At 56.6% G+C, this 104,355-nt stretch overlaps 12 protein-coding genes across 22 annotated transcripts; 5 read left to right on the top strand and 7 right to left on the bottom strand.

Moving 5' to 3' along the window:
* Window positions 1-1,840: 1,840 nt before the first annotated feature.
* On the bottom strand, window positions 1,841-9,842 carry LOC140263486 (ETS translocation variant 3-like). The gene is made up of 5 exons (XM_072358388.1): window positions 9,666-9,842; window positions 8,423-8,485; window positions 7,162-7,399; window positions 5,588-5,703; window positions 1,841-3,089 (listed from the first exon to the last, which is right to left on the bottom strand). The coding sequence occupies exons 2-5, from the start codon at window positions 8,466-8,468 to the stop codon at window positions 1,891-1,893; spliced, it is 1,599 nt and encodes a 532-aa protein (XP_072214489.1). The 5' UTR covers window positions 8,469-8,485; window positions 9,666-9,842; the 3' UTR covers window positions 1,841-1,890.
* Window positions 9,843-10,082: 240 nt separating this feature from the next.
* LOC140263548 (T-lymphocyte surface antigen Ly-9-like) lies at window positions 10,083-13,092 on the bottom strand. The gene is made up of 6 exons (XM_072358490.1): window positions 13,023-13,092; window positions 11,305-11,613; window positions 10,719-10,997; window positions 10,527-10,640; window positions 10,390-10,445; window positions 10,083-10,264 (listed from the first exon to the last, which is right to left on the bottom strand). The coding sequence occupies exons 1-6, from the start codon at window positions 13,090-13,092 to the stop codon at window positions 10,196-10,198; spliced, it is 897 nt and encodes a 298-aa protein (XP_072214591.1). The 3' UTR covers window positions 10,083-10,195.
* A 663-nt stretch (window positions 13,093-13,755) lies between these two features.
* Window positions 13,756-21,361, bottom strand: LOC140263535 (SLAM family member 8-like). 3 transcript variants are annotated; one of them, XM_072358472.1, is made up of 10 exons: window positions 21,277-21,361; window positions 20,618-20,750; window positions 20,225-20,404; window positions 18,388-18,618; window positions 15,952-16,293; window positions 15,411-15,704; window positions 15,185-15,304; window positions 15,008-15,099; window positions 14,777-14,904; window positions 13,756-14,558 (listed from the first exon to the last, which is right to left on the bottom strand). In XM_072358472.1, exons 4-9 carry the CDS (start codon window positions 18,458-18,460, stop codon window positions 14,785-14,787), a joined length of 1,041 nt encoding a protein of 346 aa, XP_072214573.1. In that variant the 5' UTR covers window positions 18,461-18,618; window positions 20,225-20,404; window positions 20,618-20,750; window positions 21,277-21,361; the 3' UTR covers window positions 13,756-14,558; window positions 14,777-14,784. The 3 variants fall into 3 exon arrangements, with proteins under 3 accessions (XP_072214573.1, XP_072214571.1, XP_072214572.1); XM_072358470.1 differs by having other exon boundaries at window positions 14,794-14,904; XM_072358471.1 differs by having other exon boundaries at window positions 21,174-21,338.
* A 2,406-nt stretch (window positions 21,362-23,767) lies between these two features.
* Window positions 23,768-42,818, bottom strand: KIRREL1 (kirre like nephrin family adhesion molecule 1). Its single transcript, XM_072358475.1, has 15 exons — window positions 42,550-42,818; window positions 30,220-30,369; window positions 29,466-29,615; window positions 28,357-28,514; window positions 28,128-28,278; window positions 27,601-27,706; window positions 27,365-27,513; window positions 27,156-27,283; window positions 26,950-27,076; window positions 26,763-26,863; window positions 26,488-26,686; window positions 26,304-26,411; window positions 26,077-26,216; window positions 25,904-25,981; window positions 23,768-25,643 (listed from the first exon to the last, which is right to left on the bottom strand). The coding sequence occupies exons 1-15, from the start codon at window positions 42,599-42,601 to the stop codon at window positions 25,173-25,175; spliced, it is 2,268 nt and encodes a 755-aa protein (XP_072214576.1). The 5' UTR covers window positions 42,602-42,818; the 3' UTR covers window positions 23,768-25,172.
* A 3,360-nt stretch (window positions 42,819-46,178) lies between these two features.
* Window positions 46,179-48,898, bottom strand: LOC140263518 (uncharacterized). Of its 2 annotated transcripts, XM_072358448.1 has the most exons (4): window positions 48,837-48,898; window positions 48,233-48,356; window positions 47,769-48,104; window positions 46,228-47,477 (listed from the first exon to the last, which is right to left on the bottom strand). In XM_072358448.1, the coding sequence occupies exons 2-4, from the start codon at window positions 48,285-48,287 to the stop codon at window positions 47,218-47,220; spliced, it is 651 nt and encodes a 216-aa protein (XP_072214549.1). In that variant the 5' UTR covers window positions 48,288-48,356; window positions 48,837-48,898; the 3' UTR covers window positions 46,228-47,217. The 2 variants fall into 2 exon arrangements, with proteins under 2 accessions (XP_072214548.1, XP_072214549.1); XM_072358447.1 differs by lacking the exon at window positions 48,837-48,898 and having other exon boundaries at window positions 46,179-47,477; window positions 48,233-48,386.
* Window positions 48,899-50,931: 2,033 nt separating this feature from the next.
* Window positions 50,932-54,890, top strand: LOC140263529 (CD48 antigen-like). The gene is made up of 9 exons (XM_072358462.1): window positions 50,932-51,126; window positions 52,239-52,559; window positions 52,627-52,884; window positions 53,206-53,322; window positions 53,618-53,700; window positions 53,818-53,883; window positions 53,985-54,050; window positions 54,238-54,297; window positions 54,501-54,890. Exons 1-9 carry the CDS (start codon window positions 51,048-51,050, stop codon window positions 54,537-54,539), a joined length of 1,089 nt encoding a protein of 362 aa, XP_072214563.1. The 5' UTR covers window positions 50,932-51,047; the 3' UTR covers window positions 54,540-54,890.
* Window positions 54,891-55,559: 669 nt separating this feature from the next.
* LOC140263524 (SLAM family member 8-like) lies at window positions 55,560-58,122 on the top strand. Its single transcript, XM_072358455.1, has 4 exons — window positions 55,560-55,971; window positions 56,407-56,715; window positions 56,787-57,044; window positions 57,254-58,122. The coding sequence occupies exons 1-4, from the start codon at window positions 55,884-55,886 to the stop codon at window positions 57,340-57,342; spliced, it is 744 nt and encodes a 247-aa protein (XP_072214556.1). The 5' UTR covers window positions 55,560-55,883; the 3' UTR covers window positions 57,343-58,122.
* Window positions 58,123-60,359: 2,237 nt separating this feature from the next.
* Window positions 60,360-65,583, top strand: LOC140263532 (signaling lymphocytic activation molecule-like). Its single transcript, XM_072358468.1, has 7 exons — window positions 60,360-60,418; window positions 62,109-62,435; window positions 62,646-62,927; window positions 63,794-63,898; window positions 64,402-64,478; window positions 64,802-64,903; window positions 64,985-65,583. The coding sequence occupies exons 1-7, from the start codon at window positions 60,367-60,369 to the stop codon at window positions 65,039-65,041; spliced, it is 1,002 nt and encodes a 333-aa protein (XP_072214569.1). The 5' UTR covers window positions 60,360-60,366; the 3' UTR covers window positions 65,042-65,583.
* A 1,261-nt stretch (window positions 65,584-66,844) lies between these two features.
* On the top strand, window positions 66,845-73,415 carry LOC140263512 (SLAM family member 5-like). Of its 2 annotated transcripts, XM_072358440.1 has the most exons (10): window positions 66,845-66,897; window positions 67,599-67,695; window positions 68,908-69,201; window positions 69,285-69,551; window positions 69,692-69,718; window positions 70,042-70,137; window positions 70,219-70,263; window positions 71,483-71,535; window positions 71,851-71,961; window positions 72,132-73,415. In XM_072358440.1, exons 2-10 carry the CDS (start codon window positions 67,626-67,628, stop codon window positions 72,381-72,383), a joined length of 1,215 nt encoding a protein of 404 aa, XP_072214541.1. In that variant the 5' UTR covers window positions 66,845-66,897; window positions 67,599-67,625; the 3' UTR covers window positions 72,384-73,415. The 2 variants fall into 2 exon arrangements, with proteins under 2 accessions (XP_072214541.1, XP_072214542.1); XM_072358441.1 differs by lacking the exon at window positions 69,692-69,718.
* A 240-nt stretch (window positions 73,416-73,655) lies between these two features.
* Window positions 73,656-76,014, top strand: LOC140263538 (uncharacterized). 4 transcript variants are annotated; one of them, XM_072358476.1, is made up of 7 exons: window positions 73,656-73,757; window positions 74,382-74,588; window positions 74,716-74,817; window positions 75,099-75,137; window positions 75,221-75,270; window positions 75,437-75,520; window positions 75,657-76,014. In XM_072358476.1, the coding sequence occupies exons 1-7, from the start codon at window positions 73,697-73,699 to the stop codon at window positions 75,717-75,719; spliced, it is 606 nt and encodes a 201-aa protein (XP_072214577.1). In that variant the 5' UTR covers window positions 73,656-73,696; the 3' UTR covers window positions 75,720-76,014. The 4 variants fall into 4 exon arrangements, with proteins under 4 accessions (XP_072214577.1, XP_072214578.1, XP_072214580.1 ...); XM_072358477.1 differs by having other exon boundaries at window positions 75,660-75,926; XM_072358479.1 differs by lacking the exon at window positions 75,221-75,270 and having other exon boundaries at window positions 74,382-74,567; window positions 74,741-74,817; window positions 75,657-75,926.
* A 1,425-nt stretch (window positions 76,015-77,439) lies between these two features.
* VANGL2 (VANGL planar cell polarity protein 2) lies at window positions 77,440-89,198 on the bottom strand. 4 transcript variants are annotated; one of them, XM_072358464.1, is made up of 9 exons: window positions 89,065-89,198; window positions 84,828-84,963; window positions 83,188-83,451; window positions 82,977-83,097; window positions 80,788-81,395; window positions 80,319-80,455; window positions 79,910-80,045; window positions 79,420-79,651; window positions 77,440-79,158 (listed from the first exon to the last, which is right to left on the bottom strand). In XM_072358464.1, exons 3-9 carry the CDS (start codon window positions 83,256-83,258, stop codon window positions 78,898-78,900), a joined length of 1,566 nt encoding a protein of 521 aa, XP_072214565.1. In that variant the 5' UTR covers window positions 83,259-83,451; window positions 84,828-84,963; window positions 89,065-89,198; the 3' UTR covers window positions 77,440-78,897. The 4 variants fall into 4 exon arrangements, with proteins under 4 accessions (XP_072214565.1, XP_072214564.1, XP_072214566.1 ...); XM_072358463.1 differs by lacking the exon at window positions 89,065-89,198 and adding an exon at window positions 88,784-88,962; XM_072358465.1 differs by lacking the exon at window positions 89,065-89,198 and adding an exon at window positions 88,796-88,962.
* A 3,401-nt stretch (window positions 89,199-92,599) lies between these two features.
* On the bottom strand, window positions 92,600-97,077 carry NHLH1 (nescient helix-loop-helix 1). Its single transcript, XM_072358467.1, has 2 exons — window positions 96,878-97,077; window positions 92,600-94,773 (listed from the first exon to the last, which is right to left on the bottom strand). Exon 2 carries the CDS (start codon window positions 94,469-94,471, stop codon window positions 94,079-94,081), a length of 393 nt encoding a protein of 130 aa, XP_072214568.1. The 5' UTR covers window positions 94,472-94,773; window positions 96,878-97,077; the 3' UTR covers window positions 92,600-94,078.
* Window positions 97,078-104,355: the final 7,278 nt, after the last annotated feature.

Raw genomic sequence — 104,355 nt, 5'->3', positions numbered from 1 at the left:
TCCCTGTTTGCAGTGCAATGGCTATGAAGAAACCCCAGGGCACGAGCCTGGAACCGATTACAAACATTTAAAGCCAAACGACAAGTTCCATCTTTTTTTTTTGTGGGTTTGGTTTGTTGGGTTGGGTTTGTTTTTTTTGTTTGTTTTTTTTGCCTTAAAGAAGCACAAAAGGGGCAATTGCCCCCCTCCCCAAATGGGAGCAGCCTCCCCGTAGGCTCCGGCACTTGGGAAATGAGGGGCGACGATATGCGTTACGGATGGGAAAGGCCTCAATGTTGCTTATTCCTGAGTTCACGCTTGACGCTGGCTGTAGGGCTGGGGAAGGCTCCTGCCTTTATTCCCCCCTTCGGCCCCGGTGCCATCAAAAGAAATCCCGGTGCCAAATCCCAGTTGCAGGGATGCTCTCCAGTCTGCAGCCACATTCACTGCGTATCGGATGGGGTGGGGGGGAGTTAAGGGGTAGTGGGGGGGGGGGGGGGGGGCGTGTGGTGATGCTGTGCTCACACACCCGACCCCCTTTGAGCATCATCAAACCTCCACACCCCTGTCGGCCGGGAACCACCAACACGCAGCAGCCACGTTGCGGGCACAGCTCTGCCCCAATGCAGGGTCCATCCAAATTCCTGTTTTCCTTATGAGGAATCTCATTCGGAATCCATCCTGATGCAGCGCAGGAAGGTGGTGGAGGGGGAGAGCGAGCGTTCCTCGGCGTAATCCGGAGCCTAAATTAATCAAGCCTAACGAGAACCGCAGCTACGTGTAGGGAAATAGCAGATTTATAGCAAATACAGTGAGATTAACACGGCGGGTTGGGGCGGCTCCATGCAGCCCACGGCTCCTGCGACCACTGTGGGGCTGAATCCACCTCCACCGAGAAGCCCCGACCTCGGCCACCGCCTCTGGCTCCTCAATAGGCTCCTTCTGCCAACAGACCCTGCTCTCATAAAGTGTATACGTAGTTAAGGCATGAGTCAAAAGTGATAGGGGGAACCAAACAAAGGAAATAAGATTGAACAAAGCTCCTGTCATTCCTTCTCCATGAACTCACCACAATCATTTCAGTGTTAATCTTCCAATCACTCCCAGCTCCACCCATACCATTACGAAAAGAATATATATAATATATATATATATTTAAAAAAAAAAAAATATCCTAGGGTACATTTTAATGCGTATATTAAAGGCATTAGGTTATTTTTTTTTGTTGGTTTTTCTTTTTTTTCTTCCCACCCCCCACTCCCTTCCCTGAAAAGATTCTATTCATTTGCTCATGGCTTCTGCAGTATTACTTGAAAGGCCCAAAGGACGACGGCTGCGTCCTGAAGCGCTGCCGTGTCCCATCACACAGAGCTGTCTCTCTGCAGCCCTCTCCAACCCGAGGACAGTGCAATATTCTCTCTCCCCCCCCCCTATATCTCCCCCTCATACCCCCACCCATAACGCAGACAGCTTCCAATGCTGGCACACAGCACACGTCTCCCATCGTCAGGAAATCCTCCCTGCCATCGCACCAGACTCCATCAAATAGGGAACTAGATGAACTCAAAAAGAGATTCCCACTTCTATAAATACTAGATAGAGCGTACAGGGGAACAGACTGCACTCAAGTTCCTCTGTCTCGGTGGAGGCCTCAACCCCTCTCGGAGTTCATGCGAGGTGTGAAGCTCAGCACCTTCGCCTCTCCTAATCGGAACAAGACAACCGCGTCTCACCTGCAAGTCAACAATGAAAACAAAGAACACAACCCCCCCCTCCCTCCCCCAGTCTCTAGAATTACCAAACCAATCTAGCCCCAGCCCTCCCCCCCCCCCTCCCCGGCCTGCCCGCCCCCCCCCCCCAAACGCTCTGCAACCTTGCTACATAAATACACGGATGGTTTCTGCACTCAGCCTAAGCGTCGGAGGCAGCGGCAGCCGCCACAGCCTTGGGCCCAGCTGCGAGGTGAGGGCTGCCCAGCACCCCATTCCATGGGACACGGCCATTAGGGTGCTCCTCGGGGGCATCTGCCTGTCGGTCCCCGTTCCAACGGCGCTTGAGACGCAGCTTGGGGGGCATCAGGGCATCCTCACGCTTCTCCTGCGCTCCAGGCTCTCCGGACGGCTCTTTGGGGGGCTTCTCACCACTGCTCTCCCCTTGATCTTGGGGCTCTTCGGTCGGGCCCAGGGCCTGGGTGGGCACCAGTGGTGCAGGGTGCCAAGATGGGGCGGCAGGTCTGGCAAACACTGGACCCTTCTCCTCTTCCAGACTGGTGCTGGGTGTTGCCATGCTGGAGTTTTCCTCCTTCTCGCTTTTGTCTTTTCCCTTTGCAGGTGGATCTTCACGCTCGGCCTCTTTGTCCACGGGGTGCTCGAGCTTCACCCTAGGGGGAGGCGGAGAGGCGAGCTGGGGGGTCGCTGATTCTTCGGTGCTTTCCAGTCTCTCCCTGTTTTTACGCCCGACGGGTGGAGGCTGCAGCTTGATGGGGAACTGGGGTTGCTCCTCCATGGGCATTTGGCACTGTAGTGGTGGCACCATGAGCCCCGGATAGCGGGGGAAAGTCCGCGGGCTCAGATGGTAGTTGAAGACGGAGCAAGCTTGTGAATGCAGGTAGTGTTTCATTTCCTCAGGGTTGAAAGAGAAGCAGCTGCTGCCTGTGAAGGGGCTGAGGCCTGGAGACGGGCTGTAGGAGAACAAGGTGGGAGTCAGGGACAGCGCAGGTGAGATGGGGACGTTGAGGACCCCGCCGCGTCCTGGCAGAGGGGACACGGCAAAGGGGCTGTGAGGATCCGGGTAGATGCTGGGCCTGGTGAAGAGAGGCAGCATGATGTCTGGCTTGCGCTTCTGATGGTTGACACCCCCGGTGCCTGCGGTGTTGCGTGAGGCCATGAGATCCACACCACGGCGCCAATCGGCGGAGCCGTCCTCCAGCTCTGGCAGATCAGGCTTCCTCTCACCGCCGTCACCCAGAGCCTCTGGGTTGGATGGGACCAGGGAAGGGCCAGAGAAACGGCCAGGCTGTGCATCATCAGTGGGAGAGTGGCTGTCCAGAGGTGGGAAGTGGAAGCGGGATGAAGCTGTGGGGACGGGAGGAGCGCTCTGCGGCACAACACCTGGGCACGGGGAAAGGAAAAGAGAGGGGGAGAGTTAAAAGTGCCGTTGCCAAGGGAGTTAAATCAGAGGCAGAGCTTCTTTTAGGGCTGCACCCGCAGGCATTTGGAAGAGCAACACAAAAATACCAGGAGCTCTCAAGCAGACGATCAGATGGGAGGCACCTTCCCCATCTGCTCTCCTCGCTCCTGCCCACCTCAAAACCTCGCTGCTGCTGGGAGGAATCTTCTCCTCTCCGCCCTGGCGGAGGTTTCTCAAGCCTCCAGCAGCACTGAAGGAACTTCCACTTTTGAATGCCCTCCCCTGACCTCTTTGCTTTGGTTTAACCAGAAAATGGCCTCAGTGACGGCGCGTTAGAGGAGCACGGTTAAGCAATCGTGTGCCAAGGCCACCAGCAGAAGCGCTGCTGGTAAACCTCAAACTCTCGAGGTGGAAGACTGAAAGTCCCTGATTTGTGGATGTTCTCTCTCTGATCTTCCTGTCCATACCACTGCTAGCTCCTGCAGGCTTCTCTTCTCCATCCTCCTCAAGCAAGTTAGTGATTCTGGTGCCGACAGAACCAAGTCCTGCACCTTAACTCCTTCTGCACTGAGCCATACTGAGGCAAATTCCTCCACACGCTTTCTCACCTCCACAACACACCGTCTGATTCTCCTTTCCCTTCCAAACTGCGTGAGCGAGTCAAGAAACCTGATTCCAGTGCCTCAAACAGGTTTGATATCCCAACCCCCATCCCAGCCAGAAGGAAAGAAAACAGGTTGTAATTAGACAAGTGCATTCCAGTTCTCCAAACTTCTTTTTTTAAATGCATGCCCCAGAGATAGGAGGGAGTGGCTGCAAACAGGGAAAAGGAACAGCAGTGAGCAATATTGAGCTGGAACTGCCCAGACTTGTTGCTGCAAGTAATTATAGATTTGCAGCACTGTTTCGTACTACATCTTACACCCCCATGCTTTGGCTAAGGACTCCTGGAGAATACATTTCCTTCTCCCCGCTGCCGTAAAGGCAACGTGTCTCACGCAGGTGAAGCCTCTATGAATATTTCTCTTCTCTCAGTCCTTCCCTTCTGGGTTACTGCCTGCCCAGAGGACAAAGCCTTGTTATCACACCAGGCCTCCCCCAAGGCAGAGATGGATGCAGGCGGCTCCAACTGCCAACATCGACGTGCAGTCATCGCTGTACGTAGGCACAGAGCGCACAGCACCGATGAGAAATCGCCTTGCCCACACGTAACCTGTTTTTCTCAGCCACTGAGGTTTCAGAGTCAACATTCAATCCCCACTTTTCCCCCACTCTCTCCCTTCTCTCTCTGCTAGACGAATCTTCAAGGCTTCCCCCGAGGCGCTCTTCTCTTCTGGAGGTGAGAACTGAGAACACGGCGCTGTGAGAAAGGCTGGTTCAGGCGCCTCTGCAGTCACGCTTTCTTTGCTGCGGAGAGTTTGCAGTCTAGGGCCTCACTGTAATGACTTCCAGAAGTTTTTTTTGATGGACACGATCGCCATTCATTTCTCTGGTCCTGTGGTGGCTGTTCAGTTTGGAGACAATCAGGCCAGCTGCAGAAATCTAGCTATGGGGGGATTTAACTCCACCAAAAAAGGATCTTCCAAACAAAGGACCCTCCTTCCAGAGAAACCACAGCAGTAATGCTGACTCCGGGACAAACCCAGCGTGAACTTCTGCTACTGCTTCTGGCAAGAGACTCAAAGGCCTTTTAGGACAAGCAGTGAACAATTACGCTACGTTCCCAAACTCTTTTACTTGTTATCCTGAGCGTCAGCACACCGTTCTGCTGCGGGGAGGATCAAGAAATACCTGTGATTTTAGCCAAACTCTGACAAGCTATTACACTTTCCTGGAGACTCAGAAATGCTCCGTGCTCACTATGAACTCTAGGCACATTGGTTAAACAAACAAAGAAACAAAAGAACAGCCCTTTTTTGGATATGAAAGGAATAGACCTGCAACAATCAGGGGCTTTTGCAGGAGAGGAGCAGAGAGCAAATTGCTGCTAAGCTGTGAACTTTCCAATAGTGCTGACAGATACGCCTCGCTGTGCACCTCTAAGCGCCTTGTCAAGGAGGCTCACATTTATATGGTGCCATAAACTTACATTACAAACATGTGAGGCAAGGTCCCTGCAAGAGAAATAAAACCCTCTTATCCCAAGGACACCCGCACCCCAACAGCAAAGCAAAGCAAAGCCGCAGCACCAATAAAGGCAGTTCAGCAGGCAGGCTCAAATAGGAAACCAAAATGCCTCCAAAGTCTCCCCTGAGGACAACCACAGATGCGCCAGTGACAAGCTGAGGGAAGGAGCACGTCAGATAAAGCTTTATCAGTGCCCAGGCATTCCCACCACATCAGCCCTGATTGCCCCAGCAGTCTTTCAAGAGTAAGAGGTGACTGATAGGGGGATGTGCAGAGGCTGCTGCTGCTGCTTCGGCCCCACTCCTGCACCCACTGACATGCAGGGAAGTTGCCTGCTCAGTTCCGTGCTCACCGTTAGGCCGAATGTTGATGAATGGATAATTGGGCATCACCAGCTTGTTGAAGTTGAACTTGTACGTAAACCTTTTGCCCTTTGTCTTGTGAAGAATCCTCTTGTTGTAATAATATCTGTAAAAGAAAGGTAAAGAGACCGATCAATGCATGTGACAATCTGTTTAAGAGGGCTGGTTCCTGCTTCCATTAGGCCTGTGAGCAAGTTGCTTCCCTTCCATTTACCCATCAGCACCATCATTCACAGCCCCAGCGAAGGCAGAGCACACAACTCACGGGGAGAGGAGGTACAAACTGCACTACAGCCTCCTCCCTATTTACACCACCACCACCGTTCATCCTCAGCCATGTAATAATGGTGTACAAAGGTGATACACACGGATCCCAGCCACAATTCTTTACACTCACAGCTAGGTTAACACACGCTGTTGCCACAGCACATGCTAAACAAAGCAGTATTAGCTCCTCGAGAAGGAGGGGGGGAGAACAAGCCAGAGCTCCCCACCTGGAGGAGCTGTCAATAGCCACAGTGCTCCTGTCCCACTGCTGTCACAGTTGGCACCGAGATGCCAAGACATGATCAGTGTTGGCAGGTGGTGGCTATTTTCCACTCCCATGAATCAATTACAGCCTCAGTGCCATTCAATTTATCGTTTCCTTCCTGTTCCAGCATGGGACTCGAATGCTTGCTGCCTTGTTTGTCTTTGCCAGCTCCACCCAGGAGGTATCAGAGGGCGTAAGGCAGCGAAGTCCACGTAGCAGACAGTGCTGATAATGCCAGGACCTGTCAAGAACCTGGGAGCTCCTGACGGGCTGGAAATGCTGAAATACTTCATAGGCTTGTGTGACATTTTTACTGTCTGTATTTCAAAACACAGATTAGCCACTGAAGAAACAGGAACCGTCTGAGAGAGTCTAAATAAAACATGGGCTAACTTTTAAGGGAGATTTTGGGTGTTCAGAAGTGCAGAGAGAGAAACAATCGGCCCATCTCAAATGAGGGGACATCGGTGGCTGGAGGGTGACCTTCAACCACAGGCAACTTCATGTCACCAGGCTCAGGATATGGAATTCACTGCTATATGTGACAAACTGTGAAGGGGGTGGTGACAGGTGACTGCCACACACCCAATCCCTGGGACGGGCATCAGGTTTAGCAGTAAAGAGACAAGGGCATGTTAGAAAGGGGAGTTGCTTTCTCTGAAACGGTACCATTGATGGTGTGATAATAGAGTAACACCTCTGGTTTCCTCCCACACCTTCTTGCTCAAGCCAGCATCAGCAGTGGAAGCAGTGGAAAAAAAGAGACAGAAAAGCTCCCCGGAAGGAACCCATCCTGATAATAACAACCTGAGCACATGGTGCAAATTTATGCCGTGACGCTTGGCCACAAAACACGTCACGTAGATCCAGGAATTCCCTCTACCTGTGCCTCCCTATTCACACCCTGGTACAACCAAACCTTGCCAGGCAGCCTGGCAAACTACAACTCAGATTTGATGCAAACATAACTCCGTTGAAACAAAAACACCTGCTGTAAGTTATTCAGATGGGTGGGACGGGGAATCCGCTCACCTGAGAGCTCGGCTCAGCTTGTCGTAGTTCATCTGGGGTTTGCATTTCCTCCTGCCCCACAGCCGTGCCACCTCGTCGGGGTCCTTGATGACAAACTCTCCGTACTCGCCCTGCTGCCAGGCAATGACATGACGGAACTCCTCCTTCTGCAGCAGCTCCAGGATGAAGTGCCAGAGTTGGATCTGTCGCGAGCCAGGGCTGGACTCGGTCTTGTATGCCCACTCAGGGAAATGATAACCTTGGGAAGTGCCAAAAAAGAGGCATTCAGACAGTGGCTCACAGCTACAGAGCTCCCAAGTGCCAAGTGCTACAGCTGGGAATGAGTTCCTGTGCTACATATCGGTAATGTTCTTTCCAGAGGAGGACTGTGGAGCATCGCTGGGAGCTGGAATTCCAATAAGTATTCAGTGCAGGAGCAGAGAAGCCCAGATTTCTCACACTAGTTGCTCATTTTCTTACTCATTTTACCCCTACTCTCCTTGGAGAAATCCCAAGGAATAAATGGGAAAACACAAAGGGGTATGAGAGCCATACAAGAGTCAAACACAGTGGAAAGGAGCCCGACAGCTTGAAACATTGATACAATTTGGACTTCAGGTGCCTCAAAATAACAAGGAAAAACAAAACCAGATCCGAATATCTGGTTTTTCAGGAGGCAAACATGGGTGGCTCTGAGGGTCTCCTGTTCCCCATCCCTCGAAGCACAGCGCCCTGCTTCCAACCTCAGCCTCGCCAACAGATGTTTCTGAGTGACTGCCAAGTTCGGCTCCGTCACAGCAGTTTCCCAGCACAGCTGCTGCTATTGCGTGGTTTTCCAAATCATTGTGGCCACAACTTGAAGCTCAGGCAGCGTGCACGGAGCCTCAGCGTGCTCAGATGGCACCCACCCCCCCCCTCCATCCCTCACCCCCCCTCTCCCATCGCAGGCTGTGGCTGAAACAAACCCAGGGAGCTCCTTGCCAGCCCGGGGGGGGGGGGGAGCACACTTAGATCTCCCAAACCCTCCCAAACAAAATGTCTCCACGAGGATCCATTTGCATATTAACTCAAAGAGGCTGTAAAACTGGCTGTGAGCGCACCGAGAGGGAACCTTATCGATTCCCAGTGACACACACACACAGCAAAAGAGCTTTGGAGGAGAGGTGGAATTAATCCCGCCTGAGCTCCTTCAGCCTGGGAAAAGAATTCCTAACAGCTGAACACCCTGAGCTCAGCCTTCCACGCGGCTCGTGTGTGTGTGTGTGTGTGTGTGTGTCCTTACCTCCTCCTCCTTCTGGCTTATCCACAATGCTGCAGCCTGCTTTCATTTTCTCCCTCCTGCTGACTGCGAAATAGAAGGAAATCAGCACCAGCGCTATCACTACACCAGCCTCATAGGCAGCGCTTTGAATCCCAGCCCTCCCTTCCCTACACCCACACCCCACACTCGGTGCCCCCCGTCTCCGTGCAGCTGCACTACGGGGCCGTTGGGCTCCGTTCGGTGGCGCTGCCGTGTCGGAGCGGCCCCGGCGGAGCCGTGAGGCAGACAAAACAAGCCCAGTGCAGTTTGGTCTCCTGTTACGAGACGGCCCCGCTGCCAAAACACACAAGCCGCTGAGCTCACCCAGATGTACCAGCGAAGGGAGGGGGGTGGGGGGGGATCCCGGCTCCCCACTCACATCTGACTTTAATTTCGGGAGGCGGGCGCCGGGCCGGGCTCTACCTGCGGGCGGGGCAGCGGCACCGAGCGGCAACCGGGGAGGGCTCGACTCCTAAAGGGGGGGGTCGGGGGTGAACGCCGCCAGCCCTGCCCGCCGCCGCCGCCACGGAGGAGGCCCGTCCCCTCGCAGTCCCCGCCGGGGTTTCCTGCCCGGCGCCGCCGCTTTGAAATGGTAACGCCATGTAAATAGCTGCGAGGGGCACAGCGCGGCGCCGGAGCTCCGGGCTCCCGTTACAGCGCCGGCAGCGAGGCCGCCCCCTCCGCTCCCTACCGCCGGCCTGCCCGGGCCTGCCCGCCCGCCGCCGTGCTGCCACCCACTGCCCCGGGCTGCGGGCAGCTGGCTCCGCGCCCCCGCCATTACTACGCCCTCCAGGATCGGGCCGCGCTGCCGCCCCCGTTCCCATCACCCCTCCTCCTCCGCCGCCATCCCGTCGCCGCCGGTTACCGGTTACCGGTACGCTTCTCCACGCGGCCCCCGCCGCCCACCCCCCACCCTCACATCAATCTACTCGAAGCCATAAACCCCCCCCCCCACTCACCCCCCCCCCAACCCCCTCCGGTAACCGGGGCTGCCCCCGCTCCTCCGCCCCTCCCTCCGGGCTCACGGCCCCGCGCCGCCCCCGGAGCCGCCCCCGAGGGCACCCCCGCCCCCAACGGGCGCCTCCCGTCCCTCTGTCCGCCCTCCGGCCGCTCTCCGTTCTCCCCCCGCCGCCCCCGCGAGACCGAGGCGAGCCGCGCGGCGCGGCCCATCCACAGCCCGGGAGGCGGCGGGAACGACTCGGCCGCGTCCCGGTCCGGGACTCACCTGCGCGGACGACGCGGGCCGGGTCGGGTCCGGCGGGCGGAGCGGGTTGCGGTGGGGCGGCGGAGCGCGCCCGGACCGCGGTGCCGATGGGGGGGTGCGCGCCGCTCGCCTCGCTGCTGCCGCCGCTGCCTCCCCCGCACGGCCGCCGGAACCGGAACCGCCGCCACCGCCCACACACTTCCGGGCACGCTCCCACGCACTTCCGCTTCCGGCTAAAAAAGCGGGTGCGCGCACGCACGGCGTCGCACCGCCCTATTCCCACCCCGCGTTGCTACGGGTGGCGGCGAGGGACAAAAGAGGGAGGAAAGCGAAGGGCCCCGCGGGGGTCTCGGTGCTCCATCCCCTTCCCCGCAGCCCCTCCACGCACACAGACACTCTTTTCTCCTCTCTGTCTTTATTAGGGCCGTGCTCAGAGCGAGCTGCTGGGATCACCGCCAGGCTTGTGTTCCTGTATGGGGAAGGAAGGGGAAAGAACAAGGCAAGGGGGGGGGGGCAGCCTGTCCAGGCGTCCATCCATCGTGGTCCCTCGTTCAGTCCTGCGGCCAGCCTGTCCCATCCCTGCCGGCCCTCACCTCACTGTAGATGGTTCTATTGGGGTCCTTGGGGGGATGTAGGAACAGCCCAAGGTCAGGGGTTGGGGGGGGGGGGCTCTGCAGGGACACCCCATTGCTACAAGGGACATGGCTGTCCCCACCCCTTGTTGGGTGCTGGGTCACCAACCCACCTGCTCGTCCCTGTTCTGGACTTGGGAGTACATCGGCTCCTCGGGGCTTGTGGCAGCTGTGGGGCAGGTGAGGCGATGAGGGATGGGGCTGGACCCCTCTTGCTTGCCTACATCCTTCACCCCACAGCACCACCCACCTCTATCTGCAGCCTTCCTCCTCCTCCTCTTCATCAGGTACAACGCGATGCTCAAGGCTCCCAGCACAACCACCAGCACTGCCAGGTAGATGGGCCACCTCCACCTACGTGCCTCTATGGGGACAAGTTACTGGGATGGCTGGTTGGCTCTGAGCACCTGATGTGGTGGAAGGGGATGGATGGGAGCTTTACCTTGTACACACAGCTCTGCTACGTTCACAGACTTGCTCTGCTCCTGCGCTGGGTTCCGGGCCACACAGGTGTAGGTGACATTAGGCATGCTGGTGGGGACAGTCAGGTGCAGCACATGACTGTTGTCACTGTGTCTCCAAAGTGCATTGGAGGTGTTGTCATCCTTCCAGGTGATCTGAGCACTGCTTCCAGCCGGCACAAAGCACCGCAGGGTGATACTACAGTCCTGGGCACTGTAGGACAGTATCTCATGCTGGATCAGTGGCACCGGTATGGGCTCTGTTAGGAGTGTGAACAGTGCTGCTGGGATAGAGCTACCTGCAGGTACATGGGGACTGCAGCATCAAGGCACTGAGAGGGACAGGCAGACAAAGGGCAGCGAAAGGGAAGTGCAGGTGGAGGGCAGATATGTCATAAAGCAGGAAAATCCCCTGAGGAGATGGTCAGCAGCAGAGCTCACCCAGGAAAAGGGAAGGGAAACCACAGAGAAATGACTGTACAAAAGGATTTGTCACTTCTCCCTGCGGGTTGGAAAGCCCAGGGATGGGGGTGGTGTTTCTGCCCCCACAAAACCCCTTCAGCTCACCATAGACAGTGAGGTTGAAGGAGTCTTCTTCCACCTGTGTTGACTGATCTGTGATGTGTGCCTCATAGACCCCGCTGTCACTCAGCTCCAGGGCACTGATCTGCAACGTGTCATTGGACAACTTCAGCCTCTGCCTGTTGTACTTGCAGTGCTTCAGGTTGTACTCGGCCACTTCTATTTTCTTGCTGGCATTGGCTTTGAAGCTCCAGATGACCCTCGTCACGTTGAGGCCAGGGTTCAGCTGCAGGGGGAACTGCACCGAGTCCCCCAGCACGCCGCTTACTGGCTTGGTCTTGATGGCTGCAGTGCCTGGTAGGACAGCAGTACTCAATGGGATGGTGAGTCCCAGACACCCTCTTTAACCTTCTCCATCACCTCCCCTGCCCATCGCTGGGCACTGCTGTGCTGATGCCACGTGCTTGCAGTGCTGCGATGTCCTCACACCACCCCGTCCCCATTGCAGAGCTGGAGGTGGAGAATGCTTAAGGGCGAAGCCCATAATAATTCCCTCTAGAGACCCTTCAAAGCTGGAGGCTGAGCTGCAGGGTGCAGCAGGGCCGAGTGCAGCGCTCTGTTCGCAGCCCTGTGGTGAGACACAGAGCTCCTTTGACGTGAGAAGGAGGCAGCTTTCAGATACAGAGAGCTGCAAAGAGGAGACCGTGCTGGAGACCGCTGGGTCCCCACATCACAGAACCCATCCTGCACCGGCCGCTCACTTCCTGCCCACACTCAGGGCCAGCCACACGGTTCCCATCCATTGTACCATGCTCCACTTTGCAGAGGGGAAGGCAAAGCTGCAGGGGTCAGCATGCAGACAGCAAACAGCAATGGTGACAGGGTGGGGGGGTCCACAGCCCCATAGCACCCAGAGATCTCCATTTTGGGAGCAGACGCTGACACAGAGCAGAAATGCATCCCCATGAATCACCCATGGTGGCACTGAGCCACCTGCCCATATTTTGCCTCAAACAAATGCTCCACACCGGTGTGCAATGCAAACACAGCCTCTCTGCAATTCCATGCTCAGTCCTGCTATGGGAAACTCCTAGGTGTTGTCTGCTCTTCTCCATTCCTTCCCTATCCCCATCCCTGTCCCTATCCCCAAACCCTCACCCTGGATTCTTCTGGCTGGTGGGGGCTGCACTCATTGGAGAGCAGTGGGTGCCTGGCTTTGTCCTGGTGCAGCCCCAGCAGCACTGAGCAGCTTTTGCACTGCAGAGCATCTGCTCGAGAGCTTCAAGCTGTGCAAGAAGACCCCCATGGGCTCTTAAAAATGCATGGGTCCAGCACAAAACCCAGCAGTTTTGAAGACAACATGAAGCAGATCAAGGTGCAAACGGTCCCGCCTGGTTCCAACCCAGCTATAGCTGACAACAAACTTCTCCAGGTGTGATTTATGTTGTCAGTAAATAGAGTTGGGTGATGCCGTGCCTGGTGCCAACCTCTGCCTGTACAGCTTTACCCAGGGCTGGGAACGGACACATCCCCTAATCGGGTTCCCCTGAGAACAGCACTTGGACTCTTTCACATAGGAAAACCCATCTCCCACCCCTCTTATTTCTTAAATACTTTTAAACCTGCACCAAACCCGAAAGCTGGGCCTCATTCAGCCCCACACCCACGCTTTCATTGGGTTCCCACAGCAGCTGCATTGCTGCTGAGCCCCCTTCCCACCTTCAGCTCTCCCCCTCCCCACCCCATCCATGCTCAGCCCCTACCTGTGGTGACAAGGAGCACAACCAGCAGCTGGGGGATGAAGGGACACCGCCGGCCACTCAGTTGCCCCATCTCTCCATCCTCCATCCCCCCCTTTTAAGGCAGTAGCAGCCTCAGCTGCACAGGCGGTGGGGGGAGGACACATGCAAATCTGCCCACAGGTTCATAGGGAGTGTCAGCTTACGGACAACACGAGACCCTGCCCAACCCCATGGTAGCTCATACACGTATCCAGATCTCCTAGGGGTAATAAATGAGGGATGGAGCCCGGATGCTGCTGCTGTTGGGTAAATAACAACAGCTGTGCAGGCTGTGCCTGGCACCTGGCATGGAGAACACGGCTCCATCCATTGCCTGAGGTTGCACCAAGAGAATGTTCCCAACCCCACCAGGCTGATTTCCTACTTTTCTTGAAGCAAAATCCCAGGCAGAGACATAGAGATGTGAAAGACAGCCCCAAAAACCTGCAGGGGAATGGAGGATTTGGAGAAGCACACGAGCTTGGGACATGATGCAGAGCTGCTCACCGTCGCTGCTTCTATGTTTCCAAAAGGGGGAAGCGAGAGGCAACTTCTTGGTAGGCAGCAGCAAACTGTGCACGGCCCTGGGATGACGTGAGACTGCGAGGGGGTCCACATGTGGGTGTGCACAGCAGATGCACGCCTGCATGCACAGCTCCACGCACACAGCTCCACGCACACAGCCCCACACCCGGCCCCACGCATGCTGTCAGCTCCCTGCTAAGCTCTCACCAAGATTTATTTGCTGGTTTGTTTTTTAACAACGTGGGGAAGTCGGGCCAAGCACGGAGCCCATGACAGTAGGTGCTGGACACACACAAGTGAAACTTCCCCCCTCCCACCCCCCCCCCACCCAATCCCCTTAATGGCAGCACATAGGCAACACAGGAATGGCTATGGGGTGGGGGAAGAGCGGGTACATCTCCCATAGGCATCAGTCCTCCCCCAGGCCCTTGGTCCCCCCCCCCCTAAGGATGTTACTACTGGGGTCTGCTCGACCTCAGGAGGGGGGGGGGAAGGGTGCTGAGCTGAAGGCTGGGAGCAGTGGGGGTTGGGGGGGGGCAATCTGCCCTAGGTGGTCCCATCCTGGATTTTGCAGTGCTTGGATCTGCCCCCATCCATCCAACTTTGACTCCAATTCATCCCTCCCTCCCCCCAAAAATAAAGGTTTGGGTTCCCCTCTTCTTGCTCCAGGGCAGCTCACTCTCTCAGCTGGCAGAAATGGGGCTGGGACCCCCAGTTTTGTGTGGGTGATGGAGCCACGTCCCAACCCGGTGCCAGAGGAGGGACTCAGCCTCACCGTTGCCGCTCATCTCCATGTCCCCAAAGGGACCACGAGGTCTTCAGACAGAGGGTTGGACAAACCAGAGGTGGGTGGGAAAGCATCCGGCCAGCTGTACCCAGAGATGGCACCTCCATCCCTGGAGCCAAACCAGGGGCTGGAATGGGGTCAGGTTTGGCACACAATACACGTTACAGCCCTTCGGTTACATCCTGATGCTCCAGCGCTGTTGGTGCCTGGGGGGAGAGAAATCTTTCAGCTGGGACCAAGGGTTACCCTGGTCTGTCCACCTGTCTGTCTGTCCACCTCCCTGCAGACAGGGCTCAATCCCTCCTCTCCCCTTTCTCTACCATACCCGGACCTGGTGTGGGCACGTCATGCAGTGACAGAGGTGGGGAGTGCCTCCCATGCCCCGGTCCCCCCGGGGGCAGACATGGCCACGGGCCACCCGCACCTGAGGGCCTATGTCACCTCCTCGGCTGTGTCCTCTGGCTCCTGTTGGATCTGTTCATACACGGTGCTGCCTGGTGGTGTTTTCTCTGTTGAAGTTGGTTCCGGGTTGTTTTCAGGGGGACGTAGGCCCTAAGGCAGAATCAAGGTGCTTGTGGTACTTCCAACCCTGATGTGATGTGGAACCCAATGCATTGCAGACCCCCAAGTATAGCACAGCCCCACTGCTCCTCACCTGGTCATTACCTTCTGGGGGGCTGCGGTGCACGATCTCGGTGTATTGGGGCTCTGGGGGGCTCTCCTCAGCCGGTGCCGTGGGGGTGGCAGCTGCAGGGGATGGGATGTAATGGGGGAGGGGGGGAGGTTCAAGAATGGGCCTGATCACAGCTCAGCTCCAAGTGTTTTTACTGACCTGGATCTGCTGACTTCTCGCTGTTGAGCCTCCAGCACCAGAAGGCTCCGCCAAGGCTCACAGCCAGCAGGATAAGGGTGAGGACGATGTAGCCTGATTTGGAGAAGGACACTTGTCCACCTGGAGGACACAGAAAGGGGCTGAACCAGAGGATGGTCATGGAACCCTCACCCAAGCCGATGGCACCCAAGAGTGCTTGGACACCTGGAACAGCTCAGCCCCTCACCTCCACTACGGCAGATGCTCTGCAGGTCGAAGGGGACAACCTTCTGGTCAGCAGGGTTGCTGACAGTGCACGTGTAGGTGGCATTGGCAGTGCCAGGCTGTAGGGCCAGGCGCAGTGTGGTGCCATCCGGGGACAGCTGCGAGCGGTCGGTGCCCAGCTCCTGCCGGCCGTTGTCCCTCCTCCAGGTGACGTTGACAGCTCCTTTGCCAGTGCCTTGGCACTGCAAGGTCAGGTTGCACCACTCCAAGGTGCTGGCCAGCAGCTGGCTGTGGGTCCGGGGCCTTGGCACCGACTCTGCACCCAACAGGGAATGGGTCAGCGTGGCACGGCTCTGCTTGGACACATCACACTGTCCTGCATCACGGGGCAGGGCACAGCCAGCCCACAGGTGATAGGAGAAGGGACCCCAAGATGGGGTGCTTGGAAGGCCAACCACAGGATGTGAAAGGTTGGGGTCTAACCTAAGTCACATCGTTGCTCTGTGCCACAGTTTCCCCATTTTAGTCTTCCCAAAGCCCACCCCCATTTGGCAGCCACTCACCATAGACAGAGAGGTTGAAGGATTGGTCCTCTACCAGCGCTGGGTGCAGTTTGATCCGTGCCCCATAGACACCGCTGTCTCCCAGTTCCAGGGTCCCGATCCTCAGTGCTGTGGCATTGGGCATCTCCAGTCGCTGCTTGAAGCGGTCCTGGGGGTCGGGGCGCTCAAAGCCCCCTGGGCCAAACTCAGCCACTTGGATGGTGGCACCGGCACCAGAGGAGAAGCTCCATTCGATCTCCTTCACCCTGCTGCCGGGAGGCAGCACCGGCGAGAGCAGCACTGAGCCCCCCAGGATGCCAGACACCTGCTGGGGCTGCGCCTGCACCTGGCCAAACAGGAGCTCTGGGGACAACAAGGCAGAATGTCACCAAGGGTGCGGGATATGGCGTGGGGATAGGCAGAAGGATCCCTGGGGACAGGTCCCACCCGGCACCGCTGTCCAAGCTGGAGGAAGAGGATGAGGAAGAGGAAGCATCGCCCTGCCCGGTTTGCAGACATGTCTGCTCTCTGCCCATTGCAATGTCCCTCTGCGGGATGGGGACACCACGGAGGTCGTGCGGAGCTGCTGCTAGCAGGGAAGGGAAGTTGCCAGGGTCGAGAGCTGATGTCCAATAAGAGCTACGTGTTCGGATGCCGTAGGTGCATCTGAACGGCGCGGTCTCGGCACTGCGGCCGGGCGCTCACCAGAACAATGCTCCAACAGACTCTGCGAGGAGTTCCCCGCCAGCATCTGCAAAACCTCATTGTCCGCCTTAAAACGCGCCTCGGCCCAGATGCCTACGAAAAATCACAACAGTTACGGCAGCAGGACTGGACCGGACCGGGATGGATCTGGCTCCAGAGGGATGCTTATAGGCACGCAAGAGTCCTGCATCCCACTGCCACGTGTGGGTGAGCGTGGGGATATGGAAGGGACTGTGGGTACCAGGGAGGGATGGAGCCACCCCCAGGACTTCGGGCTGAGCCCACACTGTGGATTTTTGGCAGTACCGACAGAGCTCTGCAGTCACGCTCAGCACCAGCTCCTGGCACCGGCAGCTCCCGCCTACCTACAAGCTGTCTCCTCCACCGCCTCCAGCCCTGCTGGCAAGAGAGGGCCAGCGTCTCCTCAAAGCCCCCCACCACCTGTCCCCATTCTACACACTGGGATGCCCGGTAGTGAGGCCAGGCTTTGCTCCATCCATGCTGGGACCTGAGCAAAGCGTCCTCACAGTCCTCTCCCCCCACCCTGAGAGAAACAGATGTGCTTCTATATTAAAGCAGATTAAAAGCAGACATCCCAGTGTTCGCTTTATAAAAAGCTCTCGTGCAGGCTGAATTACAAGCTGCTTCTTGGCTTTGCTGGGGAAGTAGAGCTTTCCACCACCGGGCACTTGCTGCTCTGATCCTGCACATCAAGGGGCTCTTCTGGGTCCTTCCATTGATCGCAGCCTTATGCTGGGCTGAGCCCCACTCCCTCCCATCCTATGTGATCCTTCCCTGGGGGATCCCCACATTTTAGGTCCCAGTTGTGAGCCAGAACGTGAGCTCTTTGCACAGATGATGAACAGATGCTGAGCCCCAGGATACAGTGAGGGGAGAAGGTGGGAGGGGGGGAGGGGGGGAGGTCACCACAGCCCCCAGTGCACAGGGAAAACGACGGCTGGAGAAAGCAGGAGGGTGCCCAGCCACCAGCATCACCTCCTGTCCTGGTGAATTGAGGCCAAGGACCCCCAAGAAAAGGTTTGGGAGAGGAAGGAGGGTGTTCTCAGTGCACCCTGATCCAGCTCAGGTCTTAGACCTCAGCAAAAGATCTCTGAAGGCGATTTAAGCCCGGAGTTTATTCTACGCACATCAAGGAAAGCTTCACTCTTTCATCACTCCCGCGCTCCCAAAGCGGATACCTCTGATCAAGGGGGGGGCTGGAGGTCCCACAGCCCCCAAGCAGCCCCTCCGCCACCATGTAGGGCCATATTTGTGCCACCGTACGCACCCTGTGCCGCCACCGCCAGCCCCGTGCGACGGCTGCACGCTCCGAAGCCAATTAAGCATTAGGAAGATAAAAGCTCCCTGCTAATCTGCCCGGACTAGAAGATGCTTTTCTGTCGGAATCGAGGGTTTTATGAGAATTATTAAATGTGTGGATTAGCACGAAGGGAATTAAGGGGATTCCTCACTCAATGCTTTACGTAAGAGCCTCAGCGGGCACAGCCCGGGGCTAACGGGCTCCATGGGGCGCGAGCGGCCGGCGGCGGCAAGCAGAAACCCCCCAGGATGGGGCAGTGGGATGTTTGTTGCCCCCTGTTATGAAACCTCTCCGTGGAGCATCACGCGCTTTGCGTGCCTGCATCGGACCCATGAGGCCGAGAGCCCATAAGGACGTAGAACATCAGGGACACAGCACAGCAGCATCACTGCCCACCCCGCGGGACGAGGGCACGGTGCCCGGGCACTCACCTGGCACGAAGCCGAGCAGTGCCAGCAGCAACACGGGCAGCCGGGCTGAGCTCCTGGCCAAGTCCCCCTCCATTCCTGCTCTGTGCAGCTCTGGTGGGCAGAGTCAGCGGCGGCAGAGATGGGGAGGAGCAAAGCTGCTGCTCACTGCAATCCGTAGGCAGCCAAGCATCGTGGAGCGCTGCGAGCCTCTTAATTAGCTCGTGGGAAACGAGCAGGCTTTCGGGACCTGCACTGCACAGGGAGGAATTGTGGTTGAGACCCCTGAGCTCTCAGCATCCTTGGTACCCTAATCAATGAGCAATGCTCCAATTAACAAGCCGTGACCCAATTAATGCTGGTGGCACTCAGTGCATCCCTGCCCCTGTTTCCCATCCAAAGGGCAGTTCTGCAGTATTCATAGAACCTCAGCAGGGAGCCTAAATTGACCCTGAAAACTCCTAATCCCAACTTCTGCCTCTTTTCATTCAAAGCCATTCCCTCTCATCAATCAAGCCATTCCCATCTCATCACTATCACACCATGTCCAAAGTTGCTCCCCTTCCTGTTTATGACCTCCTTTTAACCCTTTTCATGGGCACACCCCAGCTGGGCTGAGATTCTTTGGGTGAAGAAACAGCACAGGAGGGGATGCAGGGTAGGAACCCTCCTCCCCAGCCCCACGTTGGGTGTCAGCCATCAGCACCTCAGCCACCATGTTTTCTATTTCAAGCCTCCAACCAGCCAAGGGCAAAAAGAAAAAACAGTTTCAATACAACATCTGTCTTTCAGCTAAGCTGAGCGTTAGGCTGCTGGCTGCCCTCCACCTTCAGCAAAATAATGAATGTGACCCCAAAGGAATGTTAACACCAGGCCTGCTCCCAGGGTATCTTCCAATGAGGATGCTCGAGATGCTGGGCAGAAGAACTGCTCATGGCCTTATGGCTGCCTCCCTGGTTCAGGGCTCAGCAAGGGCTGTCCCATCCTTCAATTCCTCCCACAGCCTTTGCAGCTAAGCAGGATCCAAAAGGTGCTGAGCAGCAATTTCTCCCCCAGCAATGATGGGGGAGAGCATCTTGCCTCATGGGGAGTAAGATAGCTGAGAAAAAAAGAGGTTGAAGGCATCAGGCTGCATAACACAGCTAAGATGTAATCCTACAAGAATCAGGGGTGTGTGGACGTAGCCAGAGCTCAGCAGCCACACACCACAACCTATGGGTTCAAGCCCCACATGGCCACATCCAGCCTAGGGAGCTCGGGGCCAGTGCTGCTGACGTGCCAGGCTGCACCCTGAGCACCCAAACCCTCCTGCATTGTCCCCATGTGTACAGAGCCCAGAGCTGCCGCAGGCAGGGAACGCCTGTCAGAGACAGGGAAGTCACACAGCTCACTGGGAACTCAGCTCAACGTGACCGCAATCAGTCACTTCACCCACAGGGAGGGAAGGGGAAAAACACTGAAGCTCTTCTCGAAGCTGGGAACATTACATTCGCACCAGCAAGGGGGCCACATGAGCTTCAAATCAGTTAATTTTTGTGATTGCCAGCTATCACTTTGCAGCCGGTCGGGGTGAAGGACTGCTCCTTCACTGGCACTGGGCACAATTCGATCTGCTCATCAGCCAGAGCCATTGGCTCAGACAGGAAACCTGTGGTTGTGCCTGGGGGGGAAGCCACATCCCATCCTCCTCATCACTGCAGCCACAGTGATGGTGACAATGCCTGCACTAAGGACAGACTCAGAACAGTTCCACACACCCAGAACAGTGTCCTCAGTGGACCTTGTCCTCACTGCGCCTCCACACTGCCACCAGTATAGTGACTGGTACATGCTTAGGGGACACTGAAGTCACTGTGCATACCCAGGTTGTGTCTGCAGGTTTCCAAGCACTGCACAACCACCATCCCGCTGGCTCAGGGCTTTCTTTCAGGTGAAGCCTCCACTTGAAGCAGGATCAACTGTGAGGTTGTGGCTTTCCAGCAGAGGGGAGTGCAGCCTCAGGAATGGCCATGCAGTCAGGCAGCAGAAAACAGGTCATTCTCTTGGGGGAGGGGAGGGAAAGATTTAGCAGGTGATATCACATCACGGGGGCCAGATCCCAGACCCATCCTCATGCTCCCACTTCAACCCCATAGAACAAAGGCAAACCAGGTCAACAATGAGAGATACTGCATGCAGCAAAACAGCCCCAGAAAAAAACCCTGCATGAGGTGCTGAAGGGTTTAATCACTGCCAGCCTCACTGACTTGCAGACCTGATTTCCACACGTGGCTGCAGTGAAGGCTCCATTAGCACTTGTTGAGTGCAGGCATGCTGCTGGGGGACAGATCCCACTCTGTACCTCCTGTGGCCACTCAGGTCAGCTCCAAGGAAGGCAAAAACCTCAGCTGAAAAGGAAGAGAAGCACAGCTCTGCACCTCATTATCTAATTAACAACAACTAAACGGCATCCCCAGGTCATGATTTGAATGCCTGCCCTCTGTGGGGGAGGGAGCAACACAAGCACAGGCCCAATAATGTTCTATTTTGTTTTGCTTCTCAAAAAGAAGCTGGGAGACTTAAAATACAACAGCAAAATAGGCCACGGCTTGGCACAAAGTGCTGCCTGAGGCCACGCGCAGAAAGGAAGCGGTGTTTTATTATTTATCGCTAACAGGAATAGAGATCCACCTCTACAACACAGCTCCCTCCTGGGGCCAGGCCGCAGTGACACCATTTGGCACTTGAGAGCGAGCAATGAGGCCTAGCTCGACCTCACCTCCCCCACAAAGGCCTGCTGGGGTCCCAGCGCCCCCCCCCCCCCCCCACACCTCACCCTCCCCCAACACATGGTCTCCTCTTGAGCTCTCCCGTCTCGTTAACCCCAGCCTCGACTCTCATCCTTCTACCCGTCCTTATACCCGGTCCCATTACCCCAGCCTGGGCCCCTGGGCAGCCATCATTCACCCCCCCCCCCCTCTTCCCCTCCATCTTCTATGGCCGCCGCCGGACGCACACTGATGACGCACAAATCATGCGCCGCACAAAAGACCGCCACGGCGCCTCGCTTTCGCTCCCTCGAGGAGACGCCTGCCAAATCTCGCGAGATTTCACGCACTATAAATCACCCCACGGTGAGGAGCGGCGCTCAGTGCCCGCCCAGTTGGGGGCGGGGGAGAAGGGAAGGGGGCTGCGCTGTTGGTTTGGCCTTGAGGTGCTGCTGCGGAGGGCTGAGGGCTGCAGGGGCCGCTACTGTCCCCTCCTGTGCCACCTGGGGGGTCCCCCTGACTGAGCTGAGGAGCCTTCGTGCATATCAGTATCCCTTTGTCTCTCAGCCTGTGGGGCCAGCCTGGTCCTGGGACTGGGGATGGGGACGACCCCAGTGCATGGGACAAGGGATGGGGACAACCCAAGCATGGGACAGGGGATGGGGACGACCCCAGAGCATGGGACTGGGGGAGACCCAAGCATAGGCAGGGGATGGGGATGACCCCAGAGCATGGGACAAGGGATGGGGACGACCCCAGTGCATTGGAACTGGGGATGGGGATGACCCCAGAGCATAGGACAGAGGATGGGGACGACCCAAGCATAGGACAGGGGATGGGGATGACCCCAGAGCATGGCATAGGGGACGGGAATGACCCCAGAGCATGAGACTGGGGATGACCCAAGCATAGGACAGGGGATGGGGACGACCCCAGAGCATGGGACAGGGGATGGGGACGACCCAAGCATGGGACAGGGGATGGGGACAACCCCAGAGCATGGGACAAGTGATGGGGACGACCCCAGAGCATAGGACAGAGGATGGGGATGACCCAAGCATAGGACAGGGGATGGGGACGACCCCAGAGCATGGGACAGGGGATGGGGACGACCCAAGTATGGGACAAGTGATGGGGACGACCCAAGCATGGGACAAGGAGATGGGGACGACCCCAAGGCTTTGCTGGGCTGCAGCAAGCAGAACTGAGGTCGTTTTCTCACAGCCACCCCCGTCGTGTTTCCCCAAAGTGCGGAGGTGTTCCCTCTTTGCAGTGCAGCACAAATGAAGGCAAAGTGAAACATCACCCTCCCCTGCTCCTCGTGAGGCTGAGCTGCACCGTGGCCGCGGGGAGGAAGAGAGAGGAAAGGGATTTGTGCGGAGCTGAGGGGGCGGCGAGCTTGCTCCATCCCAGGGAATAAATGAGAATCCATCTCAGCATAAATGAGCTGCACTGTGAGGGAGGGAGGGATGTGTCCTGTGGAAATGAGGCTGCCTCCTTAGCGAGGTAGAATCACCCCCAGGGCCTGGATTTCAGAGCCAATCTCATCTCCAGGTGTGAATTCACAGCTCTGGGTGATGGCCAGGAGAGAGCTACCCACGCCACTCTCTTCATCACAGCCTTTGAGTTAAAAGGGGTTACGGACAGCAAAGAAACTTAATGTCTTCCCCCTCCCTTCTTCTCCATCTCTCTGTGCATCCATCCCATGCTTCCATCCATCCACCAACCGCACACTCCACGCTCCAGCAAAAGCCATTAAGAATGACAAAGCACCTTTTTGTTTTAAAGATGGGTCCCGGGAGCAGCAGGCAAATTGCCTGGTTCATGCATAATAAACCAGGCGTGGAAACACACAAAGTAATAGGCTACATTTGTAGGGAAACAAAATCATTAAGCGAGAGCCTGTTTGCAGGCTTGTCTGCAGGAAATAAAACGCAGTGAGGATGGATATGGAGGGGCTGCCAGTGTGCCCAGCCCCAATTGGCACCAGCTCCTGCCAAAAGCTTTGGCAAAGAAATGGGTCGGCACCAGCACGTCCCATCATTGTATTCTGGTCCCCAATGGGTCAGCATCAGCATGTCCCATCATTGTATCCTGGTCCCCAATGGGTCAGCACCAGCATGTCCCATCACTGTATCCTGGTCCCCAATGGGTCAGCATCAGCACGTCCCATCATTGTATCCTGGTCCCCAGTGGGTCAGCACCAGCATGTCCCATCATTGTATCCTGGTCCCCAATGGGTCAGCACCAGCATGTCCCATCATTGTATCCTGGTCCCCAATGGGTCAGCACCAGCATGTCCCATCATTGTATCCTGGTCCCCAATGGGTCAGCATCAGCATGTCCCATCCCTACGTCCTGGTCCCCAATGGGTCAGCACCAGCACGTCCCATCATTGTATCCTGGTCCCCAATGGGTCAGCATCAGCATGTCCCATCATTGTATCCTGGTCCCCAATGGGTCAGCACCAGCACGTCCCATCTCTATGTCCTGGTCCCCACCAACACCACACGTCCCCATCAGCAGAGCCCCCAGCACCACCCTGAGCTGCTCCCTTAGAACAAAGGCAAACTGCTGCCCCGTCGTTTTTCTTTTTTTTTTTTTTTTTCTTTTTTAAACATTTATATTTATATATATATATAAAAAAATTAAATATATATAATATATCGTGTTTAAGACTAAAAATATAGTACATAATATTTAAAAAAAAGGAAAATGGAAAATAAAAAATGGTGGATTTAGGGAGGAAAGGGGGAGGGGGGGGAGGCAGGGCAGGGGTCACAGATACGTGTCTCTAGGGGGAAAGGGGGGAGTCTACAACAGCCTGTGCTGGGAGGGGACCCACTTGCCCCCACACTCCGGCCGCTGCCGCCTGTCCCAGGGCTCACTTTGGGCCGGGGGGGGGGTGGGGTGGGGAGAGGGGGAGTTTCCTGTTCCCTCTCCCCCACCCTGGGGAGTGGAGTTTAAAGCTTCAGCTTGGCTTCGGGGTGGGATGCTGCTGGGTTGCTATTGCTATAGTGGGGTGCAGCATTTGGGGCAACAGCCAGGGTTACATCAGGCACCATTGCGAGAAATGGCACACGGTCCAGCCGGGGTGGGGGGTTCAGGCTGGGTCGGGCTCAGCACCGTCCTGACAGTACCTTTAGGGTCTTGTTTTAACCCGATAGGGACAGGAGGGGTAGGGGACCCCCAGCCGTGCCCCTTCCCAAACCGTCCTGCGGCCAAGTCGTACCTACATGCCATGGGGCAGCAAGGAGGAGGAGGAGGAGGAAGTTCTGCAGGACAGGGGCAACCAAGCTCTCCCCCTCCCTATCCCAGAGCCAAGCAGGTGGTGAGGGAGCTTCGTACCTAATCCCAAGGGTCTACAGGGGTGCCCTCCCACCCCAGCATTGTGCCTCTATACTCACATTGTAAGCCCCAAACCCACCACGCTCATCTGCAGCCCCAATCCTTGAGCAGAATCGAGGTCTTCGCTGCCCCCAGTGCCCATCTGGGGACCAAAATCCCTCTCCAGGGGTGAGCCCGGCCCTGCTCTCCAATATACCTGTATATACATTCACCAAGGACTGTGGGTGTGCGTATGGGGGCTCCGCTGAGCTCGCTGTACCGGGATGGACGGACAGATGGACGGAAGGGAGCCAACCCTGAGCGTGGGGCATCCCCAAAGTCAAGGCACAGGGAATGGCAACAGGCTGGGATGGGGTGTTTGAGGGAGAAAACAGAAGCCAGGCACAGCATCCCTGTGTGCATACAGATAGATACACACACAGGGCATCTCCCATGTGCCATAGGACGGGCGGTGCTGGCGGGGTCAAGCCCCCATTGGGAGGGCTCCAGGGTCCCCCCAACTGAGACAGGGAGGGATCTGGGGGTCCAGCAGAGGAGGACACCCTGGACCCCTTTGGGAAGGTACCGTAAAGACAACCAATATCCCAACGGGGAGTGGAAGCTCGAAGAGAAGGGACCCGGCTCACGCAGGAGTGGGGCGAGGGGATCATGATGTGTCCCTGAATATCAGGGGATGGTCACCAGGACCCCATCACCCACCACCCTCCGCCCACCCTAAACGTGTGTCTGCATCCGCTGCTGGAAGCGCTGCCCATAGTCCGAGTGCTGGGAGGTGTAGGAGAAGCGGGTGGCACTGGCATACTTGCCCATGGGGTCATAGGCATCGTAGGGTGCCCGCTCCAGGCTGGTGGGCTGCCCATAGCCCAGCCGGTACCCGCCGTAGCCACCACCAGCTGGGAAAGCAGTGTGCCCCCCATAGTTCTCATAGGAGAGCTGGCTGGCTGTTTCACCACCTGCTGTGCCCGGAGGAGCTCCGGTGCCTGCTGCTGCCTCAGCACTGTATTCAGATGCAGGACCACGGCTGTAGGTGTTGAGCTGTGCGTAGCCACTGGAGTGGGACAGGCGTGAGGGTGGACGTGCATCATAACGGCCAGGTCCTGGAGCACGGTAATCAGTATAGAGCACAGTGCGGGAGGCTGGGCGGTCCTCGTGGGCACGGACGTTGTAGTAGCCATTGGTTGGGTCCTGTGGGGAAGGGAGGGTGGGTGATGTGCACAGTCGGGTTGGGGAGGGTAAGGAGCTGGACCCTGCCCTTCTCCGAGCATCCTGCATACAGCCAGCACAAGACAAGAGCTTTCTTCTTCCCCATCCCATCCATGTTCCCATCCCTGTTCTTGCCCTCATCTCCATCTCATCCTGTCTCATGCCCTTCCCATCCCATCCTATCCTCATCCTTTTCCCATCCCATTCCATCTCCATCCCTCGCTCCCACACCAGGCCCGGACCTTCAGCTCGTACTCCTCGCGGGTGTCGATGGTGTCACAGCGCAGGTCCTGCTTCAAGTCCACGTCATCCTTGAACGACTGCAGGAGAAACAGAGAGAGATGGGCTGTTTCCTCCCCAGTGCCTCCAGCTGTGCTCCCAGCACTGTGACCCCGAAGTGTGAGCCATCCCTTACCGAGTAGATGGCCTTCATGACACGGGTGGCAGTGGAGACGCTGGCTGTGTCCTCCTCCCTGTCAGCATGCAGTGTCAATGGTTCCCTGTTCACTGTCTCCACCTTGATGTCCAGCTTGCGCAGGGTGACATCCTTCCGACCTAGGGACGGCAGTGGGTTCAGCATGGACAACATCCCTATCTCCATCTGCAGCCCCATTCACATCTGCAGCTCCCAACCCCACTTACTTCCTTTCCGACGCCGGTAGAGGAAGCAGGCGAGTGCCACGAGGAAGCTGATGACAAGGATGCTGGCCCCAATGGTGGCCCCGGCAATGATGCCCACAGGCAGGACCTCTGCAGGGGATGAGGAGAAGGGTGGTTAGCTGGGGAACAGAGGGTGGGAGGCGAGCACTGACAGTGGTGTGGGGACCTTTCTCCTCCAGCTGGATGATGGCAGTGCCTGGCCCGAAGCTGTTCCAGGCGGTGCAGTTGTAGTGGGTCTGGAAGTCAGCCTCCATCACATTGTTGATGGTGAGGGTGGACAGCACCCCACTGCCCATCGTGGTCCTCTCCACCGTGTAGCGCTCCAACGTCCCTGCCTCCAAAATGTTCTCCTTCCAAGCCCAGGCCTGGCAGGGGGTTCTGCATCAGTGTCACCCCAGGGGATGTCCCCCATGCCCCATGTGCCCTTGCAGTGCCACTCACAATGCGATCCGGTGGCGGCGTGCTGCCAATGAAGCACTCCACTTTGCCACGGTCTCCACGCGCCGCATACTGCACCACCTCACTGGAGATGATGGGGGGCCCTATGGGAGGCACAAAGGGGTCTTGCTGAGACCTAGAGGCACCGAGGTGACGCTGGGTGGCACCAGGCTCCATGCTGCCAGCTCACCATTGACATAGAGAGTGACCTCACGCTCGCCCACGCCGATGCGGGGGACGATGGCTTTGCAGATGTACTGCCCTGCATCCGCCTGTGTCACTGACTTCAGGTACAGCTGGTTGCTGTTGCTCAGCACCTGGGTGGGAACACGTGGAGGTCAAAGGGGACAGAAGGAGGCATGGCCCCTCTTTGAGCCCCCCCTGGCTCAGCCCTACCATGTTGGACTCCTTCTTGGTCCAGGTGAGGGTCAGCGGGGGGTTTCCGGACCACATGCAGGTCAGCGTCACATCGGAGCCGATGTCAGTGACGGTGGGTTTGGGGGCCACCATGATGCGAGGGGCGACTGGGGGGAGATAAGGGGTAAGGGAGGGAGAGGGCAACATCCAGGGGGGTCGATGGTGGGGGGGGGGGCTGCCTCACTCACAGTGCACATCTACCAGCGTGCTGACGTTGGTGCTGCCGATGTCGTTGTGCACCTCGCAAGAGACGGGCTCCGTGAAGAAGGTGTAGTCCACCTGCGTGTCGTACCTGTTCTCCTTGGCCTCTTCAATGATCACCCCCCCCTTGGCCCACCTGGGTGAGGCAGAATGTGGTCAGGACCCCCCTGACCTCACCATCCCGTATGGAGGTCGGGGTGAGCCTCTGCAGGTGTGCCCTCACCTGTAGCCTTTGATCTCAGGGTTGGCGGTGGCCATGCAGGTGAACACAACCCGCTCGCCCTCCTGCACTGTTTGTGGCTGGATGGACAGGGTGACAGTCGGGGGATCTGCAGGAAGGTGGGCGCAGCCACCGCAAGAGCTGAGGAGGGCTCAGCATGGCAAAGGGACTGAGCAAGGGGTGAATCCCCCCAGCCCAACACTGCATGGCACAGTGGGAAAGGAGAGCCCCAATGCCATGTGTGGGTAACCAGCAACCCTGCCTAGACAGGTGTCCAGCATCCCTGTCTGATGTGCATATACCCACCATCCACGCTAGATCTGGATGTCCAGCATCCCTTCTAGATGCAGTCACCCAGCATCCCTGATGGATGTAGGCACCCAGCATCCCCAATAGATTTGGGTACCCTTCCCACTGTTGCCACTGGAGGTCGGTGTTCACCACGCAGTGTCTGCTCAGCCCCGCCTGCAGCGCAGTGAGCATCCACCAGCTCCCCGGCATCATCCCCTCCATGCCCACGGTGGACTTACGGTGAACATTGAGCTTGACAAAGGTTTCCTTCCCGGCAGGGATGGCATCGTTAGTGCAGCGGCAGGAGAAGATGCGCCCGATGTCCAGGTCGGTGGGGTTGATGGCCAGCAGGCTGGTGGTCGTCTCCCGCTTGCCGTCAGCCAGCACCTCCTGCCAGTGACAAGGGGACAGTCTCCATCAGCTCCGACTCCATATGGGGACATGATGGGGCCGAGGGGATGGCAGTACCGTGGTGGTGATGGCTCCGTCCTGCTGCAGCCCATCGCGGTACCAGACAATGGTGGCAGCGGGTTTGGCATTGCGTGCCCGGCACGTCAGGTTGTAGGGAGTCCCCGCACGTAGCAGGATCTCAGGGGCTCCATCAATGGTGGGGTCCTCGGGGGGGACTGCAGAGAGGACAGGGGATGAGATGCAGGCAGGGACATCAGAAGCTTTCCCATGGGGTGGGGAGTAGAAACCCTTCTTTATTAAGGCTGGCTCCTGGGGCAAAGCAAAGGTGCCAGGAAGGGAATTGAGGAGCTTGAGGGGTTTGTACTGTGGCTTAGAGATGAATGCACTTGAAAAGGCCTGACTGTTTGCAAACAACCATGAGGAGCTGGCTGCAATGATGCAAATAGGAACTGGGTGTCTTGTTTAGCTGTGTGGCTATATAGGATGGGCAGCAATGGGAGGAGGAGTGGCTGTGGTAATGGGGAACCCCAGCTAAGACCCCATACCTGGGACCCCCTGTCTGGATACCCCCACCTGGAACCCTCCAGTCCTGCCCCATCTTGGCCTCAGTCTGGGGGGAGGGGATGCAGGGAAACCCCTCGAGCTCAGCAGGGGTGGAGGCGTCCACCAGCCCCATTGGGCCACCTTTTGTGCCTTGGGGGTCCCTGCGTGGGAGCTGTGGGGTGGGCAGAGCGTGCTGCTCCATAGCCCAGCCACATCTCCTGCTTGCTCGCCTTTTATCACCCTCCTTTCTAATGGGAATTTCAATACCAGGGGAAGAAGGAGAAAAAAAAATAAATATGAAGAAAAACAAGAAATCCACCCCAAAACCCCATTCATGCAACATTTCCGCTGCGGCTCCGGCATCTTATCTTCTTCTTCTTTTTTTTTTAACAAGACACAAAAGTCAGGGAAATCAAAGTTACTGCACTCGTAGGTCCCGTAACTCAGCCACGGCGTGAATATAGATTAAGGCATTAAAGATAATGGCAGAGCCAGGCTGCGGGAAGGAGGGGAGGGAACAGCGCGGGAGGCAGAAGCAGCATTCCCGCGCCTGCCTGGGGGGCTTGGGGGGGGGAGTGGGAGGGCTCAGGGGATCAAGGAGGGTTGGGAGGTTTGCTCCTTACTGAGCACGGTGAGCTTGGCTCGGCGCGAGCGCAACGCGGCCTCGGTTGCCTGGCATTCATAGACGGCGTCGTCGGAGAGCTCAGCGTCGCTGATCTCCAGGTTGTATTGTCCTGAGTCGGCCGTGCCCACGATGCGGTAGCGTGGCCAGGCTGTGGGGACAGCAGGGTTGGAACCAAAAGGGATAAAGGACCCCTTGCTGCACGGTGCTGCATCCTCCATGCCCTGCTTCTAACCCAAATTCCCCAGGGCTGGGGCTCGGTTGGTGCTATGTGGGGCATGGGCAGGCAGTGTGGATCCAGTTATGTGTGGCATATCCAGAGCCGTGGTGTCTTCAGTGTGCAAGGACCCCATTGCATGCAGGATCCCAATCCGACCCCCATCTGTGCAAAATCCCAATGCATGCAGAACCCCAGGGTGAGCAGGACCCTATTGCAAGCAGGACCCCAATATATTCAGAACCCCAGCCACATAGGGATCCTGGTGCATGGACAAAGGAGCAGGACCCTATTGCAAGCAGGACCCCAATATATTCAGGACCCCAGCCACATAGGGATCCTGGTGCATGGACAAAGGAGCAGGACCCTATTGCAAGCAGGACCCCAATATATTCAGGACCCCAGCCACATAGGGATCCTGGTGCATGGAGGAAGGAGCACCTGATCCTGGGAAATATGGTGATGCAGCACCGCAGGAGCCCCAGTGCCAAGAGCCTCCTTTGCAGTGCCATCCCAGCCCCAAGCTCCCCCCACTTACCTTTGAGGCCCTGCCCCATTCCCAGTGCCAGCCCATCCTTGGTCCACTGCACGATCCCAGAGTAGTTGAGCACCACGCAGGACAGCACAATCCTCTGCCCAGCCACCACAGTCTGGTCTTCAGGCTCCTCCACAAACCGTGTCTGTGCCGCTGGGGACAGAGAATGGGGATTGGGATTGCCCAGTGCTCCATCATGGTGGTCCCCATTGTCCCCATGGTCCTCAGCCCCATGGGCCATGTCCCTGTGGCGTAGTGGCCGTCATGTGGACATCAACCAGGGGATGTGTGTGTGTCACGCTGTGTGGCTGTGTCACACACCAGTGGCTGTGTGTCACACATGTGCAGGGAGATGGCTTGGGGACCAGGACACTGCATTCCCTGCTTGCTCAGTGGGACATGGGACATCTCACTCCCCCAGGGTGGCAGGGGAGCACCTCTCCCCTGCGCTCGCCTTCTCCCTTGTAAGCCTCCTGTTAAATATTCAAATGATTTCCACTGTGGAGTGGGAGACGGGGAGGCAGAAATCCCTTCTGGGGATGAGCGAGCAGCAGATAACCGAGCTGCTAAGTCTCCAGCCTTGCCTCTGTCTGCACAGCCCCATCAGACCCGGCACAGCACAGCATGGAGTGACACAACACGGTGCAGCATCCCCCAAACCCGAGGATGAGGCACCCCAAAGCCCCCAGGATGTGATACCCCAGCACCAGGGGAAGGAACACCCCAGGCATGGAGGGGGGACCTGGGGATACTCCCTGCCTGGTGCCCACCCCCACCCTGTGACAGTGTTTTGGGAGAGGAGCGGGAGCAGGGACTGGAGGCAGGAGGGAGATAAAGGGAAGGAGAATGGGAAAGGCGAGGGGGGAGGGCTGGAGCTGGGGGGGGGGGGATGAGAAGCAGAGCGGAGATCAAAGAGGAAGGTGCCTGGAGAGGTGGGCGCGGGGGAGGATGAGAGTGGGGGAAGGAGGGAGTGAAGCGGGGTGGGGGTGGGGGGGCACAGGCAGACAGACAGACAGCAGAGACACATCGCCCTGGGCACCAAGAGGTGATGGGGGGACACGCCGCCTGCACACGCGTGTGCAAACATGGGAATGACGGCACCATCCTGCCCCCCTCTCCGTGCCTGCCCGTCCCCATCCCCACCACTGTTTAGTCTGCAGCGGGGCGATGTGGGGGATGGGGGGAGGCTCAGCTCCACCCCTTAGTGTGGATCCTTGACCCCCTCGATAACGCAGCCCCCATATTCTCACCAAGCACCGGGCACAGCCGCAGGGCACCGGGCACGCACCCTGCCCTACCCACCCGTGGGTGCCCGACACTCGTGGGCTCCACAGGGACCAGGGAACCCAACCACACGCCCGGCCCTGTCTGCCTCTATTTATCAAATGAAGGTCTGATTAAGCCCTGGGGCTGGTGCTCCAATCTCCCTCTCTCTCCTCTCGCTATTAAACTCAGGGTTCAAAGAAAAGCTTTTTATTCGCGCTGACAGCTTTCAGATGGAGCTAAATCTCTCCGCGCTAGAGTTTTTTATATATATATATATATATATATATTATTATTTTATCTCTCTCCCTCCTCCCCTTCCTCTTCTCACCGCTTTTAAATTTAAGCCTTTCCCCCCTTTCCTCTTCCCAAGTTGTTCGCTTCTATTTATATTGGGGGAGGGGGGGGAGAAAAAATACACCAGGAGGGGAAAAAAAAAAGAGAGAGAAACCCTGGATGGGTTTTATTCTGCTGGAGAGAAAAGAGGATTTGGTGCCTTGTGGCCCTGGATCCAAAGTGGAAAGGGAGAGATGGGAGGGGGCCATTGCCCTGTCCCCATCCCTGTCCACATCCCCATCCATGTCCCTATCCCTGTCCCTGTCCCTATCCCTGTCCACATTCCCATCCATGTCCCCATCCCTGTCCGCATCCCCATCCATTTCCCTATCCCTGTCCCCATCCCTATCTCTGTCCCCCTCCCCATCCATGTCCCCATCCCTGTCCACATCCCCATCCATGTCCCTATCCCTTTCTACATCCATGATCCCCTCCCCATCCTTGTTCACATCCCCATCCATGTCCCTATCCCTGTCCCCATCCCCATCCCTGTCCCCATCCCTGTCCCCCTCCCCATCCATGTCCCCATCTCTGTCCCCATTCCCATCCTTGTTCCTCTCCCCATCCACATCCCCATCCCCATCCGTGTCCCCCTCCCCATCCATGTCCCCATCTCTGTCCCTGACCCCATCCCCATCCACGTCCCCATCCCCATCCATGTCCCTATAACTGTCCCCTCTCCCCTGCGCTGTCACTGCACTATCACCGCCCGCAGCCACTTGTCACCCAGCACGAGGCAATGGGATGGAAAAAAGCGCAAGCGCTTCAGCCAGCTCCAAAATGCCCCACACGGAGCTGAGGCCACACTATGAAGAAACCAAAGCTGAGGCTGAGCTCAGCCCTAAGCGATGTCACCGCGTCCCCAGACCGGGGATGTGACCACGGCCTTCGGGTGCTGTCCTGCCTGGGCGGGTGCTGCGCCTTGCAGGGACTCGGTGGCGGAGACGTGATCGAGGCTGGCACTTCCCCGTCCTCCCGCCCCATCTGCTGAGCAGGAGCTATTTTCAGCTCCACCAATTTGGGGCTCTTTTTTTTCTTGCTAAAGCTGGGCAGAGACGTGGGCTGGTGGTGGTTGTGACCTCCAAGTGTTTCAACACAGAGTAGCACCCGGAGCCCCAAACTCAAGAAGGGAGCGTGGATAGGTGCCAGGATGGGGCTCTATGCGTTTTGGGGATGCCCTCAAGCATCTCACGCTGTGTCCCCACATCACACACAAAGGGATGGGGATATGGGCACGATCCCAGCCCGGCAGAGGGCTTGCCTGCAGCTCACAGCCATTAGAGTGCTATTTGCTACAGAGGGTCCCCGTTGCCATCCACAATTTATGAGGCTGCTCCGCCGCGATTACCGCAGCACGACAGCACTGCCCGGCACGGCACGAGCAGAGCGCTCTGAAAGCATCTTGGCAGGAGGAGCCGCTTCCGCTCCCTGTTTGAAGTCACTCAATGCCCTCTTCTATTTTCCTCTCCTTCTTCCCCTTCGCTTAACGCTAAAGCAGCCAGAGGCAGGCGGTGGGGATGGGGACTCTGGGATGTGGCACGAGGACGTGGGGTCACAGGGATACGGTGTGGGATGTGGGGGTCCCAGTGCCAGATGTACCATTTAAGGTCGAAGCCCCATTGCGTCCCCCAGCTCCTTTACCAGCCCCACGTCCAACCTCACCAAAACCCATCCAACCCCTTGGACATCTCCTCTCTCTAATCCGTCTCTGATTGGCATTAATTGAATATTACTACCTTTTAATTCCTCTGTAATTGAATCTCGCAGCGGCTACAAAGCACCCTCTGCGCCAGCATCCCTGTCCCCATCTCCATCCCTGTCCCCATCTCCAATCCCGATCCCATGGCCATCCTCAATCCCTCTCTCTGTCCCCACCCCCTCACAGCTCCCTCCTCTCCCGTCCCGCAACATCGGAAACTATTTCTCTGCCACCCAATGACGGCAGCACAGCTCTGGCATGTGCCCAGCACCAGGCTGGGAGGCACCCAGGCAATGGCAGGGATGTGGCCTCATCCTCCAGGCCACTCACTGCCATCACCAAAGGGGGTGACCCTGGGGCATCCCCTGGTATGAGGTAGTGGGGGGGCCGCTCTATGCTTCTCCCCCCCCCCCCCCCCTTCCTGCTGCTGGTGGTGGCACAGCTCTCCAGGGAAGGGATGCTCCAGTTATTTTCATTTTTTAAAAGGCAAAATTATAAAAACAAATGAGGAGGAGATGGGTTCACCTCCTCCTCCACCACCTCCGGGCAAGATGGGTCCCCCGTTGTCCTCCCCATGTCTTGGTCACTGTAACCTTGGTCGTGCCACCCGTGGGGTGTCCCCATAGGGCACACATTGGGGACATCACTGCAGTAGGGACATCACTGCAGCTGGGGATATCAGTGCATTGGGGACATAGAATCACCTCCATATCAGGGACATCGCTGGCTTGGAAACATCTCCACATTGGGGATATATCCAGTTGGGGACATCACTGCACTGGGAATATCTCCACACTAGGGACACCTCTATGAGGGGGGACACCACCTCTTCACTGGGGACACCACCGCTCCAGGCTGGCTCTGTGCTCCCTCCATGCAAAGGAATGCCACCAGCTGTGCCAACACTCAGTGTCCCCCCCTCGCTGCCACCCCCCGCCGCTCTCCCGCTGCGATTGCTTGTGACACCAATCTCACAACAAATTTAGCAGCTCATTTCCCGGCCGATCAAATATTCCACCTCGATTACCTTGCGGGCAGGAGACGGGCGGCGCGACGCCGTGTGGGCAGCCAGCACCTCCCGCCGTGTCACAGCCCATCAGTGTCACCAGCACTGGGGATGCCTGCACTGCTGGGGACAATGGGAGGGAGGATGGAGGGGGGGGACATGGCCCCATAACCCTGCTGGCACCACGGGGCGTGATGGGGAAACTGAGGTATAGGGACAGTGAATGGAGAGGGGGTCCCTAGTGTAGAAATTGAGGCATAGAAACAGTGTGCAGAGAGGGGGGGGGGGGGTCTCCAATGGGGAAACTGAGGCACGGGGACAGTGCTTGGAGAAGGGGTCTAAATGAGGAAATAAAGGCATAGGGACAGAGCATGGAGAGGGGGTCCCCAGTGGGGAAACTGAGGCACGGGGACAGTGCTTGGAGAAGGGGTTCACAATGGGGAAACTGAGCTATAGAAACAGTGCATGGAGAGGGGGTGGTTCAATGGGAAAACTGAGGCACAGAGAGTGCATGGAAAGGGGGCCCACAATGGAGAAACCGAGGCATAGAAACAGTACATGGAAAGGGGGCTCCCCAATGGAGAAACTGAGGCACAGGGACAGCACAAAGAGAGGGGGTACCCAAGAAGCAGAGCAAAAGGAATACATAGAGGGGATGGCTCTGACACCCCATAAATGCCATCAGCGACGGGGATGAGGCAATGGCTCACGATCAGACACAGTGCTGGGAACATACGGAGTGATTTTCAATTAAACCCTCATTGGGAAGAAGCATAAATACCAGGGGAGATGACGTGGTGGAATTGGGTTCTATTTTTCGTTCCCGAGGAGCCTTAAATATTCCCCACCTAATAATAATAATAACACACACACACACACACACACACACACAAAAAAAATGAACTCCCGACTTACGAAACAACATATAAATTCCCCTCGTAATTACATTACTTTCAGAGCAGCAAAGATGCCAATAAAATATAAACCAGCGTTGGGCAGGGAGAGGAGAAAATATAGAACCAAAGAAATGAATTGCGTTATTGCATTATGGCAAATGAGCTGGGGTGGGGGGGTGCTCAGGTCCCTATGGAGCCACTGCTGTCCTCTCAGTTGCCACTGTCCAGGGGGGTTTGTGCCCCATGGGAACCTCACTTCTTCCCCATTAGAATCCCATTTAGCTCCCGTTGGAATCTCATTGGTTTCCCCATGGAAACCTCATGGCGATCCCATTGGAACCCCATCTCTGCTCTTTGGGAACGCTGCTGTTGTCCTGAAATGATCCATCCCACGGCAGCTCCCACAAAGACCCCACTGGAAGTCCTTTAGAGCCTCACTGCTGCCCCATAGCATTTGGTGCTGCACTCAGGGCTGATCCTGGCAGCACCCCAATGAAGGATTCCTATAGGAACCCCCCAGGCACAACACACACAGCCACCCTATGGGACCACTGTGTCCCCAAAATCCCTGAGGCCCCCACGTGCCCTGGGGTCTTTGTCCCCCCCACCTGCCCCACATGGAGGAGCCCTGGCGCCATTCTTTGCCTTCATCCTCTGAAAGGGGGCAGCCAGGCAGAAAGACAAAGGCTGTGGGGCCGGGGGGGGTGCAGGGCAAGGGCTGCATGTCAGCGTGCACGTGTGTGAATGCACTTATCTGCTGGGAATGCACAATGGTGCACATGTGGGTGTGCAGCAGATGTTGTGCTTGCACAGGAGAGTGTGTGTGCATGCACCGCACATGTGCTTGCACCCGTGTGCACGTGTGTGTGTGCATGCACAGGATATTTGCTTGCATGTGAGTGTGTGCACCAACTACAAGGATTGCACTGGAGAGTGCGTGCATGCATGCATGCACCAGCTGCATGAGCGTGCACAGCAACAGAGTGCTTACACAGGAGCATGCATGTGTGCACATGTTCAAGCTGCGAGCTTGCACGGAATACCCATGTGCTGTAGGAGCTGAGAGTGCAAAGTGCAGGCCGTGTTCACATGCACACACTTGTACACACATGTGTGTGCATGTGTGTGCAGCCACATGCATGCTCCCCAAGCCCAGCAGAGCCATGCAGCCTTCACACCCCAGCCCCCCTCCTCCTCCTCACCCCTCTGCTGCCCTTTGCACCGCCACCACACAAAGCCCTGCAGTGCAGCTGTGGCCCCACAACACCAGGGTCACCCCCCCCCCCTTCAGGTTCTGGGGTACCCACAGCCCCCCATCCATGGGCACACACACAGAGCTGGCAGAGCTGCGCCTTCATTATTTCCTCTTCATTTTTGGGGCTGTCAGAATTATGGAGCAGGGCTGTTTATTGGCTCGAGTTTAATTAATTTGTGTAATATCCCTGTTAGGAACAATGTCTAATTAAGACTTTTGTTTGTGTGTGCATGCTGGGGGGGGGAGGGGACTCCTTCTTTGGGAAAGGAGTTTGGGGGGGGGGGGGAGGAGGGAGGGGGGACACAAAAAAGTCCCCAATCATTAATGAAGGGGAGAAAATATTGAAATGGGGGCTGGCAGCCTTCCACAGAGCTGCTGGTACACGGGCTCATTACAGATGTCTTAATGAGACATCTTCTAATAATGGGATTATCAGTCACATTGAATCGGGGACGAGCAGCTGCGAGCACCAACTTGGGCACGGGGCACAACAAGAACGACCCATGGGGGGGGCACAACTCTTGCCTCAGTTTCCCCCCATACCCTCACTGCTGTGCATCTGGCATTGCACAGCATTCACGCCCAGCAAAAGGGGCACTCATAAAAGCCCTCATCTGGAAGGAAATTGGTGGGCATGGGGCTGTGTGCTGTGCCCCCACCCCATGCCCAAAGCTGCAGTGATGTGGGGACCCTCTGTGTGCCTCAGCTGCACGGCTATGTGTTCCCCACCCTTCTCTCTTCCCCCCAAGTCCCAATGGGAAACCCTGCACAGGAACCTCAGCCCCTCCTGACAGCAACTCAGTGGGGATTTGGGGTCCTGGGTGGGGTTTTGTGGGGCACCCAAGGCGTGGTGACACCAGGGGTTCCCATGAGCTTTGTGCTCACAGCACGGCAGTGGCTCAGCTCTGAAGTTGGGGTCCCCATGGGGTGAGGGTGGTGGGGATGGCACAAGGGGGGGGGGGGGGCCTGCAACCCCCACCACGGCCCCGAGCAGGAGAAGCCGGAGCTGCGCTGGCTGCGCTCCTGCGGTCAGAGCCCAGCAATGATCCCACAAGCCTGGAATTTGAGGAATTTCCTGCCAAGGCTCTCTGGAAGACAGGGAGAGAAAGAAAAGCAGAGCTTAACCCTCGGCTCCCTGCGCCCGGCCCCAATCCCATAGAGGTGGGGGCTGCCAAGCAGGGTGGGGAGCACTCTTAGGAGGGATCTGATTTGGGGGTTCACCCCTCGTTCCTCCCCTCCCTCCTATCTGCTTCAGTCGAGCTGCAGAACCCTGCGGGAAAACTGCCCCGTGCCTCAGTTTCCCCACTGCAGCGAGCACCCCTTGTAAAGTCCATCCCTTCTCCCATGCCCCCACATAGTCTGTCCCCATGTTGGTCCATAGGAACACCAATACCAGCCTCCCCTACCCCTCTGCAGCCCCCAGCCACGTCCCGTCCCAGCTCCCACCCCTTGAGGGCTTCAGGAGGTTGGGAAATACCCGCACCATCGAGCCCAGCTTCAATCTGAGGTCCTGCACGTTGGAAGGGGCATTTGGTGAGGAGGAGGATGGAGCAGCACAGAGCATTGCATGTCCCCATCCCCAGCGCCACCAGCGGCGCCCTGCCCGCGGTGACACGCTCCTCGACGCACCCTTTGCACATCCGAGCGTGCTCCCTTCCACGTCCACGTGGGCTCTTGCACACCCGGCTCCCCTTGCACACCAGCTCACACTCGGGCCTCGCTCCTTTTCTCTGCCGTTCCTATGGCAACCTCCGCATGGCACACAACCGCTCTCCGATTTGAAATCAAAAGTTGTTTTTTCCTCCCCTCCTCCTTTACTCCACTCTTTCGCTTTTCCCCCCCTCTCTTATTTTGATTTCCATTTGGATCATAATCCGCCCGTTGCCATGGCAGCGCTGGCAGCCCATTATGTTCCAGCCCTTGCAGAAAAGGCCCCGCTCCTGCTTTTCCTTCCCTTTTCCAAGGGGTTTGAGGAGCAAAAACCTTCCTCACCGCAGGGCCACCCCCTGCCACCACTGTCCCCAAGCAGTCACCGTGCCCGGTGCTCATATGGCACCACAACCACATCCCGTCCATCACTCCCAGCACTTCATCCTGCACCCACATCCCCCTTAACTCTGTCCATCCCAGCATCCCCTTCCCCTGAACCTCTTGGGGCAACGCTGTGTCCCCAACACCCCGCTATCACCAGCACAGGGACACCTCAGAGCTCATCACTGTTACACTGACATGGGTTTGCCACTTGCCCACCTATACCCAGGTATGGACTCAGTGCTGCTGGGTGACACAAGGAGCCACGTGGCCAACATAGGACCATCCCTTGCCCCTGGTCCCTGCCTCTCTGTCTCCTGCCCCTCTATTCCCTACCCCTCACCTTGGTCCCCCCTGCCTGTGGTCCGTGCCCCTCAGTCCTCACCCCTTCCTTAGCTCCCAGTCCCTGCCCGCACCGTGCCCACCCCTGGCTGGGAGCAGGAGGTTATGAAAATGAGCCGTGTGCCCAGGAGACTGTAATTATCTGGTAAGTGTGAAAGCTGGAGTGATTAATTAAGAGATAATAAAAAGAAAAGGAGGCTAGAGAGGGAATAACGGATGCTTTGATGATAAAACCTGAGGTAAGGCAAGCAATTAGGGGAATCTTTATGGAGAGTTAGCTATAATCCCCCTGCTGCAGCGCGGCGGGGGGCTGAGTGCCCACGGATGGAGCCACAGACAGAGCCAGCAAGACCTCGGGGACACCACATCCCCATTCAGGGACAGGCACAGGGGACATGGCTGGGACTCCTGGGGGGGTGGCAGCCCCATCTGTCCCCACAGGGTGAGGTGGGTGCCACCAGGATGTCTCCCTAAGGATGCGCTCAGTGGGGTGGGTGGGTGGGCACTGTGGGTGCAGCCCAGGTGGCAAGAAAGCTGGTTTAGGATTAGATCAATCTCAAGTGAAAGGCTGTAGATGTAATTAGTGGTGGGCAGCGGGTGGAGGGGCCAAGAACCCTAATCTCACCTTTAAGAGGAGGATGGTTTGGTGCCAGAGATCACAGCAGTTGGATGGTTAGATGGAGAGACAGACCAGGGGACCCTGCAGGTGGCTGTTGCATCAGGGCTGGCACTGGGGCAGGGATGCTGCCTGTCCATGAAGCTCAGCCCCAGGTGGGAGCAGCTGGCTCAGTCCTGGCCCAGGCAAGCCATGGCACATCGTGGTGATGCCATACAGGATCCATCCCACTGGCCTCAAGGCTGCTATGGAGCTCTGTGGGGCCAGGGGAGCACTAAGGGTCATGATATTCTCCTATGATATTCATCCCCTCCCCCTGCATTTAAGCCCTTTAATCCCAGGGTGCCCTGATCCCAATTTGCCCAATGGGTTTCTGAAGGGCACTGCGGGCACGGGGAGGTGGTGAGAACAGTGTGCTCTGCAGTGCCCCCCCCCCCTCCCCCCCAAGATTCCATCTCCTCCCTGGGGTGCCCTGTGGGGACATGGTCAGAAGGGGGCAGTGGGGACAGTCATGGTCCCCAGAGGGGATGTAGGTGGGCAAAAGAGCACTTCAAAGCCACAAGCAGCTCCCAGCATCCCAACCCAGGGTATGGCATCGTGGCTCCAGCAGCATGTGGGGAACTGAGCCTGGATGAAAGAGGGAGGGGGGGGGGGGGGGTGGCACATGAAGGCACCCACCACTATCCCCAGCATCTCCTCAAGCCCACCCAGATGGTCACATTTGGGATGCAGCCACCTTGCCCCACTCACAGCATAAGGAAGCAGCCCCGTGTTGTGCACCATCCTTCCCTCCTGCCCCATAACCTGGAGATGTGGGTGCTGGTAGAGAAGGGGGGGGATTCCTCCTTGGTGGCATCGTCTTGAGGCACACACAGCCCTCACCCCACTCCCCAACACAACCACATCATCATCCCAGGCACAGCGACCCATAGCATCCAATCCCACTCCTATCTATGGGGTGGATATACCAGGGTTCCCCATGGCACATAGGGCAGCCCCCAATCCCAGGTGAGCCCCTACAGTCACATCTCTGCTCTTTTAGTTCCCCAGGAGAGGAGAAAGGAATAGAAAGGAAAAACACCAAAAACCAGAAGGAAGAAAAACAACAAGAAAAAAAAAGAAAAACCCACTGAAAGAGAAGAAGAATCGCCCAGAAAATGAATAAATATTTCAATTTGAGGCGCAATCACAGCGAGTGATTGAAACGGGGGGAAGAATAATGGGTTTCATTTAGATAAGATACAGAAAATTATTTAGTGAGAAATGAAGAGTGATGAAACCCATTCAACATCTCGGTGCGAGCGAGTGGAACTCCATGAATGGCACCGACCCCCCAGAACGCACACGACTGGCATGGAGAAGGGGAGGAAAGGGGAAGGGGGGGGGGCATCAGGTTTGCCCCCTCATCTCCCTGCTCTGCTGTGGGAATAGGGGGGGGGGAGCACAGTGGGGCTCATGGTGGGAATGGGAAGGGGGGGGGGTTATGTTGGTGGGGTGCTGCCACCCCCATCCCCTTGCATGGCACATGGCACAGAGAAGGAGCGAGGGCGCTTTTGTTCCAGGGAGGGCAGTGGAGCCCCGAGGCGCTTCCCCCAGCTCTGCGCGGGGGAATCTGGGATCGACCACCCCCCCCCCCCCCACCCCATCCCCCCCGACGGCCCCAGCCATCTAAGAGGCTTTGCATGCTCCTTTTAAACCCCGGTTCGACTCATTTTTGTTCCTGGCATCTTAGCAACGCCGCCCCCTTAATTAAAAATTAGATTGGATTTTGCAGCAGGGAAGGAGCCGGAGGCCGTGCAGGGCTGGCGTGGCGTAAGGCAGTGCCCTCAACCCCCCTCCCCGTCCTGAAGGGGGGGGATGCCCTGACTGAGCTCCCCCCCCCCCCCCCCCAGCTCAGTGCACACGTGGCTGCATCCCAGCTCTGCACCCCTCACTCTGCATGACCTTGGCCAAGCAGCCCCCGTGCCTCAGTTTCCCCCCAAAGGCCCTTTGGGGTCACGCAGGGACACAGGGGGGAGAAGGGGGGAGCATGTAGCTTGCAGCAAACCTCATAGAGCAAGCAGGGGAATGGAGGTGCGCTGCATTCCCCAACCTTGTGCTCCTTGAGGACTGCCTAGGTGGGGGTCCCTGCAGCCCCCACACTCCTCTCTTGCACACATGGATGGACTCCCGCACGGTTCTCTCCGATATCACCACGGCCGGGCCACATCCCTGCACACATCACCCCCTGATGGGCCCCCTCCACTCCCTGGGGTGCACAGGGTTGGCTCCCCCCGCCGACAGTTCCCCGCACCAACCCACCCTGAGCCCCATCTTTAACGCTATCGCCGTTGCGGGACCCGAACCGGGGGGCGCGACCCCCACCGCGGGGCACCAGCGCGATCCAAACGGGGGGAGCACGACTCCCACCGACACCCAACGGAGGGGCTCAGCCCCGGAGACGGGCAGAACCAAGCACCGGGACCCGATAACGGGGGGATTTCTCAGCTCTCCCCCAGCTCTCCCAGCATCGCACGGGGGCTCCGCAGGACGTGGCCTCGGGACCCCCCCAGGCGCATCCCAGTTGGGCGCGGTGCACTGGAGCGCGGTCCAACCCCCGAATACAGCCCCGGGCCGAGCCGGGATGGAGACCGAGCCGAACCGAACCAAGCCGAGCCGGGATGGAGACCCGAGCCGAACCGAACCAAGCCGAGCCGGGATGGAGCCGAACCGTGCCGGGATGGGGGCCGAGCTGAACCGAGCCAAGCCGGGATGGGGACCCGAACCGAGCCAAGCCGAAATGGTGGCCCGAATCGAACCGGGATGGGTCCGGAGCTGTGCGCTGTAACTTGGGACGCGCACTTCGATGCCGGTACGCGATGCTCGGCGCTCCCGAAGCGCGGTGCTCACCTTGCCCGTAGCAGTCAGCGAGAGTCAGGAGGCAGAGGAAGAGGAGCCGCATGCTCCCGTCCCGGCAGCGCTGCGGGCACGGGGCGCGGGGGGGGCCCGCTCCCCGCCGCCCCGCTCGGCCCCGCCGCCGCCGTTAGAGCATTGCCCGGCCGGGCCGGGGCCGGGGCCGGGGGTTGGGCCACGGGCTCCGCTCGCTCCGTGCTAAACGACTCCGTGCCGCTCCGAGCTGAGCCGCGCCGCCCCGGACTGCGCGATGCCGGCGGGGCGGGGCCGGGCCGGGGGCGGACTCGGGACACTTTGGGGAGGGGGAGAGGGAGGGCGGGGGCTGCGCGGTGCTGGGGGTGTTTTTGCGGGTGTGTGGATATGCGTGTGTATGTCTGCACGCATGTGGAGGCATGTTGGTGAGCTCGTGTCGGTGTGGAAGCGAGCGTGCGTGCGTGTGCGTGTGTGTGCACGCGTCTGCAAGAATGTTGGTGTGAGCACATGTGTGAGCGCGGGGGTTGTTCTTTTCCATGCACACGCATGTCAGCGTGCGTGTGTGTTGCCTGTGCGTGTGTGTTGCCTGTGCGTGCATCCCGTGGGTGCGTGTTGGGGCGCGCACGTGTCTGTGCGCACACGTGTGTGCCTGCTGGTTGCATGTATGCAACATGGCACACACTCTTGTGGGTCTTCCAGCACCCACTCAGGACCCACATCTCCCCCTTAAAGCCCCCCCAAGACTCCTTGTACACCCCCAGGACCCACCATCCCCCCTCCGTACCCCCTAGAAGCCCCAGCTCCTCCCATTCCAGGACCCCCCCCCCCCCACTCCCACCCAGGTAGGGGGCTGCAGTCTAAGCCTCCTCCCCCCTCTCCGGCCTCACCTCTCCCCGCTCACCAGGAGCTGATCCATCCCTCTCTATTCCTCTTTGAAAACTTTCTAAGCCGTAGCTGAAGGCCCTGGATATCAGCGGCTCCAAAAAAAAAATCCTCTTGCCTTCAGGCTCCGGGGAAGGGAAGCTTTCCAAGTAGAACGGAGCTGGCTAAGCTTCTGGATAGAAGTAGAAGCTTCAGCTTTCATGGTTGAGGTTTTGATTCGTGTGTTTATTTATTTATTTATTTATTTCGGGGGCTGCTGTTGTTGTTGGGTTTCTTTTCTTTCCTTTTCTCTTCTCTCTCTCTCTCTCTTTTTTTTAATAGAATTTCTAGCCCTGAGGGTTTTAAAGAAAACATTGCAAATGGGAACCAGCGCGGCTGCCTGAGTCAGCAGCATCTCCTGAGCCCGCCGGGCTGCAGCTGTGCCAAGGGTGGAGGCGAACGGTGCTGGGGCCGAACTCAAAGCGGCCCTTTCCTTGGCTCCAGCGAGGATTTCTAGCACCGATTTAGATCGTTTTCTTTCTTTCTTTCTTCTTTTTAAAGTCGTATTTCTTTGCTTATTTGTTTGCTTGCCAGACCTGCCACCCCCTAAGTCTGCTCTCTGCGCTTACCCCCCCCCGTGCCATACGGAGGGGGCTCACGGTGGGCACTGCTTCCCAATCGGGGGCTCTTCCTCCTACCCCCCCCCCTTCTCCCTGTATCCCGCCCCACTCGGAGCTGCAGCTTCGTTCTCTTCCCCCCCCCCCCCCACCGCCAATTCCCCGCCCCGGATCGCGAACGGCGGCCCTGCTCTGCCCCCTGGTGCCTCCGAGAGTCCCGGGACGGAGCTCTGGGGTGGGCGGGGGGGGGGGGGGGGGGGGGAAGGGAGGAGAGGGGCGGCCCGAAGATGGCAATGAAAGAAGCGGGGCGAAGGGGTTATTAATTAAAACCTCAGCCACTCGTGAGTGATGTGGTGATTGCGTGGGATCTTATCGTTGTGCCGCCGTGTCCGGACGGGCACAGAAACCTTTTGGCTCCCCAAAGCCCATCCTTCTTGCCACGGAACCCACAGCCCCTTCCCTCGGCGTTGAGAGGGGGAGGGGGGGGGGCGGGATCCGAGTCCCTCAGGAATTCGGGGAGGAGAAGAGATAGCGGGGGGGGGGGGGAGGGAGGAAACGTGCGGGAGTTTGTGGAGCGCGAAGGAAAGGGCGAGAGGTCAGGGGGGAGAGGAGAGGAATGTGCTGATAGAGCGCAAAGGAGGAGCTGCCAGCAACGAGGATGGGGACTGCGCTGGGACCAACAAGTGGCGTGGGGTGGGGGGTTGGGATTCCCAGCTCCCACCACGCAGCCCCTATCGGGATGGGGTGGGCTGAGCCTGAGAACCCGTCCTTGTGCAACACGTGCCCCCATTGGCCTTGGGGTCACCATCACGATGCCCACCCCCCCCCCCCCCCCAGCTGGTGGCAGGGCTCTCAGCACCCGGGAGCCCCGCGTGGATTTGGCATCAGCAATTTGTTTTCTCCCCCTCGCCGAGCGCCGGAGGCAGAACAGGAACTCCCGCGGTGCTCGGCGGTCCATGAAAGCCCATCTGTGCCAATAATAATAACAATCATAACGATATTTATACAGAGCCTAATGTCTGCGAGCGGCTTCCAGAGCCCATTTGGAGGCAGCCGCTCGCCTTTGCTCATTACGAGCTGCGCGCTGGAGCGGAATGGCTAACGAAGAGCTCGTTAGGAGGCTCGTCGGGGATTTGGCTGGGCTGCACGGGCGCAGCGCTTGGTGACACCGCAGGGTCCCTGCTGTCTCCTCGGCTGGGGGGGGCGCATTCCTCTCCCTGTGCCCACCGTGCTCCGGGGAAATGGGTTTTGCTTTCTGCTCACCGGGATGGAGATATAATTTGCGAGCTCTGCAAAGCACCTCGGAGGGGGGAAGGAGGTGGATTTCCCTCCGCAGTCACACCGGGCTGCCGAGTCTGCAGAGCAGCGGCCGCTCTCTTTATTATTATTATTATTATTTCTCGTAAAGCAATTACGTGGGAGTTCTTTGCCTGCGCTCCAGCCGCTGTGACCCCTATTCCACGGTAATTAACGGCCCCGGAAGGGAAGGGGAAGGGGAGGGGGCACGGTGGGTGCTGCTCGCCCGCTGCCGCCTGCTCGGCTCACGGTGATTTGCAAAGCGCTGCAGGAGCCGCTTTCCCGAGGAGATGCAGCTCATTCGTTCGTGCTCCCGCTCTCTGCCAATAACTTCTGGACTGTTTGGCTGATGGAGAGAGAGAATTTCACAACCGGCCAGAGGAACGGGGATAAAGAGCTCAGCGGGGTGTCCTCGGGGTGTCCGGCCGCTTTGCTGCTCTGTTCTTTCGCTTCCCCACCTGCAAACGGCGTAGCAACGGCTTCCCCAATGGCAGGAAGGGCAGAGCTTGGGGGCTGGGGGGTGGGCAGGTGCTATGGGATGACCAGCATGCTGGGGATGGGGCCAAAATGCTGGGGTTTGTGGCCAAACTATCCAGGGATCGGCCAAAATAACCATGATATGGCCAAAATATCCACGATATGGCCAAAATATCCACAAATTGCCCAAAATATCCACAAATGGCCCAAAATTGATTAGGCCAAAATGTCACCTCCAGCATCATCACCCTGAGGGGCTGCCCCATCCCCAGCTCTGCCCATTCCTCACCTTAAGTGCATCGTCGCTGATGTGAGCACCATGGGAGCGGTGCCTCCACCCCCTATTTTTATGTCTTTGTGCTTTTTCCCCCCTTTTACATGGTTATTTCCGAGCAAGCATGTCTCCAAAAGAGGGTTTTATTTGCCATGTTTGTTTGTTTGCCTCCAGGGCTCTGCTCTTGGACAGAGGTGCTAATAAAGCAGACGTCTGTGGCTGGGGATCAGATTGTGTTCTTGTTAACATGCTGTTTCCTTTAAATAAATCATTGTCCCCCAGACTGGCATTCAATTATTAACATAAATGCGGTGGGTTGGGTGGTGGGGAACACATTGATGTGCTTTAAGGGCTTTCCCTCTGTCCCAAGGCTTTGCTGTGGAGTGGTGATGAGACTCTGCTAGTGGATCTGGAGGGGCCTTTTGGTAGTGCTGGAGGACTCCAATAAGTGATAGAGATGCATAGGGAAGGGCAGAATCAGTGCTGCCCCATGTCCCCAAGGGTTGATCCTTGCAGCTCTCCCCACCCTACACCACAGAATGAATGGATGTGAGGGGTGGGATTGTCCCTCCCCATTGCCCTTTACCTTCCTATTCCCAATTCATAAAGCAACTTAGCGGGCATAAGGAGGTTTCCCAGGAGAGCATTTAGACAAGAGATTGGATGAGTAATTTTCTGGGAACACGAAGATGGCACCAGATCACTTATTTATGAGAACTTTTCTTTCTTGACAGATCTGCCCCTCCATAATTTATGCCACGTGGCGTTTAGTTGGGGTCACCGGTAAATAATTCACTTATTATAAACTGTGGTAAGTTGGATGAGATGCTGAATCCTTTACCTTGCATCCAATACGGTGCTGTGGGTATGAATTCAATGCTTGACCCCATAAAGGAAGAGATCCCAGACTGGGAGTGTTGGGATGCAGTGGGGTTTGTGTGGCTGCTGGGAGGAAATAGTGTCACTGGGTTTGGGGCTTGTGTAAGAGATCAGGAAATGCATGTTATGCCCTCATAGGGCTTCAGTGGGGTGAATGTGACTTTTCCTTTCTGGTTTGATCCAATGGGGCTTTGCTCACTCTTCAATCCTATGGGGTTGTTCTGGGTGGGCTCAGACCTCACTCCTGTCCCTTTGGAGCCCTATGTGGATCCTGCTCATCTCCCAGTCTCAATGCCTGGTCACCACGTGCACAGCCACCAGCAGCACCACCAATGGGCCAAACACAGCAGCTATCAGATACCCCCTGAGAGTGCAGTACCCACCCTGTGTTCCACACAGCCCCGGAGCCCCTCCAGCATCTGGGACCTCCCCCTTGCCTGGACCCAGTGTGGTCCTCCCCTCAGCATGGGACTCAGAGCTCATTCCTGGTTCAGTTGTGCTCCTGCTGTGTCCTCCTGTGTCACTGTCAGTTGTCCAGGGAGGGTGATCTGTGTGTGAAGGACATGGGATCAGCCTGGGGGTGCTCTATAGGGGACTGTCTGTCCCCCCCCCCCCCCCCCCCCGTCTCCACCCCTAGGATTTGGGCATTGGTGGATTGGGGTGCATTGGGTGCAATGTGGTGATGTCACCACAACAGGAACGGGGATTTCTGCACCCACCACAGTCCCCAGAGGAAGCTGCAGGGCCAGCGGGCTGGGGTCAGGTGGCTCATACAGTGGGGATCCATCAGCATATCCCACCCCCCCCCCCACCCCCTCCCAAGGGGCACTGGCACTCACCGAGAACAATCACAGAGTAGGAAAATGTCCTGGGGCTGCTGGGGTTGGAGGCAGTGTCCACCACTGCAGAGTACTGGCCTGCATCTGTGCTGTGAAGCTCTGTGATCTCCAATGAGAGTGACTGGAGATGGATTCGCAGCCGGCCTTGAAAGCTGGGCAGGAAATCCACTGCAAACAACTTCAGCCCAGGCTTGGCCTCAGCAATGTGTGTGCCATGGGTTTTGGACATCCAAAGGATCCTCACAATGTCCTTGGCTACAGGGCGCAGTGCTGGGAAGGACAGAAGCTCTCCCTGCTTCCCCGTCAGCACCTCGAAGGCACGGCAGCACTGCAGACCTGCAAGGGACAGGGTGACACGTGTTGGTGACACCCCCTGATCTCCCCACTTCCAACCCAAAAAGGGACAGCAGTCACGATGGTGCCTCCATCCATCCCTCAAAGCATCCCAAAGGCAGCACCCTTACCCCCAGCCATCACCAGCAGCACACAGCCGAGCAGCACAGCCCCAGCTCCAGCCATGCCTTGGGGTCCTCTCCTGTAGACCCCCCCCAATCCGTGGGGCTGAGCGTGTTGGTGCTGCAGTCAGGTCTGGGGGAAGGAGGAGAATTGCTCAATGTGTTTAGGGGAGGGACACGGGTGTGAAAGTGGGTGAGGAAGTTGTGATGGGGGGCAGTGGGATGGGCATCACTGCGGAAGTGACATTTGCTCTGCCAGGATGTGCCAAGACCAGGGCCTGCCCAAGGGGGGAGGGCTGCTGGGGGGGAAGGATGAAGTGTTGTGCCACGCTGAGCCCATCATACTATAGGGATGCTGGGAACCTGGGGGTGATGGTGCTCATGGGTTGGGAGGGGTCATAGGGAGCCCAGAGCATCCCAGCCCCATCCCATCAAATCCACCAGGAAAAGGGGTCTCAGTGCTGTGCCCCATGGCATGGGTGTGTTACATTTGGGCTCAGAGGTTCTGCACAAAGCAGCTCCTGGGTTTTGTTTTGCTCCCCCATGGACACATTTCCAACCCACTTCTCCACACCCCACACCCCCCCCCCCCGAGCCTTTTGCTGCTCCAGACCGTCTCGGAAGTGAAGCTCGTTGTCACCACCACGAATTCGGGATTCATCCACAGCACCGAAGGGTGCGGGGGGAGGGCAGAGGGGGGGGTGGGGGGTGGGGTTGGGGCCGGCCGGGTGACACTGAACGTGATCCCGTGCTGCCACCTCCCGGGCTGAGCCGCGCGGGGCAGCGAGAACTCGGGCTGAAATCACTCGTTTATCCCCCATTTCGTTGGCACAGGAGACGGGGTGGGATGCTGCCGGGATGGGGCTCTGCACAGGGAGGAGGTGATGGGGAAAGAGGGCAGAGAACAGCCTGATGCGGGGCAGCCTCGTCCTCATCCCACCCCACACCATCTCACTCCCACCCCACACAGTGTCCCACCGGGGGTGGCATTGACCGTGTGTAACCATCCCCTCTGTGACCACGCGAGCGGCGCTGCCTGCACATAAACCCGTCCCATCCCCCCCTATCCCCCCTCGAGCCCCCCGCACATCTCAGGGGCCACATTTCGCTGGAAGGGGGATGAGAATCCACGGATGATGCACTGAATGAAAACACCTTCTCCTCTGCAATGCGGTGCTTCGAGCATGCAGCATCTTCCCTTCCTCCTCAACGCGCTCCGTGAGACGTGCCGAACGCTTCCCTTTCATTCCCGTCCCATTCCCCCCCCTCTTTCTTTCTCCTTCCTGCGGCTCAGCGCTCCCCGGGCAGGCTGCGAGGAGCTCCGAGAGCAAAGGGAACGTCCCCTTGATGTAAATCGTTCCCTACATGTTGAACTCGGCCGCAGACAAAAGCGCTAATTAATCGGCTCAGCCCCTGCTCTGGAATGGAGGTTTTCAACCTTGCGGAGCGCCGAGTTTCCTTTGTAGCCTTAATTAGTTTTTGCTCCTCTGCCTTCGAAAGGGGGGAGGAGAAGGGGGGGGGGGGGGGGTCGTGGGAGCCTTCGTGTCCCACATCACTGCGGGAACACTCAGGGATCGGCCCTAACGAGCGCTTGGCAATTAACTGTGAATGATGAGCGTGGCTGTGTTACCCCCCCCCAACCCCCCACCCCATCCGAAGGAGAAATGGAGCAGCCACGCTCATCATTCACTGATGGATCTATGATGCCCATTAAGAGCCCGACACATCACTGCATGCTCAGGTCCACACTGACACATCAGATCTGCAGTGAGAAGAAAACCTCCAACGATGCACAGCAATGGGCTGAGTTGCCCCACGCAGTCTGGATGGGGAGGGGGGTGGGGGGTGGGTGCAGTGTTGGTGCTGCTGGGGTCACTGCACTACTCAGCATCACACTCACAGCGCTGTGGTTCCTTCAATTTGGGAAGCAGCTCTAAGTTCCTCCCACACCTCCCACTTCCTCCAGAGCCTTGGGCTGGTACGAAGCAGTGATTGCCAATACACCCACTTTGGGGCTATTTTTTTTCCCCTGAGAAGTGTTTGTTATCTGAGTCTGATAGGAAGGGAATGGCTCGTCTCCATAGACAAAGAGAAGCTCAGCCCTAGCCCTTGCTTGCTCCCCCTTCCTGTGCCCCCAGAGCACACCAAAGCCCCACCAGTGCAGCACACTGTCGTAGATATGCGTCCTTCCTTTAGAAATAAACCTCATCTTTTCTCACGACGACTCCTTCTTAATGACCTGAGTGAAGTAACACACTCACCAAGGAGAATTTCTACCCCTTGGAACAGCATCCTCTGCATTCAGCAGCACTTGATGGTGGTTATTCTCCCCCAGCACTGCTGGGCTGCTGCACTGCATGGTGCTGGGTGGGAAGTGCATGAGACCAAACCCCCCCAAAGACCCCCCACTTCATGCCAAAAAGGGTCTCTGGTGGCTAGAACCAGCTTGGGACTCTCTGAGCTACACTTGGGGTGCTTTCCTGTTGCAACACCCAGTCCTCCTACAGCAGAGGTGCAAAAAGAAAGCAAAACCCCCAGAGCACCCCCACACACACACAGTCATTAGAATTAGCTTCCTCCGAGGTGCACAGCCACTGAGACCTGCATGAGCATCAGTCCCCTGTGATCACGGAGCCTGGGATGCCTCCATCCTCCCACTGGTGACGTGGGGATGGCGTGGGGGGGCTGGGAGGAGGTGGTGATGCAGAGGGTGTTGCACAGCAGCATGCGCCCATCAGGGTGCAAGGGAGGAAGTTGCTGATGGCCGGACGTCGTCTCCCAGTGCTGTCTCCAGCTGCAGGCAGCTCGCTCACACGGTTGGGAAATGCAGCAGCACAGGAGTGCATTGCATGCACTGGAGATGCTGCTGTGCCTTGTGCTGGGGGCGGCGGGCAGCGAGCAAGGTGAGGAGGGGACACAGGGTGGGGGAAGTTGGGGGCTGAGATTGTGCCATGAAGAATGATGGGGTGGGCACGTTGCTCACAGGAGCTCAGGGTGCTCTGGGAGATGGAGTGGGGCCTGGGGGGGGTTGGCTTTGCTCTGGTCCCAGCCCTGCCCAGCTCAGGTAGAGCCATCCCCAGCTGTCACACAGCCTTGGAGATGGTTGTGCCTGAGTTTCTCCTCCCTATTCCTAGGGACACTGCTGTGGGGGTGCAGGGCAGTGCTATGAGAACCCCCCCTGATACCCCCAGGATCTGGGCACACCTCCAGAGCTCCCATTCCATTCCAACCCCCTCAGTTCAACTGCCCATCACCACCTCCCCTGCTCTCCTCTCAGCCCCAACCCCACCATCACCACTGTGCAAAGCATCACTGGGGGCTGCGCTCGGTGGGGTGCAGCTGGCTGGAAGCTGTACAGCAGCACCTGCAGCAAGTAGGGGCTCAGCAGAGCTACATGCAACCCCCTCCTTCCCCCCAGATGTGGTTAACACCACTGCTGACACCTCACACCTTTTCTTTCCCTGTTCACTGGGGCTACAGTGGCCTGGTACGCACTGCTTTGGGGCTGCTGCTGCGTCCAATGTGGTCCCAAACATGCAGAGGGAGGAAGTGGTGCACACCAGGCCCTGCTGATTGCTGCCTTGTATTTGCTTCAGGGGCTTTTTTATCTCACCTCTGCCAGAGCACCGGACTTCCGTGGCTGCTTTGCAAAGGGAGAAAGCAGAGCACAGCTTCTGTGGGAGGGAAGGGTCCTTTGGGTCAAATTCAGACTGAGGAGGGAGACGAGGCTCAAAAGAGCAACTGGACACTTCCTGTATGGTCTGCAGTTGCCTGCACTCTGAGCAGGGCAAAGGGGACGTTGCACAGGCAGCTGCAATATATGGCCAGAGTGCAGGGTATGGATGGACACACATAGCACTGCAGGAGCTGGGAGCACATGGGGACCCATCACTGCTCCATCTGATTGAAGAAGTGCCCAGAGAGGATGGAGCAGCAGCACAGCGGAGTGAAGCACAGGGATCCCCATCCCAGACTGTCTCTGGGAACACTGTGCTCACTTCTTGCCTTCCTCCAGGGACCAAGGAGTGCAGGGACAAAGCTGTGCTCATGGGTACGGATCTGCAGCTGCTGCTGGAGGAACCACTGCCATCAGAGCGGTCAGCTATTGACTGGAAAGTGACACTGGGGACAAAACCCTGTCAGCGCATCCTTACGGCTTGGAAGGAGAAAGTCGAGCATGCAAACAGTTCTCTTTCACAGAGAGCCACCTCAAACTGGGAGCCCCCCTCTCTGCAGATCAGCGCAGTCATCCAGGCTGACAGTGGCACCTATTCGGCAGAGATTGAGAACTCAACTGGCTTCGTTTGGAACAAATGCTTCCACGTGTCAGTGTGGGGTGAGTGCCTGGACCCCCCCACCCCCTTCCTCCTTTCCCATCTCCTCTGACCTCTTTATCCCTGCAGAGCCTGTGGGCAGCCCACGCCTGGAGACACACGTGCTGCAGCAGGAGCAGGGACGGTGCCACCTCCAGCTGTCCTGCACTGTGCCCAGGGCCACTGCAGTGTCCTACAGCTGGACCCGTGACAAGGAACAACTGGGTAACCAGAGTGTGCTGGAAGTGCCCAAGGATGTTCAGCCTGGGCTTTATGTCTGCAATGTGAGCAACCCGGCCAACTGGAGCATAGCCAGCATCGATACGGCCACAGCCTGCACTCAGACAGGTGATCTGCCCTCAGCTCCACCAAAGCTGGGTCTGGGGCTTCATCACTGCAAATTCAGGGCCTTCATCTTCTCCCAACCCCCCCTGCCCCAAGCTGCTTTGCTGCTACCAGGGAGAAAACGTGCCCTTCTGCTGCAAAGGGAAACATCACTGCTGGAAACTGCATGCAAATGGATGTTGTGGTTTTCTGGGCAAGTCTATTCCCTCTGCACCGACCATGATGGGGTCTGTGCTTTGGAAATCATAGAGTCATAGAATCATCATCAGTTGTTTACCTTCTGCTTTCATGTCACCTGTTCCTTCTGCACTCATTCCTCCCCAGGGCTGTTTGCTGCCATCCAGTGGTGGGTATTGACCGTGGTGCTGGTGCTGGCTGTCTGCATTGCTAGCTCCATTACCTACTGGCGCTGTAGAAGGAGGAGGAAGGACAGCCCTGCAGGTTTGTCTGCACTTGGAGAGGGAATTTTGCTGTGCATCTCCTCCTTACACCCCCTTGTGCCTCCGGGTCCCCTCCGTGCTGTCACCCCCTGCTCTGCAGGACTTTGGGATCCCCATCCCAAAGCTGCTGCTGGCACAGGAGGGTCCATCTCATGGTGTCTGGGGTGCTGTTTGGTTTTTGGTCAATGTTTGCTCTATTCTGTACTGGAGCAGCAACCCCTCACCCTGATGCCTTCCTCCCCTGCTTTGCTTTGCTGGGGTGTGCAGGGCTGTGAGCTGTAACCTCTCTTCTCCAGCCCCTCCAGTTCCTCCAGAACACGCTGAGCCATCTATGACTGTCTATGAGGAGGTGGGCAAAGCCCAGACTGGTCAAGAGCCTGTGAGTGTTGGGTGTCCCCCCCCCTATGCTGAGCACTGGGCAGCAGATGGCCCCACGATAGCTGCTATCAGCCTGGCCTTCATCCTTTGACCATTTTGGGGTTGCTTTCTCCTGCAGAACTCAAACAGTGAGGCTCGTATAGTAGGAAATACTGTCTATGCCGTGGTCCACCCCAAAGAACAGGTGGGGTCCTGTGCTGGGATCCATCCCAAGGGAGCTGTGTGGTCCCAAAGGTGACCACAATTTGCTTTTCACTCCATATTTCCTCTGCTCCCTTCTGTCAGAGGCCCAGAAGCTCTCAAAAGCCTGAAAGCTGCACCATTTACTCCACTGTTCAGCATAGGATGACGGTGAGTGTTCTGTGCTATGGCTCCGGCCAGCCCCTTTGCAGCAGCAGAGAAGCTCAAATCCTCATCAGTGCTGAGGACATCGGTGGGATCTCACAGTCCTGGAGCTCTGGGGCTGCTCTTAGGGCCCCTGGTGGGGCAGCAGCCCCCTCCCCTATCCCTAAGGGCAGATCCACTCTCTGCTTCACAGTCTCCCTCCTTCAAGAGGAAGAAGTTGGACCCAACTCTGGTTTCCACTGCCTACACGGAGGTAACAGGCACAAGGCAGCAGGCAGACGAGCCCTGCACCATCTCCTCTCCATGTACTACACTTTTGAGCTTCTTGGTGCCGAAATTTGGGTGGTTTCCTGGTTGATTTTTGATCATTCTGGCCACCAACAGAAGCCCCACATCACGCACCACAAAGGGCTGCAAACACCTTTGCTGTGCTAACCCTCACTCACTTCCCTGCAGGTGACAACACCTTTGAGACGCTATAAACCCCCATCATAATGCTCATCTCCATCTCCCACGGACCACCGCATCTCCTGACTCCAGCAGGCACTCAGAGCCCCCTTCGCAGCCCGGGGGCTCATTGGGAATGGGAACATCCGGACTTGGGTCTTGCAAAGACCACGACCACCCCCTATGCTGACTGCTGCGGGGTTGGCTCAGCCCTGCGCCCAACGATCCTTCCTTCCCCCGACGTCCTCCGACAGCACGAGAGGCTCCTGGAGGAGGGGAAGGGGGGGGGGGAGGGAGAGAAAAGGGGACTCTGGCTTCAAAAATCGCACCAAAGGCGAGATCAAGGCTTTTATTTGGGATTAAAATTAAACGTGTCTCTTTGATGGGAGCTCTCTCCCGACGGCGCCGCCCGCTTCCTTCTGTCTGAGTCCCCAGCATCAAAATACCTTTTTGTGTCTGCTCCCTGCGAAAGGAGCGTTAATTGGGATCGTTAATGTGTGCTAAGAGGCTGCTTTGGGGGGAGGGGGTGGAGGGGAGGGGGGCTGCTGTCACAGCAGGAAATTCGGGGGGTGGGCGCTGCTCAGTGGGGCTCAGGCAGAGCCGTGCTGTTGCTGGGTGCCGTCCTCAGCACCTCGAGGCATCCAGGTGGGAGGTGGGTTTGGGTTGTGCGTGGCTATGAGACCTCTGTATGGGGTTGGGACACGGTGAGGTGCTGGAGGGGCTGAGGGGGCCTCGTTTGGCAGGAGGGATAGGGAGATGAGAAACCTCTTCTGCAGGCATTGGTTCTTCTCCCTGATGGATATGAGCTGCTCGGAGGTGGAATTCAGCAGCTCAGAGCTCTGCAGCACTGCCATGTGCCCTTATCCCACCGGCCCCACAAACAGAATCAGTCATTACCTCGGGAAAAGGCTTAAGGAGCTGGTGCTCATCGTTAGCGGGATCTCAAGGAGGACCAACCACTTCAGACTGTGCAGCAAAGTCCTAATAACAGGTTAAGAAATGTCATCCATCCCCATAGGGGGCACTGCGCTGCATGCTGATGGTTCCTCGTGACAGAGCTGCTGGAGCTCTTTTCTTCTTCTGGGTGCCCCCAAACCACCCTACCCTCAGGATCCAACCCTCTTCCCCATCCTGGCCTTGAAGGAAGCAAACGTCTCACCCCTACTTGCTTGTTGGAGGAGGTGGGTGATCAGCAGCTTCCAGAACGACTATTTGGCCCCCACTGCACTGCTCTGCCGACCACATGTAGGAAGTGGAAGTCGTTGGCTCAACAACATCGACGAACAAAGAAACAGAAAGGGTTTGGGGGTGCTGCTCCATCAGCACGCTTCTGTGAGCTGAGACCAAAGACCTTGGAAGTGGGGGCTGCCGGGGGGAGAGGGGGTGTTTGAGATGCTCAGAGTGGATTTTGTGCACCAGCATGGAATGAAGGAGGCAGTGGTGCTGACGGGGCAGCTTCTTGTTTTCTTCAGCATGAAAGGTATGTCCGGGTTCCTCTGCGGGCAACATTGAGTGAGGCCATGTTGATAGGGCTCATGTTGATTGGGGCCATGGTGCTGGAGAATATGCTGGTGAGGAACATGCTGGTGGGGACGGCAATGGTGGCGTGCAGGAAGGACATGCAGGGCACCCATCCCCACCCCACTCTCTCCCTTTGCTCTTCCTGTCGCCATGCTGTGCCCCAGATACGATCTGCTATCAAATCTTGCAGTCTGATAGCTCCACATGGTACACCTTCCTGCCCCATCATGCTGGAGGTGAAGGGCTTCCAAGCGAGCTGGGAGGGGAATGAGCAGAGGGAAAAGGGAAGTAGAATAGCTCAGGGTGTTCTGAGCCTATAAAGAAGCAGCCGAGGTGGGACGCTGTCTGTCCATCCCAGCTGCCCCAGTAGCCCAACTCTGTGCTCTCCCAGCAGCATGGGCACAGCAGGACCTGAGACACGTGGCGGGGCTCACAGGGGGGGTGGCCTACCTCATCCCCAGCAATCCAGTCTCCTTCCATAAAGTCGAGTGGCGTTTTGGAAAGGACCTGAAAATTGCCATCCGTGAGAGTGAGAAGGAAGTCCGCTACCCCAATGGCCGCTATAAGGGTCGCCTGGAACTCTTCCCCAACAACACCCTGAGGGTAAACCAACTGCAGAAAGCCGACAGCAACACCTACTGGGTGTATATAGAGGATGATGCAAGCACAGTGCATCCTGAAGGCATTCTACTGCGGGTGTATGGTGAGTTGGGGGGTTGATCCTGGCAACTCGCAGGGAATGGGGTGGCTGTGACATCCCCCTGTCTCCTGCAGATGCAGTCCCCAAACCCACCGTGAGTTACATGGTGGATAAGAGCAACCCAGAGAGCTGCAAAGTCACCCTGAATTGCTCAGTGGGGCTGGAGAATGTCACCTATGAGTGGTTGCCTCCAAGGAGGGTCGTATCAAATGGTGGCGGTGAGCTGTTCCTCTCCTTCAGCCCCTTGGTGGAAATCTACACCTGCGTAGCCAGGAACCCCGTCTCCTCCAACAGATCCTGGCTGATCCACAAGCATCCCTGCTCCTGGGAAGGTACTGAATGAGAAAGGTGGGAGGGAACATTGGCTCACAGAGTGCCCAGCAATGGTGATGTGGTGTCCCTGTGAGGCTGGAGGTGGTCTCTGGGTGATGTCCCTTTTCCCCTGGGCTGGAGGTGGAGGAGCTCCTGGGCTAGGGGGGAAGTGGGGCTGTGAACCCTATGGTGGTCCCATGTGCTGCCCCAATTCTCCCTCTACCTCCAGCTGAGTCCTCTGCTGCCACTGCCTCCACCAAGACCAGAGTGCTGGTGGCCCTGGGATGTCTCCTCTTCCTCCTCCTCACTCCACCGTAATGATGCATCACAGTTGATGCCTATCCTCCTCCCTCTGTCGAACTCCTGCTATGGGACCAGCTTGGATGAAGCACACTGACCAGTGATGGACTGCAGATCTCCTGGAACCCCTCACAACCAGCACCCAGGACACACACTCCAGTGACACACGTGCTGTGCCACCTTCTCAACCTTTGCTATGCAACCACGAATGGCTATTCCATATCATGACAACTGTTAGAGCTGGGAGGGCTGCCAGAGAGCTGCAGCCTTCCTCCTCCCTTAAGTGTCTGCCAAAACTTTCAGTGTTCCACAGGTGTTCAGCAGTGATATTTTATCCCAGTCATTATCGTGCCTCACACTGGGCACCATTGGGCCACACTGCAATCTTTTGTCCCATGATGGGGTGGGGGGTTCAGTTGAGATAAAGAGAAACTCATTTATGAGAACTGGTAAAGGGATGTGAGATGATACTGTATAAAAGGAATCAAGGGTAATGAATTAAACAAAAGGACATGGCCTTGTAACCATGCTGTGGGATAGAAGTACAGTCAGAAGGAGATCCTTGTTTATGTCACTCCCCCTATTCTGGAAACAACATGGGAATGACCAGAGCTGAGTTGCAGCTTTCAGCTCTCAGGAACCAGGAAACACAGCCCTCCCATCTCTGACATTTCCCTGCAGGATGTCATGATATGGAATATCAATGAAAAACCATGACAGCCACAGGGATTGTCTTTTCCAATTATGCTTTGTGAACACCAGCAAAACAAATCAATAAATTGATGGTTAACTGCTCATAAACCGTCCATTCCTCATGCAGGGAGAGCTGAGCCCTTCCTGGAGGCTCCCCATGGTCTTGGGCATCTCTGGGCATCTCCCAACCACAGTGATGTCCAGTGGGACCAATGAATATTGACATCCTGGGTCAATCTCATGGTCCAAAACCAGTCCCTGGGGCACCCCCAGGAGGCAGAGCAGGGGTTTCTCATTCTGAGACAGCAGCAGAGGGACTCCATGCTGTGATGCATTAAATGGTTTCCTTTTCACTATAGCTCTCATGTTTTTTGGGCGCATGCACTGTGTTCCTCCTGCTCACATTTCCCTTCTCTTATTCCTTTCCTCTGGGCTGTGGTTTGGTGTTGGGGACTGGGGGTAACACAGAGCTGTGCTCATCCCCACTGCCTTCAATGGGGACAGGAACCTTTCACAACTGTCCCCAAGCCACTTCCCAAAGCCATCCTTAAGCATCACCTCCTGGGGTACCTTGGTGGCTCATTTGCGAACCAGGAACAAGCAAGAGTCATTCCAGATCATGTTTAATGGGAGGCCCAGGGTAATTCCTTGTGTGTGACAGCCTGATACTTCCAGCACCAACGTGAGTTACTGCAGAAATCCCCCTCTGTGATATTTCCCATTGCCTCACATGCTTTTCCAGCCCAGAGGCATCAGTTTGCATTGCCTGGTGCTCAGCCAGATGCTCTCCGTGCAAGGACAGCACTGTAAGACGTGGGTTGGTCCGATGTGGGTTTGGGCATAGCTTTGCTTTTAGCATCAGAAATAATTTATTGGTGACAAAAGTCACGGTGCTCTCAGAGCCCGGCTCTGCTGGAAAATGGTGGGAGGCATAAATGCAGCTTTTATTTCATCCTGACACCTAAATGTGGTCTGTTTTAAAACAAACGGAGGGATTTGTGTTTCACGCTGCTGCCTCCGCTCTCTTCTGCAAAACAAGAGAGGAAAAGTAACAAAAACTTGAAAGGAGTAATAGGAAAAAAAACCCTTTTCCCATTGTAAAGCGCTGTGCAGGCTGAGCAATGGCAGAGATGAATAATTCATTCCACTAAAAACACCAAAACAACCAAGATCCGCTCACTCCTTTCCAGCAATGGAACGTGCAGGCTGAGTTTTTCCAGCCTCAGTGTGGACTGAGTGCCATCTCTGCTCCATCCGTGTCTCATCCATGTCCCATTCATGTCCCATCTATGTCTCATCCATGTCCCATGCATGTCTCATCTGTGTCTCATCCATGTCCCATGCATGTCCCATCTGTATCTCATCTGTGTCTTATGCATGTCCCATTCATGTCCCATCTGTGTCTCATCCATGTCCCATTCATGTCCTATCCGTGTCTCATCCATGTCCCATTCATGTCCTATCCGTGTCTCATCCATGTCCCATTCATGTCCCATCTGTGTCTCATGCATGTCCCATCCCTACTCCATCCACATCCCATCCCTGCTCCATCCTTGCTCCATCCATGTCCTATCCTTGCTCCATCCACGTTCATCCGTGTCTCATCTGTTTCCCATTCGTGTTCCATCCATTTCCTGTCCTTTCTCCATCCCATGTATGTCTCACCCACATCCCATCCTCACTCCGTTCATGTCCCCTGACACCCACAGCAGTGAGGACAGCCCCCTATCCCCAGACACCAGCAGAGCATAACCCCTGTGGTCAGGCTTAAGCATTGCAGAAGCAAACTGGAGCCCCATGATACTCAGGCTGGGGTTCTCAGTGGGCTTTAAGGACCACCTGTGCTCCTGCTTGCAGCAAAGCCATGGAGCTCAGGCTTCAAACTGGGGCCACCTTGAATCGCACGCACCTGGAGTGGGTTAATCCCTAAATATTCATTGTTTTTCCTGCTGCAAGTCAATGCTGTGATGTGGGCTGTGCTTGTGCCACGTCCTCTGTCCCAGTTGGTGCTGGGCAGCCCCGGGAACCCGTTACCAAACATAAAGCGAGTTTGGTGCTGTCCATTTCCTCTTCTCATAGAGAGTGGGTTAAGGGCCCGTGGCAGATGATGTACTTCTGAAGAAAACTATACATCATTGCTTTGGAGCCTTCTGCAACTCTCCACGACGCTCTTCAGCGATGCGTTCAGCAGCGCTTTGAATACTTTCCACTCGAGAAAGAACCATTCAGCCAAAAAAACAGGAAACACATGGCCCACAGCAGAGCCTCTGATTTGAGTACACCTGTTCTCATAATGAGCGAGGCAGCAGATATTAACTTCACATCGGCAGCAGCTCCGTGAACCGAGGCATGGGCTGCAGGGCATCGCTTTGGCTGCTCATCTCTAGTTGCTTGGTTTGGGGTATGTATATCTTTCCTACCTGCAAACCGTGTGGGTTCGGATGGCTTGGGGGTATTAGCAGGTATTAGAAACGGTGAGTTGTGGGCTGGGTGGGCAGGCGGATAAATGTAAATATCCATCTGGAAAACAAATGACACCCGACTCCAAGTTGGATGTGCGGCGCATCCCTAATGCGCTCTGTAGTCAGAGCGAGGGAGGAGAGAATAAAAGGTGATGAATGAACAAAGGCAGTGATGGTCAGAGCGTATCTGTGGTGGTGAAATACTCTGCCTTGGGTTTTGATGGGGGATCACCAGTGCTGTGGGCAGGAGGTGTGGGTCCTAGCAGACCTGTGGTCTCAGCTCTGGGTGCTGGTGGGGGTGAGGTGGTACTTGAGCAACAGAATGTCTATAGGAGCATCAGTGTATGAGGAGGTGGGCTGAGCCCTGACCTTCTTTGCAGTGCCATCCTTGGGGGTCTACATGCATCCCTGTGTGCTGCTGCACCATCATTGGGCAAGCAGTGAGGGGTCTGCCTGGCAATGCAGCAGCACAGGGCTTGCCTCCTCTCTGTTGGCTCCCTGTTACTAGAATACCTGCCCTCAAAATCCCCCTGGGTTTTTCTGCCTGGACAGTGCTCTGAAAGTCCCATGAATGCAATTCCTGACACTGGGGCTGCTCTGAACCCTGCGCTGTGCCTACATTCCCACAGCTGGTCCACATGGGTGCACCCGGCCTCATACAACCCCAATCCCACATCCCAGCCACCTTCCCATGGGGAGCATCTCTTCTCCTTGGGAGCTGCAGCTTGCCAGGCCTAAGGCTTTGCAACCATGTTTCAAAAAGGGCTTTTCCATTCAGTAATTAATCAGGAGCTTAACCGCTGTGCTCCATGCCACTGAGAAAATGCAGCCTCCAGCTTCATGCTGGGCTTTGCTGAGTTCCTTTGCAATAGCAGCCGCTCTGCATGGCTGGGTCGGCACCCCAGAGATGTAATTCACAGGGACAGCTCTGAAGCTGCTGTGTTTCATGCCGTGGAGGGGGAAAAAATAAGCAATGGCAAGGACTCGGGATGGGGGTGAGAAGCAGTTGCTGTGAGCTCGGTTGTGGTTTTAAATGGAAGAACGTGCTACAGCAAAGGCAGATATCGACATTATCTGGGCCAAGTCCTGCTCTATATCCTTCCCTTCTGGGATGAGCCCTTGCCCCATTGGAAAGAAGTGTGCAGGAGACATGAGGGTGACGTGGCACATTCCCTTCCACGCTCTATTGATGAGCAGTGCTGAGCTGGTATCATCCTGTTTCCTACAAAAACAAGCCCACAACTCACGGGGGCTGCAGGCAAATATGAATCATGGCCACAACCAGAGGCAACTCATGAACAAGCCAGGGCTACTGGTGACCAAAGTGCTTTGGTGTGCATTAGGTACCATTGCCACTTGTGGTGCTCAGATATCCCTGGGGCACACAGGGTTGCTGGAGTGTGGGGCCGCTGTCACTGGGGCAGGATGTGGTGCCCGACCCAGGGCTCAGGCTGAAAACACCATGAGGTACAGCAGTAGAGAGATGAGCAGATTATTACACAGGGGGTTGATGTGAGATTACCAGGGCAAGCTCAGCACCATCCCCTGCTTATGCAGCTCTGTGACCAAAGGGTTGCATCTCCTCCAAGCCCCCCAGGCTCTCCCCACACTTCTCTGCTCTCCTTCCAGGCATAGGCTGTAGGACAATGGAGACAGTGCTTGGCACCTTGGGGAAGGCAACAGTCCTGGGGATCCCCCATAAATTCCAGGAGCTCACTCAGCGCTTTGGGACAGCCACATGGAAGCGGAGCGTGGAGAACCCACTAAACAAGGAATATTTGTTCACATACTACAATGGTAGCTACACCAACTACAAGCCAGGACAGATTCGCTTCCATCCATCCAACTTCTCCCTGGAGATCCTCAGCACCCAGCGGCAGGACCAGCAGCTCTATGAGTACTCCATCACCATGGGAAACGGGGAGACCAACTGGCATATCCAACTGGCAGTGTATGGTGAGACACGTTGCATTGATGGGATGGTGGGAATGTTGGGCTGAGATGTGGCAGTGAGCTCAATACCCCTTCCAGAACCCTCTGGTAAAGGCAGACCTCAGCCCCATTTCCAGAGCCTCCAGCAGGACTGGAGCTGCACCTCCCCATCTCCATCTGATGGCAGGAGGGCTCGATAGGATTTCTCAGCCTTAATCTCTTCTCTCAATCCAGAGCCCGTGTCCGATCCCAGCATCCACATCCTCGACTGGATGCTGGCCAATGACAGCTGCACAGTCACCCTTAACTGCACGGCGGCGCGAGGGGACAACGTGTCCTACAGCTGGGCCAGCTCTGAGGCCAACACCTCATCACTCTGCACCCACAACGGCAGCCTCCTACTGCTCTCCTACAACCCCACCACCAGCAGCCTTGCCTGCGCCTGCACTGCCAGCAACCCCGTCAGCCGACGCACCACTGCTCTCCATTCCTCCATCTGCAGCACCGAGCAGCAAGGTGAGCCCCCAGCACCTGACCCCACTCTCTCCCCCACCTCCAGCCCCATGGGGAATTTGTTCACATTGCTTTTGGCGCCTCAGAGGAACCTTTGGCAGGAAAAGCAGCCACAGCACCTCTGTGGGTTGCATGGCCATTCCCGTAAGCACTGAGCTGTGCTCGCTGCACCCCACTGACCCAGGCTTGCTTGAAACAAATGAGATTTGCACAGCAGGAGGGCTGCGGATGATGAGAACCTCAGCTTCCCCCAGGAGACTCACAAGGCCAAAATCATGCTCTCTGTCATTGGGTTTTTCTTGCCCTCCCCTGTGACGTGGGGACTTTTGCTGTGGCCGTGTAACACAGTGGCTGTCCCTCACCCTGGGGACACAGCAGTGACACCACCTCTCTGTCCCCCACCCACGTGGGGCTCTCGCCATGCCCCATGCCTGGCAAACATCCCCACAGCATCTCCAGATCTCAATAGAGAGGGGAAGATGCTGACATGAGATGCTGCAGGGCATATTTCCCAGCACTGGGTCCCCCCCAGACCTTACACACACACACCGTGACACCCACATTAGTAGCAGCCTCTGTCTTCTCAGCAGGGCTGGAGGTGCAAAACTCTGCCCCCAGGCTCCCCACAAAGCCTCCAGAGACGTGTCACGGCCTCATCCGGCCCTCATCAAGGCTTTTTTTGCTGGCAGTTGCACTTTGTAGGTGATTATAGAGAGTTCAGTTAGCAAAAAAACAACCACATTTCCTGCTCCTTGCTATCGTTCTGCTAAAATACTCCGCCCCATAAACAGGCAAGAAGGTACTGGGAGGGATGGGGTTAACGATGAGCTCTCTGTTGGACACTGACTCTCACTATCTCTGAGCCACAGGCAGCTGGAGGACAGGGATGCTGCTGTTGGAAGTGGTGCTGCCCACAGTGATCCTGATCGTGCTCGCTGGGGCCTTCACTCTGACCTATGTGGTTGCAAACATGAGTGAGTGCAGGGTGTGGGGGTTTGGAGGTGAAAGGAGCAGCTCATGGTTCCCCCAGCCTCATGTTGGGGTGTCCAGCTCTTGTGAGAGGAGGGTTGAGTGGGACCTGCTTTGTTTGAAGCCCGGGGTAACAGACAGGAAGGAAAGCAGCTTAAAAAAAGAAAAAAGGACATAGATACCTGCTTTGCCTACTATGTGACCTCAAGGGCTTTGTGTGGATGCTGCACATCTCTGATGGTATCACATGGCTTCAAGGGGAAATGCGTGATCTCAGCCCAAGCTCAAGAGAGCAACATCCCTGCAGAGTACCCTGATGAGGATGCCCCATGCCCCTGAGAAGTGATAAATTCACCAAGCCAACGAGCCTGCAGCCAAACAGCTGCATCAGGGTTGGAGCCAACATAGGAAACACTGGGAACCCCTCAGGGGGAGGAGTATGGGGCCAATGGGGGGTTCTGCTGCCACTCCGTCCCCTGTGGTGACTTTGCTGTGTCCCTTGATGCAGGACAACCAAGGGAGCAGTCGCCACACACTGAGGACAGCACAGTGCACACCATCTACTCTCAGGTGCAGCGGGTAGAGGTGAGTGAACCCTGCAGGGTGCAGCACCCCAAAGCTGTGTCCTTAAAGATCTATGGGTGATGAGCTTGGAGCACAAGGTGCCAATGCAGCCCTATAGCTGGGGAAAGTCAGGTCGTTACCATCCAGGAGTGGGGAGGCTGTGGGATCTCCCAAGTGTCACCTCCCATAGGGCCACTTTACTTTGGGACTGTTTTGGGTGCTGCAGTATCCCCAGCTCTCAGCATCCCAAGGTGGCTCTGGGAATAAACTGTATCAGGAGACCTTGTAGTGCTGGAGAAAGGGGAGAGCTGGCTGTCATTACTCACTTTTTGCTCCCTGTACAGAAGCCAAAGCCCCCCTGCAGCCCCCCGGGCACTGATCACCCCACCTGCACCACCATTTATGCTGCAGCCACCAGCGCATCCTTACCCCCCTACAGCCCTCAGGTAAGTGGAAAGGGATTGATGGGTCCCACACTTAGCACACCAATCCAGGCACCTCTCTCTCACCCCACTTTGCCTTTGCAGAGCCCCAACACGGAGCCCATGACAGTATATGCCAGCGTGATGCTGCCCATCAGCTGAGCCTCCCCACGGGGCAGGACCCGGCTCCGCTCCTGCACCCTACATCCAAACCCCGCATCCCTGCGGGGGGACCTCGCACATCCCTGCGCAAAAGAAGCACGCAGCTCCCGACCCCAAAGCATCGCCGGAGCAAAGACCGTGACAGAAGCAAGGCGAGAAAGGGAGCTGCGCAATGAAAGGGACCCGACAACAGCAGTGCTCGGAGTGATGGTCTCGCCAGGGGGAGCCCATAGGGGACAACACGGGCTGCCTAACCACAGCAGAAAAGGAAAAGCAACGAATCAGAAGGTGCCCCGTAGGCGGTTCCGAGGTGCGCACTGAAGAAACGGTGTCACAGCGAGGAGCCCCCGCGGTTCTCCCAGCTCTCCCGTGGACGTGGGAAGCACCGCATCGCTTCTCCATCCCCTGGGCTGGGTGTTTAGCCAAGCTTGGGGGTGTGGGCAGCTCTGTGCCCCCACCTTGCACAGCACCAAGACATGGGAGGCTCAGGGTTGTCAGCTCTTTCCAGCTGTGCCATAATCCCACTTACAGCTGGGCTCAGGCAGCAGGGCCGACCTCACCTGCTATGGGAAATAAACATATAGGAAAACGTTTCAGGAAGGTTTGTGAAAGAACACGCGGGGGCTGCAGCTGGGTCAGGCTCTGGTGGGGAGAGAAGTGCATTTTCTACGCATTTCAAGCTTCCTCTTCCTGTTACTTCAGCAAAAATCAGCTGAGCTGCTTTCTTAAGAAGTCTGTCTGCAAAGCTGCTACTTCCCCAAGAGCACATCCCCATAACACCACCACCTCCTCCTCCTCTTCTCCTTGTCCCCCACCAGCATGGGGGCAAAGGAGGAGCTTGCATTAAGGATCTGGTAACACGGTTACTATCTATTGAGCAACCAGAACTTGCATGCACCCAATGCTGAAGAAGCGGCTGCATTACCCCACAGGATGAGCTGAACACACTCACTGTTTCCGCTCACCCTCTCATGGCTCAACACTGGGGAGGAGGGCAACAGCCGAGTCTGTTCCTTCACCCCAGCAAGAGAAATCATCACAAATTCAAAGTCAGACATACCCATCTGGCCTTGCACACTTCCCCACTCCATTTCCAATACGGTTCCAGGGTGAGACTGCTTCCCAAAATAAGCCCAATTGGGGAAGTAGCTGTTATGCCTCAGCTGACCCTCTGCTGACCAGCCTGGTAAAGCCCTCCACATCCCCAGCACTGCAATGGGTTCTCCCTCTCCATCCTCTTACCCTGGGAAGCCTACAGAGAACCATGCTGCTGCTGTAAAAACCAATACCAGAAGTGCCCATAAAGCAGTTTGTGCAGGTAGAGAGCTCAGCTCTCATCTCCCTTACATTGCATACCCCAGTGATGGAGATCTGTGAGCACCAGCACGCTGCTGAGTGCGGCACTGCACTCATGCCTTATGTCACTACTGCAACACTCAAGCCTGAAAGCAGCCTTTCTCACCTTAGGTCTTCACTCCATGCATCCCATGGGATTTTCTTGCACCTCACTCCTCTTAACTGGGAACCCTCTGAGAGACTGAATTGGTCTTAAGTAGAGGCACTTGCAGGTGGGCAGGGAACCGCCTACAAGGTGTGGTTAATGCAGAACCCCCCTGTATGGGAAGCTGGCAATCACAGCCTGAACCTCTGATTAATCAGCTGAGGCACGTGTTGGGTCAGCTGTGGGAGCACAGGTGAGAGTAATTTAGCTGTGCTCCCAGAAGGGCTCGAGCTTGACTCCACCTCCTCTGGACCTCATTTAAGGGCTGACCACCACTAAGGCAGCGTCTCTTGGGGATTGCTCCTTGGTGGAGATTGTCTCAGTGCTTCCCAGCAGATTGATGGCTTCTATATGGGTGAGTTTTTCCTGTAAATAACCTTTTGGGTATTTATAATTACCATCTTTTCCTTATTGTTACCGTACAACCCCCAAACACTCCATCACTGAAAAGAAAGCCCAGGGGGGATCTTATGACTCTTTCCCATTCACTGTAAGGAGGATGTAGTGGGGTGGAGACTGGTCTCTTCACCCAGATAGCAGTGATTAGATGGCAGGTGATGGTCTTGAGCTGCACCAGGGGGTGGCTGCTGCCCCTAAGTGGAGATAGCAGCCACCAGGGGGGATCATGTGCACCTTCATCCATCTGCAGAGAGCATATGAGAGCTGGGGCTCATCCAGATCTGGCCCCCAAACACACCACTCCCCATTGACTGCTCAGTTCTTTTCCCAGCCTACCAGAAAGTGCTCACACTATGGAAGTTCCATCGTACATCTCTTGCCAGCTGCTGGGCTTGGAAGAATTCTATTATCACGGATTCCTTCCTTAGGGACAGCATTTGGGGTGAGCCAGAGGAAGGCATTAGAGTGGATATTAGGAACAATTCGTTCTCCAAAGGAGTGGGGATGTATTGGACATCCTTTGAGGTGTCCCAGCACCGAGGGGAGATGATGGTTGGGGTTGCTGACGCAGTGGGGGTGGGCTGGGGCTGTTTTGTTCTGACTGTGGTAATCCTCTCGTACTCTTAATTCATCCTCACTTCCTTTTGTCACTGCAAGCAAGTTCCTATGTGAGCACACTCAGCAATGCTACGGGGTCAACCGGACGTGTTTTGGTGGCTGCTGCTCATCTCCCTCCTCCAGCAAGCAAGCAGGGGTGAGATGTGCGCGCTTCCCTCGGGGCCAGGATGGGGAAAAAGGGGGGGATCCTGAGGGTTGGGTGGTTTGGGGACACCCAGGAGAACAGAGCTCCAGCAGTGCCATCACCAGCATGCAGTGCAGTGCCTTCTGTGGGGACAGATGTTGTTTATTTAACTCGTTATTAGGGCTTTGCTGTGCTGTTCCAAAGCAGTTGGGCAGATCCCAGGTCTTGTCCTGGTCCCACTGCGTATTCCAACCAATGATGAGTGCCAGCTCCTGCTTTGCCACTGCTCTCTGTGCCCTTCTGCTCCCCTCCTGTGTCAAGCTCAGGGTCTGTGCCCTATTGCCACCCATGAGCTGCTTCAGAATTTCCAGTGCCTCCAGCTCTTGTGTTTTAATCCCAGGGTATTTAGGTATTGGAGAGCCAGCCTGAGCTCTGCTGGGGCCCTGGCTTTGGCCAGGTGCTGGCTCGGGGTGGGGTTTGCTCCCCTGAAAGCTGGAGATGTTCCTTGTGGTCAGAAACCAATGCTTCATGCAGGATCTGCAGCTGGCTGTGGCACTCGCAGGTGCAATGAGAGTGCAGCTCTGATGCTGGTGGTGACCCATGCCTTCATTACCAGCCTGGGCGGGGAATTGTAGGATATGCATCATGCAGCAGCTCTTCCATCCCTTCCCTTCCATCCTTATCTCCCCTACCAGCACTTCCACACAGCCAGGACAGCTTGTACTTGCTGCTTTCACCAGGGAAGGAGGGTGGGCAGAGCTGCCTTTGCTTGGCTTCAAAGATGAGCACTGGGGTGAGAGCGCATCCTAGTGCCAGGATCCATTGCTTCCAAGCTCCGAGGGGAAAGCTCCACTCCAGGACCAAGCAAGGCAGCAGGGATTGAAAATGAGAAGTAGCAAAAATAACAGGACAGTGTCTTCCTCCTCCTCAGAAGAGGGAAATGTTAAATTCAAAGAAGAGGCCACCTGCTTTCCACAGTCTTATCTGCTGTGAATAGGGAACCTGCTTGACTTCTCTGAGCTGATCCCAATTCCTCCTTGCTCTTTTGCTTCACCCCTTGCGTGTTCCTGGTGCAGCCTCCCACCATGTGCTTGGGGGATGTGAAAGTAGAAAGAGCAAGAAGGGGCTCAGGGACCAACAACCCATCTCCTAAGGTGGCAGGGCTCCAGAAGCAGCACCTTGGAGCCCTGCCACCCTTGGGTTCAACTGGGTTTTTCTCTTCAGTGTGTGCCAGTGATGGGACGGACATAGCTGCGGCTGAGGGCAAGTCTGTCACGTTCCACCTTCAGAACCTGATAGGAGAGCACTTGACCTGGAGCTTCCGTGGTGAACCCATATTGTTCATCAAATTGGGGGTACCTACTGAAGGCACGATTATTGACAAATCCTTCGTGTCCCGTCTGGTCTTCCCCAACAATGGCAGCTCACTCACCATCTTGCAGCTGAGGAGGAGTGATTCTGGCACCTACTTAGCAAAAAATGACGAGGTCAAAGTGAACTTCACCCTCCGCGTGTACCGTGAGTGCCTTTTGCTTCTGGCCCCAGGCAGAAAGCAGGGTAGAGGGGTTTACTGACAGCCCCCATCCCTACACTTCTCACAGGTGAACTGTCAGAGCCCACAGTGAGCTGCACCGGGTGGAACTGCTCAGCTGAGAGCTGCAGCTATGTGCTGCACTGCTCCGTGGACCCCCCTGGGGACTCTTCCTTCTTATGGAGCTACAACAAGCAGCCAGAGAGTGAAGGATCCGAGTGGGTGGTGGTGGAGAGGCAGCACCCTGCAGATCCAGACCCTCTGCCATATACCTGCACAGCAAGGAACCCCGTCAGCAGCCGCAGCACCACAGTCTTTCCCTCTGCCCTTTGTGCAGGTGAGAGCTTGCAAAGGATGCACATGTGAGGGATGATGTGCTGGGGATAGGACACATCCTGCAAAGGATCCCCAGTCAGGGGCTTTGTCAATGCACTCAGTTCTCTTCCCCCATCCCTATTCTCTCCCCCACACCACCAGAAAGCACAGCTCGCATCCCTGTTACCGGTGAGTTGCAAACTGTCTGCGTCCGGTCCCCAAATGTCACAGGGTCCCCAAGGCACCGCTGCTATTGCCATGCTGACCCAGCTCCACACTGGAGACTGGGGAACCTGAGGGGGGAGGTCTGGGTTGGCCCACAACTGTCCCAGAATGGGGGCATGCAGCAGAGAGACAGAGCTGGAAGGAGAGGAGAGGGGGAGGAACAGAGGTGCAAGGTGGGAAAGGCTTAGTAGGGTTTAAAGCATCCCTGCTCTGATGCTGGGCAGAGGTGCTTTGGAATATGCCTGGGATATCTCTTTGTTGTTGCCAGAACCTCCTTCTTTTCCCAGACACCTTTTCCAGCAGCCACACCGTCACCATAGTGGGATTTGTGATTGGACTGCTCTTACTCTTGGCTATCATCGTTATTGCTATTAAATTAAAAGGTAAGGTGCAGTGTCCACGGCTCCCTGCCTTGGCAGTGGGAGGGCTGCTGCTAATGGGAGCCTTGTGTCACTTCTACCCAGGAAGGAGGAGCCAAAATCTACCTGTTCCTGCATCTCCCACAGCAGGTAGGATTCCTGGCTCCCCCAGCCTCCTTCCTTGTTTATTCTTGGGCACTGAGATCCAGAAGAAAACCATCCATCAGCACAGCTTGGGAGTGTAGCTGCTCCCACAGCCCCAGATGCATTCACCCCCCGTGTCTGTGTGATCCCACTGTTGGTTCCTAGTCATGCTTGGGCTTGCAAGCCCCCAGTGTTCCCCATGCCTTCACCCTTCATGTACAGTGACAGGGAAAGGTGCCCATGATCCTTTTTTGGAGACCTTTGTGCCCTCCCCAAGGGAAGGAAGCAGAGCCATGAGGACATCTCCAAAGCACGAGGGACTCTGGGGACAGGAGGGAGCCAGCCAGGGTGCAGAGGAGTCAAGCAGTGAGATGGCTGTGCCCCATCCAGAGAAAGAAATGAGCCTGTGCAACACCTGCCCAAGCTGAGCATCCCCTGCCTGCAACAGCCACCCTAAACCGCTGCTGCCTGGATTCCTTGCTTTTGGGGGCTTTGTAGAAGGAACTCCATCACCTGTGCTGAGGCTCAGGGTACACATCCTGCACTGGACTGGCGGCAGTTCAGTCTTGAGGGACCAACTGTTGATTCCTCTCCCTGGCATCCAGGGCCATTCAGTGGTGGATGTGCCATGCACATCACTGCCACAGCTGAGCCGATTCCTAAAAGGGATCTCACGGACCTCTGCAATGTGCATGTTTTGTTCTTTCCATAAGGTGAAATAAAGCTGATGCAAACAGGGGAGCTCCTGCCTTGTGTCTTGCATTTGTGAATGCCCGAGTGGGGTGTGCAGGCACATCCAGCACCTGGAGCAAAGGTTTCACCTGGCTGTTCTTTGGGGCCCAGCCCTTCAATGGGAAACAGCAAAACGCTGCACAAATGAAAGTCCACGTGGCTGTTTCAAATGGTAGAAACTGAAAATTATGACCCTGAGCCCCAAATACAGGATATAAACCCACCCTCCTTCTCTATTTGGTGTGCTGACACCAATGCTTTCTGAAATGGTACTTAAAATGGAGAAGAAAAGGAATGAAAGCAGCCATGGATCCTGTATGTAAAGAAAAAGCTGACTGTCATAGCAAGTTGCTTTGGGCTGCCTTTGGCTGCAGGTGCATAGCTGTGGTTTTGCATGGGATCCTTGCAGCTCTCAGTGAGGAACATCCTCACTGTGCAGCAGTGATGCAGCTGCCAGCACCGGGGCTGCTCCTCTACCTGTATGACTTTGCAGGGGTTGCAACAGAGAACATGACGGTGTATGCTGAAGTCGGTTCTGTCCAACAGGTGAGTCTATCCCTGTCCTTTTTGTGCATGGCAAGATGTGCAAGTCTGCACAGCTGCAGGATCTCTGCCTGGGATGGGGACAGCACAGGGGATGTGTGGTGGGGACACAGAGGAAGGACAGCAGCTGGATAGCCCCAACTTCATCTAGTGCTTCCTCCTGGGAACTCAATGTGGGGCAGCCACAGCCACCTGCCTGCACTTCTCCTGTGCCTCCAAGGCCCAGTGCTGGGATGTGCTCACCCCACTGAGCTCAGGGGTCCTGTGGAGCTGTGCCCATTCTGTGCCCTGGAAACGTTTAAATAACTTCTTCCACAGATGCATGCACGGAATTGCCCTGGGGCACAGAAAGGTAACCCAAAGAAGTCGCCAGCCTCAGGGGTGGAGACCTCCAAAACCATTTATACCACCGTCCAAAACATAGCTCAGGTGGGTTGGTGCTTGTGGTCATCCCTGGGTGCTGAGACCCTGAATGGAGACAGGGCTGAGCCACAGCAGGATGGGGGAGCTCATCCCATGGCATCATCAAAGTGCCTTGATGCAGAGGCATGGGATGGCACAGCTCCCAGGAGCCAAAGCAAAGCTTTGCCTGTTTTCAGTCTCAGACAGATGACGAGAAGATGAGCAACAGGATGCTGGAGCACTGTGAGCAGGAGAAAAGCCCCTACTCAACAGTCGGTGAGCTGTATCCCATGGCACAGCCCTGGAGTGCCCACATGCCTGCTGTGAGCATGGATCTGTTCCCTGCCACTGGGGAGCCATCCCCATCACAGACACAAGGAGATGAGCACTGTGGGGATGCAGTGCTCACCTGGGACAAGAGCTCTGGTCACGTGTTGCCATCTGGGTGAGGTTTGGGATCCTATCTCTGTGATCTGTGGCCACACCAAAGGACATGGACCAAAGCTGTGGCTGCACACCCAGCCCTGCCCTGCAGAGGTGTTGCTCCTGGGATGCTCTCATAGCGAGGAGCCTCAGCAGAAGCTGCTCAGAGGAATGAGAGGACTCAATGGAGCCTTCTCCAGCCACAATTGTTTTTTGCTTTTTTAACTCGTCGAATAATTTACTGCTTCGGTTACTGAACAAAGAAAGTAAAAATAACACTTTGCGAAACATGGTGGAAAACCAAGTGTGAGAACACTCACCTTTGCTATGCGCTGAGTTTCCACAGCACCGCTTGCAGCAACCTCACAGTCCCCGCAGTGCCCATCCACTACACCCAGCATTGCTCTGTGCTGCAGTTCAGCTACGTGTGGTCCTGCAGGAGATGGTGCAGGGCTGCACTGGGAAAGAGGGGGTTCATTCTCAGGGGGAAATGTGACAAGGAATGTGGCCCGGTGCCATTCTGCACAACTCCTTTGTATATACTGGTATGTGAAGCACTGGAGCCTTGTGGTTACAAGCAGTGCTGAGCCCCCCTGAGCAGCTGCCAGCCTTGAGATGCTGCATGGGGGAACACAGCTGGGGCTGCTCCTTAGCAGGGACTGGGCTGCAGGAGGAGGGTCGGGGGGGGGGGGGATGTGGTGCTCTGCTTGTCCCAGTGCCCCTCGCCATCCATTTCCAGACGGACACCACTCCCAACGTGCTGCTTCCCCCTCTCTTTGTCTTGTCTGCACGGATACTGAATTATTCAGGGATGGAACCAGAGATCCTTTGAAGTGCCTGGCACAGGAGAGCCCTCTAGGAGCTGCCAGAATAGAAATGCAAGGCACATCTGAGCTCCATTTCTCTCTGTTTCTCTTCTTCTTTTTTTTTTTGGATGAAAACCATCTTATTGACAAACCCACGGTGTGTTTTCTGCATTTTCACACCGTGCTCATGCATGGTTCATTTTTTCTGTGTCTTGAATTCGTATCCATCAAATAAAAACAGATTTGATCCACTGTGGGTCATGTGTTTGTCCAAAGGGTTCGTCCAAATCTATCCCAGCCCTCCGCTGCTGGATGGGGCTGTGCACAATGTGGTGGCACTGGAGCACCACCACCATTCACTCTTTATCTGTTGCCCCATCACAGCCCCAGCAATGCCCCCAGGGTTAATTTTAGGCCATGAATCACCCCATGATGTTGCCAACACCTTCATGCTTTCAGGAAGCCGTTTGGCAAGGCAAAAAAAAAGGGGAAGGAAGGCACTGCAAGGCTGCGGTAGGGGCTCCCAGTAGAGGATGGAGGCGAAAGGAGTGGGGCACGGGGGACTCTGCCTTGCTGCGTTCTGTGCAGGTGTCGGTGAGTGGGGTTGGGGGTCGGGGGCTGCCCCAGCACCCATGGTGAGGTGGGGAGGAGGGGGAGGAAGTGGGAGAAAAGTGGGTGGCGTGATGTGAAAGCAGCAGGTGTGACAGCCAGCATGCAGGGCGGTGCTGCAGAGCCAGGCGAGCTCACTCTGCTTTGCTCACTGTCCTCAGCCCTTTGCATATCTTTGGGGCTCTCTGTGCGCTCCCACACCCCAGTCCTATTGCACACCAGAGTGCAACCACCCTCACTAACATCTTTCCTGCCTCCAGTGGCTGCGTCACCATGAGCGCATGGCCACGATGTCTCCACTGTTGCAATGTGCCATGGGGCACGCTCAGCCTGCTGGGAAGTATCCTGCACACCCCAGCCAGAGGTGTAAAGCCCTGCTGTATCACCACCAACCTCACACTTTCCCTACCATCACGGTGCTGCTGGCTTCAAAAATCCCCTGGTGTCATTTCCCCACTATGCACAGCCCCCACCGCAACACCTTCTTCGTTAGCGAGCAGTTGGGAGATCTGAATCAGTCTTACCTTGAGTTCCTGACATTTGAAAGCACGGTGTTGCTGTTGCTGAGGCTACTCAGCCCTAATGTGAATTAATGAACTTTGTTCTTAGCGTTCGCACTCAAAGGAGATGGGCCGAGGAACAGCAACATCACCCAGCATAGCGATATCTCAGAGGCTATGGGAGCTCCCACCACAACCACCAGGGATGTAAGTGGGCTGACAACCGGACCAATGGGCTCCTCCAGCCCCTCTGATACTGGAAACCCCACCACCATCACTGTGCCACTGCAAACAGGTGCCCAAGGGAACCAAACCCGTGAGTTCTATGGAGAGGAGATGTGGCTTGGGGATGCACCACTGCCCTGGAGGGTCCTGCAGCCCCCAGAGACCCTGGCGCACTGTTGTGGGGCAGGGAGCCCCTCAGCTCTTGTCTCTTCCCATAGGAAATGAATGGGGTTTTCCCATCAGGTACTGGACCCCCATCATTTTTGTCGTCCTTGCTCTGCTCGTGCTCTTCTTCACCTACCGCAGGACCAAAAGCAACGGTGAGTTGCTGTGTTGGGGCACCGGCACCACCCGGGCTGCATAGGAAAGGGTGTTGGCAACCTCAGAGCACCCGGGTGCACCACAAAAAGCATCACCTCCCCTGGGACGGCTGTTCCTGCTCAGTTTGGCACCATTTGGGTCACCCTGTGCCAGTTTGGGCCTCAACACAGAGCCAAGCAAATCTCAAACCTTCCCAGCTCATCCCAGGAAAAACCTGGTTTTTCAGGTTGCTTTTTCTTCTTCTTTTCTCATTGTAACGTGTGTCTCCCTTATCCCACAGGGACACAAGAGCCAACCACCTCCATCAGTGACTTTTCAGGTGAGATTTCAGCTGGTTTTCTTGCTGGAACACCCTTTACCCATTCCTACTGCTTGGATTCACCTCCACTCACTCCATTACAGATGAGGCTGCCCCAGAAAACGACACAGCTCTGATTGTCCCTGCTGCCCAGGTGGGGCTGCTCCCCAGCTGCTCTTCCTGCCCCCATCTCCCTCTCCTCCCCCCCTCCAAACCTGCTTTGGGCAAGCTGCATTTTGTGCCTTAGTTTCCCCTCTATGGTGTGCAGGGATGAGGATGCTCAGCATTTCTTTTTTGGTGTCATTATCTCTCTCTTGCAGAAGAGATCAGACAACCCTCTGCCCCAGGAGCTGAGCAAGACCACCCCTGGCCTGCCAGCCCCCCCCTCAGAACAGCCTTTCCAGGTAATTCACCTCATCCCTGATGCCATCAGCCCACAACCTTGGGTGCACCCAAAGCACCGTGCAGGGGGGGGTTTCGGATGCTCTCAATGTGCCCTTGGGCTTATGTCCTCATCAGCACCCCCCTTTTGCTTCTCAGCAGCCCACAGACCCCACCAGTGCAGGCAGTCCCCTCTGCTCTGGGGTTCCTGTTGATGACTGAGGATGAAGGAGGGGAGCCAGCAGCTTTTGGACACCCTGAAGGAGCACGAGGCCACTCCAGAGAGACAAACTATGCCAACACACCTGGGCAGGGGACAGATGGATGCAGGAGGATGTGAGCATCACAAACCACTTTGGCTCTGCCAATAGATGCTCTGGTGCACAGCCACCTCCCTGCAAAATGGGGACCTGTGTGGGACATGTGTGCATTTACTGCACCCAAAGATAGGCCTGGGGGGGGGGATGGGGGAGGCAGTGGTTCACAATGGAGCCAATAAAGCAGCCTTTTGCCCCAGAAATCCTGGATTCTCTGCACCCTGTGCATCAAGCTGTCATTTACCCCTATGTGGCCCAGCACACAGAAGGAGCGGGGGCAACTAAGGACTGGGGAATGGTTGGAAACGTTGGTGCTGAATTACTCATCTGGGGGAGAAATCTTGCAGTGAGCAGCAGCCCCGTCCGCCTCTTGCTCTGCTCCCCCCCTATGCACAGCAAAGTAGAAGGTGCAGACCCAGGGTGATGTGCGGGGGCTGAGAACAGGAACTCAAAAAGCACTAAAAAAAAGCCATCAAAGGGACCACCAACATCCCTTCCCGGTGACACGGGTGCTGGTGCAGGTGGGTGCTGAGCTGTGGGCGTTGCGCACATCTGCTGTTTGCATGCAGCACTTGCAGGGTTTGCAGGTTATGGGGGTGGGAGACACACACATCCCAAAGGGTTTGGGTATTTCTTCAGCCCTCTCTTGTGCTCTGCTCACTCCAAGCCCTTGACCCTGGAAAAGCTCAAATCCCTGTCTTCATCATCTCCAAATTGCTGGTCACATAATCCTCAAAATTTGGTCCCCCAAACCCACAGCTCCATAAAGCACAAGGCTTTGGTCCCATAAACTGTAAGCCCACAGCTCCATAAACCCCAGATATATCCCCAAGAAACCCTAAGACCTTGGCACCACAAATCTCCAACCATTGGCCATGCAAACCCTAAATCCTCGCTACTCCCATCCCCAAACCTTTGGTCCCATTAATGCCCAATCACGTCCCCCCATCAAACCCCAAACCCAAGCTCCACAAACCACCAACTCTCACCTCCACAAACACCAAATCCTCCCCTCCATAAACACCAAGAGCACGGTCCCATCAACCCAAACACTTGGCCAAGGGTTTGAGGCCAATGGAGCCACGTCAACCTTAGACCTTGGGTTCCACAGACCCTAAATCCCTGACCCCACAAACTCTTATCCCATAGCTGGGCCGTGCGCCCTCATGGGGTAGGACAGCATCCTCCCTATCGTGCTCTCTAGAGGTCATATATGGCACTGCAAGGGTGTAGGGTTGTGGTTGGGGGGGGGGAAGCCAAAGCAAAAAAAAATCCAATAAATTTATTAAAAAATAAGGAAAAAAAAAAAAGAGAATTTCAGTTCTTCTATTTCAGAATTAAAACAACAACAGCAACAACAATAATAATAATAATAAATCAACTTCCTAACACTGCAAACAGTAAAAAAAAAAGGAAAAATAGCAGAGCTTTTTTTTTTTTTTTTGTCTTCTTTTTATATAGATATATATTAAAAAAAACAATTTTACAATTCTGCTTTAGTTTTGGTTCCCCCCCCCCCCCCTTTCTTTCCTTTCTCCCCCCCATTTCTACACACATGCACAATGTCTTTTGCTCTGCGGGGATCGGAGACCAACAAAGTTTTATTCCACTTTCAATTCCAACTGAAACACCTTCCCCACTTTCCCACCCAACCCCCCCCCCTTCCCCCCACCCCAAAACCTTCCCAAGGCCTACACAGATCTGCTCTTGCTCACTGAAGAAGTCTTTCTTTTCGCAGTAAAACAACCCCCAAAATTGGGCTCCTGGCTGCACCAACCCCCAAAAAAGGGCCAACGTGTGTAAACGGGACTGGAAGCTGCACAGGGCTGAGCGGGGTCACAAAAACCATGGAAAGTCTGGAAAATAGAAGAGATTTCCCCCCCCCCCCTCCACACACACACACACACACTACATCCCACCCATTTTGTGCTGGGTTAAGCCCTTGAAATCCATTTGGATCCGTTTATCTGCTACTGGTGCTTACTGGGAAGCCCCCAGCCCCTCGGGGTGGGGAGGGGGAATGCGCGTGTCACAGTGATGAGGTTTGGCAGCTCTCAGGGCCAAAGAAAACCCAAACCTGGCTCAGGGTGATCCCCAAGATGAAAAGTGGATAAATACAGGAACCCCCACGAGGTATTGACAGCCCTCACAGAGCTGAGGGAAGGCAGAAGCTGTAGTGCAGCCCTGAGCATTGGGGTCCCCATTGCTCCACACCCTTGGGGGTCACCGCATCACCATAGGACAGGAGCGAGGAGCCCACTGAGCACGGTCCCCATGAAGAAGCCCTTTGGAGCCAGCACCAGGGCCTGGGGGTGCTTTGGGCTGTCCCACTGCAAGCCATGGGGTGCTGCACCCCAAATCCCACTGCCCCTCACCAGCCCCGCGAGGCTGAGAGATGAGCATTAGCGGTGCTGATGGATGAGTGAACTCCATGATCTTTTCCAATCTCAAGTGATTCTGTGGTTCTGGCAGCCAGCACAAGTTGGAATGGGGCAACAGCCCTATGTGAGGGGTGTGCTGGAAGCTGGGGCACCCACATCGCTGGGTCATCAGCTTCATCATCAGATCTCCTCCTGCTTCTGTCAGGAGCTCCGTGCCCAAAGTAGTAGGGAGCTGAGGGTCTCCCATGGCAGCAGCACCGTGCCCGTGGGATTTGCCCCAGTCATGGGGAAAAGGGAAGGGTTCCATAGCAGCCTCAGATCACAGGAGTTTGCAAAACACTCCCAAAGTGACATTATTACCAACCAGCCCAGACACAGGTGATGCTTTAAGACCGGAGATGCAGCGGTCGCAGCTGAAGAGGAAGACGCAGGAGATGCTTCAGACCTGACCACGAGCAAGGCTGCTGGTGCAGTGAACTCAGCCAAAGGTCAGCCCTTGGGGGGGGGAGGGATGGCACTGAGATGCTGCCCGTCCAGCTGTGACACTGTGCTGTGCTGGCACTGCCTCCTGGGGATGGCTGCAAGGAGCTGGATGTGGGAGCATGGGGACGGGCACCGAGCGGCCTCGTGCCAGGGAAGGGGCTTGGTGCTCAGGGACCTGCACGACCCAGGCAACCCCAGAGCTCCTGCAGCACTCTGTGCTCACACAGAGGTCTCAGACTGCAGCCTCATGACGAACTTGTGCGACTTGGGGTCCACAAACTCCTCCGAGAGCTTGAAGAAAGGGATCTTCTTGGTACTGACCACCAGGCTGAAGTCATGGCGTTTCAACACAAAGACCACCCCGTCCTTCAGGCCGTTGGTCACCGGCTCCTCACTGACCAGCGTCCACTGCTTGGCCAGCCAGCGGTCCTTGTGGTACTGGATGGTGGGCCCAGCACTCAGATACCTCTCCAGGAACGCCTGCAGGAGAAAAAGACGTGTGAACATCACCTTCACACTGCTCACACTTCTATTTATTTACAGCCCCGAGCTGCCCAGCAGGTCCTGCAGGAAAAGCCTCCCAGTGGCTGGGAACCTGCCCCATCCTTTCCTCCCTTGCTGTCACACCCGCTTTTCCAGCTGCACAGCACTGCAACGTTCTCCCATCCCTCACCCTGATGAGAGATGCTCTCACGTGGTTGGGCAAACCCACCCTGAGGTCCCTCATCCCACCCCACACACCTTGGGCGTCATGTCATGGGTGATGCAGAACTCGAGGTGCTGCAGGATGCTCTCCATGGTGTGGTAGGGCTGCTGCTTGGTGGTGCGCAAGTACTTCTGCATGGCTCTTGCCATGGAAGCAAAGATGGCCTGGGCTGCTTCCCGTGGGTCCATGATTTCCCGTGGGTTCTTCTGGTCCTCGTCCTGCAGCCGTTTGATGTGGGTGAAGGCCTCTTCTACTGCCACCACCAGCCTGCCAAGAAACACTCATGCTGTCCCCTTGGAGATCTCCAAAAGCCACTTGGATGTCACCCTGTCCCCAGGAGGAGCCAATCTGGCACCTCTCCACTCCACACCTCAGACCTGAACCCCAACGCAATTCACCCCAGTACCACCACTCTGCTCCCTTTGGGAGACCCAGGGCTGCCCCCTCCAACCCAGGGGAGGGGTTAGGTCCTGGGATGGTTCTTTAGACCCCCCCATATCCCACTCCCCACTGACGTCCCCATACCTGGCACGGCGTTTCCGCACCCTGCGCTCATGCTCTGCCTCCTCATAGTAGTACTCATTATGGCTGTTGTCACGCCGACGTGCGGCCGCAGCGATGACAGCCCGGGACTGCCCCGTGGAGTTATTGGTGCTGTTTTCTGTAGGAAAAAGGATGAGATGTTCCCCTTTCCAAGTGCTGCCAGCACAGCCCCATCCCACGGATGCGCCCGACGTGCTCCTGCTTGCAGCAGGGCGGTTCTGCTGTGGGTTGGAAACCGGCGCCCGGCTTGCCCGCGACAAATGCACGCAAATCCGGAGAGACCGGCTGGATGCCCAGCATGGGATGGAGCCTGTGGGGTCGGGGGGGGGAGGAAAACACTAGGACAAGAGGAGGGGGAACAAGAGGAGAAGCCAAGGGAATGGGAGCTCACCCTCGCCGAGGGAATAGACTTTAAACCCGGACATTTTCTTGGACAGGACGGATTTTGGCAGGTTGAGGAGGGCAGGATTGTAGACTGGGAAATCGTGGTAATAGTTCTCCAGGATCCAGATGGCCGCTCGTTGGATGCTGCAGGGAGACACAGCGGGCATTGGAGCACAGAGAGCAGGTTAGCACTGCGCCGGGGCAGGCACATGGGGACAGGACAGGAGGGAGGAACAGAGCTGGCACTGCAGACACAGGGATACCTGGGCACTCACAGCTCCTCCAGTCAGGGATTGCCAGAGAGCAGCAGGACGCAGCGTGCACGCACCCAGCTGCACGTGCACACTCACGAATGCAGATGTGCACACAAATGCAAACACACACACAAACACATGGGACTGCACAAGCACCCGCACAGCCCGAGCCCACCCAAACACGGTGCCACCCCATAACCCACCCACCCCATATCCTCACACCTGAGGTGCCCGACGTTGTAGAAGCGGCTTGCCCCGTCGGTGGAGCGCACGGCCTTGAGTGTGAACTGGGGCTGGAGCTGGCGCAGCTCGAGCAGCACCACGGCCAGGTAGTGCACGAAGAGCAATGCATCCACCAGTGAGACGGCGTACTGCACGATGCCCTGATAGTTGCGGTCCCGCGAGTCCAGGATGCGCACGCCATAGAAGAGCCAGTAGGAAACAACCAGGAGGAAGACGAGCACCATCAGCAGCGCACGGAAGACGAAGACACGTGGGAAAAAGGCCTTGGGGCGGCGGAAGAAAAGCGCCCAGCTGCCCAGCAGGAGGATGAGGAGTTTGAAGGCCACGGAGATGAACAGCCCCTCGCAGGGCGTCCCACAGGGCTCCAGCTCCTCCCGCCACAGCAGTTGGGGCAGCAGCATGAAGGCGAGAGGGGTGAGGAAGGCGAGCAGAGCCAATGCCCCGGCCAGCGCGACGCCCAAGTGCCGTGAGCAGTCCAGGTGCGCGCTATCCTCCATGTCCTTGGTGATGCGTGTGATGTCATCGTGGGAGATGCTGTGCTCCGACGTCCCCGTCACTACCGTGGTGGTCTCACCCCAGTTGTCATCCTGGGGAGGGGAGAGGGTTATAAAGCACGATGCTGAAGCTCTATGGGACCCCAACACAACCCGCTGTCCCCCCCTAATATCAGACCTCCAAGCCTGGCGTGCTGGCCGGAGCCATCACCCCCCATTGAGCAGCCAAGGGACAGCGCTGCAGGCAGAGCCCTGCAGGAAATCCCCGTCGGAGGCTCCGCACTGCGCTCCACCTCTCCGCCCCGTGTACACGAGGCGGCTGAGAGCAGCTCTGCAAGTGGAAAGCATTCTGTTTCCAGGCAAATCCCCTCATTAGCAGGGCCAGAGCCAACACGCCCGGCCTCGTCCTAACACAGCCGCTGCCTCCTCCTCCGTGCAGCTCCAGCACCAAGCAGAATGAGATCGGTGGTGATGAGCGCTGGCGGCCACAAGCCGGCTCCCCATGAGCCCATTTTGGAGTATGTATCTCTCCCCAGAGGATGCAGCAGTTAAAACCTCTTTTCCTTATTAATATGGTTGTTTGTTTTTTTTTTTGGAGGGGGAGGGTTGATCTGCTGCTTTTTTTTTCCAGTAGTATTTACTGCAAAACCTCCATGGAAAAGATCCACCAGTAAAATCCCAGCAGCCGACGCATCCCTTTCCAACTGCAGCAAGGCAGTCCAGCAGTGCAGCCACTCTGAGCCCATTCATTTCTTTTTTCCACTGAAGCCACACAGGTGTGGACACGAGCTTCGTTCCCTTCCCAGTTAGCACAAAGAGCTTCAGCAAAGGGAAAAAGATGTCACCACGCAGCCATAGAAAACACCAAGGGTCTGTCTGTCTGTCCATCCTCTTGTTCTGCTCTGACACGACTGAAGCTGGGGGTTCTATTGTATAGGATTGTATTGTGATTTTCCTCTTGGAATTCCAACATGTTGGAGGTTTCATCCCATACAAAAGCAGCAGAACCACCCCCAGCAGGGGCTCTCTGAAGGGCTGAGGAGCAGAGAGGGTGGAAGAGCTGGCATCTGGCTTGGACCCTTCCAAACATCCTTTGTGTCCATGCAGAGCATCGCTGCTTAAGGTCAGGGAGATTTTGCTGCACAACTTGGGCTGGAGCAGCCCTCTGGAGGCTGCAGGTCTCGCACCACCAGCAACAGAGCTTGCCCAGCTGCACAAACCCGCTCGTCTGTTTGATCCTCCCAAAGCTGGTGAGCTGGGGTTATTAAAGCTTGGCAGGGCCAGGCGGCGTCGCCCTGCAGGCGCTGAGCAAAGAGCTGGAGTGGATCTGGAGTGAGTTGATACCAAGCCCAAGGGAGCTGATCCCAAAGGCATCAGTCCCAAGGAAACCAATCCCAAGGGAGCTGATCCCAAAGGCATCAATCCCAAAGAAACCAATTCTGAAGGCACTGATCCCAAAGAAACCACTCCCATAGGCACCGATCCCCAGGAAACTGATCCCAAGGGAACCGATCCTGAAGGTGCTGATCTCAAGGAAACCAATCCCAAGGGAGCTGATCCCAAAGGCATTTTCCACCCTGGGCAGCAGTAGGGCAGCTCATCCAGCAGCCCTATCTCCTTCCACATGTCCCCCTTCCCTGACAGCCACAATTCACCCACCTACCCCATCCTTACCCTCTCATCCCCCCGGGTCGATTCATTGTCCAGCAGGGGCTCTCCTGGTGCCTGGATGGTCACTGACTTATCCCCACGGCTCCCATCCCGGCTCTTGGAGCGGTGCCGGTCCCTCCGGTCCCTGTAAGGCATAGGGGGAGAACAGGGTGGGTGCATGCCCAGGTTGAGGACAGAAGACCCCCCCCTCCTCCAAGCATGAACCAGTCCTCACCTGTGCTTGCGGGAGCTGCGGGAGTGCCCAGATTTGTAGGAGTAGCCCGAGTATTGCGACTCATTGTCCATGCTGTCAGCACGCCGGGGCTTGTGCCGCTCCACGCTGGGAGGCTTGGCTTTGCCTGACCCCGGGATGGCCACGGCCTCCTTTAGAGGGGGCTTCTTCAGGCCAAGGGGCACCTTCAGGAAGTCAACCGTCACCTTGAAGGACTCTATTTTGAATGCTGGGCTGGGCTTTGCTTGGAGAAATGGGAATGGCCACCTGCGAGGGGGGACGGGGACATATGGGGTCAGGGCACTGCTATGGCCCCCAGACCCACACCATGGGACTCTTGGAGTTCTACTGCCCACAAGCATCCCCATGGCTGTGATGGGGCCAGCACCTGCCTGCAGTCCCCACGAAACAGGAGCTCAGTGGGCAAAAGATGGAGGAATTTGGGGCACTTAAGGGGGCATCTTGCATTTTAAGACCCAAGCTGATTCCAGGACTGCCACCTTCCCCTTTAGTAACACTAAAACCCAAATTCTTTTGGGTGATTTACACTTTAATGAATATCACAATCGTTGTTTTAATTTGCCAAGAGAGTGCCTGGGGTGGGAGCCAACTTTAAGAAGAGGGAAAAAAAAAAGGAGCCTGGCGCAGGATCCAGCCCCACTCACAGTCTGGGGCTCTGCCCAAACAAGTTCCCAACACGGAGCTGCCATCTCGCACTGATCACTGCAGCCCCATAGAAACAACAGTGAGGCTGGGGGGGCTCTGGGGCACAGGGATGGGACCCCAGGCTTAAACTGCAGCTGTGTGAATTGGAAGTGCCCGTGCACACGTAAGTGTGGATGGATGCGGCGTGCCCACCTACGGCTGCACTGAGCTGTATCTATGTTGGACTGGGAAAACAATGTGTGGTTCAAGGGTTGGAGTGCTGCTCATGCCCCATCTGCTTCAAGAAAGGGACTCAGACTAAGGAATGGCCACACCTAGGGGACATCCCAGACCCACCAGGAGGGTGGCAGCCCCCCCTGCCTGCCTCTCCTGGATCCCTGATGATAGGATGGGGGACCACCAGCACCCCGACCCCCTTCCCAAGTGCACACCAGAGCCTCCTGTGTTTAGATGGGCAGGTTACCAAGGGAAATGCTATTTGGACCAAATAAAACCCGAATGTCTTTTGGCCTCTTCTCTGAGGCCTTGGAGAGGGGGGAGATGGGGGTCGAGGAGGGGAAAAAGAAGCAAAGGGGGGTGAGGGAGGGGGGGGGGGGGGATGGACAAGGACCCCCTTTTGTCCCAGATGCTGGATGCTCGCACATTTATCACTATGGAAACAAAAGCCCCCCCATGCCGGTTGTCTAGGAGATGGTAGCGGGGCTGGGAGCTCGTCCCAGCGTCCCCAGCGTGCAATGGGGGAAGGGGCAGGGAGAAAGGGACCCCCCCCCCCCCACCCCCCTGGAGCAACCCCCCCCTTTCTTCTGGGCTTTGTTGGGAGGCCGGGATCGGGTTTCTGGCAGGAACAATGCTTGGCGCAGGGGGCCATGGCTGGGCTTTTCCCCAACCCTATTCATTAGCGCCATTAAGAAGCTGGACATCGTGGGTTGGAGGAGTCACAGGGTATGGGGACAGCTTGGGGACAGTGCAGGACTCACCAGGCGGGCTGCAGACGGGTGCTGTCCCCGTCTGAGTGGTCACCGGGGCGCACAGGGCATCATCAGCATGCAGCAGGGACGGCATCCAGCTGGCAGGCAGTGGGGCATGGGCACTGCTCACACGTCGGGCTCCAAGCTGGGGGGGGGGGGGGAAAAAGGAAAGGGGGTGGGTCAGGAGGGAAGGAGGATCCCTGTCCCACCACGTCCCCTCCCATGGATCTTCACCATGAGAACCCTGGTCATCTCCACAGCCATTTACAAAGGACAGGCACACCTTGGGGGACCAACCCCAGCAGTCAATGTGATGCACAACTCAGCACCACGCTGAGCATCCTGCACTGTCCCCTCCCTTCCTTCCCCCCTCCCCACACACACAGAGAAGAGTAAAGCCCCTCCTGCATCACCCCAGCCCCAATCAGACCCAATCCCTCCTTGAGCCAGTATCAGGACAGGGATTTATTATTATTATTATTATTGCTGTTCAAAAAGAAAAGTTTGCCTGGCAGATGGGGGGGGGGAGAGCCAGTTCGACAGCACAGGTGGAGGAGCTGGAAATGGTTCCCTTTGCTCTGCCCTCCCCTGCACCAGCAAAGCAGCGCCGAGGGCTGGGAGCTGCAGCCAGACACAGGCAAATGAGGAGGAAAACTCACTTTTCTAACAGCGAGGTGATTAACTATTAGAACAAACTCCCCCAAGGGAGGAGAGGCTTTGCCATCTCTTGACATCTTCAAGTCCAGACTGGATGGCGTTTGGGATGTGGCTGCAGCGCATTGTGGCTTCAAAGTGCGCAGAGCTTGGATGGGGCTGAGGGCCCCCAGCACATGGGGGCAGAAGGAGCTGCCACCTCCCTACCCCTGAGCCCATACGTCTCCAACACCAGCCATCCCTTGTATTCAAATGACCCCAAAAGATCCAAGTGCTTCTGGATGAGAAAACTCTCTGATTTCAAACAGCTCCAGGGAAAAGCCCAACAAACAAACCTGATCTTCCTCTTCCCAGCAAGGCAAAGCAAAACCACGTTGTGGGACACTCTGCCCATCCCATTCACCACTGGGACCATAAGCATCACTGGGAAACCGAGCTAGGCAGCATCATATTGGTGGTCTGGGGTCCTGGATTCCAGTGTGTGGCTCCACTGCTGCTGATGCTCCCAACAAGCCCAGAGAGCTGCCAGGGAAGACTGAAGCACAAGCAGGAAACCTTATGGGACACTCAGCCCTGCTCCACATTATGACTTTTAGGCTGGCCTTGGCAAGGCTGATCCAGGAAACAACACAGTGAGCATCCCTCTGTAGGGTGCCAGGTGGGCACAGCCCCCAACCAGACCCAACACAGCCCCCAGACCCACAGCTCCCTGCAGCCTGGGAGCCCAGGGCCCCTCCTGACCCAGTGCTGGCTCTGCCAAGCCCTGCACCCAGCACATCTGCTCACTCCGCTGCACCACCATGCCTTGCTGCCTTCACACAATGGCCACTGTCCCTGGGGTTGGCTCTTTGCAGGGACAGCTACCACCGTTCCCCTGCGCCCCACAGTCAATGGGGACAGGCACAGAGCAGTGGCTGCGGATGCACCCCTGAAATGCAAGGGGTTGCTGGACACCCACAGGTGATGCACAATGCAGAAAGCTCCATGAGTGCTGTGCAAGGAGGCTGAGATGGAAAGGACCAGGCAGGAGCTGATGACCATTGGCACAGCATCTCCCCACTACAGCACAAAGTCCTTTCCCTACCCGGCACCTCCTTGCTGCATCTCCTCCTGCTGCTGGAAGCTCCGTGCTGGGAAGGAGCCCTTGCAAATAGGGCTGCGTTGCTCCATCAGATGCTGAATGCCCTGAGGTGCCACCATCGTGCTCCCACGGAGCACTCTGCAAACTTCCATGTGAGAAGACATCCGTGGGCTGGCAGCTTCAGTGGGACTCACAGACGGCCCATGGGAAGACTGAGCGGCTTAATCCAATTCCCCCATGGGGGTCCCATTCTGCTCTCAAATTGCTCAGCGTCAGCTCGGATGCAGGAGGTTTAATATCCTTTCCCAACTGCCAGCTTTAATTACGATCACACGGGATTGTTACAATATCCACAGGGAACATCCCAGGCCCTCTGTGAGCACCCAGGGATTTCACTGAGCTGCAATGGACAAAGCACAGCCAACCTCCCACTCTGCAGCTCCACAACGGAGCACCCGCTGCCTCCATGAAGGTAGGAAGGTGCAGAACCAGAACATGCACCGAAAGCATGGGATTTGCATGAGGGCTCGCTGCAAAGAGAAAGCCATTTGCATTGCAAAACGTGACAGCGCCAAGGAGCCTGAGCTGCACCTTTCCTTGCCCTGCAAGGCGCTCTGGTTGCTGCTGCAGTGCTCCAAATGGGACAGCACTGTGGTGCTCAACCCAGCTCCTGGGGCATCACCATGTGCTGCTCCTGCTCCACGTGTACCCACAATGACAGCCACACACGGTCACATCAGTCCCAGATGTCCATGCATTGCAGGGCTATGTGCTGTCCCACACCGTAGTTTTGGGGGTGCTGCTTCTCCACGAGCATTGCAAGAAGCTCCGATGCACCACAGCAATGCCACAAAGGACAGTTCCTACCCCAAAGCAACGCTTGCTGGGTAAACAGCTGCGCTCGGAGATGTGTTCTAGATCTGTTTAATCCATTCCAGGTGCCTGATGCTAAATCCTGCAGGGCTGCGACGGGCAGACGGCGGTGTCCATGGCTCCAAGCTGGAAAGGCAGTGCAAGGCTGGGGGTGGCAGAGCTGTGGTTTGGCCTCGCAGTGACTCCAACAGCGTCCCATCACCCTGTGACAGCTCCATGTGGGGCAGCCAGGTGAGGAGAGCCCTGCCCTCACTGTTCCAGGGCCCTGCCCAACATCCTGGCCACACAATAAAGCCATAAAGCATCCACCGACCCCTCAGGAACAGAGCTGAGATCTCAGATGTGCTCAGACCGAAGACCTGGAGCTGCTTCAGTCGTGCTTGATGCTGGGAGATGAGCTCTCGCCTTCCCCCATGTCCCCTCCAGCCCCATTGTCTGCGATCAGATCCAAACAAGACACCGCATCGCATCGTCCAAACAGCCAAAGCAATCCTGGCAGAGGAGCAAACACCAGCAGTGCCCTTCCTGGGGTAACCCTTCCTAACATGGGGCCTCCCCCAAAGACCTCAATCCCTGCAGGGATGATGGGCTCTGCTGATGGAACAGCAGGAGGGGACCGGGTTGCCCCACATCCCATAGCACCAGCAGCCACGGGCACGCAGCATCCCAGGCATCTCCCACGGAGCCTTCTGCCATGCCCACCCCCACCAGCCGGACCCAGCACACTCCCCCAGCACAAAGGCAGCATCGGGTTGTCCCCAAGCCCTGCTCGGTCCCAGCACAATCCCAACCCCAGTGATTAAGTAACAGCCGTCCCCAGAGGCTCCGTGAAGATAATATTTAATTCTTCTATCTTGTTGTTATTATATTTTTTACCCTAAGCCTCCACCTCGGTGATTCCAACACGGCCTGGCTTGGGGGGAGGGGGGGGCTCAGCTCCTGCTCCCAGAAATCGCAGCTCAACACGGGACACGGAGCTCACAGCACCGGGACAGACCGGGCCCAGCAGGTGAGCAATACCGAACAGCCCCCACCTCAACGCTACCCCTCTCTGCCTCCAGCTCCAGCCCCATGCCCACCCCCGGGCCCTGCTTTGCACCGGGGGAGCACAAAGAGCTCCCGGTACGGAGGGCTGAAATCCGCAATCACGGCTACGGCAAAACCCAGCGCCAGTCCGGCTGGGCCCGAGCATCCCCCACGCTGCCCCCCCGCGCCCCCTCCCCACACCCCGCAGCGCCTCCCCCCCCTCCGGGCCTCGGCCCACGGAAGTCCCCGTATCCCCCTCCAACCCCTCCGCGCACCGCTGAGCTCCGACCCCGCCACCCCCACCCGGTCCCGGCCCCCGCCCCACACTCACCGCGCCCCGCACCTTTGTGCGCGTTCCCCCCCCCCCCCCGCTCCGAGCTCAGCGGGATCCCGGAGCTGCGGCGGCAGAGGAGGCGGAGGAGGAAGAAGAAGGAGGAGGAGGAGGCGGAGGAAGCCCCAAATCCCGACGGAGCGGCCCCGCAGCTCCGCACTCTCCGGCCCCACCGCGCCCCGGACCGGCAGCTCCCGCCCCGCCGGCGGCCCCGCACCGCCCCGCAGCCCCCGCCCGCGCCGACGCTGTTCCCGGCTTCTCCCCCCCCCCACCGTTCGTACCGCCCATTGTCTCTGCTCGGCGCTCCCGGCGCCCCTCCGGGGCTCAGCACGGCGGGGGAGTCATTGTCTGATGCGGCTCCGGGCTCCAAGGGGACGGCGAGGCTTGGCTGGGGGGGGGGGGGAGGCTGCTCGCAATGGGTGTAGGCACGGGGAGGCCCCATCGCCGCTCCCCACCCACGGGGGTTCTCATCCCGCCCCATCAGAGCCCGTGGATGGGAGACTGGAGCCCACCGGGCCCTCGTGTCCCAACGTTCCTTTGCTCAAGGACAAGGTTTATCCAGGGGGAAGGTGATCCGGACGGGCGTTGGGCTGTGCCCCCCATTCCCAGCTTGTGTTTTTACCCAGATCTGGGTGCTTTAGGGCTTTATGTTGCCTCTATAGGTCCGTCCCTATGAATGAAGCACGGCGAGCAGGGCTGCCCAGCTCAACCCACGTCCATCACAACCAGAGCATCCAGCTGAAGGTGATGGTGGAGGGCCCAGCTTCGAGCTGAGTGGGAGCACCTGGAAGACCCAGAAACGAGGAGGGTACTCAGCTGAACTCTGCAAGCAACTGGATAAGGCTGCAAGGGGGGGGGGGGGGGTGGCACACACAGACAAACCCCCACCCTCTGGAAGAAGGAATGCAGGCAACCAACGAAGAAGGAGCAGGTTGAGTCCATATATATACCAGGAATTAGGGTCCCCGGGGGGGGGGGGTAACCAGGAACAAGCAGCCAGCAGCAGCTCCGCCCCCCCCCAGCCCTAAGAAACAAGGTAGGAAGGCAGCAAGCTCCGCTCCCACCACCTATTGCTGCATCGGGGCAGTGGGGGTACGGGGGGGGGGTCAACACCCCCAAATCCTTTAGCTGAAAGCGTGCCCCCCTCCCCCCAAAATGGGCTGAGTACAATCCCACAGAGCAAACCCAAGTCCCACTGGACGACAGTGGCTCTGACCCTAAAGTTGGGGGGGGGGGGGGGTAAAGAGGACCCCCCCCCCCAAATGTATACAGTGAAGATGCCACGGCGGGGGGTTCGTCCGCTGCCTGGAACAGCCACCCCAGGAGCACGGCTCTTTATATCAATGAGACTGGGATGGGAAGGGGCCGGACCGCGAGCCCCCCCCTATGGGTCGTCCAATGGAGAGGCGTGCTGCTCTCCTGTTGCACACCATTGGCGAGATTTAAATAGCTTGTTTGGCCTTAAAGGGGAGGGAAGAGGCGTTGGGAGATGAGTTTGGGGCTATTTTTGCCTCTTTTCTTTCTTTCTTTCGGGTGTTGTACGGCCCTTGGTTATGGGTTGGGGACCCTCAGAGCTACCCCCATCCTATGCCAATACAGTAGAGGTGCTGGGTGATGCCCGGCAGCATTTCTTGCCCTGCAGCACTCCCGAGCACGTGGCTGGGCGTAGGGAGAAGGATGGAAGGAGCAGCCTCGGTTGCTCGGGATTGTTGTATCTCTACCGTATAACGCCGAGGGATGGTGATGCTGCACCCAGCAGCTGCACTGGAGATGGATCTCAGCTCGTTCGGGTCTCCTGGCTCAGAGCTGGGGGGTCACTGTTGCCCTTATAAGTGGTTCAGTGGCTGGATGGGGGTTTTAGGGCTTGCTATGGGGTGGGTGCCCCACTGCTCTTTCCTCCCTTCCCCCTGCAGCCAGCTGCCCTGGGTTATCCTCCTGCTCCAGGAGTGATTAATGGGCCCTGGGAGTTTATTCCTGGCCAGCTGGGGCTTTGGGAGCCTCCTTGCCATCTGGGAAGAGCCTCATTGTTCCACCTGGTGATTTACAGGGACCATTGCGGCACTCACCTCTCAGGGACAGATGCCTCTTCCTGGAAATCTCCTGCAAAGAAGCCTTATTCCCCACCTTGTGCTATGGGGAGGACACCCCGAGACCCCTCTCTTTGCCACCACCCCAAAAGCAACATCACAACTGCAACCCAGCCTGGGGGCACCCGGACCTGAGCAGCCGTGCACCCCCAGCCCTGATCTGCACTGATGTCATCATCATCTCTCACCTCTGCTGATGTCATCATCTCTTATCTCTGCCAGTGTTATCACCACACCGGTGCTTGGCCCCGAAATGGCTTTCCCTGCTCTGAAAGAAGAGGGGTCTGCTCTCTGTCCTTCCCCAGCATCGTCCCTTTGGGTCCAGCATTGCAGCTTTGGGAATGTCCCACCCAAGCTCAGGATGGGATTTCTCCACCCCCCCCTCCCCCTCCCTTCAACTGTCCAGCCTGGGGTACCAGCAACCGGCATCAGCCTGCAGGACCCTGTCGTGGGGACCCAGCAGATGGCACTGCCGCCTCGCACAGAGGAGATGAGGACGCAGCTGCTGCCCACGGTGACATCCCTGGGGTCAAGGCCACCCGCTGGGGGCACACCAGGCCCTGGCAGGCTGCGACAGTGGGATTGCTTCCCCCTTCCCAAAGTGGGATGTGCCTTCCTGCACCTCTCCTCTTGGAGGACAGAGAGCAGCAGAGAGGGGGCTCAATTTCACTGCTGGGCAGGAGCAGCCCGGTGGTTTCATGTAAATCCCCGTTTTTGGCATGTTTGGGGTTAATTTACGTGATTCCTTTTCAAATGTTGAGTGAAGGTTTCCCTGTGCAAGCACCCGCCTGTGCGCTCAGCATCACCTAGAGAGCAACGGAGAGATGGAGATGTGCACGGAGACAGCAGGAAGCAGAGACAGAGCAGGGGGAGCACCCAGAGAGCAGAGTACAAAGAGTGGATGAGGGACCCAATCTGTCTGGAGGCGACAGTGAGGCCGGGATAAGAATGAATGAGCATGAAGTGCTGCCATTGTGCGTGGCACAATGAGGACCATATGTCAGGGTCGGGGCTGGCAGCCGGGGACAGCAGAGGTCTGGGAGCAATGCAGGGGTTTGAGCTCCCCTAATGTCATCCCCAGCTCTATGCTGGTGGGGAGAGATGGGGCTGGGGTCGTGTTGAGTGAGTGAGGCAGGCTGGGAGGGATGGGGGCCATCTCCAATCTCCATCAGTTGCAATCGCCCCCACCAGCTCTCCGCCCTTTCCCTGCCTCCTTCCCCCCCCCCCGCTCCCTCCCCATCTTTATTATTTCCCCTTTGACGCATCTCCGTTGAGCCGAGTGGCTGCCGAGGCCAATTGATTATATGAAGAAATTTGGAGCAAGTCGGCAAACAGCTGCAGCCTGCCCCCCGGGGGACGCTCGGGAGCAGCGCAGACAAAGGAGCCGCCAAACTTGCTTCCTCACATCGCAAGGGGTGGGCCGAGGGAGCAGGAGGGCATTGGGGGCTCATGGGGACAGGGTAGGGGATGGGGAGAGGGGACGAAGGGGGTGCGGAGAAGTGATGGTGGCTCTGGAGCTGAGGTCGTGCTGATTGCACAGGGAGAGCGAAGGTGGCTCAATTGGGGATGCTTGGTGCCTGGAGCAGATGTTCCCCATCCCTTTTCTGGCACTGGGGGGGGGGGGGGATGCTCATCACATTGCCACCACCGCCTCCAGAACCCCACAGCTGCTGGGAGGAGGTGGTCACAAAGAAGGTAAAAAGGAAAGAAGAAGGGAAGCGGGCACTCTGAGTTTCAGGATCTCTTTTGCTGGCAGTGTTTTAATTCATTTCCCCCTCCCCGACTTCCTCGTGAACTCATAAATAAGAAATCCTTGCACAGTCCGAACAGCCAAGACCAATGCACACAAGGGGTGGGTTGGGCTGCTTTCCACCGTGGTCGTTTCTATTTGTTTTGTTTGCTTCCTAGGTTTCCTTTCCGAAAAGTGCACGACACAGCAAATAAATAATAACATTTCTCAATAAATTAATTCAATAAATATCCTCGTGGCGCAAGGGACTGGGTTGAGTGGAGGGGATGGGTGGGCTGCCCTGCTCTGTGCTTGTTGTCCCTTAGGGGATGCCACATCCCCAGGCATGGCCCATGGGATGGGGTCAGCACTGAGGATGCAGGGAGATGCAGTGTGGAGCTGTGGGCAGTGCTAGGATAGGGATAGAGCTGGGCCATGTCCCACCCTGCGGTGAGCAGCGTGCTGCCTTTGGGCACAGTGGGTGCTTTCTGCTCTGTCCTTGTCCCCGTGGAGCTCTGCTTGTGCTCCTGCCACCGTCAGTGCAAAATTAACTCTTAGAAAATAATGGGGGAGGCAGAGGAAGGGGAGGGGCGTGAAGATTGTTCTGGGTAATCAGGGATATTGGTGCAGAGAGAGTATGTGAAGGGCCTGGGGTTCCAGGCTTGCTCTGCTCAGAGCTGAGGGCAGTGCAAGTGGGGATGCACAGCTCTGGAATGAGGTGCTCCCATAGTGGGAGGCACTGGGGAGGGGGCTGTGCAGTAGAGGGGCTCAGCCAAGCCCCAGGTGACAGCAGTTCCAGCCAGGCATAAGCCAGTGTGGCCTTGGGCACTGTGCAGCTGTCCATGGAGCAGTGTGGCCGGATCCTGCCCTATGTCTGCAGCATGCTGAATACTCTGTGCCACACCAGGATGGAGCTGGAGGGGCTTCTCAGTGCAGAGGGGAGAGCGCTGGGGAGGTGGGGTGGTCCCCAGGTGATGCCCCCTGGCTGGAGGGGTAGATGGAGGGGATTATGGGCTGCTTGGTGCCTCATGGGCACAGTCTGTGGCTCATAGAGAAGAGGTGATGTGGGTGAAGATGGACCAGGTCATGGCTGTGGAGACAGATGGACGGGTGTGGGCTCAGGATCCCGTTGGCGCTATCAGCGGGACATACAGCAGAAGGACAGACAGACGTTGGGAACAGACGGGCTTCAGGCAGCAGGTCCAGCAGGACAGACAGACGGCTGATGGGCTGAGCAGCCCGCTTGGCTCAGCCAGGATGGACAGACAGATGGATGTGGGCTTGGTGGTGGGGAGATGCAGTATGGGTAGAGGCAGAGCGGGCAGATGGGATTCGGTCCATCCAAGTGGTCAGACAGATAGAGGTGCAGCGTGGTTGGGTCACATCTGGACAGACGTACTCAAGCCCTCAGCCCAGCAAGCGGTTGGGTTGGAGACGGATGGGTGAACGGACAGACAAACAGACACAGGCTTGGGCAGCTCAGACATCCAGCACATGATTCAGGTAGGAGATGTAGCAGATGGCCAGGCGGAGGATCTCGATCTTGGAGAGCTTCTTATCAGGTGGCAGCGTGGGCAGCAGCTTGCGCAGCTCAGCAAAGGCCATATTGAAGGCCTCCACGCGGATGCGCTCCCTGGTGGCGTGGGCTGTGCGGTACTTGGCCGTGGCACGTCGCCTCCGCCTCCTTTCCTCCCGGCTCAGGTGCTGCAGGTCCTTCTTCACCACCTCTGCCTGCTCAGCCCCACGGGACTGCGGGCACAACGAGATGCTGGATTCCTCCGTGCTGCCCACGCGGCTGCAGTCGCTGAAGACAGATTCAGGTTCAGAGTGTGCGGGAGGGAGGTCGAGCTCTGTCTGCTCCGAGTTGAGCATGGTGGGTTGAGGATGGATGGATGGATGGATGGACAGACGGACAGATGCTGGGCTGAGGATGGAGTGAGGCAAAATAGATCCACTGGGACAGGGCTTCCGGCTCACAGCACAGCCCTGCTGGCTCTCCTCCTCCTCCTCCTCATCACACGGCGTCTCTGTATGACTTCAGAGTGTTTCCCTTTTTCTTGATGGCAATAAACCGAGAGAAGGGCAGGATGCATAAAAATACAACAAAAACACAAACATCAGCAGCTCCCGTGCAGCTGAACCGGGCCGGGGGGCTGTCAGGTGTCAGAGCCGAGCTGCAAAACAGAGAGAGGGGCTCAGAGTGGGGAGAGGGGAACATGGACACGGCTGTGCCCCCCCTGCTCCATGATGGGGCTGGGGAATGGGGGTAGGGCTGGGACAGGAACAGGGAAGGGGATGGAGAAGGGGAATGGGATAAGGAAAGGGGATGGGGACCAGGAAAGGGGGTTGAGAAAGGGGATGGGAAAGGGGAAAAGGGACGGGAGAGGGGAAAAGGGACAGGAGGGGGGAAAGGGGACAGGAGGGGGGAAAGGGGACAGGAGGGGGGAAAGGGGACGGGAAAGGGGAAAGGGGACAGGGAAGGGGAAAGGGGACAGGGAAGGGGAAAGGGGACAGGGAAGGGGAAAGGGGACAGGGAAGGGAATTGGCTCCAGTGGTTGAAACAGAGCTTCAAAGTGGCTCTGGGAGAAGGTAGAAGCTGCTCCTCCCGGCTCTCCGGAGGGATGACAGGTGGTGGATGAGTGAAGGGGAAAAACAGACTGCGGGGGCGAGGGGAAGGGGGGCTCAATTGTATACTAAATGAGCCCGTATGTCATGGATCCTGGCACCCCAGACATATGGAACCCAACACAGCTGCTTTGCTTGATGTGTCCAAATAGGAGCTGGCTGCGTGTTCCCTGAGGGCTCTTGGCCTCGGGCTCTTGGTGCTGTGGGCAGGGACCTGTACAGGTGCCCACAGCCTGGGGATGGCTATGGGGACAGCGACCCCGGGCAGGGGATGGGGAATGAACTTTGGAAGGGGAAATGCTGCTGAGCAAAGAGACGGCGGCCAGGCTGGGAAAAGAGCCAGGCAGAGATGTACAACATATTACATCTCTCTGGCCTGACAAGCTTGTAATGAGCCATATGACTGAGAAATGGAAACCAAACGAATACAGACAGGTGATGGCTGGGGAGAAATAGCCCACATCCCATTCTGAAGGACAGGTGATGGACAGAGAGCTCGATGTGCTCTTGCAAAAGCACTGCCCAAGCACATACATACATACAATCCCCATCGAAAACTCTTTGAGAATCTCACGTGCAATTACAACCATTAATTCCCACCTGTGTTTGTATCTCAGCCCACCAGGTCACTCTTGCACACACCCACCCTTGCACTGGAACACTTAGATTTCACTAAAATAAATTACCTGGACTTCTTCCTACAACACAAACCAATGTGGCAATAGAGGTAAAGCACCAAATGCTGAACAAAAAAGTTGTTCCTGCCAAGCCCTCATTCTGGAGAAGAGGGAAGGAGCTGCTTTAGGTACATGCTGATAGAAAGGTGGCTCTCAGGAGGTAACCTTAGGGCTCTGAGTGTGCAATAAACCCCTTAATAAAGGAGTGTCCTCTTGTCCCATTCCTGGGAAGCCAAGACCTCCATCCTCCCACCCCATCCCTCCTGCTGGTGGCTCTGCCTTGGAGCATCACTCCCATCGGCTGCCTGGACCCATCAGTGCGGGGTGGGAGGAGGCAGACAGCTGGGCTGCCTCCTTGGATGCTGTCACCCTTGTCACACCCCTGTGCCACTGTGTGCAGAGGGCTGTGGGATGCTGTGTGGTGCTGCTTCTGCATCCACACGAGTGAGTTGTAGTTGTAGTGTCAGCAATGAGTTTTGCACGGGGCCTCTCTCACTGCTCTCCATCACAGGAGGATGTTGGCAGTGGACTTAGCATGCACTAAGGCAAGTTCCAGTGCTGCATCCCAGTACAGCTCAGCCTTCTCCCTCTTCGCAGTGTTGGTCCCTCCTCAATGAGCTCTTGCTCTGCACGGGTGCCCCGTGCTCTGAGCTGCTCTCTGCTCTGGATCAGCCATAAGCTGCCACCCTCCTAAGTCCACCTGCAGCAAGAACTCCCCTTGAACCCACACTTGTCCCACTCCTCCCTCCATCAGAGCCTTGGTGATGCCCCAAGAAAAGCAACGCTTCCAACCCTCACCCTTTTCCCCATGCTCCATTCCAACAGTGTGACCATTTCTGAGCTCTCCCCACCGGACCCACTCTGAGGCTGTTTGAGCTGATGCTCCTTTCCTTCTTTCTGCTCAGAACCCCCCCTGCTGCCCCTCTTACAGCACCCAACCCCATAGCATCACTTCTCCATCCCACCTCAGCCTTACCCCTGAGTTGACGACCATTCCCAGGCTCCAGTTTTCCTCTTCCCGAAGCCCAAAGTAATCCGGGAACCGCTTGCTCATCCGTCCATGGAGAAGGAGGAAAGTTGGCGACCTGCTGGGTGGGATGAGCCCTGGGATCCTTGGGGCTCGAGCATGCCACGAATGGGACAGGAGCTCAAGGACCGTGCAGGGAGATGGACACCAAGGAGGCATGTGCCCCATGCGCTATATATGCACCCCAGCCTCGAACGCCGGGTCCGACCCCAGCTGCCTCATTGGCCGCTTCGCTGCTCCCCCCCTCATAAATATTAAAGCCAAGAGAGGGGATGCCATTGGCTGTGGGGGGAGGTTGGAGCCCCCGGGAGAGGAGGGAGGTGGAGGTTGGATGTGGTCCTGGAGGGTGGATGGAGGTGGTGGGCTGGGAGGAGGGAGGGAAAGAGGGAGGGAGGGAGGAGGGTGGGGGTGCTCCGGGAAAAGGCGACATCTGTTCTCCATGCATATTTCATAAAGGAGAAATGGAGAGATGGGAGTGAGCGTGGAAGGGGAGAGATGGGCAGGCGTAGCACTGGGTGGGACGGGAGGGGCCGATGGCACAGCCCTGCTTGCTGCGGGGTGAGGCAGGCTGTGCTGTGAGTGCATTACCTAAGAGGGGGGCTGGAGATCCTTGTCCCAGACAGCTCCAATAGCAGCACCATCCCATAGATGCTCCCTGTGAGCTGCTGTAAAATTCACCCGGAATAAAGTTTGAGGAGGAGAGAGAAAGTGAAAGGAAGAGGTACCCAGAAAGCTGCGAGTGCTGCTTTGACACACTGCAAACCACGAGACAACGATCTCTTTTGTGGGTTAGACTTCATCTGAACCTCCCAACCCCTTCTCTGATTTCAAATTCTTCCATTCAGCTCTGCCTTGAAAAAAAATCTGCTCTGTTATCAGTTCTCTCCCATCTCTGAAAGCCGCGCATCCCCCACCCCACTCTCCGTTCCTGCTGCAGCATCCCCCCCTTCATCCCCTCTGCCCCCCAGTCCCTGGTGCTGGCTCCCTGCCCCGCTCCTGGCCCTTGGGGCAGCTTCCTCTCAGCACGATGAAGCCCAGGTGATGGGCATGGGCACCTGGGCCAGCTCCAGCCCGCGGCACGGCTCAGCAGATGGGCTCAGGGTTTGCAGAGCGAGAGGCGGCCGAGGCGGAGGGATCAGGTGGTGGTGAGAAGAACTGCCTCACCATTGCTATGGCACCGATTAGCAAACAATATTCGCCTAATGAGCTCGTGGCAATCGTTGCATCCACCCCGAGAACAACGCACAGCACCCGGGTACCGCACAGGATGCGATGCGCGCCCATCACCCCACACACATTGCTCCTTGCTTGCAGGAGAGCAGAACACATGTCTGTAGGGTCCTCAGCCCCACACCCCCTCCTCCCCACAATCACAGCCTGGCCCCATCTCCCCCGAGAGCCCGCTGGGCTGTTTGCATTCGCTCCTTGCTGCCTCCTCTGCTCCGTGTCCCTGCCAGGACGCCAGCAGGGCCCCCCCCTCTCTCCGCAGCTGATGCCGGGCTGCTGCGGGCACCCTGCCGGGAGCAGGCAGAGATGGAGCAGAGCTGATCCCAGCAGGAAAGCCAGGACTGCTTTGCAGGGTTCCTGCTTCCTGCAATGGGTCCCCATTCCCGAGGCTCCCTGCTCTCTCCCCACTGCGCTTCCAGGCACAGCCCCTTGTTCAGAGCTCTCATCACCTTAACTCTGCCCTCCCAGCCTTCCACCCCTGACGGGTGCTGAGCTGAGGTTACAAAGGGCCTTTTCACTTCTCAGCATCCATTGCCAAGAGTGAGAGTTGCATCTAAGGACACCCCTCAGGTGAATCCGCAGCTCCAGGTCTTGCAGGAGGCTGACAGCACCATGAGAAGCTCAGGGCCATCCTCCTGCAACCTACCCCCCTATGTTTCCCCTTGGCCATGACCTCCCCTTGCTCAGGGCCCACGTGAGAAGCCACTGTCTCTATGAGTTCGGCCATTGCTTCCTTTGCAAGAAGTTCTGGGCTTTGGCTGTTCTACAGCTGGCCAAGAACTGATGGGAGTTGGGGGAGGGAAGAACAAGAGAGCCTTTGGCTTTGTTCTTCACTTCTGAATTTCCCAATTCCCTTCTGGCAGGAATTGGTATTCCTTATCACGACCACCTGGGCTTCTCCACGGCAGTGCCCACACACCACAGCCTGTAGGAACCCTCAGGATTCCTAGGTCTGCTGTTTAGCACAGCACTCAAGGAGCAGTGAACGGCAATGGAAGCACCAGTCAGCTGCAATACTCCCTCCCTCCCATGCTGTGGCTGATGGGGGGGTCCATCCCTGTGCCCACCCCAAGGGCTGAGCTGCTCCCAGTTCCATGCACACTATGGAAGGAGGCTCTGAGAGGCAGCGTTTGGCAGGAGAGGAGGTGACATATTGTACAAAGCCACCCGGGACCCGCACTGGCCTCTGCTTGTCAGGGAAAACAGGCAGTGTTAACCCTTGGGTTGCTGGGGCAGACCCAGCTGGAGTAACTTTTACACAGCGAGGGGCTACACAACCAAAGGATGAGTGGGAGAGCTTCAGGGGGGACCCTGCCACACACTACTATTGCTAAGGGATGCTGCTGGGGCATCATCACTACTGCTTCATGGATCTCATCTCCATGCATGAGGCATCCACCTCTCCAGAGAGAGCCTTCTGCAGAACCAGAGGTGCAGAGCTGCCTTTGCTCCTGCAATAACCCCGCTGTTCACTCATAGCAAAGCCTCCTCCAGCAGCTTTGGGCTGTTCCCTGCAGCAGAGCTCCTCCGGCACCTGCAGGGATAGTTTGGTGCTGCTGCTCTTTTCCAGGACTGCACAAATGCAGTTGGTAAAGTGGGAAGCTGCCATCTCCATCACGCCTGGTTTGCAGCCTCTGGTTTGCAACCAACTGCTGCAGCTGAATGGGCTGCAGAGGGGACGGTGCTCTGCATGGATGGTGCAAGGCCTTGCCAACCATATCACAATGCACAGCTGGAGCTCAGCCCGATGATGCTCGCAGCCCTTGGAGCTCCAGCCCAGGGCTCAAAGCCTCTTTGAGCAGCATTGGAGCATGTGTTAGAACAGGCTGACCGTACAAGCTGTACAACACTAGTGTGCACACAAGCAAAGCTGGGCTACAGGACACCTGGGGAGGTGGCAGAGCACGGCCCAGCACTCTCAGCACATCTGTGTGGTGCATACCTGCGTTTCCCTGTGCATGTGCCCATGTACCAACAGCCCCTGAGCCACACAGAGAACCCCAAGCCTGACTTGTGGCAGATCCTCTCCTCTCCCTTTGTCTCCCTGCCTTTTATTGAGTGCAGGTTTTGTGAGCGGCCGGTGACAGACGGCCCCGGTGCTCGATAACCAGACAATCTGTCACCACCACCACTGACAGCTTTCACAAGGAGCCCCTCTCCTTTCATCCTTCCCAGTTCCCTTTGCCTCCGCTTGTCCCCCTTCCACACGTGCTCTCTGGCTTTGTTCCCCCTAAAAGCCAAATAGCGACAGAAGCTCCTGATCATAATATTGCTCTAATCGAGTCTGTCATAATCGGATCCAATCTAATTACGTTCAGATCCCTCTCTTCTCCTGACTCTCTCTATTGCCTGTCCATCTGTCCCTCTCTTCCCTTCCAGTCTTTGTGTCCATCCATCTGTTATCTGCAGGCCTTTCTCCCTTCCCATCATCTCCCTGGGCCCCTGCCCCATTCGCAGCGTGGCCGCCCCGGCCCTTTCCTCCAGCGGCTCCCTCTCCAATCCATCTCTCTTAAAGGCCTCTCCATCAATCCATTTAGCAGCAGCTCCCTGCCTCCTCTCGCCCATCTGCTTCTCCCTTTCTGCTGGCTGCGAGATGCAGAGATGCTGTTTTGTTTGTATGTCGATCTTGATTAGCCCCAGAAACCTCTCTGCTGGAGCTATGCTGGCAATGGGGAGGGATCACCTGAGCAGCAGCATGCTGGAGGTCCTAAGCAGCATCCTCCATCCCTGCAGCACCCTGCACTACTCATGGGCTGGCTGTGCAGAAGAAGATGGCCAAGGCAAAGAGAAAGAAAGGACGAGGTCACAAAAGCACAGGGCAGGCAGGGAAGGAGTGAGTTGGAACCACTAAACAGGAGTTTTCCCATCACCTCCTTCTCCAGCCACCTCCAGGCTCTTCCCATACCTTTCCCAGCAGCAGTAGGTGCTGGTCCATCAGAGACAAGAGCAGCAGCAGAGATGGACCTTGGGCATGATCCAGCCTGGCAGTTCCTATGACATTATTTGTAGTATTCAGACCTTGGTATTAAAACCACATGTTGGACTCAGATGCCCACTGGGTGCCAGCCAACAACCTCTGCTTTGCTGCAGTGGTTACTCTGAGCCGAGCCTTCTCTCCTTCATCTAGACTCACTGCTGCTCATTGGGTATGACACTAAGCTGTCCATGATCACAGCAGTGGGAGTACTGGAGAATGAAGCACCGTCTGGGACACAGTCTATTTTAGCTGCTGATAAAACATAGAAAAATTATTTAAGAAGACACCGATTTTTTTTTTCCCCCTCCCTGTCTCCACCGCTTCCTTCTCTCAGAAGCCAAACAACCCTGGCTTTGTTCTGGGTATTAATTAACTTTCCTGCCTCTTAATATTCTGGAGCCATAAAGTTCCCATGAGCTGGGATGCTGGGCGCTAAGAAAACACACATTTCCTCTCCTTTCTCCTTGTCTCATTGACTGTCACCCCCCATATGTCTCCCCCCCTCCAGGCACAAGGGCAGCTGCAAACCCTCCTCTCTGGGCTCAGCCCCAGCCCTCTGCCTCCTGGGAGGCAGCTGAGTTCAGAGGTCAGGAGCGTCAGTGGCATCTTCTTTTTGTACAGAAATCCCTGGTAGAGTTGCATTGGGGAGAGAGCAGAGGAAATTGATGCTTGCAAAAGATGCGTAGCAGGGGAGTGTCTCCGTGAGATGCCTGGGGGGCTTTGCTGCACAGACAGCATGTGCCAGCTGCCCTCCTCAGCAAGGGGAGTCTGTGCTCCCATCAAGAAAAAGGCTCGTCTGGGCTTTGATGTTGCTGGATGTGGAATGGGGAAAAATATCTTCAGAGCAGCTCCTGGATTACCGACCTATCTCAGAAGCAGGGCAAAGGTGGGAGGAGGATGAAGAGTCAGTGGGGAGCTCAGTAAGGACAGAGCTCACTGAGCTGGGCAAGGCAAAGAGATGAAGCAGATTTCAGAGGCAGAGACCCCTGAGTTCCAAGCTCAGCATGTCGTAGCAAAACGACAGGCAGCAGATAGTGAGCAAATCACTGCTCTCCAAGCGCATCAGGAAAGCTGGTTCTAGCACTGGTCTTCTCCAGGGCTGTCCTGCCACCACCAGGCTCACCCGAGCTGGGCACAAGGAGGTGGGAAAAGGTGCAAAACTACAGCATTTACCTCCAAGAACAAACAGCACAAGGTACAGACAGGCAGCTGCCCCTGGGAACTGCTGCCCCAGCCCTCACTGGCGTCAGCAGTGTGTTTATTTTGAGGAGCAGTTCAGCAAGACTTGCAAGAAGTTGCATCACTTCTTTTTCCCCTGGCAGGAGGCTGCAGAACTTGCTGCTCCCAGGCTCCATCCCTTGGGGGTGAAATTGCTCTTGACTGCAAAGCAGTATTCTCCTTTTTCTCCTATTTCTCTGGTCAAGTATGGAGCAGGAATGAGCTTGCAGACCCTCCTCCCCACTTAATGAGCAGAATAAGTCACCTGCTGAATTCAGTGCCTAAAAAACCACCATGGATGCCAAGTGCTTGGACAGCACTCTAAGCTGCCCAGCACCTGCGTGCATCAGGAAGAACAGGTTAGACCAAGAATGATGTAAAACAACTTGAAAATGTAGTAGTTCTGGAAGAAATTCAATCCTCGTACTTTGGAACAACAAGCCAAAGTCTGAAAGGCAAAAGAGAACATATTTCCCAGCACCTGAATTTGATTGTAATGCAGCAGCTGTACTGGAGGGAGCTTTTGTGCCCTCCAATGACACTGCTGGAGGGGTGGTAACCTTTGTCATTGCACAAAACTTGCTAGAGGTTTCTCAAAGCCAGAAAATAGGGAGCGTTCCTATGAATGGTTTCCCCACCGCACTTTGTCCTCCTGGACCACCTATGGCACACGTGTAGTATTTGCTGCAAGCCTTCCTTGCACCAAGAGGGTGAGCCTCTACGAGTAGCAGCTTCAAAAGAAGGGCAGACATGAACAGCAAAGTTGTTTGCTTTCCATATGCTGCGCATAATTCCCCATGCAAACTTATCTAATTATCACAGACAACAGGCTTTGAACATGAGAATTATCTTGCTTGCATCAGCCTATCTCAAGGAAGGCCGTACCACCAGCTTTGCACTGTTACCCAGAGCAGCGGCAGCATGAATAGGAGCAGAGATGAGGTCCCTGACTACAGCTTTACCTTACTTAGCCAGCACCCATCCGAATGCATTCAATTGCACCTCAGAAACTCAGTAATTTTGTTCCTACTGCAAAGATCAAAATAAATCGACGTTTACACCAACACTCAAACGACTTTCCACATTCACGTCCTAAGAAAGCCCTTATTCCCCATTGCTTATTAGCATTAGGGATGCTCTAATTAATGCACATAATCTCAGGAGTGATGGAGAAAAGTGTATCAGGGGAGTTATCAACTTTAAGGTTGGCGCAGCTGAGGACAGCTGCTGCTTGCTGTATGAGGATGGGAGGAGAAATGGAGACGTGCTCAGCTCCAAACCAAAGCAGCTACTTCGCGTTGTAAAGGAAGAGAAACAGGGGGGGGGTCAAGCTGGTTTCATTTTCAAACTAGGAACATGCACCTACAGCAGATAACTGTACTCAGAGTGAAGGCATGGGGAGGATGGCTTAAGAGTGAGCATTTGCAGGGATAAAGCATGAACTCGGGGCTTAAACCAGCCAACAGCAGGTCCCCAAGGGGCAGCAATTTACTTGCCATACACAAAAGCAGCAAAGGCTTTCCCAGTCCCAGCGGAGGGGAATGAGCACTCCCCAAATCCACTGTCAGCTCTTTGTTTGGAGCTCAGCGGTGAGACTGAGCAACTGAATAGGTCATATTGATTCCAGCTCCTCCTGGCATGCCCCATTTACAGTCTGGAGAGAGATGCAGGTGTGTTTCCATATAAAAATGGGATTTCATTCTCCATGACATGAAAAGCAGCTCCTCTGTCACCAACACTAGCTCTGCTCTAACAAAACACCTCTGTATTTTAAGTACTGTTCAGCTCATGGTCTCAAGAGCATCCCTCACCTCTGGGAAGCAGGGCAGGAGTTGAGCTCACGCCACAGATGGGAATGGGCACTGTGAGGGGAAGGGCAGAGAAACCCAGGCAGAGACTCACCCCTGTGGCTCATTTTCTTCCCAACGAATCCAGCAATCCCCATTTCTTCCCCACCCCCTTCCATCCTACACTCAGGCCCGATTCCCAGAGGAGGGGAGGCTCA

The sequence above is a fragment of the Excalfactoria chinensis genome, chromosome 31 (assembly GCF_039878825.1).
Source record: "Excalfactoria chinensis isolate bCotChi1 chromosome 31, bCotChi1.hap2, whole genome shotgun sequence".
Lineage (NCBI taxonomy): Eukaryota > Metazoa > Chordata > Aves > Galliformes > Phasianidae > Excalfactoria > Excalfactoria chinensis.
The sequence above is the reverse complement of the archived record's forward strand: the minus strand, read 5'-3'. Positions and strand labels throughout refer to the sequence as shown.

Bases quoted from the DNA above. Each gene is read 5' to 3' on its own strand.
- LOC140263486 (XM_072358388.1), bottom strand. From the start codon at position 8,468: ATGAAAGCAGGCTGCAGCATTGTGGATAAGCCAGAAGGAGGAGGAG. The intron at 7,400-8,422 runs GTAAGGACACAC...GCACTTCCCAAG, and splicing joins TAAGCCAGAAGGAGGAGGAG to GTTATCATTTCCCTGAGTGG. The intron at 5,704-7,161 runs GTGAGCGGATTC...TTTCTTTTACAG, and splicing joins AAGCTGAGCCGAGCTCTCAG to ATATTATTACAACAAGAGGA.
- LOC140263548 (XM_072358490.1), bottom strand. From the start codon at position 13,092: ATGGGGCAACTGAGTGGCCGGCGGTGTCCCTTCATCCCCCAGCTGCTG. The intron at 10,998-11,304 runs GTGAGCTGAAGG...CACTCCTAACAG, and splicing joins CTTCAACCTCACTGTCTATG to AGCCCATACCGGTGCCACTG. The intron at 10,641-10,718 runs GTAAAGCTCCCA...TTGTCCCCATAG, and splicing joins AGCAGAGCTGTGTGTACAAG to AGGCACGTAGGTGGAGGTGG.
- LOC140263535 (XM_072358470.1), bottom strand. From the start codon at position 18,460: ATGGAGGGGGACTTGGCCAGGAGCTCAGCCCGGCTGCCCGTGTTGCTG. The intron at 15,705-15,951 runs GTGAGTGGCTGC...TGTTGGGTGCAG, and splicing joins CTTCAACCTCTCTGTCTATG to AGTCGGTGCCAAGGCCCCGG. The intron at 15,305-15,410 runs GTGAGGGGCTGA...TGTGTCCTCCAG, and splicing joins GAGCATCTGCCGTAGTGGAG to GTGGACAAGTGTCCTTCTCC.
- KIRREL1 (XM_072358475.1), bottom strand. From the start codon at position 42,601: ATGCGGCTCCTCTTCCTCTGCCTCCTGACTCTCGCTGACTGCTACGGG. The intron at 28,515-29,465 runs GTAAGGAGCAAA...TCCTCTCTGCAG, and splicing joins AGCCAAGCTCACCGTGCTCA to TCCCCCCCGAGGACCCCACC. The intron at 28,279-28,356 runs GTACTGCCATCC...TGTCACTGGCAG, and splicing joins ACGGAGCCATCACCACCACG to GAGGTGCTGGCTGACGGCAA.
- LOC140263518 (XM_072358448.1), bottom strand. From the start codon at position 48,287: ATGGCTGGAGCTGGGGCTGTGCTGCTCGGCTGTGTGCTGCTGGTGATG. The intron at 48,105-48,232 runs GTAAGGGTGCTG...TGTCCCTTGCAG, and splicing joins GCTGCTGGTGATGGCTGGGG to GTCTGCAGTGCTGCCGTGCC. The intron at 47,478-47,768 runs GTGAGTGCCAGT...CTTCACACACAG, and splicing joins CTACTCTGTGATTGTTCTCG to ATCACCCTCCCTGGACAACT.
- LOC140263529 (XM_072358462.1), top strand. From the start codon at position 51,048: ATGCAGCAGCACAGGAGTGCATTGCATGCACTGGAGATGCTGCTGTGC. The intron at 53,323-53,617 runs GTTTGTCTGCAC...TCTCTTCTCCAG, and splicing joins GAGGAAGGACAGCCCTGCAG to CCCCTCCAGTTCCTCCAGAA. The intron at 54,051-54,237 runs GTGAGTGTTCTG...TCTGCTTCACAG, and splicing joins CTGTTCAGCATAGGATGACG to TCTCCCTCCTTCAAGAGGAA.
- LOC140263524 (XM_072358455.1), top strand. From the start codon at position 55,884: ATGCTCAGAGTGGATTTTGTGCACCAGCATGGAATGAAGGAGGCAGTG. The intron at 55,972-56,406 runs GTATGTCCGGGT...CTCTCCCAGCAG, and splicing joins TGTTTTCTTCAGCATGAAAG to CATGGGCACAGCAGGACCTG. The intron at 57,045-57,253 runs GTACTGAATGAG...CTCTACCTCCAG, and splicing joins GCATCCCTGCTCCTGGGAAG to CTGAGTCCTCTGCTGCCACT.
- LOC140263532 (XM_072358468.1), top strand. From the start codon at position 60,367: ATGGGCTGCAGGGCATCGCTTTGGCTGCTCATCTCTAGTTGCTTGGTT. The intron at 62,436-62,645 runs GTGAGACACGTT...CTCTCAATCCAG, and splicing joins TATCCAACTGGCAGTGTATG to AGCCCGTGTCCGATCCCAGC. The intron at 62,928-63,793 runs GTGAGCCCCCAG...TCTGAGCCACAG, and splicing joins CTGCAGCACCGAGCAGCAAG to GCAGCTGGAGGACAGGGATG.
- LOC140263512 (XM_072358440.1), top strand. From the start codon at position 67,626: ATGCTACGGGGTCAACCGGACGTGTTTTGGTGGCTGCTGCTCATCTCC. The intron at 69,719-70,041 runs GTGAGTTGCAAA...TTCTTTTCCCAG, and splicing joins AGCTCGCATCCCTGTTACCG to ACACCTTTTCCAGCAGCCAC. The intron at 71,962-72,131 runs GTGGGTTGGTGC...GCCTGTTTTCAG, and splicing joins CCGTCCAAAACATAGCTCAG to TCTCAGACAGATGACGAGAA.
- LOC140263538 (XM_072358476.1), top strand. From the start codon at position 73,697: ATGGAGGCGAAAGGAGTGGGGCACGGGGGACTCTGCCTTGCTGCGTTC. The intron at 75,138-75,220 runs GTGAGATTTCAG...ACTCCATTACAG, and splicing joins CTCCATCAGTGACTTTTCAG to ATGAGGCTGCCCCAGAAAAC. The intron at 75,521-75,656 runs GTAATTCACCTC...TTTGCTTCTCAG, and splicing joins CCTCAGAACAGCCTTTCCAG to CAGCCCACAGACCCCACCAG.
- VANGL2 (XM_072358464.1), bottom strand. From the start codon at position 83,258: ATGGACAATGAGTCGCAATACTCGGGCTACTCCTACAAATCTGGGCAC. The intron at 80,046-80,318 runs GTGAGCTCCCAT...TTTTTCCTACAG, and splicing joins AGTCTATTCCCTCGGCGAGG to AAAACAGCACCAATAACTCC. The intron at 79,652-79,909 runs GTATGGGGACGT...GTTTCTTGGCAG, and splicing joins GTGCGGAAACGCCGTGCCAG to GCTGGTGGTGGCAGTAGAAG.
- NHLH1 (XM_072358467.1), bottom strand. From the start codon at position 94,471: ATGCTCAACTCGGAGCAGACAGAGCTCGACCTCCCTCCCGCACACTCT.